The 127448-nt window shown below is 40.2% G+C and overlaps 1 protein-coding gene and 1 long non-coding RNA gene across 2 annotated transcripts; one reads left to right on the top strand and one right to left on the bottom strand.

Annotated features, from left to right (window-relative positions):
* Positions 1-12992: 12992 nt before the first annotated feature.
* LOC136151073 (uncharacterized) lies at positions 12993-17247 on the top strand. The gene is made up of 3 exons (XR_010660003.1): positions 12993-13254; positions 15040-15216; positions 15845-17247. It is a non-coding gene; the product is annotated as an uncharacterized lncRNA (long non-coding RNA).
* A 20152-nt stretch (positions 17248-37399) lies between these two features.
* C1H1orf87 (chromosome 1 C1orf87 homolog) lies at positions 37400-125645 on the bottom strand. Its single transcript, XM_065911955.1, has 12 exons — positions 125607-125645; positions 124317-124446; positions 96881-97115; positions 93018-93158; positions 92191-92454; positions 87632-87747; positions 84042-84207; positions 76126-76223; positions 60489-60553; positions 50268-50347; positions 46547-46754; positions 37400-37560 (listed from the first exon to the last, which is right to left on the bottom strand). The coding sequence occupies exons 2-12, from the start codon at positions 124421-124423 to the stop codon at positions 37400-37402; spliced, it is 1641 nt and encodes a 546-aa protein (XP_065768027.1). The 5' UTR covers positions 124424-124446; positions 125607-125645.
* Between the last annotated feature and the right edge of the window lie 1803 nt (positions 125646-127448).

Here is a 127448-nt window from a genome sequence, read left to right as displayed (position 1 = left end):
TGCATGTACATGGAATGTACTTGATCTCCTTTGCTATGAATTTCTGATCACCTCTCACAAGTTTGCATGTAAAAGTCTTTTGTTTTTGAGATTTTCCAGATTCCACCCATAACCCCTAGACTCAGTTTCTTCCTCATTTGGTGTTTGGATAACATCTTTACATTCTCCCCAACTATATATTTTTCGTGTACTATAGATTTTGATTTATTTGTCTCAATTTTTTTGCAAGACTTGGGAGAAGCTGTTTATCTCTGACAACCTTTCCAGTTCATGGGAGGAGTTCAAAAACTGTTTGTGGAGTGATATATGTGGACTTAAAAAAATATTCAAAACCTAAAGTTTGAAAGTTAGGTGTTATTCAGTGGGAATTTTTAGGACTTAAAACCCAGGAGATAGCATCTAAAATAACTCTGTGAGAACTGTTCTCAGGAGGCAAGGGGAGGAGCCAGGTTATGTAGAATTTTTGCAACAAAGGACAGGTAGTCTGATCATCAAAAAGATGATTGTTAAAGAAAGTTAGATCCCAAGTTAAGGAATTTAGCACTTTTCTGTATATGTGAAAATGCAAGAGTCTTGGCTTCCTGAAATCGTTCCTTTGATATGCACCTTAGCTATTTGGTGGCTCAGATGGTAAAGAATCTGCCTGCAATGTAGGAAACCTGAGTTCAGTCTCTGGGTTGGGAAGATTCCCTGGAGAAGGGAATGGCTATCCACTCCAGTATTTTTGCCTGAAGAATCCCATAGACAGAGGAGCCTGGCAGACTACAGTCCATGGGTGGCAAAGAGTCAGACATAAATGTGGGACTAACAGTTTCCCTTCGGTGATCTGAGGCAGTATCCTCTGTTTCCTCAGGGTTTACCATAGGGAGTGGCTGCGGTCTGATATCTACTTGATGGCAGATATTCTTTCCTTCCTGAGTTCCCTTGGGACTCACCACCAGCTCACTATCTGTGGTGGCTGCAATTGCTGATTACTGTCACATCCTTTACTTACTGATATGGCAGGAAATATTTCATTTCTCAAGTGAATGCCAATAACTACCTGTAAGTCTGTACATGTCTCCCGGACGAGTCAGTCATGAATAAACTCCAGTCACCTTCAGTTACTAGGTCCTAATCTCTGCAGTGAGACATCTTGATCTCCTGTGGCTAGAAGCCTTTGTTACTTTTCCTTAACAGGAGACTTCTTCTTCTCATAATGGCCCCAGTCATTCTCCAGATTATCTGAGATTATTCTCCAGATTACCTTGGATTGCTGCTAGTATGTACACTACCACTCAGCAGAGAAAGAGGGGAATATTCCATGGATGTTCTTGGATATCTAGGTTTTTTTAAAATGTTGTTCTCTATCATCTGACCTGACTAAATTTGAGGGGAGGTGGGTAGAGAGGAGGAGACATGATCTGATTCAAGAAACTGAATGGGAGAATCAAGACTTTCTAAAAATGAATGCCATGCTCCTTGGGCTGCATGTTCTGTTGTCAACTTGACTTCACTAGCACTCCATCTAAGGACTATAAGAATCCATGGGTTTCATTTACTAGAATTCCCTTCCTGTGGGGTTTCAACTTGCTGCTGAGCACCATCAGTAGAAGTTTTGGAAGGTGAAAGGGAGGGAAAAGCAAGAGTCAGCTGAAGTCATGAGCAAAGGCAGGTAAAGGGTTCTCAGGTTTTCCAGAAGCTCTTGAGACCCTTTGATTTTCTGCTACAGACTGACACAATTGGTGGGGACTTTTTGGAGATCTTCATCCACTTTCTCACAAGCTCTGTTGAACTACCCATTTCAGTTCTTTGGGCTGAGTCTGACATTTGCTCCCTCAGCTATTCCAGTGACATGTAGGTCCTCAACTCCTATATCTAGCTCCTAGCCCTTGGAATTTGTGAAGTTGTTTCTCATTTGCTCTATGACGTATACACAAAATGAGTTAGATAATTGGGCTGTTGACCAGTTTTGTGTGTGTGTGTGTGTGCGCGCTCAGACATTCCGTAGTGTCTGATTCTTTGTGAACCCATGGACTGCAGCCCACCAGGCTTCTCTGTCCAGCTATAGCAGGTATGTAAATCATCCTCCAACATAGGGGTTTAAAACAATAGCCCATTCATTGTTCTTAATTCTATGGGTCAGGATTTTGAACTTTCAGAGCTCATCAAGAATGTTTGTCCTGGTTCCTTGTGGTGCTGCCTGCAGGGGCTTGATTGAGACAGGGATATCCAAGGTCATTTCTCACAACCTCTGAAGCCTTATGCTGGCTGTCTATGAGGCAGCTTGATCCTGCACCACATGGCCTCTCTCTCCACGTGGTCTGCAACCTCTCGATAGTCTGGCTTGAGTTTCTTTCCGTGGTGGCTGGCTTTCAAGAGGGTGAAAGCAAGCCCTGCAAGGCTTAAGGTGCAAGGCTTGAGTGGGACAGCTTTGTCTTTGCGACATTCTGTCGGCCAAAACAGGTAACCAGCCCAAATTGAAGGGAGGCATCAGAGTCCTCCTTTTAAGGGAAAAGTGGCAAAGTCACTTTACAAAGAGTATGGGAGGGAATGTTACAGCCACTTTTGCAAACAATTTCCACTCCAACTGAGGAAACGGAAGCATGGGGAGGTTAAATAACTTGCCCACCGTATACTCTTCAGTTCAGTTCAGTTCAGTTCAGTCACTCAGTCATGTCCGACTCCTTGCAACCCCATGAATCGCAGCATGCCAAGCCTCCCTGTCCATCACCAACTCCCGGAGTTTACTCAAACTCATGTCCATCGAGTCAGTGATGCCATCCAGCCATCTCATCCTTTGTTGTCCCCTTCTCCTCCTGCCCCCAATCCCTCCCAGCATCAGGGTCTTTTCAAATGAGTCAACTCTTCACATGAGGTGGTCAAAATATTGGAGTTTCAGCTTCAGCATCAGTCCTTCCAGTGAACACCCAGGACTGATCTCCTTTAGGATGGACTGGTTGGATCCCCTTGCAGTCCAAGGGACTCTCAAGAGTCTTCTCCAACACCACAGTTCAAAAGCATCAATTCTTCAGTGCTCAGCTTTCTTCACAATCAACTCTCACATCCATACCTGACCACTGGAAAAACCATAGCCTTGACTAGACGGACCTTTGTTGGCAAAGTAATGTCTCTGCTTAAAAAACCATAATTTAAAAAGATGCACGTATCTCAGTGTTCATTGCAGCACTATTTACAGTAGCCAGGACATGGAAGCAACCTAGATGTCCACTGACAGATGAATAGATGAAGATATGGTACATATATACAATGGAATATTACTCAGCCATAAAAAGGGATGAAATTGGGTCATTTGTATGATGTGAATGAACCTAGAGTCTGTCATACAGAGTGAAGTAAGTCAGAAAGAAAAACAAATATATATCAGAATATATATATATATATATATATATATATATATATATATATATATATATAAAATTTTGAAAAATAGTACTGTGAAGCTATTTGCAGCACAGAGATAGAGATGCAGACCTAGAATGTGGACTTGTGGACACAGAAGGGTGGGGAAGGGCGGGGTGAATTGAGCGAGGATCATTGCTATGTACACACTATCACGTGTGAAATAGCTAGCTAATGGGAAGCTGCTGTGTAGTGCAGGGAGCTCAGCTGGGTGCTCTGTGATGACCTGGAGGGGTGGGCAGGAGGGAGGCTCATGAGGGAGACACATCTGCACTTACAGCTAATTCACATTTTTGTACAGCAGAAGCTAACACAACGTTGTAAAGCAACTTTATTCCAATTTAAAAAAATAAATAACTTGCCCAAGATTACTCAGCAGCTAAATGGCAGGGCCAGGATTAGACTGCCATGTTCATGTTCTTTCCCACACTACACTGCTTTATGATTTCATTTTAATTTATCTCTAAAGATTTTCCTGACTGTATGTTTGGTATGTCCAATGTCCACATGGCTTTAAGGCCCAGAAAACACTGCTACCTTTTTTTTTATTTTCCTAAGCTTGAAATAAACACTCCTCCAACTTATCCTATAGCATTTTTCTTAAGATCTTTCACATTAAAAAATAAAGCAAAACATTGTCTCTATTTCAGATAACAATCAGAAGTTTCCCTTAGTGTCTTACTATTTCAGTTAGTGTATAGGGCTTTTATCTTTCATATAACCCTGCTGGAATCCTATACCAGGGCTTGGGTCTTACGTATCTCCCTTACCTCTTAGATCACATGACATATAGTCTAGTGCGTTGTAGTTAATGAACAAATACTGAATAAATGAACATGTGAATGAGCCCTGACCTGTTCCTTAAGAACCATTCTGACCTCTCTGTGTACCAGGAAATGCATAGCCATTAAAAGTAAACTCAAAGAGCTTCAGCCCTACTTTTCATCATTTGGGACCCTCCTGGAGAAGGAAATGACAACCCACTCCAGTACTCTTGCCTGGAAAATCCCATGGACAGAGGAGCCTGGTGGGCTACAGTCTATGGGGTTGCAAAGAGTCGGACACAACTGAGCAACTTGACTTTCACTTTCACTGGCCTGTCTCCTGACCTTGCTGTTTCCATGCCATGTCCAGCTAACTTCTGGCCCTTGGCTTAGCATCATGGCTTTGGCTCAGCTGTTAAGTGTTGGTTTTGACATTCTTGGTTTCGATCCTTATTAACTTCTGAGAACAACATTGGACTGGATCTTATACCTTGTGTCCCATCTTTGTCGCACAGACCATGCCTTTAAATCCCCATTATAATCTTCACGATTGAGTGACTAACACACACACGCAAACTTCATGAGAACAGGAACAATATTTTGCTCATTGACTGACTCTTCCAGTACAAAGTTTAAAAAGTACTCTATAGATTGAACAAACTGGTGCCCTTAACGAGGCCCACCCTAGCCCCTAATGAGACTAGTTCAGACAGAATGAATGACAGATGTGTTATAATGAAGTGCTATGGGGCTGCTTTTGCATTAGGCAGGGGGATGAGGGCAGGCTGCATCAGAAGAGCTTCCCGTGAACCAATAAGCTGAGCCATCTTGAGTGAAGCATGCTTAACACAGCCATAACGAACCTGGTGTCAGAGGGGCCAACCGGTTGCCAATTCTCTATACATATGTTGATCTTTTTTTGTTGAACTTCCCTGGAGCTCCTTTGCTTATTTAACTTTCCTTAATAACCAGCAGATGGCTTCTGTCTGGGCAATCATCAGCTGGTGCTTAGCAGTGGCAGATTCAAGAGGAGGCATGGGACTTGTTAGGGGTGGGGGAATCCAGATGCCAACATGTAGGATGCCAGGTGAAGTTATCAGGCGTTGTTTAATTGGTGTTGGAGACAGTGAGGCCAGCTGAGAGGGGTATTAGGAAGAACCCTTTCTGGGAGGGGGGGAGACTGCTGCTCAGAGAGCCAGGCACAACCAGAGAGGACAATGGCAATGGAAACCAGGAGCCTCCAGAAGACAGACTAGATCTTTTCTGAGTACTCATTATGTAGAAGCATGTATTATGCATACAGGTATGCAAGCAATATATAGGGAATATACACTGGGACCCACCATTTATTCACATATTCATTCATCCAATAAATAGATGTTGAGGTCCTAATGGTCCATTAGGCCCCACCCAGTGCCCCCAGCCCTCGAGTTAAAGCAGTGAACCACATATGGTCCCTCTTGTATCTGTCCTTGGTTGGCATGAAAATGATTATGTGCATTCAGGTAATACAGTAAGCAAGCAAATGGTTTGCTTTAGAGGAAGAGGTTCAGATAGACAGTACCATGACAGAGAAAGTGGATTCACCAACTGGAAGAGACTCAACTTTTGTGTAGTCAGAGAAGTGAGAGGAATAAGCAAGGTCATCCAGTTGGAGAAAAAACCTAGGGAGGTTCTGGAAGAGCTCTCCACTGGTTGGTCCTAGTTGCTCTTCATGGATGTGAGAGTACAAATGATGAATATGTAAAGATGAACTATTTACAACAGTGGGTGGCTGGCTGTCCTCTGTGTCAGAGTCGCTACTTGATGCTTACTAAGCGTGTCCATTGATCGCTCTATGTGTGAACTGTATTTTATTCTTACCACTCTTCTGTAGGCTTGAAATTATTTCCAAATAAAAAGCTAAAAGAAAATAAAAATAGGACAAAAACTCCCAAATTCCTGCAGAGTCATTGTATGGGTCAGCCTTGGACATGGTCACATGCAATTTTATATTGAACGTCCCACATGAATCTGAAATTATTTTGTGTTCCTGAACTCAATAATGCAGGCATGTTTTTCACCGATGTTTCATTCGAATTTACACAGATGAGTTTAGTAATTTAGAAAAAGAGTAGGGAACTGTTTTTTCTTTAAATTTTTTGCTTCAAAATTTTGGCTATGCTTTTGTCTTTTTATTTAAACTAATAGGTGATAAAATTTTCAAGGAACAACATGCATTTCCTTTGCATTGGTGTGACACTCTGCACAGGTTTTCTAAATGCTAATTAATTCGAATTTCACATTACCTGCTGTTTCAAAGGCTGGCAGCTTGTCGTCACCGTCTGAATGACAGCTGTTTCTGATCTCCTCTTTTTGAAAAGAAATAAGAAAATAAAGACACTTTTCAAATGAATGTAGCAGTTCAAAACATGACTGTGAATTCTCTAATCTCTCTCCATTAAGGGGTTCAGTTCAGTTCAGTCGCTCAGTCATGTCCAACTCTTTGTGAACCCATGGACTGCAGCATGCCAGGGTTCCCTGTCCATCACCAACCCACTACTTTCCCTTATTTTATTTTCTCCCAGCATTTTTAAGGGCCAAGCATGCTGAAAGCACTCAGATTGGGGTCTCTCTATTTCCCTTCTTGGATCTGGTAACCGGTGGAACCATAGAGGAAACTGAAGTAGCCCTTGGTGAAGCCGGGTTGTGAGAGGCAATGCAGCTTTTGCTTGGCTCTCAGGACATTTGTCCTTCAGTCCTGAGTCACCAGGCAGGAAGTCCTATCACATTCAGGCCACCAAAGTGACCCATGTAGAGAGACCAGAGGGAGAAGCCCTAAGACTCTTTGCGGAGAGATGCCTGGACTACCCACAGCTGCTCCAGACCCCCATCATTCTTGTTCAAACACTGTTTGACTCAGATTGCATGAGTGAACCCAAGCCAGAAGACCCTAACTGAGGTGCTTTCAGCATGCGTGGCCCTTAAAAATGCTGAGAGAAAATAAAATAAGGGAAAACAGTGGGTTAAAACCAAAACAATTATTTAAAGTTGTTTCTTAGGGCTAAGCATGCTGAAAGTACCTAGGTTAGGTACTCTGTCTTTCCAGGTGGTTCAGTGGGTAAAGAATCCTGCCTGCAGTGGAGGAGATGCAGGAGACACGTGTTCATTCCCTGGGTTAGGAAGAGCCCCTGGTGGAGGGCGTGGCAACCCACTCGAGTATTCTTTCCTGGAGAATCCCATGGACAGAGGAGCCTAGCAGGCTATAGTCCATACGGTCACAAAGAGTTGGACATGACTGAAGTGACCGAGCACACGCACAACCCACTGAGGGAAAAAAAGTGGAGGTGTCAGCAGAGAGATGAGAGCAGAACACCAGGGAAATGACAGCAAAAAGCAACTTCAACTCACATTGCAGAATCTTGGAAAGCTCTAAAAATGGAATGACCAGGAACCAAGAAAGAAGGGTGATGCATGATTCTTTCTATTTGTAGACTGTAATAAAATCCTATCATCCTTTGCAGGCAGGCATTTATTTACCCCTTCTTTATCCTGGAAGACTTCAGGATGTTTGCTCTGCAGAGAAACTGAACCAGAAAGCTTCCAAACTTGACAACATCAGGCATTGATGGACCATGAAGGAGACGCTTGATACTTAAACTGGAGGATTTAATAGAAATCTACAGAGAAATCCAGAGTTCCCTTCTACTCTTGCACACAGATCTCATAATCAGTTTTCAAATTTATCCTTCTTAACCATGATGAATAAAGAAGGGAAATTCCATTGTGAGAGGGATTACACAAACGTGTGTGCAATGTACACACATGAGCATTCACACCCACGTTTCCCCAGATTATAGGACATTAGTCTACAGACAAAAGGCTTACTGAGTATCCAACACAACGCATGGAAAAGAGCCATATGATTCTATGTGATCTTAAAATTTCAGAGCACCAAGTAAAGAAATGGCCCTAAAACATTTCATAGAATGAGAATTAAGTACTACTCAGAGAATCAAACAGAATAATGGAAATTGAACTTCAACCAAATTAAAAACTTAGTGTTTCAAATGACGCTATGAGAAAGTGATATGACAGTCTACAGGATAGGAGAAAATATTTATCCCTATACCTGATAAAGGGTTCTGAGTCATAAAGGACTCATTGTTCAATAATAAAAAGGCAAATAATCCAATTAGAAATACATACCTAGGAGTGGAATTGTGGGGTTATGTGATCACTTTGTGTTTAAGACTTTGAGGGACTTCCAGATTGTTTACCAAAATTGCTACAGCATTATTCTTTCCCACCAGCAATGTATAAGGATTTCATTTTGTCCACATTTTCAGCAATACTTCAACTGTATGTCTTTTAAAACTTACAGCTATTCTAGTAGGTGTATAGTAATCTCACTGTGGTTTTGATCTGTATTTCCCCAATGACGTTGAATGGGCTTTCATGTGCTTATCAGCCACTCATGTATCTTCTTTGGAGAAATAACTATGTAAACCATTACGTATGGGCTTCCCTAGTGGTCAAGTGGTAAACAATCTGCCTGCAATGCAGGATATCCGAATTCAATCCCTAGGTTGGGAAGATCCCCTGGAGAAGGGAATAGCTACCCACTCTAGTATTTTTGCATGAGAAATCCCATGGACAGATGAAGCTGGTAGGCTGTGGGATCGCAAAGAGTTGGACACAACTGAGCAACTAATCCACACACACACATATATGTATAATCTCACATTGAGATATAAATCCCCTGTTTAAAGCATACAATTCAATAGTTTTTGTTATTACATTATCACACTTTTAAAGTTGTAGTTTATATATATATATAACCTAAAACCTGCCATTTAACTATTAAGTATACAATTCAGTGGCATTAGCAAACAGAAACTGTTAACATGATTTGGCTTACATTTTAAAAGAATAACTCTTTATGCTATGTGAAAAAAAGATTTATACCTGGAGGGGGCACAATTGAAATATGGGACCTGTTAAGAATCTATTGCAACAATCTACGTGAGAGATGGCGGGAGTTTTGGCCAGAATAATATCTGAAAGCTCACAGGAATAGGTCAGATTGAGGATATATTTTGAAATCAGAGATTGTAGGATTTGCTGATAGCATGAGTATGGAGTACATTAAAAATTGAGGTGTTAAGAATGATTCTAAGGTTTTGACTTGATCAATTGAGCTGTCATTTTCTGAAAGAGGACAGAGCAGGTTTGGAGTTGTGATGGTGGTAAGGAGGTAGGAGTTCATTTTTGGAACTGTTAGATTTGATATAACTTAGATATCCAAGTAAAGATATGTGTAGTAGGTTAGATGTCTGTAGTCCAGAGGAGAGGGTCAGGCTGGAAATATACATTAGAAATATTGAATGTAGATGGTATATTAAGCTGTGGGTTGGATGAAATCAACAGGAGTGTGTATATAGATAGCGAAGAGCAGAGTTCAGAGGGCTGAGAGGGGCTACTCCAATTCTGTGCCTCCAACACAAGAAGTGATTTATTATGTTTTCAAGAAAAGACAGAGTGTAAGAGAAGCTATGAGTGGTGACCCACACTCAGAGTGGTCCAGTTCCTGCGTGCACTGTTTGGTTGTCATGGGATCAGCATCTCAGTGGAGTGATGGCAGTGAGCTGTGGTGAACTGCTATTACAGTGTTACTCTGATGGTCACAAGGTATTAAGGTTTTGTGTTGGTTGGGATAAGCTGTAAAATCATGGGTAATCTCCCATGCCTGTGGGGTGTGGTAGGGTTATTTTGGAAGAGTTGTAATGTTCTGATGCTACTTTCGGACATGTATTGTGGATCCTTAGTTGTCCTGTCATTAGTGGCCCAGAAGCAAGATGGTAGCAGATAGAAATAATATTGATTAAGCTTGACTCTCAACCATGTAGTAAGGTAAGCTCAGTCCAGTCTTCTTATGATGGTGCCTCAGCCTTTCGCGATAGCACTCTTCTTCCTCACCTTTACCTGCATCTAGAGCCTTCCAGGGTAGTCTTTACTTACAGTCCTTCATGCATACACTTATGAAAGGCATGCTACATCCAGAACACCTTAAAGATATTTATTGTTTCATTTAACTGAATCACTACAGCAGCCCTATGATATAGATTTTTTTCTTTATCTCTACCATCCCATTACGGATGAGGAAACTGAGGCTCAGGTAGGTCACGTAGATAGTGAATCACAAGACTGGGAACCAGACACAGGCCTGTTGGACTCCCAAGCCCATGTTCTTCTTGCTTTACACACTAATGACATATCTAATGCACGAAGCACAAACACATAACAGAACTCCTCATGGTTGCTGGTGAGGACTAAGAAGATTTTCCTGGGAAAACATGCAGGTGAGGCTGATAAAAAAATAGCATAAAAACAACAGCTGGGTTTCTTCAGTAGAAACATCTTTGCCAAAGGGTGCATGGCAATGAAAGCAGACCAAGGCTTCAGTTGTGACTGTCTTCACATACCATTAAGTTAGCTGAATTTACCTTGGAGTAAATTTGGAAGGAAGTAAATATTAGTGTACATTTTCATTCATATCACCAAAGCTAACACCTCTGATTGAATGTTTTACTTTCTGGGTGGTTGTTTACATGTTGTAAAGTCATGGTATTTATGTCTCAGATAGTGCTGGTGGCGGGTGGTGGAAAGGGACAAGGTATTTAGATCAGGGAAATCTAAGTGCTTCAGACAACACTATTCAACAAACCATCATTTTGTATTTACAATGTATATCTGAGCTTCCCCTTTTTTTCCTCCCATCGAAATGTGACCTTGGCCTCTGTCTCTGAACCAGCCAGCCTTTGAGCGGATGTAGTTTTATGGTTTAGGTTGAAAACTCCAGATACAAAAGCTTACACGAATGAGCTGAGATAACTGAGAGAGAAAGCTTTTGCTGGAGGAGCTAACAGAGCCAGGGACAAATCTCCAGGCCATGTAATCACAAGGGGTTTATGCAAACCTCTTAAAGGAGGTTTATACAAATATACATCCAATTTCCTCTTTGGAAAGGGGCTGTTCCTTTCCAACGAGTCAGTGTTTAACAGAGCTTGGCAAAGCATGAGCCTATCGGCTGGAAGAAGACGCGGTTTTAAAACTCGACCTATTCTTTAAAGAAGAAAATAACCCTTAAGCTGCATTAACATGGCCTACCATGAGCAGCAGGCATGGGGATTCTGTTATCAAGGCATCCTCTGGGCTGGCGTTTCCTTTCCAGGCTTCAGCAGCCCCTGCTTGCCTGCACCTGCCTTGTTATCTGCCTCCTGCAGACGAGACTTGCCTTTGTGTGTGCCATCTCTGAGCGTGTATCTGTGAGCAAGCCTCAGCTTTCTGAGCCTTTAATTTTGAATGAGATGGAAAACACACTCAGCATAGCCTCTGCTTCCTGTGTCTTAAGTCTTGGGGCAAAGTTCATTTCATCTTCCTATTGTGTGGGCTGCATTGGGTGCAGACATGGTGGGATTATCCTGTAACATGCTGTTTCTAAGGACTGACCTACTGGCCCTATTTTGGGTAGTATAATACTGTTTTCCTAGTATTTTTATGACTCTGAAATTGGAATCATTGTGTCTGGATCTCAAGGTCAAAGACCCAAGTTTTTAATGCAAGCCGGAAGACAAACTGCTGGGTAGTCCTCCAGTCTGGCCAGGTCTAGGGGTCTCACGTTCTCAGTAAGTCCCCATTTCATGTGGATGCTTAGTTGCTCAGTCGTGTCTGACTCTTTGTGACCCCATGGACTGTATTGCACCAGGCTCCTCTGTCCATGGGAGTCTCCAGGCAAAAATACTGGTGTGGGTTGTCATTCCCTTCTCCAGGGGATCTTCCCAACCCAGGGATTGAACCTCGATCTCCTGTATTGCAGGCAGATTCTTTACCATCTGAACCACCAGGGAAACCCAAGTCCCCAGTTCACAGAGCTTCTATTACTAGAATAATTCTTCTCTGCTCTCTTTAAGGAGTGGAATGTGACCTGAAAGCGATGCAGATAACTCCTTCCTTGCTGGAATCTCTATCTGTAGAAGATAATGTTAAAGGAAACAGAGATGAGTCAGAAGTGGTGTATTTGAAATCAATATTATAGCTCTCTATTAAAACCTTGCAGTACCTGTTGCTCCTTCCTCCCACCCCTCGCCCTCTGCAAATGTATGTTTGGAAAAGATCTCCGTTACTAGACAAGACATGGGGTTATTTAAGAGAGGTCAGATGAAAATATTTGGACTTTGTTTTATAACACAGTTTCATTATTCTTACTCCTTTTCCTTGTTACTTATCTCTCTCTCCCTTGTCTTTTTTTTTTTTTTTTGGTCCTGCCACCCATACTTTACTACTTTCCCTCCTTGGTTCCAATTGACCCCCCCTACACAAATAAGTGATCGGTCCCTCCTAGCAGAGGATAGCTGCTGGGGTTCTAGGAGAGATCAGAATCCCAGGGAGGAGAGATGTGGGGGAGGGGACCCAGCTAGAACAGGGCAGCTCTCACTCCAGAAGTCTTCTCAGGCAGAGGTCATGACCTCCGGCAGAGCCAGAGGGTGCCCTGGTTCTGTTCATCGCCTCTGGCTGCAGGGCCAAGGACAGTGTGTGTGATTCCAGGGACAGTGATAACACCAGAGGATGAGCCACACCAGTGGTTCACACTATGTTCATAAAGGTTTGAAATCACTGAAGAGTTTTAATCAGAAAAAGTTGATGTTCTTTAACATTGTATGAGAGATAAGACAATTGTAATTGCTGTTTGATTTCTGTACATAAGCAATAAAAAAAGACCTTAATTTTTTTTTTTTTTTAAATTCTTGGCTTCTTGGAGACTGACCTGTGACTGTGAAGGAAGAAAAAAATCATGGCATCAACGCTGTACCTATTGAGTACTTTAGATACTCGATAAAGATTTGATGATAGTTCACATTCTATGGAAATGTGTTCTGTATAAGCCTAGCAATCTTGGGGCCCAGTTCCTCTGGAGTCTGCTAGTTGGCTGAAATGGATCGGATCTGGGGATGACCCTATGTTCGAGCTCATTGATTATGACAGTGGAAGGAACCTCTGACACCACCCTGCCCAGAGGATGAGAGGCGACTTCTCCAACAACCCCCAGGTGAATTTTTGTAGAGAAAAGAATGGTTGCTTGCTTTACTGGACAAACCCTCCCAGATAATATTTTCACAGAGCTGGAAGGTGGGACCAGCAGTGAATATTTCAGCAGCCCTGAGAGCCAACTCAAGGACCTGACTCAACTCTGACCTCAGGTTGATCTCGGTGCGGCAGCAGTGAGAGGTGGCGTGAAGTGAGATCTTAATTCCCTGTCCAGGAATTAAACCTGGGTAGCCTGGATGAAAACCAGGAATCCGAGTCACCAGATCAGCAAGGTTTAGGGGCTAGCAGCTATTTTTCCCTGGATCTTTGCCCCCAGAGAAATATCCATTTATCACGGAGGCAGCAACTGCAAATGCATGTACAAAGTTTATTATCAGAGACATAGCACAAAAGCAAATGGGAGAACACACAGAGAAACAGTTTGTTTAGAGGAGATAGAAGCAAGACAGAGGTGAACAGCTGGAGAGAAAGGGAGAGAGGGTGTGGGCATCCTTCCTGGGGAGGAGGCGTGCGGTTAAGAAGTGGTTAAGTCTTTTATATAGCTCAGTTCTTCTGGGTCTTTGTCTACCTTTAGCCAATGATCTGGTTTCTTTTTCCACACCTGACCTACCCTGGGACACTCGCCTGGGTATGTGCACACCCTTTAGCCAATAAGGATATCGAAATGAAGGCTTCTGGGAGGAACAAACTTATTATGGCCTGGCATTATCCCTTGACTTTTGACCCACAGGAGCCTTTCTGCACGTGTGTAGTATCTCCCTTGTCCCTAAAGAGGAGGGAGTGGAGATCCCTTGATCCTTTACTCAAATAGGGTTTTGCCCCTCTTCGTCCTTGCCCTGATTCTTATATTGACTATTATCATGACTATTACCTTGAGATAGACACTGGATATTTTCCCTGTTTCTATTGTTACTCCCATTTCAGAGGGCAAACAGGAGGCTGGTTGTAAACGCCTGAACTAAAGCCCATCTCTCTCTTGTCTCAAGAAATGCTTAACAGTTTTAAGTATCCAGCCAGAAGCCCACTTCTTCGTGTCCCATGAAATGTAATCAAGAGGCTAGTTGTAGATGTCTAACCTGGAGCTCACCTATATCTTACATCAGGATACGTCTTAACCATCCTCCAGTTGCTGCCTTGGATCTCTCCTCCTTTGTTCCCAGATCCCTAACTGCTGTTACCTTCCTGGCCCTCTAGGGCAAAGGTGGGAGGGTCTCTCCACTTCAGACGCTTGTGCCCAGGTCTGGCTTCATGTCCTTCTCCTTGTGTCTTTAGCAAAGCCGAAAGAACTCTGGGGGTGGGGGCTCGAATGAGATATTACTAAAGGTGAAGATGTGGGGACACCCTTGCCTCTTTCCTGATAGACTGACATCATCAGAGGAGTCAGGCTTGCCTGCAGGGTCACCCCCCAACCAAGCCAATGTGCATGCTCAGTCCTGTCTGACTCTTTGTGACCCTATGAACTGTAGCGTGCCAGGCTCCTCTGTCCATGGGGTTTTTCCATGGGATGTTTTCCTCTATCCATGGAATGAGTTGCTGTTTCCTCCTCCAGGGGATCTTCCCCGCGCCGGGACTGATCTGCATCTGCTGTGTGCAGATTCTTTTCCCGCTGAACCATCAGGGAAACCCAGGATTATCCCCCATCTCACAGCATGTGGTGGGACATTCAAGCCAGAGATGCAGACTTAGAGCAGCTGCGGTGAGGGCTGGAGGGGCTTTGTTTTCTTTTTCTTTAAAAAAAAAAAAAGAGAGAGAGAGAGAGAGAGACGATCACCTTTCTGCTCCTCAGGTGGATCTTCCACTCCGCTCCTGTGTTCGTATCCTGAAACTTTCTCTTCCTTAACACAAGAGGGCGCTGGAGCCCACGGTTCCGTACTGTAAGTTGGGGACGATCCAGGGAAAGGCAGAAAAGCCGTCTGAGAGTGTTCCAGGGGATGGCCCTAAGCCCTGCCGGCTGGAGGTTCAGGTACTGTGCATCTACCCCGACACGCAGTGACTGATGCGCTGGGAGGGAGAGCGGAACCTCACCCAGGCATCCAAGAGCAAGGGTCTGGGCGCTCCTCTGAGAGAGGCTTTGGCTGTCTTGGAGGGTATCCTGCAGAAAGTGACTGTGTGTAAACTAGGCTTAGGACCTTCTAGTTCAGAGAAAGGAAGATTGGTGGTGGGGTGGGGAGCGGGAGCTGGCTCTGCGTTCCTAAAAAGCTTATGTTTGGAAGAGAGACCAAAGTTTCTGTGGCTCTAGCCGCAGAACTGGGACCTATGAATACTCTTTATCAGGGAACAGATTTCAGCTCAACATCTGAAGAATTTTGTACATGTGGAAGGCAGCATGGTTTAAGGGAGAGAGTGGCTGTAGGGGAAGTCTGAGTTCACCTTCTGATCTGCCATGACCAGTTCTCTGACGTGTCACCTATCCTCCCTTAGCCTCAGTCCTCTTGTCTGTAAGGTGGGTATCATGTTGTCTACATTATAGGCTGGTTGTGGCGAGTCAATAATTTGAATAAAGTGCACAGCATAGTGCCTAGCTTTTTTTTTCTTTTTTTTTTTTTTTAAGAGAGGCTTCCCTGGTAAAGAGGCCTTTTTTGTTTTTTTAGAGAGGCTCAGCGATAAAGAATCTGCCTGCAATGCAGAAGATGCCGGAGACACTGGTTCAATCCCTGGGTTGGGGACCCCTGGAGGAGGGCATGGCAACTCACTCCAGTATTCTTGCTGGAGAATCCAATGGACAGAGGAGCTTGGCAGGCTACAGTCCATGGGGTTGCAAAGAGTAGGACACGACTGAAGCGTCTGAGCACACAGCGCAATTGAAAAAAAAGATCATGGTAGCCAAGCTTGAATTCTTATTCTGTGAGAGTCACTGTACCATCTCCTATGCATTGTCTTTTAGCCCTCAAACAACCCGAGGCTGTAAGCAGTCCTACTTGTATTTTACAAAAGAGGCAGGTGGGTTCAGAGAGGGTAAGAGATTTGCCCAAGGTCTCAAGCCTGTGAACTTGCATGCTGAAATCCTAAGCTGGGTCTGTCTGTAGCACTGCGCTCCTGCCTGCCTGTGTCAATGTGGGGTCTTCACCCGGAGGGCCCCTGGGTCTGGGAGCTCTTGGCGGGTTTATCTATCACACACAATGATGCAGGGGCACATATGTTGTTCTGGCAAAGGCAAAGCACATTTTCCAGTGCCGGTTGAAGCAGTGGATGAATAATACAGGGAGAGGGATCAACAGAAGGGGCGAGAGGAGGCCAGAGCCGCATCAATTCCCCTGCCTCCAACAGGGGCAGCAGAAGGTGCAGCTGGCGGGGCCTCAGAGCAGAGCCGCCAGCCCAACCATCCCACCGCTGGGTTTTGCACAGCTTTCCTTCTCCATTCTTTCTCGTTTTTGACACTTGTGATTATTACCAATCCTGGTGGCGCTGACGCACGGGAGTGCAATGGTTACCATGGCATGCTTAATAGCGAGAGCAGATGTTTGGCAGGCTAGCTCCTTGCATTCTAAATACACGAGGCGAAAGTCGGTGGAGGGCGTAATTGATTTGCTGACTGCGATGGGAAGCCAGCCCGCGCTCGCGCTGGGCCCGGGTGCCTTCCCACCTCCTCTCTTACACAGCACTCGGCCTCATCCTGAGCTGACCTCTCGTGGGCCCCTCTGGCCTCACGTGTTATCAATTCCCACCTGCTCTCCTCGCTTCTGCTCAACACTTGTAGCCTCCCAAACAGTCTGGGGTCTGTCTCCCGCCCGGGTCTCAGCTGCTGTTGCTTCCATCTAGACTCCCATGTCACCGTGTGGGCAACGCCCACCCCTGCCTCAGTTCTCGGGTTGGCCATCACTCTCCAGCACGCCCTCCTGAAGGCTGAGTTGGCAGGGTCACCCTGTGCCTGCCCTTTCCTAGGACTTACTGCTGTGCCGTAATTGCTTGTTTAATTGTTTATCTTCCCAATAGAAGGCTAGGTTTTTGACTGCAGCACTGTGATGTTGACAGGAATAATTTTGACTATAATTTATATAAAAATCTCATAAAATAAAATTTCTATCCTTTACCATTAGTATCCCATTTTTTGCAAGAACAGCTCATAATTGGTCATGACAGCAAGTGCCCATGTCCTTTTTCTAAGCAGGATTATTAGTATTATTGCATATGAGATATACTTTCCTGCTTCTGAACCTGTTTGCAGCATTGCTTCCATCTAGGAATCTGATTTTTTACTTAGTCATCTTGTCCATCAATCAAGACAGCTTTCAACTGCCATGTAATCTTCTCTGATTTACCACTTTCCTAAGAAAATATGATCACTTCTCAACCATGGATCACCTTCCCCATCACCCTACTTCCACTGCATCCTTAACCTCACAGCATTCTGTTTGTGTTTCTTTTGGTACCCTTGACTTTGCAAAATGGACTCAAGTGCAGTGGAGAGCCCAGACTTTGGTCTCAGGCCCAAGTTCATGTCCTGAGTCTGTCATTTACTTGTTATATATAACTTTGGACATTTTAAATGACCTCCCAGTGACATTCCCCCCCCTTTATTGGAATGGGTATAATCATACCCACTCCACTGGGGAGCCATGAGGATTGAATGAAATACTGAAGAGGAAATATGTAGCTCAGTGCATGAAAATAGTAAGAAGTCATTGAATGGTTGCTTTTATCAAGCTGCTGTTTACATATTTGGCTGATGCCCCCAAGGAGACTGTGCTCTGATTATGGTCAGGTGCCATGACACCTGCCGTCTAAAATGGTTTGATGTAGACTGTTGGCAAAAGTGAACATTAGTGAAGGGTGGGTGAGTGGAGTCCACTCGCCCACCCTGCTGAGCTCCACTTTCTGGGTCTGTAAATTATGGTTACAAGACAGTCAAGGGCATCACATATTTGAGTTGCTTTTAAACTGTAAGCTCCAAACATCCTAGGTCAACTTAAAGGGGCCAGGACGTGAGGAAGTGCAGGGAGGAAAGGCACATCTAGTTTCTGCTTCACTTGAAGACACCCGGGCTGGGGCTAGCTGCTTGTCAGTCATGGCTCTGGTGACACACATGGTTTCTATTCACCTCACCCACAAGTTCTGAACCAGGTAAGGAAGAAGCAGAGAAGAGAGTGCTTGTGTGCGTGTGTGTGTGTGCAGAGAAGAGAGTGGTGTATGTGTGTGTGCATGCACGTGTGTGTGTATGTGTGTTGGGGAGGGAAATGGAGGACAGAGAGAGGGTTTCCTGTGTGTGTGTGTGTGTGTGTGCATGCGCATGTGTGGGTGAGGCAGGAGAAGAGAGTTTTGTGTGTGTGTGTGTGTGTGTGTGTGTGTGTGCGTGCACATATGTGTGTTGGCGAGGCAGGAGAAGAGAGGTGTGTGTGTGTGTGTCCATGCACATGTGTGTGTTGGTGAGGCAGGAGAAGAGAGTGGGGTGTGTGTGTTTGTGTGTGTGTGTGTTGGGGAGGGAAATGAAGGATGGAGGGAGGGTTTTCCAGAGACAGAACCTCAGAGAATTTGCCTGGGGAAGAAATAGATACCTTGGTTTGATTTTATTTTCCAATCATCACAATTATTTATTTATTTTGCTTTTTCTTTTTTTTTAAATTTTTTAATTTTTATTTTTTCATTTATTTCCACTAGCTGGAGGCTAATCACTCCACAATACTGCAGTGGGTCTTGTCATACATTGACATGAATCAGCCATGGATTTACATGTATTCCGCATCCCGATCCCCCCTCCCACCCAACCATCACAATTAAAAGTAAAGAAACATGAGGTGATTGTGACCAAGAACTTAAATTTGTAAAGAAGAAAAAGAAAGCTTTTACCAAAATGGTTTGATGTAGACTGTTGGCGAAAGTGAACATTAGTGAAGGTTGCTGAGCTGAGCTCCAGCTGCCTGGTAGCATTGAGGGATCTCTGTCATTTCAGTTACACCAATGAGTTCATAGCCTTTCCCCCATCTTCATGAAAATTCTGTGATTTTTTTTAAAGACCTCATTTCAAAAGAGCTATAGCTGTGGCTCATATTTCTCAAATTGTGAATTGTTTTTTATATCATGTTTTCAACAGTTGTAAATTCCACTTCATTGGGAAAGTTACAGGAAGTGCATAATCCTTCCCTAGCAATCCAGTGCTCCCTTGATTCTAACCCTTATGAACTAGAAGTCAGGTATTTTTTAGCATAGAGTAGGCTGGAGTTAGCTTGTTCTCACTCTCTTGCTTCAGTTGCGTGTGAGGGCTGAGTCTCTGGGTTATTGCCTCTTTATACTTCAAAGACTTCTCTGGCCCCCAGCATTGGATGACAAATCCACACAGTTCTCAGGTCTGGAGAGCTGGATTCTCAATCTGGATTTGTCAGTAATTTGTGACACTGAGAATGCATTTCGTCCATTCTGGGACTCAAGTTTCTCACCTGGAAAACACCAGGATTAGTCACCATCATTTTCTGTGTCTATTCAAGTGATCATATGGTTTTTCTTCTTTGGTCTGTTGATAAGGTGAACTGCATTGATTGGTTTTTGATTATTCAACCTTGCATCTTTAAGGGACTTCCTGGTGGCTCAGATGGTAAAGAATCTGCCTGCAGTGCAGGAGACCTGGATTTGATCCCTGGGTTGGGAAGATCCCCTGGAGAAGGAAATGGCAACCCACTCCAGGATTCTTGCCTGGAGAATTTCACGGACAAAGCAACCTGGTGAGCTATGGGGTTGCAAAGAGTCAGACACAACTGAGTGATTACCACTTAACACACTTTCACTTGTATTTTGTGAACTTTTCATGTATTGTTAGATTTGACTGGCCAGTATTTTGTTAAGTATTTTTGAGTCCATGCTCAAGAGAGAGATGGATCCACAGATTTCTTTGCTTGCAATGTCTTTGGTTTTGGTATCCGAGTATCCCAAATGAACTGGATGATGTTCCCTCCTCTTCTATATTTTGGAAGAGTTTGTGTAGAATTGATAGTATTTCTTTTTTAAATGTTTGGTAGAATTTTCCAGTAGAATCCATCATTTGAAAAAATTTTCATACTCTAGGCAGCTCCAGAATAACTAAGGGTCCTCCCTGAAGAAGGTTTAAAGGAGTGTCCCAACTCAGGCCCATGAGAGGAATAGGGGAATCCCTTTCTCCAAACTGCATGTGGACAGTTCCTTTCCCTGGTCACTTCTGGTGTTACCTCACCAACTTGCAGGCCAGTTTTCCCAAAATGACTTGGAGCCTTTGGGAGACAGTATGAATAGCAGTAGATAAATCTCAGATCGTTGACTATAGTACTGACTGGTCATGCAGTCTTGCAACCACGTTCCCGAACCTCTCAGAGCCTTGGGTCCTGCATCTATAATTAGGCAAGGTAAAATTTAGCTCCCAAGACTGTTATGAAGGTTGAAGGAGATAATACTAAACCTGTCTGGCATGGTAGGTTTTCAGTGAGCACTAGCCTTCTTCCCGGGAAATAGGAATACCCTGTCCTATTTCACTCAGGCCATGGGACCCATCTGGGTATAAAGCCTGTTTGCTCACCTCTGAATCTGGGATAGAATCTTTCTGAAGGGAGTCAGAAATGCAAAGACAGAGCACATTTTTTTTTTTCCATCTGTTCAACAAGACAAATGAGTTTATGTTGAAAACAGTCACATTACAAAGTGATTGCTGGATGGGAACAATTTGTTATAATGCTCCAATTCTGCTGCTGCTTTCCCAGTGGGGAGAGTGCCCTCTTCAGTTACCGAGGCTCCTGAGCCTCGCTTCCTAATGGGAACTGGAGAACAGGCAACTATTCACATTCTAACTAGAGCCTAGAAAGATGGTTCTTTTGGATGGAAAAAAAATCATGAGTCAGCTGTTTAGGAAAAATGCCTCACTGATGATATTAGTATATAGAAGCAATTTCATCAGTCTGGGAAGCGCGTTTTCAAGATTGGCAGGGCAGAGAGGACAGAATATTAATGAAGCTGTCAGAGAGGATAGTGCTGTTTCAGTTCTGGGCAGCAGAGGGAGCTCTTGTCTCCTAGTCCTGAAAGATTTGGCAGGACTTGGACCCCCTTGGTGGGCTTTTCTGGTAGCTCAGACGGTCAATAATCTGCCTGTAACGTAGGAACCTCAGTACCATCCCTGGGTTGGGAGTTTGGGTAAAGTTTGGCCTCTTCTTGGTGGGCGTTGTAGAGTCCCCTGAGTTACTTAGGACTATTGCATGTGGATGGCTCTTAGACTTCACTAGGAGGAACCAGACGGGCAAAGGATGGTCTTTTACAATATTAGCTAACACTCTGCATGAAGCTTGTTATGAGCCAAACACTATTCTAAGTACTTGATGTGTATTAACTCATTAAGTCCTCACAACAGCAGTATGGGGTAGGTAACAATATTAATATGCCCATTTTGGAAATGAGGAAGCTGAGGCAGTGTGAGGTTAAGTGACTTTTCTAAAGCCACACAGTTGATCTGCTGCTGCTGCTAAGTCACTTCAGTCGTGTCCAACCCTGTGCGATCCCATAAACGGCAGCCCACCAGGCTCCCCTGTCCCTGAGATTCTCAAGGCAAGAACACTGGAGTGGGTTGCCATTTCCTTCTCCAATGTGTGAAAGTGGAAAGTGAAAGTGAAGTCGCTCAGTCGTGTCCGACTCATAGCGACCTGATGGACTGCAGCCTACCAGGCTCCTCCGTCCACGGCATTTTCCAGGCAAGAGTATTGGAGTGGGGCGCCATTGCCTTCTCCGGTTGATCTGTCCTCTTAACCTTTAATAACAACTTGCATTTGCACTGTTGATGCCACTGAATCTTACAAACAGCTCTATGTGGTAAGTACATTCTACTATAATACATCATTTTACTAGTGGAGAATGGGGAGAGAGAAAGAGGGAGAAGAGAGAGAGAGAATGAATGAGGGGAGATGAATTTTGAAAACTTTGGACCTAACGTGTTCAGAAGATACTTTAAGTGCTAATAGTCTAGGTTTTATATGATTGACCAATAACAGAGAAAATGCTGGTGCAGAACTCAGTCTCAAGTCCAAGTCCAGTGCTTTGTACTACTATTCTATTTCCTGCCCATCTCTACTCTCTGGACCAAGTTCTCTCGGGGTGAGGGTCAAGAGACACAGGAGCTTAGTCTCTGAGCTACGGGTGTCCTGGGCTTTACTAACCTCTGTCCTACTTGAGCTTCTCAGTCACTGGATCTGGAAACATGGGGTGCAATTTTAGCTCTCTTGCTTGGTAGCCTGATGACATTGACCTTGGGTCTCTCATTAGTCTGGGGAAGTGTGCTTCTAGGAGGCAAGACTGAAGGACAGGATAAACAGAAGTATCATTTTCACCACTAGGTGAGAGAGGAAGATGGCAAGTCCTTGCCCCTCTGAGGTTTGCTTTCAATGAAACAGGTAGTTGGACCACACAGTGGTGAATTTTAGTGTCAAAAGTCTTTTTTAAGGCTGATATTTCATGAAAGCACACATGCAGATAAAGCTTCAGCTCTGTTATTAGATCTTTATTGGATAACAGGAGACCTCAACCCAGAGGAATGTCTCTACTGCAAGAATCTCAACTGTAGCACTACTGACTTTGTGGGCTGAATGATTTCTTGCTGTGGGCGGCTGCCCTGTGCATTGCGGGATGTTTAGCAGCATCCCTGGCCTCTGCTCACTAGATACTGGTTGCATCACAAACTCCCTGAGTTGTAACAACCAAGCTACAACCCTAATGTTGGGAACAGTCACATTGTGGTAGACCAGGAGGACAGATGCTTTGGGTTGATGATGATGATGATAATGAATAGCATTTTTTTTTTTGTACTATGTTCGAGGTCCTGTTCTGCCCCGTCATGTGTATTCTCATCCCGTCTTCACAACTATGCTGAGTTTGGTAGTAACCCCACTTTACAGAAGAGTAAAGTGAGGTACAGAGAGATTAAATAAACTGATCAAGATAAGTTTGTAAGCAGGGAGCTAGGACTGTAAACTTCAGTGTTTCTACCATCTGCTTCCCTCAAGATAGTCTAGATAGCAAGACTCGATGTGCAGGCCACAGTCTGATGTCTGTCCATAGTCTATGATGAAGGAAATCAACTGTGTGACTAACCACACCATTTTGTTCACCTAATATTTTTTCATACACGGAGTTTTTCAATGAAGAAAGCATTGCATAGATTTATACACTGGCACAAGCTCCTTATCTTGTTGCAGGCAAGCATTTTGTTGCAAGCAGACATAGAAATGAAAATGGCATCTAACATTGGCTCAGAACTTTTCAGTATTCTTGCCTGGAGAATTTCAAGGACAGAGGAGCCTGGTGAGCTACAGTCCATGGGGTCACAAAGAGTCAGACAGGACTAAGTGACTAACACTTTCACTTTTCTTTCACTTTCCCATTGACAAATTGTGCTCCCTTCTACATTCTTGCATGGTCCTTATAGATATGCCTTCCAGATGCTCTGAGGTTACTGAAGAGGCAGTATAAGATAGACTGTCACTTTCCAGTTGAAGAGATCAAGGCTCAGGCAATCAAGTGGTTTGTCCTTAAGAAAACAAGTTGGGGATCCAAAATAAGTCCAAGTTTTCTAACTTACAGCCTACTGTTCTTTCTAAGACAGAACTATATTCTGGTCATATAGAAAAGTGACTCTCTCCTTCTGTACGGTTGCATGTCATTCTAAGGACTTGAAAATGAATTACCTTTACTTCATAGGATGCTCTTCTATTAGAACATGACCTGGTTATTGAAAGATACAAGAGCACAATTATTTGATCAACATGTACTTTCTCTGGTCCATTCAAAAAGCACAGTGCTCTTTTGAAACTCTGGTGTTATAGAGAAAGCCTGAGTTTTGGAATCAGTCCTAGCTCCCTTAATTACAAATTATGTGATTTTAGGCAAGCTTTTAAGGCCCTTTGATCCTCCATTCCTTCATCTATCAGATGGACATAATCACATCTACCTGTTGGGTTATTACAATGGTCAAATTACCTGTATATGGTGTGTGTAGTACCTAGAAGAATGTCAAGTACATGATGGGAGCTAAGTCAATGTGACTTTTCTCTCCTTCCTCCTATCTAGCATGTACCTTTTGATCCACTTCCAAATCTCTAAAGCTGTCTTCTAACATAGTAACTAATAACAGTGGAAACTAATCTTTATCACTAATGCACAATCCATCTGGGAGAAAGACATTTCTTCTTAAATCAGGACTAATCAACGGAGCCTGAAGACCCAGATCCATCCTACTACGAGCTTGTAGGAACAGATGGAAAATGGGCTGTGCAGATGGGAAAACTCCATTTTCCAACAGGAATTATTTATTTGTGAAGTTGGAACCACTTGGAATGAATATTTTGAATCAGGATGATGAAATATTGTAAGATTCAAAACAGGGCCATGAAATTAACTAATGCACTGCGACTCACAGCATCACTGTGAGGAAGGGAGTAGGAATAATAACGGGGCTTTTAAAAAATGGTCCAAACACATAAATTATTTACTTGTGTGTGCATCAGTGTCAATGACTCCCTGAAGCTGTTCTGCTGATAGCATTATCCCTCATGCCCTTCCCAAGAAAGGCTGTTCTCATTGCAAGGTCCCTTGTTTTTGCGATCAGGTCATTATAGAACGTGAACGTTATAAATACACAGCTGCCATTTGATGAGACCTGTGTAGTGTTAGGCACTGTATGTCATGTGCTTTTCATACCAGATATCTAGCCCTTTTGATGGTCCTGCAAGGTAGGTGCTTAAAAACCTACTTTACCGATGAAGAAACTGAAATTTAATGATGTTAAGTGACATGACATGACCCAAGTCACTCAATAATATGGAAGAGGTTTTTCCTGCTTCTGTTCTTATGTGTCAGAGCTTTCCTCCAAATGACCCCCTGAGGAAGCAAAACACTCACCTGGTCTCATCCATCATACCCTGTACCCTCCATCTGGAGTCTTAGCTGGGCACCAAGGGTCTTCAGGATCTGATCCTACCTTCTCCAGCTTTGCCTCCTTCACTTTCACTGGGGCATGATGCTTCAAGTGTGTGTAACCACAATTTCCGGTTCCAAGAACAGAGGGTTCATATCTCAAGAGAGTGTGTGTGTGTGTGTGTGTGTGTGTGTGTGCGCGCACACGCACGCATGTGTGCTCATTTGCTCAGTCGTGTCTGACTCTTTTGCAACATTGTGGACCAAAGCTTGCCCAGCCTCTCTGTCCATGGGATTATCTTGGCAATAATACTAGAGTGGGTCGCCATTTCAGGGGCTTTGCTCGTTTTGTTTGGCTTACCTGGGAAAACTCATTCTTGCAACCCAAGTGCCCCACTTCTGTCCATATTTTGGCAATTGCTTCTCCTCTGCCAGAATTTGGCTCACTTACAAATTTTCTCAGAGGCCTTTCCTGATGACGGTGACACTCCTATCACTGGGCTGAGCTGAATGGCCCTCTTTTGTGGTGGGGGACTCCTGGCTTTCCTTTCACCCAGCACTTACACTCCACTGTACTTACAGTTCTAATGTCTGTCTTCACTGACAGATGATGAATCCTGCCTTACTCACCACTGTATGCCTGGTACCCAACACAGCTCAAGTACGGTGGGGTGTTTGTTGAACTGATGAGTAAATGAATGGATGGATGGATAAGAATGAGAAAAGTGAAAGTGAAAGTCGCTCAGTCGTGTCTGACTCTTTGCGACCCCATGGACTATCTGGTCCATAGAATTCTCCAGGCCAGAATACTGGAGTGGGTAACCTTTCCCTTCTCCAGGGGATCTTCCCAACCCAGGGAGTGAACCCAGGTCTCCCGCATTGCAGGCAGATTCTTTACCAGCTGAGCCACAAGGGAAGCTCAAGAATAATGGAGTGGGTAGCCTATCCCTTCTCCAGTAGATCTTCCCAACCCAAGAGTTGAACCAGGGTTTCCTGCATTGCAGGTGGATTCTTTACCAACTGAGATATGAGGGGAAAAAAATTATCCCTGCTAATTCATCCATGTAATATGTCTGTGGTATTCATAATGGCCTTGGACCAACAAATAACTAAGTTATCCATAAAGGAGTAAGTCACCAATGCCTCATTTTTCTTCAGAGGGGGCTGAAGAAAATCATAGTATCACCTAAGTGCTGTTCTCTGAGTGGGAAGGATTGAGCTGGGAGACAGGTAGATGAGGGTGGACATGCATTTCCTGACCTGCTAAGCGCCAGGAAGAGAAGCTCCCAACAGACCAATTTCAGACAAGAGTCAGTATTGGAAGGAAGGAAACCCAAGTTAGTAAGTAGTATCTGGGCATCTCTCAGATGCTTCATGACCCAACTATTCATAGAACAGGGAGGAACCATTCATCTTTCCCTTTACTGACAGGTCTCCATCCTTCTTGAAAGCTTCTGGAGGACAGAAAAATACCTACCTTACAGAGCAGTCTGCTTCAGTGTCCGCCGGTTCTGACTGTTGTGTGTCTCTTCTCTCAGGGCGAACAAAAATCTCCTTAATAACTTTCTTAATCTCTCATCCCACTCTTGGAACTGAAAGGAAGCAATACTTCTCCTGCCTGTCTTTCTGTTTCTTTGCTCTCTCTCCCACAAGCTGACTGTGCGGGTAGGTGATGCCATTGCTGAGTAGGGAGTAGGAAGTATCCTTAACCAAGGTCGTTAACCAAGGGCAGTCCTGGTGGACGTAGTCTCAGCTTGAGATGGCTTATTTGGGATGGGCTGTATACTCAGAGGTGTATACATATGGAGGTTAAAAGTGGAGGATGTAAGTCAGGGTTTGAGTTTTGGAAAGTTTTACAGGGTTAGGGATATACGATTTCCATCTTACAGGATAAAAAGGCATTCGGCAATTTAAAGTAGGGACTTCCCTGGTGGTCTAGTAGCTAAGACTCTGCCTTCCAATGCAGGTGAGGGTTCAATCCCTGGACAGGGAACTAAGATCCCACATGTCTGGCAGCCAAAGAAAACCAAAACATAAAACAGAGACAATTTTGTAACAAATTCAATGAAGACCTAAAAAGGGATTAAAAGTAAGTTTGAAAAGGATATTGCAGGAGTAGAAAATTGTATGTGCAGAGGCAGGAAATCACTAACATGCATAATGTTTTTAGGAAGCAGCGAATGGTTCATGTTGCTGAAATAAAAATGGGGAATGAGTGGTAAATGAGACAGGAGAGATAGGCAGTGGGGAGATAGGAATGCAGTGAAATGTTTATTTCTAGCAGTATTTTAGTCAAGCTATAGCTGGTCTTATTTGGTAGGTAATCAACAGCTGTGTAGTTAATATGTGGTTTTGTCACAATTTTTGTTTATTAGTATTTGTTTGATAGCCTTTATAGGCCAGACCCTATTCAGGGCCCTGAAACATTGGCAGTGCAAGGTCTCAGATATAATATGTAGTTTATATGTATTTTCTGAATAAATGGAGCAGCTAGAACTTTACTTAGAATTTCTTGATATCTTGCATAGAACACTAGTTCTAAGGAATCTCAAAATATTAATTGAAAATAAAAAGTTCTTTGGTCAAGTGAGTTTAGATTAAATAAGGGTGAGATAATTTGTCTTGTCTTGTTTTGTTTCAGTTGCCAGTGTAGTAGGCATTTAGATTCACCAAGGGGGAAGAGAGATAGCCTAGGGTACTTTCTGAACTTACTTGAAGACAAAATGCCTATTAGAGGTGTACTACTGGGTCTTAATGTTCCAGGAGACATAGCCTGATAAACTAAACACAGACCGATAGGTATCAGAAAGCAAGTAAAGAAGAAGACTATTAATTTTTTTTATTATTGAAGGGTAGTGGATTACATTATCTTGTTAGATTCAGGTGTACAGCCAAGGGATTCACACACACACACATATTTCAGATTATTTCCCATTATAGGTGTTTATGAAATATTGAATATAGTTCCCTGTGCAATCTAGTAAATCCTTGTTGCTTATATATTATATGGATAGTCGTTTGTATCTGTTTAATCCTGGACTCCTAATTTATCTCTCCCCCTAATCCTTTCCCTTTTGGTAACCATAAGTTTATTTTCTATGAAAGTCCGTTTCTGTTTTGGACATAGATTCATTTGTATTATTTTTTAGACTGCACATATAAATGATATCATATAACATTGTCTTTTTTCTGTCTGCCTTACTTCATTTAGTATGATATCTTTAGATCCACTCTTGTTGCTGCAAATGGAAATATTTCATTCTTTTTTATGACTGAGTAGTAGTCCATCTTTTTTTCCCCACAAAAAAGCCCTCTTGTTTATTTGATTAAGCAAAAAGAAAATAAGCTGCATGCGAACTATTTTAAAGTCATAAAGACACCAACTTTATTTTAGTCTGCAGTAGCTGATACAGTGTCCCCTTACTACCTTGCCTAGCTTCCTCTGTGAACCAGAGTGGTATATTCAGAAGCCTGTTAGCTAATAAGGGGTTCTTAGCTGCTTTTCCTTTGGTTCTTCACCTGTTCATTGACTGTCACACCTGAGGCCTGGAATATCATTTGAAATTTGCAATGGAAAGTCCAGAGGTGGGGAGGTCATCTTAAATCAGTAGCCTGTTGATGGACGCTTGGGTGGTTTCCATATCTTGACTGTTGTAAGTAGTGCTACTGTGAACATTGAGGGGGATGTACCTTTCTGAGTTAGAATTTTACCTTTTGGGGGATATGTGCCCAGGAGTGGGATGTAGTAACTTTTTATTTTTTTAAGGACCCCCACCCCGTACTATTTCTCTGTAGTGGCTGAATCAGTTTACATCCCTACCAACAGTGTAGGAGAGGACCCTTTTCACCATACCCTCTCCAGCATTTATTATTTGTAGACATTTTGATGATGACCATTCTGACCAGTGTGAGATGATCCCTCATTGTGATTTTGATTAAAAAGTAGAATGGTTTTAATCATTAAGAGCATATGGTGGAAGGGCAAACTAGAGAAGGCCAGCTGTTTCTTAAAATACTTTGCTGAGAAGGATCACATGTGACATCAGTTCACATTCCATGAGGTCATGCCTCAATGCCAGGCAAGCTGGGAAATGTGATCTCTGCTGGACAGCTACCTTTTTTTTTTTTTTTTTTTTTTTTACCTTCAAATCCTCATTACAGAAGAGGGAATAAAATTTTGGGTGGACAGCTAGCTATCTCTGCCATAGTGTCTGGGAAAGACTCCATGACTGAGTTAGAGAAACCTCAGAGTCTGAATATACAGCTTTACATGCAGAGTTCCAAGGACTACTGATGGGATTATGTCCCGTTTTCTCTGACCGTCAAAGGCATTGTTGTTCAGTCGCTCAGTTGTGTCTGACTCTTTGCTACCCCATGAACTGCAGCATGCCAGCTTTCTTTGTCCTTCACCATCTCCCAGAGTTTGCTCAAATAAAGGCGTATCAGCAAGCTTACCCAAGTTTTGCCTTAATAACAAACAATCCCAAATTTGTAGTGACTTAATTCCTTTTCCTCTTCCTCTCTTCTTCCCCTCTTCTCCTCCCTGCCTCCTTTACCCTCCTACCCCCTTCCCTCTTCTTCCTCTTCTTCTTTTCCTTCCTCTTTACCCTCCTTTCCCTCCTCCTCTTCCTTTGGCCCCAAGGGAGGGTAGAAAAGGGATTGCAAGGGTAACCAATTTTAGGAGAACAAATTGGAGTTGTCTGGAGAGAAAAAGATGACAAGTAGTGAGATCCACATCTCCAAAGGTATTCAAACACAAGGAGGCTGAAGGAAATTCGTCTGGCTTTATGAGCATGCTGAGAAATAGCTCTGCTGCTTGGAATCTCCCAGGAATTGGTCTATTGATCAATATTTTGGAATTCTTGTGAGACAGAACCTCACGGAACTGTCAAAGATTGTGTGGGAGAGCGGGATTGGTATAAGGTGCCAATTGCGCTCCACCAGATAAGTCTTTGTCAGAGCTCAATCTGCTTGTGAGTTTGTCTGGAATCCATTCCCAGCAGCACCATCTGTTCGTGATTGTCCTACCATCTGACCATTTACCCTCTGTCAAGCCCCCTCCCCTGGGCACTCCCACCGCCAGTTAGAGCCCACCCATTGTTCGACCTGGATAGACTGAGTCTGAGGAGTGACCGGGCAGCACAGAGCGGGAGCGGGGAGACCTTCCAAGGCGCTGGTGCTCAGGGCCAGGATGTGCCTGGGAGCGCCCACCACGTCTGCACACAGGACTTGGGGGAGAGCGTGTGGCTGAGCCAGAGCCATATTGTGCCCCAGGCGGGCTGATGGCTCCACAAATAATATTGATGCCTTTTGTTTGGAAACTCTTTGTAGAGGCTTCCCATGTCCCAATGAGCCATGCTAAATGCTGGGCCTCCCCCAAGCTGCTCTGCCTTTTACACAGCCCCCTGGCCAACTGTGCAGGCAGATGAGGGGCCCTGAATGCTAATGAGGGGAACGGCTGGCATGCCAGAGACACCGGCTTGGGAACAGCCCCCCCCAACCTTTGTTGCTAAGGAGCCTTGGAAATGGAGTTGAAAGGCTCTTATGAGACGGGGATGGGGAGGAAACAGGGAGCAGAAAGGCAAGCGGTTTTTTTTTTTTTTTCCGAGTCACACAGTTCTCCAGTCAGCTCCAAAGCTGTCCAGTTTCTGGTCTCAATTAGAATATCAAACCCTGTTATTGTTTCTCTTAGTGATCTTGGGAAATTCCTCTGAAGAGTCAGTGGACACTTAACAGACTCTTTGGATGGCATGATATGCCCAGCTGTGCTTCTACTTGTGTGAACCTGTCATGCCCAGAGTCCTGGAAACACCCTTTATTCCTGTCCCAGAAGGTGGTGATGAGCTGGGGGAACTAGAAGAGGGCAAAAGGCTGCTGGGTTTTCCAGACGCTCATGTGGAGGTGCCATTCCACCCCAAGTGGCTCCGTGGTAAAGAATCTGCCTGCCATTGCGGGGGATGTGGGTTTGATCCCTGGGTCAGCAAGATCACCTGGAGAAGTATATGGCAGCCTACTCCAGTATTCTTGCTTGGGGAAGCCCATGGATAGAGGAGCCCGGTAGGCTACAGTCCATGAGGTTGTAAAAAGTTGAACATGAATGAATGACTGAGCATGCATGCATGCCATTCTCCAGATGTGTTCCAGGTGCCTGCTCTGTGCTGGAGACAAAGGCCAGGAAGACCTTGGCTCTGGCTTGGCATGTCTGCTAGACTTTCTGGGGAGCCAGGCCACTCACACTAAAGGGAATTCTGTGGCTTTGCTCTGTGACCTGTGGGGAACTGTTGGCCTTGAAGTTATGTTTTGCGTTCTGGCCCTGACTCAGTCACTCACTAGCTTTTAGTCTTTAGGTAGGTCCTCAGTGTCTCATCTGTACAACAGGCATAGGAATGTCAACCTGGTTGGGTTACAGTGAGGACTAAGGACAGACGAGAGAACGAAGAATAGAAAGTTGGAGGATATGGTCTCTCTTCTCTGGGACCACACAATCAGTGAGCCAAATGTTGACTTATCAGGTGTTGGTATTTGGAAAGCCACATCATGGCATGGCCCACTGAATGGGGTAAAAGGGAACACTGTTTAAGAATAAAATAGAAAGCCGGTTCCCCATTATCGAGCACATCTGTGTGCCAAGTGTATTGTCAGGCAATGTGCACACACTATCCGATTCAATATGAATGGGGCCCTAGTGGATTGCTGAAGGTCACACATCTTGGAAAATCTGCACAGACAATGAGATCCAGCCTCTGTTATGTCTTCAGTGCTCCTTCCATGTGTAGATGCTGAGGTTTTTGGACAGTCAGGGCTAGAGAAAGTGGTCAAGATCACAGACTCCAGACTCCCTCTGTATGTGTGCTGATTCTTCAGCTGTGTCCGACTCTTTGTGACCCCATGGACTCTAGTCTGCCAGGCTCCTCTGTCCGTGGGATTTCCCAGGCAAGAATACTGGAGCGGGTTGCGATGCCCTCCTCCAGGGATCACACTCGTGTCTCTTATTTCTCCGGTATTGGCAGGTGGGTTCTTTACCACTAGCGCCACTTGGGAAGCCCAGATTCCCTCTCAATGTTTATTAGGAGTTCACAATGACACAGTCACAGGGTGTATATGAGATACCTCTGATCTGAGAAAGAAGAGAAGAGAGAAGGGTAACAGATTTTCCGTAAGCAAACCATGGAGAAGTCCTAGCATAGAGGTCATTAAAAGTATTCTGAAGCATAATGACCTCATGGCATTTTGCTGTTTGTGTCCAGTGTGGTTTGCTCCACAGCCTGGCCTCATTTAACCTCTGCCATTACTTTTTCACCTGGATATCTAAGCTGTTTCTGTGACTTAGGTTGAATTTAATGAGTATTCACTTTTGCAAGTTCCAGTCTTGTAAATATCACCCCCCCACCCCGACACACACCTATCACACATACCCAGGGGCAGAGCAGTGGAGAATTCCAGTCAGGAAATGACCCAAGAGCAGCTGGCACTGGGCTCTAGAGGGCAGATGCATCTTAAAATTTGTTTGTGATGTAGCAGTAGCCTTCCTGCTCTGTGTCATTTCACACAGACTATTCTTCAAACTTCCTGAGGGTCAGCAGCTAAAGGGAGAGACTTAAGAAAGTTCCATCTCTACTACATGTCCAAATGGCATGGCTTTCAGCATTTAAAAAACTACCCCCAAAATACAATTATTGCCATTTTACACATGAAGGTACTGAAGCTCAGGGAGATTTTAGCATTTGCCAAGACTGCCACCTACTAAGTGCCAGAGCGGGATTTAGCTGTTCTTTGTTTTTTTTTGTTTTTTTTTTTAAGATAGCCTTTTACTTTATTTATCTGGCTGCACTGGATCTTAGCTGTAGCATGTAGCATCTTCCATCTTTGCTGTGGCATGCAGGATCTTTAGTTGTGGCATGAGAACTCTTAGTCGCAACCTACGTGTGAGATCTCGTTCCCCGATTGGGGATTGAACCTGGCCCCCCTGCGTTAAGAATGCAGAATCTTAGCCACTGGACCATTAGGGAAATCCTCTTGGCTGGTTTTAAAGTTTATTCTTTTTTTTTTTTTTTTTTTTTTGCTCTCCTGAAGGGTGGGTGGTGGTGGTTAGGAGGTGACTGTGGCTCTAGATCTGGCCATGGCTACCCCACTTCTAGAAGCACTCACCCAGCCACTGCTGCAGGGTATGCATGGCCTGTGTCACATAGCTGTGGGGGCACTTTCATGCTTCATTCTGTGTCAGAATGAAGAGTCCCCTCCAGCTGTGTAAGTTGGCGGCTGAGGCTGTTTGTCAGGTGTTGGACAAGATGTTGGACACAGAGAATTGGGCAAGGTGAAATCACTGCCCTTCAGAACCTTATGACTAAGTCTAACAACTCCAGCTTCATATATATGGTCTCCTTTCACCCTAAAGATCTCTCCAGTCCCCTTTCCCACAGAGATGTAGGATATACCAGGGCATTCTTATAAGCACAGCAATTTTCAGCAAAAATCTATTCAATTCAGTTCAGTCTGGACTTTTGAGTCTACAGTAAAGCAAGTGGCAAGGCCTAATGGTATATCTGGTATAGGCAGAAATTCCTTTTATCTTTAATTTTAAAAATTATTTATTTTTAATTGGAGAATAATTGATTTACAATATTGTGTTGGTTTCTGCCATACATCAACATGAATCAGCCATAGGTATACATATGTCCCCCTCCCTCCTGAACTTCACTCCCACCTTCCTTTTATCTTTATATATATTTTACATATAAGCATTACCAGGGCATTCTTAAGTATCATGTGCCTGGTGCTTTCCAGAAGATCCTATCCCTCCAGCCAGTTATCCATGGGTACAACTCAATAGCTTTCTTCTGCTTCACTTCTCTGAGCCTCTGTTTCCTAATCTATAAAATGCAGCCATGAAACTTTCCACATCTAGTTGTCACAGTTGGATGGAACAAAATATGTCAAGTCCTTGGCAAACAGTAGTTGCCTAATACATAATGGATGTCTGATCTAATATTCTAATTTTCCTCATTTGACACTTTGGTAGCATGTGAAAGCCATGTTTGTTTGCTTTCTTCTTTGCCCTCAAAGGAGAAAAGGAAAGACACCAATTTGAATGCAGAGTTCCAGAGAATAGCAAGGAGAGATAAAAAAGCCTTCCTCAGTAATCAGTGCAAAGAAATAGAGGAAAACAATAGAATGGGAAAGACTAGTGATCTCTTCAAGAAAATTAGAGATACCAAGGGAAGATTTCATGCAAAGATGAGCAAAATAAAGGACAGAAATGCTATGGACTTAACAGAAGCAGAAGATATTAAGAAGAAGTGGCAAGAATACACAGAAGAACTATATAAAAAAGACCTTCATGACCCAGATAACCATGATGGTGTGATCACTCACTTACAGCCAGACATCCTGGAATGTGAAGTCAAGTGGCCCTTAAGAAGCATCACTACGAATAAAACTAGTGGAGGTGATAGAATTCCAGTTGTACTATTTCAAATCCTAAAAGATGCTGTGAAAGTGCTGCACTCAATATGCCAGGAAATCTGGAAAACTCAGCAGTGGCCACAGGACTGGAAAAGGTCAGTTTTCATTCCAATCCCTAAGAAAGGCAATCCCAAAGAATGTTCAAACTACCACACAACTGCACTCATCTCACACGCTAGCAAAGTAATGCTCAAAATTCTCCAAACCAGGTTTCAGCAATTCGTGAACCATGAACTTCCAGATGGTAAAGCTGGATTTAGAAAGGGCAGAGGAACCAGAGATCAAATTGCCAACATCCACTGGATCATCAAAAAAGAAAAAGAGTTCCAGAAAAACATCTACTCCTGCGTTATTGACTATGTCAAAGCCTTTGACTGTGGATCACAACAAATTGTGGAAAATTCTTAAAGAGATGGGAATACTAGGTCACCTGACCTGCCTCCTGAGAATCTGTATGCAGGTCAGGAAGCAACAGTTAGAACTGAACATGGATCAACAGACTGGTTCCAAATTGGGAAGGAGTACGTCAAGGCTGTATATTGTCACCCTACTTATTTAACTTATATGCAGAGTACATCATGAGAAACGCTGGGCTGGAGGACGCACAAGCTGGAATCCAGATTGCCGGGAGAAATATCAATAACCTCAGATGTGCAGATGACACCACCCTTATGGCAGAAAGTGAAGAAGAACTAAAGAGCCTCTTGATTAAAGTGAAAGAGGAGAGTGAAAAAGTTGGCTTAAAACTCGACATTTAGAAAAGTAAGACCACGGCATCTGGTCCCATCACTTCATGGCAAATAGATGGGGAAACAGTGGCTAACTTTATTTTGGGGGCTCCAAAATCACTGCACATGGTGACTACAGCCGTGAAATTAAAAGACACTTGCTTCTTGGGAGAAAAGCTATGATCAACCTAGACAGCATGTTAAAAAGCAGAAACATTACTTTACCAACAGAGGTCTGTCTAGTCAAAGCTATGGTTTTCCCAGTAGTCATGTATTGATATGAGAGTTGGACTATAAAGAAAGATGAGCACTGAAGAATCGATGCTTTTGAACTGTGGTGTTAGAGAAGACTCTTGAGAGTCCCTTGGACTTCAAGGAGATCCAAACAATCCATCCTACAGGAAATCAGTCCTGAATATTCATTGGAAGGACTGATACTGAAGCTGAAATTCCAATACTTTGGCCAACTGATGCGAAGAACTGACTCATTGGAAAAGACCCTGAAGCTGGGAAAGATTGAAGGTGGGAGGAGAAGGGGACGACAGAGGATGAGATGGTTGGGTGGCATCACTGATGCGATGGACATTAGTTTGAGTAAGCTCCGGGAGTTGGTGATGGATGGGGAAGCCTGGTGTGCTGCAGTCCACAGGGTCAGAAAGAGTTGGACGTGACTGAGCGACTGAACTTAACTGAACTTGCTCTAAAAGGCAGCCTGCAAGTCTGAGGGTTCTAGAATGTTAGAGGTGTAGTTGGTCTGCCTCAAGGGGCATTTTTCTGGGCAACTCAAGGATTATAAAAATTAGAGCATGTCAGAATAGAAGGCCCTCAGAGATTATTTATGTTAGTGGATCCAAATTATTTGGTTCTTAAGCTTTAATTCATAAGGCTTTACAAGATACCCCATAATATACAATGTCTTAAAGGGGATACTCAGAGACTTTCAGGGGCTTCCCTGGTGACTAAGTGGTAAAGAATCTGCCTACAAATTAATGAGACATGGGTTTGATCCCTTGGTTGGGAAGATCCCTTGGAGAAGGAAATGGCAACCCACTCCAGTCTTCTTTCCTGGGAAATACCATGGACAGAGGGGCCTGATGGGCTACAGTCCATTGGGTCACAGAGTCAGACAGGACTTAGTGATGAAACAACAACAGAGGTCTTTGATTTATTTTTTCCCCTGACCTAACTCCTTCATCCTGTCTCCCACACACAGAGATTTGAAAATCAGGATCCAGGTCCCTCAGCATTAATAATAGTACTAGGAATACTTCTTTCTCTGAAGTCCTAGATTTCCTTCAATGCACTCATGCCGCCTGTGTGTGCGATGTGACTGTAAATGTGTATTATGCAGGGGGTGCAAACTGGGGGAGGGGGAGAACTATGGGAACGAGGGGAAAGTTTTGCTCGATTTTGCTACCAGAGGAAACAAAGAAGTTACCTATTTCCAGAATCCTTTGTCCCAGAAGCCCCTCCTAAAAACTTGTATCCACTACTCTGCGGAAATACCCCTGGAGACAGTGTAACACTGTCTAGTTTTGTACTACAGAAAATATTAGACTTGTTCGGAAAACCTCACTTGAAATTCTGCTTCTGCTGCTTAGTATTAAGACAATTCATTGTTAATACTTTTGTTTTTCTTATAATGTGGAAATCCTAGAATAGTGACTAGAGGGAAGATTGACTTATTCATCCAAAAAAGACATATTCAGGTCTCTTATGTGACAGGCATTTTTGGAAGTTGACAACATCTAGCATGTTTTTTACTATATGGAATTGAAGAGTTAGCAAAAACACTATTTGATCAGTAATATAGAAAAAAAATCTTTGAATATTCATCATCAGCTTTATAAGATTAGAAGAGGATTTTAAGAAATTGGGCTTTTGCCACCTCAGAAAAGAAAAACCTGGTTTTCTCAGATCACTTGGAGCTGCTTATGAGCAAGCATCCTAGCCAGAAATCAAGTCCAAGTTCAAAGTGTCTACAATAGCTGCGCCGGCCTCAATTCTGACAGTGCCTCCACCACTGCACTCGGGCTGTGGAGAAACACGTGTCTGGGTAAAAAGGGAGATAAAGGGAACATCTGTTCTCACAATATGGGCTTGTTATCATAGCTCCTTTAAGTACCGAAGCGCTGGCTCCAAAAGCATATTTTCTCCAGCACGGAAACTCCGCAAGGCTTGGTCAATTTTCCGAGGGCTCAGGGACAGGTTGTAAATGAGATTGTAGTTGTGAATGAGGCGTCTGGCTCGTTCCTTCTCTAGGACTCCTATCATTAGGTTGGGTGAGTGAAAGGTTTTTAAAAGAGAATGGAGAAAACACAAAAGAGGAAAATGCATTAGTTTGAATGACTTCTAAGCAAAAATTAAATGCTAATATTTTGATACTTTAAGCTTTAAAAAAAAACATATGACATCCTAAAAAGATATTTACAGTCCTGACCATGTGTCATAGATGCTGAGAGGAATTTGACAGTGATCTGGGGGAGACGGGATGGGGTGCAATAAAATCCATAGGTAGACTCTAAAACAATTTTAGCTTGTTCTTTGTAGCCATAAAACTTTAAAAGACCAATTTTTGAAAATGGTGGAGTGCCTGCTAAAAACAATTCCTAATTGCTCTGGTTTTATGTTTATCTTATTGAAATATCCAAACACATTCCTAAACATGCAGGATTTAAATAGCTCACTTTTATGCATTTCTGGAAATGTATTTACTGTGACTCCCTCCAGCTTGCTGTGTGATTACAGGTAAATCATCTAACTTCTTGTGGCTTAGAGTCTAAATCTGTGGAATAGAGATGGTGGTACTTGTCATCACATGATACACTCTAGTACCCATATGTTATATGTACCAATGCTGATGTGCTCTTCATGCTAAGGGTAAGCAGATTTTAATAGTTGCAGAGAGGAGTGTAAGTGTAGAACATGATAACAGCAAAAATCAATAACTCATTGATAAGCCTCGATTTGTGAGCTTATAAATGTCAGATACTGTGCCTGGGAATAGAGAGGATATTGAGAAAGGGTTTGTTACCTTAGGAAGATCCCCAACCAGTCAGGATGGTAAGAGAAGCAGAAAATTTAGAGTGCAACAACAATATTGATTGATACTTATATACAGCATTCACCATGTTTCAGGCATCCCTCCAAACAACTTAACCAGTATTGACTCACTTAATCCTCACAACAATTCATTTGCAAAGAGAGAGAAACTGAGGCATGGAGATGAGAATTTTCTTACCCAAGGTTGTGCTTAGTCCTTGCATTTAATCATCATACTGTATTATAGAATGAAGGGAAAGAGATTGTTTCAAGCAGGGCTCAACTCGTTTTCTAAATATTTTCCATGAATTGTGAACATCTACGCTACCGGTGTCAAGCTTGTTAAATACCTTTTATAGAGATAAAGGATATATCCCTTGCATGTTGTTCTTCTAGTCTCCTGTATTTGTATAGATTGTCATAATGATTGTGAAATTTTTCCTCATAGAATCCAGAGGGAGTGGTCCCCTGTTCATTTTGTAGAAAGCCATGGCCAGTCAATCAGTGTTGGGCTCTAGTGGACACCTGTCATCTCTGTTTAAGCTCTGTTTTTGTTCAAACGTGCAATGATAGTTGAGTGTGATGTTCTCCTCTGAACTACTCTCTAATGAGTGTTTCTAACTGGACTACAGACAGCTGGGGTCCTAATGTGATTTATTCCATCCAGTTTTATTTGGTCCTGTCCTGTCCCTTCCCATCCCATCCCATCCCATCCCATCCTATTCCATATCATCCTATCCCATCTCACCCCATCCCATCCTGTCCAGTTTGCTGTTTCTTTTCAGGTTTATTTGTGGTCTCTTTCTCCTATTAGAATGTTGGTCCTTTCCTCTGAAGAAATATCTTTATTTGAGTTAGTCAGTTGCATCTTTGCAATTTTCCTGGATGAGGCGGCTGCTCTTGACCTGGTCTAGGTTGGACCCCTCAAGACATTTCCTCATACTCTATCTCTGGAAATATAAGTCCTGAGCTTTGGAGTATGTCTGACTGAGAAAGATACTTTAACATTTTGAGCCTCAGTTTCCTTGACTCTAAAATAGGAATAATTAAATTTGATGAAAATGAATAAAATAGTAAGTGCTTACCACAGTGTTAGGACTATAAAGCACTCATTAGTGTAGATACTATGATAGGATGGTTATAATAGTTATATCATCATTATTTAAAACACATGGAAATATATTTTAACTAGAATAAATTATTTGTGTATAATTTATATTTTAATTAAAAATTAGAATTAATGCTAAGAAATACATATATGAATCACCACTGGTGTTGTTGGGGGGCCTTTTCTTCTATCTTCTAAGCTTTACCATTAGTAGAGGATTTGTAGTAATAGACAAAAGCTCATTAGCTGAAATTTATTTCTGTTTGATTTGTTGTCATTAGGGAATGCCCAAAACAACTGCATAAAATAACCTTTACAATCCATCAGTGTTGTTAAAGCCTGTCCCTATCCCACCAGAACCAAAATGAAAGCAGTAAGAACCTCTTTATTATCCATTTCATTTTACAGTTTGTAAAGAACTTTTAAATCTCCCTTTCTCAAATATGGGAGGTATGTTTTATTATTATCAGTTTTACTATTTTACAGATGAGGAAACAGACTTGGTGAATAAAAGTGACAGCAGTTCATGAAGTCTGAACTTGAATCTGGTTAAAAACACACAAAGAAACAAATTAACAAAGCAACAAGCAAAATCTCATGCTCTTTCCAGTATGTCATGGGAGTTTGGTGCAGTGGGAAGTCAGTAGACCTGGGGTTAGAATTATGCCTCACTTCTCACTGGCTGATATTTTATCACTTTGAGTTTGGCTTTCTCCTCTCTAAATAAGAACATTAATCCTTTCAGCAAGTGGTTGATATGAGGAATTAGTGATGCCATGTCCAGACCCATGCAGAGAATATCCTTGAGGGCTCTTTTTGCACTCTGCCTCTTTGAACTCTAAAATATTTTCTATTTAGCTTTTAGTTCACTGGGAAAATTCCAAATCCACCAGTGACTCAGACATTTATCCCAACCACCCATCTTTCTTTAGAAAGCACGACCAGCTATTCATAGTCATTCCTTATTCTTTCTCCTCAAGGATATTTTCTTGACAACGCCCATTAAAGAATAAGCACAGAGTAGGTTCCCAGAAATGCTAATTTAATGATGGATGTTCTGCCTTCACCCTGGATAAAGAACATCCTGCCCTACATATTTCCTTGCACATAATAAAGATCACTGATTCATCATTGGGCCGAGTAGGGATCATCTACTCAGTGTCTAGAGGAAGGCTGTGGTGGTCTGCTGAATACTGTGGCTAATAAACCAAGAAGATGACCTCAGTTAATCCTCTTTCCTCATTAAAGATAGTTATAGATGTTTCCAGATCTGGCTGACACATTCCTTGGCTATTGAAGAACTAATGAATTTCATAGAAACAGAGAAAACAGGCATAAATAGTGAAAAGGCCATGAGAAAGTCATTTTAAGTCTGCCAGAATCTGCCCCAAAGTCAACAAAACTGCGTTTTTCCCCAGAACAGTTTAGAAGTATGAGAAAGGTCCCAGTCTCTAGGGAGTCTCTTAGCAACTAAGTTTATGATCTATCATCCATCATCAAAACTCAGCATTTGTTTCTTTAGAAACATCTTTTCTCTCTGCTTGAGTTTTGGTTTTGTTTGTAACCCCATTACCACTCTTGCAGTTTTGATATGTGTACCTAGACTCATGAATATTTCAGTAACCTTTTGACCTCCTTTTTTCCAGTATCTTCCCTAAAAGATCCATTTCTGCTTTTACGGTGTTCTCCTCTGGTTGAAACTTGGTGAACACTGAGTAGAGAATTAAGCTCATCCCAACCCACAGGATTCACAACAGGGTATCAGCTTCACCATCTGGTTCAACATGACCTTCAGTCCTATCTTTCTTACTCTGTTCCCCATCATACTCATTCTCCCCTTCTAACCTTTGCAGAAGATGGTTTCAAAGTCTTCTGTATCTCTCCTTCCAAGTTCAGCTCAAGTTCTTCTAGTGAGCCCTCTCTGACTACCTGCCTATATTACACAGTGTGCTTTTAAAAAAAAAAAATCTCTTCTGTCTTTTCCTTGAATTCTTTAACTCTAGCTTGTGTCTTCAATCATAATGCTTTACTATAATCTGTCTTTAAAATTTTTGTTTTACTGGCATTGAGTTATTGCCAGCCTTTGTGCCTTACCTAAAAGTTCCTTGATGAGACCATGGCTCATCCTTTCTGGTTTTCCTCTTGGTCTAGCCTCTAGTACAGTGCCAGGCTCATAACAGAAGTTTAATAAATTAGTTAGTTTCTAATTCAGTTAGATGAATTTTTCATCTAAAATTTTCATTTCCCCCTCTCTTTGCTATAGTTATTAGAAGTCCTTGGGTATTGTATGATATTTATATTTTATGTGGTCTAGAATTCAAAGCAAGGTGAAACAAAAACATTACAGAGAATGAAAAGGTATTAGTATTTTTATATGATCACTTCTAGAAAGTACTAATGGCAAATAGATGGGGAAACAGTGGAAACAGTAGCTGACTTTATTTTTCTGGGCTCCAAAATCACTGCAGATGGTGATTACAGCCATGAAATTAAAAGACGCTTACTCCTTGGAAGGAAAGTTATGACCAACCTAGATAGCATATTAAAAAGCAGAGACATTACTTTGTCATCAAAGATCCATCAAGTCAAGGCTTTGGTTTTTCCAGTGGTCCTGTGTGGACGTGAGAGTTGGACTATAAAGAAAGCTGAGTGCCAAAGAATTGATGCTTTTGAACTGTGGTGCTGGAGAAGACTCTTGAGAGTCCCTTGGACTGCAAGGATATCCAACCAGTCCATCCTAAAGGAGATCAGTCCTGAATATTCACTGGAAGGACTGATGCTGAAGCTGAAACTCTATTACTTTGGCCACCTCATGTGAAGAGTTGACTCATTTGAAAAGCCCCTGCTGCTGGGGAAGATTGAGGGCAGGAGGAGGAGGGGATGACAGAGGATGAGATGACTGGATGGCATCACCGACTCAATGGACATGGGTTTGGGTGGACTCCAGGAGTTGGTGATGGACAGGGAGGCCTGGTGTGCTGCAGTTCATGCGGTCGCAATGAGTCGGACACGACTGAGTGACTGAACTGAACTGAGAAAGTACTAATGTGCACATTAACTCTTTTTTGAGATGTAATTGATATTAGTATATCACATTGTAAAAGTTTAAGGTGTACAACGTGATTGATACACATGTATATTACAAAATGTTTATTAAAATAAGATGAATTAACAAATCCTTTCTCTCCCATAATTACCATTCTGTTGTCATTGTTATGATGAGTTCATTAAAGCTCTACTCTAATAGTAGTTTTCAACTACACAACACAATATTGTTAATGAGAGTCATCATGATGTATGTTAAATCCTTGAAATTTATCTTCTGACTGAAAGTTTGTACCCTTTGACCAATATTTCTCTGTTTTTCCTGGCAACCACCATTGATGGTATAGAACTACATGTCCCATATTTTTAGACTCCATGTATAATGCTAACTCTTCGGGAACACAGTATGTAATTAAGTACAACAACTTCAGTGCATATGTTTTTGTATCTGCTCCCCCTTTTCCATTCCATGGGTCTCAGACCTAGTTCTGAGTTTCATTCTTTCTCACTTAGACATTGCAATAACATCCTTTACTCTTTTTATGCTTTAAACTTCTCCTTCATTCTGCACATAGCCATCGAGGACCTTTATGAAATACAACTTCACCATATCAATCCCTGCTTAGAAACTCAACACGCTACTCACTATCTTTGAATTAAATCCAAATTCCTTGGTCTGTTATCTAACACCTTCCTAGATCTGATCCCATCCTATAGTTTCACCTTTTTCATTTAATAGTCTTCTTAATGGCCCTTATATTCTGTTCAAACCAAATTCCTTGTATTGAGCTTCATACATAATGCTTTGCTTGGCTAACTTGCACCTTTGCCAGAAAAGGCCCTCTATTTCATTCCTTTGTATATAAATGGTACTTTATCTTTAATGAGCAATTTCAAACTAATATAACCTTTCCTGATCACCTCACTATGAAGGAATTCTCCTCTCTCCAAATGCCGGCATAGCACTACCCTCTAATGGCATTTATTACCTTCTATTTTGGGTTTAGTTATTTATGAACATTCACTCATTTATTTGTTTCCTCAATAAAAAAGGTCAAACAGAACTGTGCAATGTGCCGGGATAAAAAAGGAATGTAGTCTACTTGGTGGATAGTAGGAAGTCCCAAATAGAAAGATATAATATAGAAATATGATAATGGATGTTAAAGAACTCTGAGAGGCTGATAAAGGTTGGCCTAGATATGTCTGGGGAAATCATGAAAGTCTCGGAGGAGTAGAGCTTGAGTTCCAACCTAAAAGATGTTTAGGCACTAATTAGCCAGGTGGACAAGGTGAGGAGCTGGTAGGGGATGGGGTAGTTAGACAGGCAGATAGCTCAGGTGGAGGGCATAAGTTTAGAAAAGGCACAGTCACAGGAGAAATCAAAGCACGTTTGAGGAAGGCAAATTAATCATTATGATGGGGAATATAAACTCCTGTTAAAGAGTTTAGAGGTCAACCTGTTAATAGGCATGCTGAAGATTTCAATCAGGGGAGTTACATGATTGGATTGTGGATTAGACTCAGAGAAACTGTCAGCAACCTGGTAGGGGATTCATGTCTGATTTATCTTTTTTTCCTGATTGTGGTCAGCACAGTGCCAGGCACATGTTTTATGTACAAATTATATTTATTAAGAAGTGAAATAAAGGGAGGTGTCCACTTACAGACTGCAACACAAATAGAAAGGTATATGATTGCTTCTATGTCCTGGCTATTGTAAATAGTGCTGCAATGAATACTGGGGTGCATTCATCCTTTCAAATTATGGTTTTATTTGGTATATGACTATGAGTGGGATTGTAGGAAAATATGGTAGCTCTATTTTTAGTTTTCTAAGGAACCTCCATACTGTTTTCCATAGTGGCCAGTTTACATTCGCATCAGCTGCGTTGGAGGGTCCCTTTTATCCGTACCCTCTCCAGTATTTATTATTTGTAGATTTTTTTGACAATGATGGCCATCCATTGTAGTTTTGGCTTCGGTTCAGTTCAGTCACTCAGTCATGTCTGACTCTTTGTGACCCCATGAATCGCAGCACGCCAGACCTCCCTGTCCATCACCAACTCCCAGAGTTTACCCAAACTCATATGCATCGAGTCGGTGATGCCATCCAGCCATCTCATCCTCTGTTGTCCTCTTCTCCTCCTGCCCCCAATCCCTCCCAGCATCGGGGTCTTTTCCAATGAGTCAACTCTTTGCATGAGGTGGCCAAAGTATTGGAGTTTCAGCTTTAACATCAGTCCTTCCAATGAACAACCAGGACTGATCTCCTTTAGGATGGACTGGTTGGATCTCCTTGCAGTCCAAGGGACTCTCAAGAGTCTTCTCCATCACCACAGTTCAAAAGCATCAATTCTTTGGCACTCAGTTTTCTTCATAGTCCAACTCTCACATCCATACATGACCACTGGAAAAAGCATAGCCTTGACTAGATGGACCTTTGTTGGCAAAGTAATGTCTCTGCTTTTTAATATGCTATCTAGGTTGGTCATAACTTTCTTTCCAAGGAGTAAGCATCTTTAATTTCATGGCTGCAGTCACCATCTGCAGTGATTTTGGAGCCCCCCAAAATAAAATCTGACACAGTTTCCACTGTTTCCCCATCTATTTGCCATGAAGTAATGGGACCAGATGCCATGATCTTAGTTTTCTGAATGTTGAACTTTAAGCCAAGTTTTTCACTCTCCTCTTTCACTTTCATCAAGAGGCTTTTTAGTTCCTCTTCACTTTCTGCCATAACGGTGGTGTCATCTGCATATCTGAGGTTATTGATATTTCTCCTGGCAATCTTGATTCCAGCTTGTGCTTCTTCCAGCCCAACGTTTCTCATGATGTACTCTGCATATAAGTTAAATAAGCAGGGTGACAATATACAGCCTTGACGTACTCCTTTTCCTGTTTGGAACCAGTCTGTTTTTCCATGTCCAGTTCTAACTTGTTTCCTGACCTGCATTTAGGTTTCTCAAGTTTTGACTTACATATCTCTAATAATTAGTGATGTTGAGGATCTTTCCATATTTTTTTTGTCAACATATATATGTCTTCTTTGGAGAAATGTCTATTTAGATCTTTCACTAATTTTTTGATTGGGTTGTTTTATTTCAAATTGAGTTGCATGTGCTGTTTGTATATTCTGGAGATTAATCCCTTGTTAGTTGCTTTGTTTGCAAATATTTTCTCCCATTCTGAGGGTTGTCTTGAATGGATAAAGAAGATGTGGCACATATATATAATGGAATATTATTAAACCATAAAAGAAGTGAAATAATGCTATTTGCAGTGATATGGATCAACCTAGAGATTGCTATACAGCCAGAATTAAGTCAGAAAGTGAAAGACAAATACTGTATAATATTGCTTATATGAATCTAGAATACAGAAAATTCTATATTCTAAATTCTATATGAATATAGAATCTAGAAAAATAATACAGATGAACTTATTTACAAAGCAAAAGTAGAGTCGCAGACATAGAAAACAAATTTATGACTACCAAGGGGAGAAGAGGGGGTGGGATAAATTGGAACATTGGGATTACCATATATGAAAGTGTGAAAGTGTTAGTTGCTCAGTTGTATTCAACTCTTTGTGACCCCATGAACTGTAGCCCACCAGGCTCTTTCAGTGGAATTTTCCAGGCAAGAATACTGGAGTGGGTATTCATTCCCTTCTCCAGGGTATCTTCCTGATCCAGGGATTGAACCCAGGTTTTCTACATTGCAGGCAGAGTCTTTACAGTCTGAGTCACCAGGGAAGCCCTTAACATAAATATACAAGTATATATAAAATAAGTAACTAATGAAAATCTGCTTTATAGCACAAGAAACTGTATTCAGTATTCTGTGGTGACCTAAATGGGAAAGGAATCTAAAAAAGAATGGATATATGTATATGTATAACTGATTCACTTTGCCACACAGCAAAAAATAACAAAATGTTGTAAAGCAACTATACTCCAACAAAAATTAATAAAAAATAAAATTTGTGTTTCCTAGTATAAAATGAAAAAGAAAAAAAGAAAGAAAGATGTATGAGCTGTAAGTTGCACACTTCACCTGTATTACTCAGATCACACAGATAGAGGGCATTTTCTAGCTTCCTGAACCTGTCGATCCATGTCTCACATTCTTCAGATGTGTTTTTCATCACAGGACTGACAGAAGGCTGTGAGACTGGCCTGATCTTCAAGGCATTCAGGATATCTTTGGGGGCTGAAGTCTCAGCAGGTGGGTTTTCTGGTTTCAAATCTTTTTCTGGAGTTTTCTACCAAAACAGCACAAACATCTCACTGGTAATGCATTCACCACCCAGAGCTCCCCCAGTTTCTTGACCAATGACAAGGCTACACAACTAGCAATATTTATTGTAGGTCTGTCTTGTAAATCTGGAGGATGGATTTCAAGTCCTCAGTGCAATAGGACCATATATGCCAAGTCTTACTGGAAACAGACTACTATGTTGAGTATTTTATTTTTTCTTTAAAGGAAGGGTGAAATTGTGACTTTTATTCAGCTTGCATTTCTAGTTTACACAGAGGTTTCATAACTAGCTAAGATTTTTCATGATGTTCTACTCTATTTTATACTACTGGGATGCATAGGCAATGCTTATAATTTCTTGGTGGGAAAACTTCTGAATCCTTGAGTGTGAGATTCTTGACAAAAAGTGATTTAAACAATAATGTGATGTCACCTTGGTTGTGTGGGCTCACTGTAATGAAACAAGGTGCCTCTAGTTTTGCCTGTCCTATTCATTTAACAAAGGAAGCTGAGGCCCGGTGTGGGGAATAGACATATTCATTGTACTGTTGATGGTAGGCAGAAAACTAGATCAAGGGTATAGAGATTATGTCAGGCTCATCTTTATATCCTAAACTCATGTCCAGTACAGAATAGAAATGTTTTTAGAATAAATATACAAATGAGTTTCAGTAGATCCATGAAAGACATTCTGTCACCTGCCATGTAAAGAGAGTGGGCATTTATTGTTTGACCTGCCCAACCCCACTTTTCCAGGAATTACCCTTCCTGTTGATACATATGGTTGTAGAGAGAAACATCATGCATCTAAGCACATAGTGCAGGACTGGACATCTAATGCAAAATGGCCAATAAATATCCAGTGATTTTGGAACCACTTGTGAGAGCTAAAGGCAGAGATAGAAAAACAGAGATTATTCTGGGTGAGAGGTGAGGAGAAAGAGAGAGAGAAGGGATACAAAACTGACATCAGAGAAGAGAGAAGATATAAGAAATCGTGATGATGTTCAAAACTCAAGTCTCTGATTTTAATTTGTTACGTTTCTATTGTTGGATAAAATTATAGATATATTATTATATATATTATTATTTATATATTAAATAATTGTAAATTATTTTATATGCACAATTTGTTTTATATATAATTATATATGCAAAATATGCTCCTCTATCCATCTAATAAATTAAGTTGGTTGAGTTGGTTATATTAGTTGCAATCCAAATATTCTTAACTAATTTGTCACAGAATTAGGCCTCCCACTTTGTATACCACCTTTGCTTCTCCCAACTTTCAAATACCCGAATTTCTCCATCCTTGTCTCAAACTTCTCACATATAAGCTGTGGAGATCCCACTGCTCTAAAGAATAGTAATTTCAATAAGAGGCTAAGTTAACAATAAACATGAATTCAGTAATCCATGTAGATCTATGCTGGAGAATGTGGACAATCATCTTGTTTGAAATAATATAATGCTATACAAAATTGTATGAGCTTCCCTCATGGCTCAGATGGTAAAAGAATCTGCTTGCAATGCAGGAGACCTGGGTTCGATCCCTGGGTAGGGAAAATCCTCTGAAGAAGGAAATGGCAACCCACTCCAGTACTCTTGCCTGGAAAATTCCATGGATGGAGGAGCCTCATAGGCTACAGTTCATGGGGTCGCAGAGAGACAAGACTGAGCGATTTCACTTTCACTTTCATACAAAATTGTATCCATATGGATGACCAGTGACCAGTATATTTTAAGAGATTAATATATAAGAGTTCTACTTTTATAAAATCAATTTTGAGAGAAGCTGAAAGTTTTTATAAAGTAAATACCATAGGGATTCTTATACTTTTTAGAGCTTTGGACTACTTTAGAAATCCAATGAAAACTTCAGATAATCTACCCAGATAAATGCACATTTGCATAGGATTTGTATGATTTTAGAAAGTTCAAAGAGGTCCTTGGAGTTGAGGAACTGACTTTAAATAATTACATATTTCTTCAGATATTTCCACACATTCTTTGACCTCTAAAGACAGGGAATGGGGGAATTTGTATGAGCCTGAAATTACAGACTCAACCTGGTAGGTAAGTAAGTAACTGACTAACACAGCCTATACTGTTTTGGTCCCACTGTGTCAGGATGTCGTCCAAATTCCTTTCTTGGCCCTTGAAATCATTTAAGTTCTTATTCTTGCTTCTCTTTCTATGTATGCAACTTTTTCTCCAGTCACATAAAACTGGGAAAAAAATAAAGCTGCTTGATGCTCTTATGCCTTTTACATGCTGTTTCTTCTGCTGTAAAAGTCCTTCTTGCCATCTATGCCTCAGTGCGTTGGGCTCCTACTCATCCTTCAAGGCCCAACTCATATTTCACTCCTTATGGGAGGCCTTCATTGACAGACTCAGGATAGGAGAGGGGAAATTCTTTGTAGCCCTTTTATCCATCATAGCACTTATTATTGGATAGTGTCTGTTAGAGTATCTCTTCCCTCCCCCAGAGATTGGGAGGCTGGGCCTGTGAGATAGTCATTTATGTATCTACAAGTTTTGGTTAGTGACTGTCACATAGTAGGTGCTCAGGATATGTTTACTGAATGAATAAGTGAATGCATCAATGAACAATTTTCTCTGGGACAATCAGAAAGCTGCTTTACCAAACCTCTGCCTCAGTTTCCCTTTCTAAAAAGTGAGACAATGAATGCTGCTTATATACGAACGTGAGAAGAATCGATTATTGCCTAGATGCAGTAAAATCTTCAAATGAGGCAAGAAAAAGAGCAAACTATATATTTTTTTATAATCTTACACACAACAGACTTAACACTCAAGGAGAAAAGCATTTGCTGTTGTTTCTTGCATGGCAGAGGCATGCCAAAATGGATACTATTTTCTAAAATATTTCAAAGTGTGAAGTGTATGAAGAGGCCTCCCGTCATTTGAAGACGAATTATGTTCTAATCCAGGCATTTAAAAAAACAACAACAACAGAGAAACTCAGGCTGTTTCTCAATTTTGTCTGCATCTTCTGGCTAAGTGCTGGGAATATTAAAAAGAATTTTAACTGCTTGCCAGATTTTCTTTTTTTAAATCAAAGAGCCCATTACGTTTTAAAATGTGATGTCTGGGGAAAAGGTCACCCTGCTTCTGGAAGCTGGATTTAAGATGTTAAAATAGGCCTAACAACCACCCTTTATTTTGATGGCAGTTGGTGACTGGTCACAGGCTTTGAAAGGACACCCGTTCACATGCTACAGGTTCAATGTTTGGGGGCCAATGGCAAGTCGGTCACTGAGTGGTGATGAGAAGTTTCTGCAAACATACAAGCTCAGACAGAAATCAACCACACTCTTGGAGTTCTATTTCCCTTCTCTGCTTGAGTAGAGTCTTGAAGTCACAGCTAGTCTAATATTGAAGTACTGGGTGGAAATCAAAAATTCAGAAGGGACAGCCTAACCCAGCATCAGAGCATAGAAGGCAAAGGATTGGTAAAGCCCATCCCCAAGTTCTATACTAGGCTGCATACCATTTGTTCAGTTTTTCCTTGAGATATCTCAGGAACTTCAGGATGCCCTGGAGTAGCAGAAATTTCCTTTCCTTTCTTTCCTAGACAAGAAAAAAAATGGTTTTAACTTGGTCTCTTTGTTTTAACATATACACATATACACCCTGGCAAAGAAAATGTTGAGACTCTGCTATGTGATTGGCATTGTATGGGGGTGATGGGGATACACTGGTGGATAAGAAGGATCTAATTCCTGCCCTGATGAAGCTCACAAAGGGGAGATAAGTGCTAAATAATCACTCAAGATTATTATTTAATTACAAACTACCATAAACACAACAAAGGAAAATGTGAAAATAAATTTATTTCAGGCTAGGGGTAGGAGTGGTGGAGGATCAGAGAAGGCTTCTTGGAAGAAGTGACACTTAAACTGGGGACCTGAGGGTGAATAGGAGTTTCCAGGAAAAGGTGATGGTGGCATTGCAACAAAAAGAATAAAATGCTTAGGAATAAAATTACCTAATGAAACAAAAGACCTATACATAGAAAACTATAAAACACTGATGAAAGAAATCAAAGAGGACACAAACAGATGGAGAAATAGTACCATGTTCATGGATTGGAAGAGTCAATATAGTGAAAATAAGTATATTACCCAAAACAATCAATGATTCAATGCAATCCCTATCAAGCTATTAACGGTATTTTTCACTATTAGAAACCAGAACTAGAATTACTAATTTCACAATTTTTATGGAGACACAAAAAACCTCAAATAGCCAAAGCAATCTTGGGAAAGAAGAATGGAACTGGAGGAATCAACTTGCCTGATTTCAGACAATACTACAAAGCTACAGTCATCCAGACAGTATGGTACTGGCACAAAGACAGAAATGCAGATCAGTGGGACAAAATAGAAAGCCCAGAGATGAATTCATGGACCTATGGACACCTTACCTTTGACAAAGGAGGCAAAAATATACAATGGAGAAAAGACAATCTCTTTATCAAGTGATGCTGGGAAAACTGGTCAACCACCTGTAAAAGAATGAAACTAGAATACTTTCTAACACCATACACAAAAATAAACTCAAAATGGATTAAAGATCTAAATGTAAGACCAGAAACTATAAAACTCCTAGAGGAAAACATAGGCAGAACACTCTCTGATATAAATTACAGCAAGATCCTCTATGAACCACCCCACCTCCCAGAGTAATGGAAATAAAAGTAAAAATAAACAAATGGGACCTAATTAAACTTAAAACCTTTTGCACAATGAAGGAAACTATAAGCAAGGTGAAAAGACAGCCCTCAGAATGGGAGAAAATAATAGCAAACAAAACAACTGATGAAGAATTAATCTCCAAAATTTACAAGCAGCTCATGCAGCTCAATACCAGAAGAATAAATGACCCAATCAAAAAAATGGGCCAAAGAACTAAACAGACATTTCTCCAAAGAAGACATACAGATGGCTAACAAACACATGAAAAGATGCTCAACATCACTCATTATTAGAGAAATGCAACTCGAGAAATGCAAATGCATTTGCAAATGCATTATTTGAGAAATGCAAATCAAAACCACAATGAGGTACCATCTCACGCTGGTCAGAATGGCTGCCATCAAAATGTCTACAAACAATAAATGCTAGAGAGGATGTGGAGAAAAGGGAACCCTCTTACACTGTTGGTGGGAATGCAAACTAATACAGCCACTATGGAGAACAGTGTGGAGATTCCTTAAAAAGCTGGAAATAGAACTGCCATACAACCCAGCAAACCCACTGCTGGGCATACACACTGAGGAAACCAGAATTGAAAGAGACACGTGTACCTCAATGTTCATTTCAGCACTGTTTACAATAGCTAGGACATGGAAGCAACCTAGATGTCTATCGGCAGACAAATGGATAAAAAAGCTATGGTATATATACACAATGGAATATTAAGAAAAACACATTTGAGTCAGTTCTAATGAGGTAGATGAAACTGAAGCCTATTATACAGAGTGAAGTAAGTCAGAAAGAAAAACACCAATACAGTATATTAATGCATATATATGGAATTTAGAAAGATGGTAACAATGACCCTATGTGCAAGACAGCAAAAGAGACACAGATATAAAGAACAGACTTTTGGACTCTGTGGGAAAAGGCGAGGGCGGGATGATTTGAGAGAATAGCATTGAAACATGTATATTACCATATCTGAAATAGATGACCAGTCCAAGTTCGATGCGTGAAACAGGGCACTCAAAGCTGGTGCACTGGGACAACCCAGAGGGATGGAATGAGGAGGGAGGAGGGAGGGGGTTTGGGATGGGGGAACACATGTACACCTCTGGCTGATTCATGTCAATGTATGGCAAAAACCATCACAATATTGTAAAGCAGTTAGCCTCCAAATAAAATATATTAATTTTTAAAAATAAAAACAAACAAACAAACACACACATGGTGGGCATGTCCATAGAGCAGAGAGTTTCAGATAAACAGGGATATCAGCCTGTTGAACTTCCCTGAATGAAGAGGGCTTTTCCAGTTTGGGGAGTGGCAAGGGGCCTTTTCCTGTGGTCTTTCCTCTTAGAGAATGAAGCACTTCCACCTTCCTTTCCATTCAAGTTTGCACTTGAAAGATCATGTAAAACCTTTGTCTTCCCCTTTCTTGTTCATTCCTATGGTCAGAGGTCCTATATGGAAAGATTATGGCATCCCTACCCAAGGGGATTTTATGGCCCATGTACTACTTTCTCTGGCTGCTGCCTTCATGAATAGAAGAAATTTCCTTAGAAAGCAGGAAAAAGACATAAAGACCTTCAGTTTAAGTCCACTGAGGCTTATTGTGGGCATCATTCATTCATCACTCAACACCTGTCATCAGAGTTGGCAACTTATTACTGACAGCTACATAGCACAGATTTCTGGGAGCTTCAGCTTCAATATTTAATGCATAATTCAAATATGCCATTGTGTGCGTGCTTAGTCACTTCAGTTGTACCTGACTCTTTGCAACTCTATGGACTATATAGCTCACCAGGCTTCTCTCTCCATGGGGTTCTCCAGGCGTGAATACTGGAGTTGGTTGCCTCAATCTTCCCAATCCCAAGGGATCAAACCCACGTCTCCTGTGGCTCCTGCACTGCAGGTGGATTCTTTACTGCTGAGCCACCAGGGAAGCCCCAAATGTGCCATTAACAAATACATATTGTTTCTGAGTTGGCTGTTGCTATTTTCAATAAAATGATTCAATCAATGAATTTTTATAAAGGGTAGAAGTTGACAGTATAACATAATGGTGGGGGAATAGAGGCTCTGAAGCCAGATCCCTTGGGTTTGAGTCCTGGCTTGACTCTTTTCTCTATTAGCTGCATGATTTAGAGCAAGGAACTTGTCCTCTCTGTGTCTGTTTCCACTTCTGTAAAATGGGGATAATGCTATCTATAGGTTACTGTGAAGATTAAATGGACTAGAAAGTGTAAAGCAAATACTTGGAGCATAGCAGGTACTCAATAAATGTTAACTAGTAGCTATCTATGTAAGGATGCTTATAAAATAAACATATTGGATTAAAGAGCTTTTTGTTAGACTCTTAACATTGCACTTACAAATAATTATGAATCTTCTCCCACAGTTTCTTGATGGAGAAGGCAATGTGATTTCATAATCTCTGAAGGCCCAGAACCGAGCATTATAATAAGTACTCAATGCATGTAAAATGGATGATCATGTGCCCTTAATTTGAAGTTCGGAAAATAAAGCCACTGATTGTATATTTCTGTGTTTCCCACTCCTTTTCAGGCCCTATAGGAGGAAGGGTTTTTCTCTATTCTTCCATATCTAACCCAGATGCTACAGATGAACTTTGGTGTCAGGTACGAATGCTATTAATATAATCCAGATGTTTCCCTTTACCAGCTGCAAGCTTTCAGATCATAATCTTGTCAGTTGTGAAAGGGAATGATAATTGCATTTTGAAATTATAATTTATGTAGGTAATTAAAAACTACCTACATAAAAATGCTTAACACAGGGAAGATGCCTAATGCAATGTAGTATTGCTTGCCATTGTGTTACTATTATGTGACTTTAAGCAATCTAGTTTCTCCAGAAAAGAAAACTTTACATTATGTGCCAGGAATTTTTCACATGCATTATTCTTTTTAATATAAGATCTAGTACCTAGAGTTTGTCCCAGTTCAGTTTCTCTATTGTTGGCATTTCTAAAAGTCCCATAAGGAGAAAATGCAGGCTCATCTCCTTGGCTTCTTTTAAGCTTTCCTTTCTCCTTCCTAATGCTTATAAGCATATCTTAAAAGGTAATGGTTTTCACATGTGGAAATTGAGAAATTCAAGGTAGGGATGATTTTTTTTTTTCCTTTCTAACACAGAAGGAAGGACAAATAATAACCATCTGTCTAGTCTGCCTTGAAGATTTGCATTGGAGGAAACAGGCCAAGCTAGCTTCTAGAGGTCTCCAGGTATTGTAAGGGCCAGGTTTTACAAGGCTTCCAGTGGATTCTGAGAGTTACACAGCCAACCCTACCATCTCTCCCCACACCCCTCAATAATAACTTGAAATCAGTGGTCTTCAGCACTGGTGCTAAAATGCTCCCACCTGGAGAGCTTTAAAAATTACCAGTGCCTATGTGTCACACAAGACCAATTATATCAGAATCTCTAGGGGGTGAGAACCCAGTTTGGGACTTCTAAAAAATTCCCAGGTAAACCTAAAATAAATTCATAGGTTTAAAACTGATTAAAAAAATTAAAAAAAAATTAAATAATACCGTTTGCAGCAACATGAACAGACCCAGAGATTATCATACTAAGCGAAGTAAGTAAAAACGAAAGACAAATATATGTGGAATCTAAAAAAGTGATACAAATGAACTTATAAAACAGAACTTACAAAACTTATAAAAACTCACAGACATAGAAAATAAATTTAAGGTTATCAAAGGGCTGGGGAGGAATAAATTGGTTATTTGAGATTGGTAGATAAACTAAGGACCTGCTGTGTAGCACAGGGAACTATATTGAATATCTTGTAACAACTTAGAGAGTAAAGGCACCTGAAAAGCTGTAGTGGTGGTTTAGTTGCTAAGATGTGTCTGACTCTTTGTGACTCCATGGACTGTAGCCTGCCAGGCTCCTCTCTCCATGGGATTTCCCAGGCAAGAATACTGGAGTGGGTTGCCATTTCTTTCTCGAGGGGATCTTTCCAACCCAGGGATCAAACCCATGTGTCCTGCATTGCAGGTCGAATCTTTACCACTGGGCTACTATGGAAGCCCTGTGTGTGTGTGAGTGTGTGTGTGTGCGCGCGTGTGTGTGTGAAATTAAAAGATGCTTGCTCCTTGTAAAGAAAGCTATGGCAAACCTAGACAGTGTATTCAAAAGCAAATACATCATTTTGCTGACAAAGGCCCGTCTAGTCAAAGCTATGGTTTTTCCAGTAGTCATGTATGGATATGAGAGTTGGCCATAAAGAAGGTTGAATGTTGAAGAATTGATGCTTTTAAATTATGGTGCTGGGGAAGACTCTTGAGAGTCCCTTGGACTGCAAGAAGATCAGACTAGTCAATCCTAAAGGAAATCAACCATGAATATTCATTAGAAGGACTGATGCTGAAGCTGAAGCTCCAATACTTTGGCCATCTGATGTGAAGAGCTAACTCACTGGATGCTGGGAAAGACTGAAGGTAAAAGGAGAAGAGGGCGGCAGAAGATGAGATGGTTGGATAGCATCACCAACTCAGTGGACATGAATTTGAACAAACTCAGGGAGATAGTGAAGGATGGAGAAGCCTTGTGTTCTGCAGTCCATAGGGATTGCAAAGAGTCAGACCCAACTAAGCAACTGAACAACAATCTGCTATAGTTTCTTAGGTAGTAAAGTTCTCTCCTTCTTAGCAAGACCTCCCAAAAGAGAGTGCTGTGGAGGGATGATAAGCCTAGCTCCCAGAACTATTTTGCTATTACAGGAGTGCAAAGTGCAGTTGGACACCAACATTTAGAATCTGAAGATGATGCCAACACCAGATAAAGGAAGCAGAAAGCCAAAGAGCAGATTCTTGACCTGACACTTGAAGTGAAAGTTGCTCAGTCGTGTCCGACTCTTTGCAACACCATGGACTTAGTCCATGGAATTCTCCAGGCCAGAATACTGGAGTGGGTAGCTTTTCCCTTTTCCAGGAGATCTTCCCAAGCCAGGGATCAAACCCAGGTCTCCCACATTGCAGGCAGATTCTTTACCAGCTGAGCCACAAGAGAAGCCCAATGGCTAGATAAAACCATTATAGCTCTTGCTGCTGCCCAAGTTTTCAGTTACATAAGCCAAAGCTTTTCTGTTCCTTCAATATAAGTAGTTCTAACTAGGAATTACTATGGATTTTTTTACCCTTAATAAAAGGGAGGTTAAACTCAGCCATTTTTCTATGTTATCTTGAGTGATGGGCCATCGATAAATGTTCGGGGGGATCAATGAGCCTCTGAGGCGACCATCGTTGCCTTCTAATGTCCCCCCATCTGCAGTCATGCGATAGGCCTGTTCCTTGCTTCCTGCTTCCCCTCGTCTCCCTCACTTCACCGGCTCCACTGTGAGGAGATTCAAAGTTGGGTCGTACTTCATTTTTGTAAAATACTACTTTAGATCTTAGAACATATGTATCTGCAGGGGTCTAAGCTCTTTTGTATTTGTCTTTATGGGAGTTTGCAGCATTTCTTGGATCTATGGCTTGAGATATTTTATCACTGTTGGCAATTTTCAGCCATAATTTTCTTCAATATTGCTTCAGCTCTACTCTCTTCCTCCTATCACTCTGTGACTTCATTACATGTATGTTGGATATTATCACCATTTCCTATATATCTTTTATATACTCTTTTTGCATATTTTGTCATCTTTTCTCATTCATACTTCAATGTGAATATTTCCTACTGAATCATATTCTAGTTCACTAATTCCCCCTTCAGATATGCCCAGTCTTTTGTTAAACCCATCTATTGAGTTTTAAAATTTAATTATTTTTAAATTTTTTTATGTTCTACATATTCCATTTGATTCTTTTTATAGATTCAAATTATTTGCTGAAAATTCTCCATCTTATTAATTTTCTCAAACATACTAATTACAGTTATTTGAAAATCCACATCCTCTCTTATACCATTGCTGATGATTTCTAATTGAATGCTGGAAACATTTTGTATGGATAATTCTAGAGATTTTATGAGCTGTTAACTTCTTACACAGAGGGGATTTTCCTCTTTTCTATCTGGTTGTTCAACTTGAATTCCAAATAATAGCCTTCAAAGAAATATTATTTTGTATTTTATCTTGTCTTCTGGTTGATCTTGCCAAGATTCTAGACCTTAGTCTAAGTTACAGACATTAAGTATTTATGTGATATGCAAATATCATATGCACATTAAAAGCAAGTTCATAGAATTTTTGTGATTCCAAAAGTGATCAAGTTTATAATATGAGGCAGTATATATAAAAATGAATCATTTTAATCAGGTTATCATAGAATCTTGTAATGAAAATCAGAATGAGAAAATTCACAGTTCTACACATTCCAAAGGCATAGCTATCTTTCGTTTCTTATAATATCCCTTCTTTCCTTTTATGACACTTACCTGTTGGGCTAAAGAACCGGCAAACAAAATGGCCTACTCGGTGCCTAGCAGCATTTTAATAATTATAGCTCCAGCAATATAGGAATGGGAAGAGATCAAGACTTTAAGTTTCTCAGTAGGCCACAGGCTGTCACAACAATGCAACAACAGCACCACACTCCTGTTGCTCTGTCGAGTGTAATACTGCCTAACGTTTTTGTTTGTTAGACTTACAGTCACCCTATGAGATTCTAGGTTCTGCTAAGAGTACACCTTGCTCTATGTTCCTTCAGCCCTAAGAATGATAGCTGCTTTCTATAGTTACTAGTAGCTGGGTTATCTCATGGTCACGGGTTGAAATATATCCTTTAAACAGGTATCACTGAAATTTGTTAATAAGGCCCTGTTTGAAAACAACTTAAGATGTAATCAAGTTAAGATGACATCATTATGGATTTGATTGGGCCCGAACTTGAACGAACAGGAGCGTCTTTGTAAAAGAGAAGAAGGATTTAGACACAGTTACAAAAGAAAGGCAGAGAAGGAAGAAGCCCATAGGAAGACAGAGGCAGAGATTGTAGTTACGTAACCATAAGCCAACAACAGCCTGCGGCCACCAGAAGCTGGACGAGGCAAGGAAACACTCTTTCCTAGAGCCTTGAGAGGGAGCATGGCCCTCTTGACACCTTGATTTCTGACGTATAGTGTCCAGAACCATGAGAGAAGAAATTTCATTATTTTAGGCCACTCAGTTTCTGACTTTGTTGTGATAAATGCCCGAGGGAAATGAACACACTCATTATTCTCATTTTGTGCTTTCAGTCTTCTAATTATGGATAATAACCAATCCCTCAACCCCCTGCTATAAATTCCCTTTGTTTGAAATGCCTAGAGAGGTTTCTGCTTTTCACTGGAATGCAAACTGATATACTACACTTCCCACCAAACTCTCAGTACCTTGTATTTTGATCCAAAGGGTAACCAGTAAATGGTTGATGGATGTACTAAATAGAGAATTGCAACAACAGATTAGTATCAATGCATATTTTTTCACCTGTCATATTTAACACTTGTTAATTGCTAAATATTTTGCCCAATTCATCTTCATCATTTCACTTAATAATATATCTTGGAAATCTTCCTGTTTTAGATTGGCCATGTGATTTTACAGCTGCATAGCTATATTAATTGGATATACTGCAATTTAATAAAATGGTGATTGAAGGATCTTGGCTTCCCTGGTGGCTCAGATGGTAAAGAATCTTCCTGCAATGTGGGAGACCTGGGTTTGATCCCTGGATCGGGAAGATTCCCTGAAGAAGGGAGTGGGTCCCTGCTCCAGTATTCCTGCCTGGAGAATCCCCATGGACAGAGGAGCCTGGCAGGTTACAGTCCATGGAGTTGCAAAGAGTCAGACATGACTGAGTGACTAAGCACACAGCACACACAAAAATTATACCACTGTATATAAATCTTGGAGAGCTTTTTGGTGAGGTATTAGTAGGGAAAGTACTTAGCTATAGGATTCCCAGATCTAAGGGACTATGCAACTGAAATTCTAATAAGTAATATCAACTTCTTTTATAAATGCACTACATCCATATTAAAGGGCTATTTCTAGATAATGCTTCATGATATACTACATGAATGAATGGATAAAGAAGCTGTGGTACATGTATCTGATGGAATATTACTCAGCCATAAAAAGGAACACATTTGAGTCAGTCCTAATGAGGTGGATGAACCTAGACCCTATTATACAGAGTTAAGTAAGTCAGAAAGAGAAAAACAAATATCGTATACTAACACATATATATGGAATTTAGAAAGATGGTACTAAAAAAATAGCCATTAATGCAAACTTCACTCTTAATTTTTCTTCACTGGTAAGCTATTTACATTTCTGGGAGAAATGATGTGAAATCCAACAAACTGATCATCAGAGCTAAGTCACAGCATCAACAAGAGCTCTGGGAATGGGAGGTCTCTTAAGGAACAAAATAACCAGACTCACCTGGAGGAAAATCAGATGACAAATCAGAGCCTATTTGCAGAGCAGCAGTGGAGATACAGACATTGAGAACAGGCATATGGATACAGCTGGGGTGGGGGAGGAAGGAGAGAGTGGGATGTATGGAGACAGTAACGTGGAAACATAAAAACATCTATTTTACCACGTGTAAAATAGCCAATGGGAATTTGTTGTATGACTCAGGGAACTAAACCAGGGCCCAGTATCTACCTAGAGAGGTGGGATGGGGAGGGAGGTGGGAGGGAGGTTCAAGTAGGAGGGGACATGGGTAAACCTATGGCTGATTCATGTTGATGTTTGGTAGAAACCAACACAATATTGTATAGCAATTAACCTTCAATTAAAAATAAATAAATAAACTTTAATTAAAAAGAAAAACCTGGGAATTATGCCTTTTATGATCTAACTGACCTAAAAAAATAGCCATTAATGCAAACTTCACTCTTAATTTTTCTTCACTGGTAAGCTATTTACATTTCTGGGAGAAATGATGTGAAATCCAACAAACTGATCATCAGAGCTAAGTCACAGCATCAACAAGAGCTCTGGGAATGGGAGGTCTCTTAAGGAACAAAATAACCAGACTCACCTGGAGGAAAATCAGATGACAAATCAGAGGAAGCTCTGCCCAACCACTCAACAAAATTCTCCCATCTATGCAAGAAAAGGAAACATAGTATCTGTGATCAAAGTAGGAAGCTCTGAAAGAATGTACAAAAAAGCTTAAAAGTTATATAGACTGTGATATCATAGGAATTTTTTGATGCCTCTATCATTAGGGGCTCATGAAGGAAATGGAAGCTACTTTACGTGTTTCAGGGATTCCCTGGTGACTCAGATGGTAAAGAGTCTGCCTGCAATGCAGGAGACCTGAGTTTGATCCCTGGGTTGGGAAGATCCCCTGGAGAAAGAAATGGCAACCCACTCTAGTATTCTTGCCTGGAAAATCCTATGGACAGAGGAACCTGGGGGGCTGAAATCCATGGGGTCAAAAAGAGTTGGACAACTGAGAGACTTCATTTTCTTTCTTTTCTTCTTAGGTGTTTCTACTAGAAATGGAACTTAATTGCCCACAAAATTATTGCAGGGGCTAGTAGAATGGAGGTTGGTGCCTGCCGATGGGCTAAGGGTTAAGTCTCAGTAGATGTAGTCCAGGGCCCAAGGAACTGCAGGAAATTCTAGCTGATGTCTCAGTTGCCTTTGACCATGAGTTTGGTGACTAGACAGTATAGATGGCATTCTGGCCACTGCAAAAACTGAGGGTCTGGAGCTATTACTACTGCAGGAAAGTAATACATACTCAAAATGTCCCTGCCCCTCTCACCACTCTTTCTGCCTTTCAAATCTCATGCAGTGGCATCCCAGTGATGGAACTTAAATCAATTCCAGAACCTCAATGTCAAGGGAGCTTTGGAAATGTTCTTTATAGCCTTCTCAACTATGGGAAGTATTACAACACGGGAAAGAACATAGAAGGGGATAGAAATGGGTGCTAAGTGCAAATAGACAATAGTTAGTGAAATCCCCAAGCAGAAATTGCATTGGGAAATGTGTGGGCATGTGATAATCATGGAGTCATTTAAAACTTATGAGTAGTTTAGGAACACTTAGGTAGGAAGAATAACTTAGATTTGCTGACCCAGCATCCATTCTCCATTTATATAAAAATATGCTTCTCTAGGATATTGGGCTACAATCAATGTCCTATACCCTTCTCTAGCCAATGTTGTGATCCATCCTGTCTAATTAATCTCAATCTATCACTTTTCCCATCCTTCTCTCCCTTATTTCCTCTTTCCCACTCTGTGTTTCTCATAATTTTTTGGTTTCAACGCTTCCCAAAGTTTTATTCTTCCCTAATTTTGCATGTAACTTTGTATCTTTTTGAAATATTTCTTTTTGCTTATGCTAGCAAGACAGTTCTATTGCTAGCAACCAAACTTAAAGTGGAAAGAATTTTTAGCACCTCTTTGCCCATCAGAAGTCAAGCAAATATAAACAGCCAGTTGTGAGAATATGTCCTAGGTTATCTAGAAGAGTTTTAAGGTCATATGATTTTATTCTCTTTATTTTTAATTGAAGTATAGTTGATTTATAAATACACACACACACACACACACACACACACACACACACACACACATACACACATATATTTAGGTTTCCCAGGTGGTGGTAGTGGTAAGGAACTCACATACCAGTGCAGGAGACAGAAGAGATGTGGGTTTGATTCCTCAGTCAAGAAGATCCCCTGAAGGAGGACATGGCCACCCACTCTAGTATTCTTGTTTGGGGAATCCTCATGGGCAGACGACCATCCTGGAGGAGGACATGGCAACCCACTCTAGTATTCTTGTTTGGGGAATCCCCATGGGCAGACGACCCTCCTGGAGGAGGACATGGCAACCCACTCTAGTATTCTTGTTTGGGGAATCCCCATGGGCAGACGACCCTGGTGGACAGTCCACAGCATCACACAGAGCTGGACACAACTGAAGCAACTTAGCATGTGTGCATGGATGTACATGTACAAACACACTTTTTCAGATTTTTTTTTCCCTTATAGGTTATTACTATATAATTCCTATATAGTATAGTATAGTTCCCTGTGCTATATAGTAGTCCTTGTTGGTTATCTATGTCATATACTGTTGTTCAGTTGCTCAGTCATGTCTGACTCTTTGTGACCCCGTGGACGTCAGCACGCCAGGTTTCCCTGTCCACCACCATCTCCCAGAACTTGCTCAAGCTCATGTTCATCTAGTCAGTGATGCCATTCAACCATCTCATCCTCTGTTGTCCCTTTCTCCTCCTGCTTTCAATCTTTCCCAGCATCAGGGTCTTTTCTAATAAGTCGGCTCTTCGCATCAGGTGGCCAAAGTATTGGTGCTTTGGCTTCAGCATCAATCCTTCCAATGAATATTCAGGACTGATTTCCTTTAGGATTGACTGGTTTGATCTTCTTGCAGTCCAAGGGAATCTCAAGAGTCTTCTCCAACATCACAGTTCAAAAGCATCCATTCTTCAGTGCTCAGCTTTCCTTATGGTCCAATTCTCACATCCACACATGACTACTGGAAAAACCATAGCTTTGACTATATGGACTTTTGTTGGCAAAGTAATGTCTCTGCTTTTTAATATGCTGTCTAGGTTGGTCATAGCTTTTCTTCCAAGGAGCAAGTGTCTTTTAATTTCATGGCTGCAGTCACCATGGTAGTAATATCAGAGCCCAAGAATTTAAAGTCTGTTACTGTTTCCATTGTTTCCCCATCTATTTGCCATGAAGTGATGGGACCAGATGCCATGGTCTTAGTTTTTTGAATGTTGAGTTGTAAGCCAGCCTTTTCAGTCTTCTTTTTCATCTTCATCCAGGGGCTCTTTAGTTCTTCTTTGCTTCATATATAGCAGTGTGTATATATTAATCCCAAATTCCTAATTTATTCCTCCATTCCTTTCCCCTTTGGTAATCATAAATTTGTTTTCTATGTCTGTGGATCTATATCTGTTTTGTATAAGTTCACTTGTATCTTTTTTTTCCCCTCAGATTCCACACATAAGCAATATCACATGCTATTTCTTTTTCTCTTTTTGGCATGGTTCACTTAGTATGATGATCTCTGGGTTCATCCATGTTGTTGCAAATGGCATTATTTCATTCTTTTTATAGCTGAGTAATATTACTTTGTAATATCTTCTTTATCCATTCATCTATTGATAGACATTTAGGTTGCTTCCTTTTCGTGGCTATTGTAAATAGTGCTGCAATGAACATTGGGGTACATGGATCTTTTCAAACTGATTTTCTCCAGATACATGCCCAGGAGTAGGATTGCTGGGTTGTAATTGCTGCTTTTTAATATTTTTTAAGGAACCTCCATAAATTCATTAGATATGTAACTAGTTTGTTTTGCCTGTACTTGATAAAACTTTTCTATACCTGGCATCACAAATCAGAAAAGTTCTTTGTCAGTATAGAAAGCATAACCTCCAGAGCTTCATGTCACTTTGGGCCCAAGAATAGACAAGGCATAGGTAAGCAGAACCACCAGCCAGACAAGCTAATGATTATTTCAGCTGCTACAAGGGCTAGGCATGGAAAAGAAGGTTGGAAAAGTAGCACTTTCTAGGAATTTTAGTTAACATACAAAGATCTGACATTAGCACAGATCTGGAAATAAACTTAAGGAAAAGCGTCTCCTGTCTGCTACACTTCTTGAAATTCCTTCCTCTTAGGAGGGTCAGGCTTAAGGCTACATCTTCTGACCTGCTGAACAACAACACAACAAAAACGCAGATCCATTGATATTTCCACATTGCTTAACATTTATTTTTTAGAGTTGTTGGAAGTTAGCAAATATTTGGCAAGGTTTCTGGACAAAATGGCACCAGATACTCTCTTGCCCCTTCTTGAATATTTGCTGATAGAAGGGGAAGGAAAATGCAGGACATTTTTCTAAGTACTGAACTTGGACATTGCCTGATTTAAGTGGGATATGACAAATGAAATCCTTAAGGTCCTCTAATAAAATATCTTCTTTATTCCATACTCTTTACATTACTCTAGAACCTCCAAAGAGCCCTTGACATGTTAAACATAGCAATAGGTTTTTGTTGCCACAAAAGGCAATGTAATTCTAATCACAGTAGCAGGTGCTGGATTCCCCATGTTGAGTCAGAGAGGTCAAGATTGAAGGACAAGGTCTGTGAACCTGATTCTAGATTCAGGCAGATCCAAGTTAAAATTCTAATGTCATCCAAACTTTTAAAATGACCTTTCATGAGCATTCTGAGTCTCTTGTGTGCATTCTCTCATTTAATTGAGACAACCATCTCATGAGACATGTAAATGACTTGCCCGTGGACATGCTGATTAATGGGGCAGCCAGGATTTAAACTCTTGACTCCAGATCCTGCACCCTTAACCATTGTACCCTATGGCCTTACACATGAAATGTAACATAACTTGGTTTCAGTTATACTCCCCCCCCCTCTTTAGAATTCCATGAACATGGTTCTAGTGTCTTCTAATGTTTATTATTGTAGTTTTTTTTTTTTACTTTAAACTTTATTATGGTGTTTAAATGCCAGATTGAAAGAAGCAAACTACAGTTGTCCCTTGAACAGTGAGATGAGGGGTGGGGTGTGTTAAGGTTGCTAACTCTCTGCCCAGTCAAAAATTCATGTATAATTTATAGTTGGTCCTCCATATTAGAGGTTCCTCCATTCCACTGGTCCACTTTGCAGAAGTATGAGGTCAGTCTTATTTGGATATATTTATAATTATTTTTTATTTATTTGCTTTGATTTAGTTTAATTTTGTTTTGGCTGCATCCTTAAATAATTCCTGTTGTCTCAGAAGCACAAAAGTTTTATCAGGAGAAACATGGACGCTTTTTTTTTCTTAATTTAGCTTAGATCTTAATGAATTCATTGTCTGTACACCAGGTTTTTCTTTTTTCTTATTTCTGCAAAGTTTCTTTAGCTGTGACCTTTTGTTTCATGTCTTGTCCAGTTCTTCTAGTCTCTTATTCCACAATAGCAAAGCATCTTAGGTTCAATCTCTATTCTTATTCCTTTATCTCTACTATTCTTTTTCATTTTTTCCTCTAGATTTTGTGCAAACTTCTGACTTCTGATGTTCTGAATTAGATTTACTCTAGTGTTAATTTTGCTAATCATTAATTTCTGGTTATCATATTTTCTTTTGTAAGTAATATTTTATTAAAACACAGTTCTGACTATTTGTTATGTATTGTTTTTGGTTGCTTTCAGATTACAACAACATAGTTGAATAGTTACAACAGATTATACACCCACAAAACCTATAAAATTTACTATGTGACCCTTTATAAAAAAGGTTTGTTGACCTAAACATTTAAATAAGTGTCTTAATATCACTGAATATCTAGCAATATTCAGTTTTCCTTGATTGTGTTATACTTTTTAAACTGAGATATAATTGACATATAAAATATTAGCTTCGAGTGTACAACATGATTCGATATATGTATGAATTGCAAAATGATCTCAATAAGTCTAATTAACATCCATCACCAAACATAGTTATAATCCCAGTTACCTCTTCATTATGCCGTAGAAGTTTCAGTTTCCTTGAAACTATCCACATTTCACCAAGTTCATTTTAATTTCTGTTTTTCACTTTAGTGCTTTTCGCTTTTCATTTTAATAGTCTTTTAATCTCATTATGCTTATTACTTTCCAATTCATTTCAACAGAGACATGGCTCTTTATATCCTATAGAGAACACCAATGACTTTCTAAATATTTTCTAGTTTCTAGAGTAAATCATTTTCAGAAGTTTGTTATTTGCTGTTATTTGGAGTCTGCAGGATCATGGTTACTTTTTTCGTTCTACAGTATTTTAAAAAATTAGGCCTCATACGTTGGGGTTTTCTCTTTGAAGGAAATGGCAACCCACTCCAGTGTTCTTGCCTGGAGAATCCCAGGGACAGGGGTGCCTGGTGGGCTGCCGTCTATGGGGTCGCACAGAGTCAGACACGACTGAAACGACTTAGTAGCAGCCGCAGCAGCAGTGTCAAATGAGAAACTGTTCACATTCAATACAACACAGTGGGTGAATTTAATAGGCTTCTTTGGCCCTACTCACTGCTCATTCAGCCCCTCAGTCAAGGGGTGAGTGACAACTCCTACCAGTTGCTGCTCCTTCGACATTTTCCTGGTGCCTCTCAGTTGGGACCACTGCAGAGGTGGGATTGTCCCATCACAACTGTTGGATATCAGACACTATATTGGTGTAATGTGTCATAATGGGTACACTTGCTGACCCGAAACAGACTGCCAGATATTTCTCCAGCAAAGACAGGTTTATTCAGGATCAATAGAGATTTGTAATTTGTCGTCTCCAATCATGGTGAGCCATGCTCAAGTCCCCCAGACAGCACGGGAAAGAGAACCCTTTTTATGGAAAGGAAAAGGGGGTTGGGAGGGCTATAGAAAACAAAATGTCCATAGCTTCTCATTGGCTGAGTTCTTAGAAAGAGGACTCTTCCTTGCTGTTGAGTTCTAGTATCGAGGGGCCTGAGAGCACCCCCTCTGGTCTCTCAACTCTGACATTTCTGTATATTCATTTTTTACACACTTCCCAACACACACAACTCCCAGGGAGCACCTCTTTCTGCTCCATCTTACATGACGTTACATTTCCAGAATTACATTTCAACAGATGCAAATACCACAGCTGAGTTTAGCCATTCCTGCCTTCCTCACACCAACTTTATGCTCTGTCATTCCTAGGAGTGGGATCTCTGCATAGACACAGAACAGCAATATGAGGGTAAGTATACTGGTTTGTAAACTTGGATGAGAAGGAGAGGAAGGAACTGTACTCAAGCAGATACAGAAAGTAGTACCTATGTAATTTTCTGGTTGTATAAGACTTGGGGCCTTCAAATCAAGGAGAAGACTGTGGTGAAGAGACAAACATACCTTCTGTTTTTGGCACTTTCCATAAGTAGTCAGGACAAAGCCTGGGGCACCAAGATTTTCCCAGATTCCATTGTTCGCAGCCAGTGGAGATTCTTTCTAGATTCTGACATTAGAGTGCCTATTAATTTTTGCTTCTGGTATTTTTTTTTTTCTTGCCACTTCATTTGTTCATTGGAATTTTAATAAAACTAAATTTAGTAAATTTAGTAAATCTCCTTCAGAGATGACATTTTATACAAAAGTCCTATATATTAACACAAAAACCAAAAGTCTAACCATAGTAAAAACTCAAAATGGGGGCTATTTTATAGAAACACCCTCGTAATCTTGATGATGTTACTTATAGGTGACATGTTTCTCTGTGAGTTTCATACAGGATTCACTCAAACGTGTGTGGTACTTCCTTCTGAAACTCATCCCCTTTCTTTACTTTGTGAAATACATTTATACTCTGGCCAAAATGGACAGTCTGTGGTTCTCCAAGCTTGTAATGTTCTTGCTTGCATTTGTATATTGGCAAATACTGCTCCTTCTATCTCTGAGATTCTCCTTTCCATCACTCATCTGATTGGCTCCTACAAGTCCTACCAAGCTCAGCTGAGTGTTTAGTAGTACCAAAGAGTCAGCTCTGTTCAGAGTGCTAGAATTATAGGTTAAGTCCCATGATTTGAAGTTAAATCATTGAAGCCATTCCCTTGAGAATCCTGCAATCTACTATTCCAACTGAGGGGCACAAAATATTCTAGGAGGTGGGTGGAAAGAAGATGGTGGAAGAGACTGCTAGCCTGCAGGGGGCTGTATAGTCTGCTAGGGTTGCTATTTAAAAAAAGGGGGGGGGGGCTCTGCCATGGTGGCTCAGTTGGTAAAGAATCCGCCTGCAATGTGGGAGACCTGGGTTCGATCCCTGGGTTGGGAAGATCCCCTGGAGGAGGGTATGGCAACCCACTCCAGTATATTCTTATCTGGAGAATGCCCACAGACAGAGGAGCTTGGTGAGTTGCAGTCCATGGAGTCGCAAAGAGTCAGACACGACTGAGCAGCTGAACTGAACTGAACTAAACTGGACACAGAGTCTTTTCTCTGTATGAGCCCATCCTTGGAGTCTCTCTATGTGTCTAAATTGCCTCCTTATAAAGACACCAGTCAGATTGGATGGAGGCTTACTCCAATGACCTTATCTTAGTCATCTCTTTAAAGATCTTATCTTCAAATTCATGGTCTAAAGGCTGGGAGTTAGGGATTCAACACATGAATTTAAGGGGATACAAAGTCAACCCATAATAGGAAGAAAGATTTAAAAAGTCCCAAATTTGGGGACAATTTACTTAAGGACTCTGAAAGTGAAAGTTGCTCAGTTGTGTTTGACTCTTTGTGACCCCATAGACTATATAGCCCATGGAATTCTCCAGGCCAGAACACTGGAGTAGGTAGCCTATCCCTAGACTCTGAACCTCATTTTATTCATCTGTGAGGTGGGTTAAAAAACATTAATTCATAGGACTGTTGGAAATATAAAATGAGATAAGCCATGTAAAGCATGAGGCCCTATTTGTGAACATAGTAGGTGGAGATGCAGCAATCCTTCTGAGTCAGGGGGTTATTTTGATTCTTACTTAACTCAGCTGCCAGAAAAGCTCATCCACCTGCAGCACCTTTCTCTGCTTTCATCTTCCTAATCATGTATCCTAAATTGTATTCTTCTCACCTTCCATTTACCCGTGAGAAGTGCAGTCTTTACTTGGTAGACAGGCAATAAACTCAAATCTAGACAAAAGGATTAGTCTTTTTTCATTTAACAGGTGGAAGTGTAATGTTCAGAGAAATTAGTGAGTTGTCCGTGTTCTCAAAACCAGTGCATATGACTGTTGGGATTTCCATCTAGGCCTGTGTGATTACAGAGCTCACGTTGCCTTTCTGCATAGATGGGGGCTGAAGGGGCAGTGGAGGTGCTCTACCAGTGAGGAGATGCTACCTGCAAGCCCTGGGGTTCCTTGGATCATACCTGATCCTGGAACTAAAGCCTCTTCACTTTTGTATTCATAACCTACACCTCTCCTGGGTCCTAGGGCAGGAAGATGCTGAGGTCCTCAAACTCCAAACCCGTGTTCAGCACCAAGCCCAAGGTCAGAGCTGGCTATGAAATGCAGGCAGATTGCCTAAAGCCCCTGTAGCTGGGCACTATGCCTATAGGCCTTTAAATTTCACAGGACTTGTAGGAGAGTTGTTACAGTGTATTAAAAGCCAAGAACCTGAAGCTAGAGAGCCTGTTTTGACTTAGTCTTATTGATGAATTCATTTTTCAGTTACATCCTAGTTTTAGCTTCTCAGTGCCCCAGCTTCCTCATTTGAAAAGTAATAGTACCTATCTCATGAGGTAGGTGCAAAGATTAAAAGAGCTAATATTTATAAAGCACTTAGAACATCACCTAAGAATATAGTAAGCACTATATAAATGTTGGCTACTACTACTAACTTTATTAGCAATATTACTATTAGAATTCTTACCCCATGGGAATTACAGGCTCTGGAAGAGAAGATTGGAATTAATGAACTCTTAAAAGCCAGATCTGGTTTCCAAGACCCAACCAATGGGCGGATTCATACCATACCTCTGATAGTTCACAATTTTCCTATTCCCTTACAATCTTCCTATTCCCATTAAAAAGTAATTGCTGAATTGGACACCTCATGTTTTCTTTAGTTCTTAAAATCCTCTGGTAGTTCCTGAGATTATCGGACCAGTCCTTCTCAACCTAATTGCACTCCCAATAACAGGCCAGATGTGTACGATAAGGTCTACTTGGGGCTGTGTCAATTGTGCCACTCTATTTATGAAGCCACCCATAGCAGCTTCATTATTTATCCCCTCCCCCGACACAATTTGGCTTGAGTGCCTATGTTTTAAACTGGGTTTGAAGCATTTAATTTTGCCAATACAATTTTAGAGTATTAGTTTGCCTCCTGTTCTGTCTCTGCTCTCCTTAATTACCATTTATTGCAAAGTCACACAGAAACATTAAATGCTAATTCTGACTTACACGTTCCTGGCCAAGAACTGGGATAATAATTTTCATCCAACACAACCTGAATTCATTTTACATAAGGGTGATTCAGAGTAGAGATTTGAAATCGTAATCAAGTCTTTCTCAAAATCGCCTTACTCTGGCAGTCATTCAGTAATGTCTTTGCTAATTGGTAGGCAAATGGCAAAAAACAAAATCTCAATGTTAAAACACAACACACATACACACACACACCACTCAAGCAGACATACAAAACAACAGCGTTGCTGCAGCATGCTCAAAATTGTTCCTCTCATCAGCTCTTGCAATCTGACAGTTAGAAAAGAACACAACTCATTTTATTTGGTTAGATGGGGCTAATCCCACATCACCATAATCCCTCCTGATGTTTTATTGATTTTAAAGGACATTTAATCAGGAAGCAGCTCAGCACTAGAATCCTGCTAATTAGTAAGCAGCCACATTCCAAATGGGTTCCCAACAGAACAGCAGATTAATGGACAATATGTACTAAAATAATGATTCATGCATTCAGCTTCTAAAATGTATGTCTAAATTGCATCTATAATCTCTTAAGGATATAGGTTTGCATACAAAGCCCTTAACGGAATGAATTTAATTCAACAGAAGAGCTTTAGCCAATGACTGTTTAAGGATGAAACAGGTTTATCACTTCTAAATGCAATTCTTCATTGACCTCATGGTTTTGATGTCCTTGAACATTCAAAGGTCAAAGATAGGTGAATAAAAAATCAGTGTGCTTCTCTGATAATACACATACAATGGTAGGAAGTTGAGAATTTTGATATAATAAGTAGCCTAACCTCATTTGTTCTCTTTCTCTTATTCTCATACTTCTGATTCCTGGAATCTTCGTTCTGGACCCGAACTTCTATCAAGTATACTGAGTATAACATGAACTTTGACACTTGCATTTTCGCCTTTTATACCAGGGCCTTGTGGGAGTCTCAGTTTTAGCTTATTGATTTTCTATTCAGATCTTAGTCCACTTTTTTGCTTTCCCTGCTTAACCACCTCCCTCACCTTCACCCAACTACCTCCAACATTTTACAGAAGGAAAACTCACATGTCCAAAACTGATCTAGTGGAAATTCGTTGGCTAGGCTCAACCTGCTATTTACCACTTGATGTTCTCATAACCTTTATCACCATGTGATATGTCACATAGTCTACTTTATTTATAGTATCTCTTCCCCTTTAGAATAGAAGCTTCATAAGGGAAGGGACTTTGTTTTATTCATATCTATATTCCCAATGATTAGAATAGTAATTGGTACACAGTAGGCACTCCATAAATATTTGTTAAATGAATGAATCAATAGATTAATCAAATATTTACCCTGTGTCTATCATGTACCAAATACTGGCCTACAAAATGATGGAATATAATGTGTCATGATCCTTGCCAGCATGGAGATCACTATCTAGTCATTAAATTAACAAGTCACACAAACAAATACATAATTACAAATAGTAATAAGTGATAGGAAAGAACATTACTGAATGCTAAGAGAGAATATAGCACAAAGAACATTATTTTGATGAGATGGTTAAGGAAGGCCTTCTTCAATTTGACCATGAGCTAAGGATTAGGGAAAATTTATGTATCTGCATTCCTCAGTATTTTGAAACTTTATTCTTCCCCTAGTTCAGTTCAGTTCCATAAATATTTGTCAAATACCTACTAGGTGTCAGGCACTGCTCTATATACTTGGGATACATCAGTAAATAAAGTTTCTGCCTATACTATGGCACTACAGTCTCTAGTCTATTAGAGATTAATTTATAACAACAATAAACATCATACACCAGTAAATTACCTAGTACATTAATCGTTTGGAAGTGTATAGAAGGAAGCAAAAGGGATGCAGATTAAGGGGAAGAAAGGATGGGGGGACCACAACTTTAAATAGTGTTTAGTGTAAGCCTATAAACAAGGTAACACTGGGCAAACACTTACAGAAGGTGAAGGAGTTAGCATGAAGATATTTGGGGAAAGAATATTCTAGGTTGAGGAATCATTCAGAAGATAGGTACTAAGGTGAATGTGTGCCTGGTGTGTTTGAGGAAGAAGAGGAGAACAGTGTGACTGGAACAGAATGAGCAAACGAAATTGTAGATGGAGCCAGAGAAGTTGAAGAGAGCAGATCGTGTAGAACCCGTTGTGAGGATTTCAATTTTCTTTTTCCTTCGAGTGAAATAAGGTGCTCTTTCAGTGTGATAAGCAGAGTACTGACATTAACTGTAGCTTCTGTACTGAGGATAAACTAGGGACAAGGGAAAAGGAGAATTCAGTTAGGAGGCCATTATAATAATCCAGGAGAAACATAATGGTAGCTTGGATGGGGTGTAGTTAAGTAATAATAGAGGTGGTGAGAAAGGAGCAGGATCTTGACATAGTCTCAAGATAGGGTTGATTTATTCATGAATGACTGATAGATTGGATATAAAATGCAAGGAAAAGAAAAAAAAGATAAAGGTTACTGGCAGGTTGTGTTTTTTCATTTGAATTCAGTTTAAAATATTGCTAATTTCCCTTGTGAGTTCTTCTTTGGCCTTTGGTTATTTATAAAGTGTATTGTTTAGTTTCATAATGTTTGGGGAATTCTGGGGTTTGGTTTATTTTTGGTTTGTTTTATTTTAGCTTTTTGATTTCTAATTTATTTATTTTGTGGTCAGGAAACATATTTTATATGATTTATTCCTTTTAAATTTACTAAGACTTGTTTTGTGGCTCAGGATAGGGTTTATCTTTTAAATATTTCATGAACACTTAAAAAGAATCTGTATTCTGCTGTTGTGTGGGGTGTAATTGCCACTTACATCAAGTTAGTTGATAATATAGTCCAAGTTTTCTGTCAGTTCAGTTCAGTCGCTCAGTCGTGTCCGACTCTGCGACCCCATGAACTGCAGCATGCCAGGCCTCCTGTCCATCACCAACTCCTGGAGTTTACCCAAACTCATGTCCATTGAGTTGGTTGCTATCTAACCATCTCATCCTCTGTCGTCCCCTTCTCCTCCTGCCTTCAATCTTTCCCAGCATCAGGATCTTTTAAAATGAGTTAGCTTTTCAAATCAGGTGGCCAAAATACTGGAGTTTCAGCTTTAACATCAGTCCTACCAATGAACACCCAGGACCGATTTCCCTTAGGATGGACTGGTTGGATCTCCTTGCAGTCAAAGGGACTCTCAAGAATCTTCTCCAACACCACAGCTCAAAAGCATCAATTCTTCTGTGCTCAGCCCTCTTTATAGTCCAACTCTCACATCCATACATGACCACTGGAAAAACCAAGTTTTCTATAGTCTTACTGATTTTCTGTCTACTTGTTTTTGTCAGTTACTGACAGAAATATGTTTAATTCTCTAAATAAAATTGTGAATTTATCTATTCCACCTTCCAGTTTTATGTTTTTAATTTATTAACTTGAAACTATGTTATTCAGGGCGTGAACATTTAGGTCTGTATGTCCTTTTGATAAACTGAATTTCTAGTAATACCCCTTGATTTAGAATCTACTTTGTCTGACTTTAGTGTAACCATCCTAGTTTATTTTTCATTCATACCAATTAGTATGGTATATCACTTTCCATCCTTTTACTTTTACTGGGTCTGCCTTTATATTATAAAAGGGTTCATTTCAGACAACATTTAGTTGGGTTTTGCTTTTTAAATGAAATCTGAAAATTGCTGCCTGTTAATTGGTGCTTTTGAACCATTAATACTTTTTACAATTATTGATATGATTGGATTTAAATCTATCATCATTTGCATTTATTTTCTACTTGTCCTATTTGTTTATTGTTTTCTTTTCCTTCTTCTTTTGGTCTATTCTTAGTATTTATGTGTGATTATTCTCTATTTAACTTATTCTCTATTTAAATTTCTCTATTAGTATTTTCGGGCCTGCCAGGTGGCTAAGTGGTAAAGAACCCACTTCCCAATGCAGGAGACTGCCTGCAATGCCGGAGACCTGGATTCAGTCCCTGGAAGATCCCCTGCAGAAGGAAATGGCAACCCACTTCAGTATTCTTGCCTGGAAGATCCCTTGGACAGAGGAGCTTGGTGGGCTGCAATCCACAGTGTCACACAAGAGTTGAACATGACTTAGTGACTAAACAACAATTCATATTTTTAACTGAATATACTCTTCCTTCAACCAAAATTATACTACTTAGCTGACAGTATACAGGTATTTTTACAGTACACTTTTATTTCCCCTCCCAGTATTTTATGCTGTTGTCAAATGCTGCTCTCTGTTTTGTTACAAACTCCACAGTACATTGTTGTTATTATCTTAAACAATTGATTATTAAAGAGTTTTTTTTAAATAAGGAAATTGTATTTTTATTCATTGACACATTATGTCCAATACTTTTCATCTCTTTCTGCATATTAAAAATGAGTATTTTCCTTCTGCCCAAGGCCTTTTTCTTTTTAATATTTCTTGCAGTATTGCTCCGATGGTTATGAATTCTCTCATCTTTTGTATGTGTAGTCTCCTGCATTGCAGGTGAACTCTTTACCATTAGCACCACCTGGGAAGTCCTTGTATGTGTAAAAAACATCTTAATTCCCATTAGTTTTTGAAAGATTGTTTTGGTAGATGTAGGATTTCAGGATGATCATTTTCCTTCAATACTTTAAGGATGTTATTCTACTGTCTTATTGTTTATGTTTCTAATGATAAATCTGTTATAATTCTTATCTTTGATAAATCTGTCATAATTCTTATCTTTGTTGCTCTTTATGTAATTTGTCATTTTCCCTTGTACATTTAAGGTTTTTAATTTACTGCTGGTTTAAGCAATCTAATTATAAGGAACCTTGGTATGGTTTACTTCAAATTCCTTATACTTGAAGTTCATTAAACTTCTTAGGTCCATGTCTTTATAGTTCTTTTCAATTTTGGAAAATTACAGCCATTATTTTTTCAACATTCTTTTCTTTCCCTCTATTTGTCTTATCTCCTTCTGAGACTCCAGTTTCTCATGCATTAGGCTTGACTATAGCATAATACCATTTTGAGGACTCTAATCCATCCCACATGTGTTCCTCTCTGACTGGTGGAAATTGGAACTATTCCCAACTCTGTGTGAGATCTAAAAATTTCTCCACTTTTTTCTCTTGATGTCTCTTTTGCTGCCCTTGGGTAGTTTCCTCAAATGCATACATTAGCCAAGTTTTCACATGAAGACTTCAGGGTAACTCTTTGAAAGTCTCCAGAAAGGACTCTTGGGGTATCTCGCCTCATTGCTACCTTGTACCAAGTCTTCTAGACTTCTTGGCCTTCCTGAACTTCATACTCTATTCCTTTAGCTCAAGGAGAATACTGGGCTAAGTTTGGAGTCCCCTTTCTTGTTCAGTAAACTGAGCTTACCTCATTCCCTTCTCTCAGGAATCACTGTTCTGTGCTTCCTGATGTCCAAAGTCGTCCAGAAAGTATCACGTCATATGTTTTGTCCTATATTTTAGTTGTTTAAAATGAAGTGGTAAATCTGACTTGCCATTTACCAGCAAACTGGAAGTGGAAGTTTACTGTTTTCATTTTTCTATGGCCAAAAGGATCCCGTGATCTTAATATAAACAAACATCTATTAACTCTGTCTTTAGGTAATAAATTGATTGTTTCACATACAAAACTTTAGCCTAGAGACAGATTTATGTATTTGGTATTCTAATAAAGGACTGTGTAAATAAAAAAATCAACTTACTTTATTTCATCTTGGTAACCCAAATCTTGATGGTTAAGCAATGTTTCCAAAAGACTCAAAGTCAGATATAATCCATGTTTCCCACATATAGCCCTGACCTGCAAATAAGAACAAGATTTGAAATTTCAATATAATTAAATTGATTTGAATTTCATTCCCATTATTAGAACTTACATAATTTGGACAAAGAATGAATAACCAGGAGTGGAGTGTACCACTAGAATAATATTTAGGACAAGAATGTTCAATGGACTGCTCATCAACAGCAAATTTTTTATGCTTAACACAGAGGCATAGTTCATTACTCAGAAGCCACTGTACTTTGAAATGCTGATCTTACATTTTTGACAGCTATGGAATGAGTGGTCAAGGCCCAGAAATTATACACACTTATTATATAGGTGAATCACAAAGTGTTTTTTAATACTGACTTTGATTTACAAAAGAATCTTGTTTTATTTTATATATGAGGAAACCAAGACTTAGATTGACTTTCTCTATGTCACATGGTTAATAAATGATGAAACTTAGTCTAGAAACCAGATATTCAATTAATATTTGTTGGATGGATGAATGAAGGGTCACTGCAACTTCCTTACTTAACGTTTTCTGAGTCTAGCCAACAAACCAGTTCAGTTTTCAAGTTGGTGGGTGTGCGATACTTAGATTCAAACTTTTAGGTTGTGATAGTCTTTGTTGTGTGTTTAGCATTCTGTTTAAACACAGAGTCTTAAGAATAAGGCATGATTTATTTTGAACACTGGAAATGCTGTGTATGATTTGTGTGACCTCAGGAAGTTTCTAAATCTTTTTATGTCCAATTACTTCACCTACTAAATAAGATTAGTATTTTCTACTTCTCAGAAGAAAGTAAGCAGTTAGAATAATGCCTGGATTTTAGGAGGCATTTGACTAATATGTGTTGAAATGAAGAAAAGAAGGAAAGGAGGGAAAAGGAAGAAAAAGGGAGATAGAGGAGAGAGAGAAGAGGGGAGAGGGAAGAAAACAGGAGAAAGGGGCTCAAGAGTACAAGAAAGAGACAGAGTGGGAGAGAGAGAGAAACGAGAGAAGGAAGGAAGAGGCAAAGAAAGAAGAAAAGAAAGGAAATGTTTTATTTAGTGTTTAGACTAATTGTAGCTACTGTTGTTATTTTGAGAGGAAGTTCCACATAGTGACTGTATTATGCATGTCTTTTAAATCTGCTGCTTGGCCATCATGGGGCCCTGCTGACCCTGGAGAAACTGCCTCTTCCAGGGCTAGCCAATTACTAGAGCTAGTAAAGGACTTACCTGAAAGTCTGTCTTTCATCTGCAAACCCACTACCTCTTTTATTGAGGTTTTCACACTTGGCACACTATTTCCAGGTCCTGATTACTCCAGGGCCAAGTACTAGGCAACTAGGAATGGCGCCTGTGCCCCAGAGCCCTCTGAAATCATTCAAACTAGCCAATCCTGAGCCTTCTTATCCTGCTTCATCTCCCCACAGTAAATGCTCTTGCCCACACTTCCCCTCATCCCCTCTGCCTCCTGACCTTCTCTGGGGCTTCACCCTGTGGCCCACGTGGTGTCTGTGCCCCTCCTCCTGGGAACTGTGAGAAACAAACTATCTTTTCAATGGCAATCACCTCCTGATCTGTTGGTCTGACCATACTTGAATAACATAACCTATACTTTGATACAGTGACAAAAGCCTATTCTTCATTTGTCTTTTTGGAAGGAAACAACCAATCTGGGTTAGAAACCTGTTGCTTACTAGCTGTAGAGGAGTACTTCAGGGAAGGAAAAAGACAGATATAAAGCATGAAAAAAAGGAATAATAGTTTGCCAGAAAAGTAAGGAGTTGAGGATAATTCCAGGCGGAAGAAATGGATGTGTAAATAATGGATGAGAAAGAGCATTGTGCTTTTTAGAAACTACACTCTACTATAGTGTTATACCCCTTTTCACTGAGCAGTAAATATCTATTCATTAGAACATCTCTAAAAGACTGGATTATTGAGGGTTGGATTGTGTTTCCTTCATTTTCTTATCACCATTGCCAAGCACAGTGTTGAAAATTACTTTTAAATTTTTTTTAGTTCTACCAGTTTATTGCTACCAACCCATCTCCTTCCACCCTCATGCACACATGCTCAGTCATGTAACCCCATGGACTGCAGCCCGCCAGGCTCCTCTGTCCATGGACTTTTCCAGGCAAAAGTACTGGAGTGGGTTGTCATTTCCTTCTCCAGGAAAATTACTTATTGAATAAATGAATATATAGATGAATTAGGAATGAATGAATTATTTAAAAGTACTGAAGGTAAAGGCATAGGTTGGCAAAAATAGAGTGGTAGAAATTAGTTATGTTATACCATTTTACTCAATAAATAAAAATCAACTTATCCTCATGATTAGAGCATATTAATGTATTTTTAAACATCAGTATTAACAGGTTATTCTAAAAACAGTTTATTTACTTCTGGCAACATTGAGTTTTGCTCTAGGCTAAATGAACAGCAGATTAGAAATAGTACATCAGGGTTCCTAGAAGTAGATTGATTGATAGCTGCTACGAACTGACTGCTGACAGTTGTGGAAGAGCAATAGAAACATCTACCAGAAAATCCTGGCAATTTAGTGTTATCTAGGATTATTTTTAAAATCCATGAATATTGATTATGATGTCCTTATTCAATAAGAAAATGTTTGGTTGTATATAGTTTCTTCGGTTCTGTAAGGGCATTTAAAAATTTAATGTAAATAAAATACCTATGTTATTTAGAAAAGACAAGTAAAATAAATATTCATTTCCTCAAAATGCTCCTGGAGAGACTGATGCACAGATGCTCTCCCTACTTCCTTCCCATTTATGGCTTCATTTGCATTTTACCCCATCACTCTACTTAAATTGTGTTTACCAAGTCATTAGTAACTCCCAAAGTTTTACATTTAATGAATACTTTTCAATCCCGATTACAGATGATCTCTTTGCAGCCTGTGACATGGCTGATCTTGCCATCCTTCCGTAAGTCTCTTCTCTTGGCTTTCTTGATGACTCCCATGTCTCTTTTGATTATTTTCGGTTTCTTTTCTTGACTTGTCTTCATCTACTTGCTCCTTAACGACAGGTGTCCTCCTCAACCTTCCCTTCTTACCTTCTATTACATCCTTGAGTAATCCTAATTACTCCCAAAGCTTCAACTCCATATTGAAGACCCTTACGTCATTATTTAGCTTTACTCTCAAGCTACATCAACATGCTCAGAAGTGAACTCATCATCCTTTCCTTTGCCTCCCCAAACTCCTTTTCTGTTTGCTATCTTAGAGAATGGTACCACCATCTAGTAAAAGTTAGAACCTTGGGAGTCATTTTTCATTCCTCCTAATTCAGGATCTATGTCCAATTAAGTCACCAAGACCTACTTTTCTACCTCCTTAATATCTCCATCCCTCCTGCTACTTTCCTGGTTTAAATTCTCATAATTTCTTGCTTGAATTCCTGGAACAGCCTTTTAAAGTTTCTCTCTGTCTCTAATTGTCTGTTATCTATTAGAGTGCTCTTTTCAAATTTAAAGTTTGATCATATCGTTCACTTGTTTAATATTCTTCAATGATTTCACTGGAGCTTCAGGATAAAGTCACACTCCTTAGAAAGACCCTTCAGAAACTGGTTCCTCCAACCATTCTAACATCAACTTGAGCAGCATCTCCCGCAGCCCCCAGTCACCGTACACTCATATATTCATTTGCCTATATGAGTAGTTTACATTCTCTGAACTAGCCATGTTCTCTTTCATCTCAGTAACATTTCACATTGCACCTTTTACCTAGAAAACCTTTCCTGTCCCTTCTTCTGCCCTACCAAAATACTTTGCCAAATTATCATGTCCTCTAAGATTCAGGATTTGCTTTAATCTCCTCTGGAGTTTTTGGGTGAGGCTAGGTTGTTATTCCTTCTCTGTTTTCAAAGTTACTGCCACCAACGTATTTGTCATACAACATTGTAACATGTTTTAAATACTACCTTTTCCCTGAACTCCTGGAGAACTCTGGGACTGAAATCATAATCGTGTGTTGTTCTCAGAGCCTTATCACACTGCCCAGAACACACTGTGTGGTTAGTATGTTGAATGCAAGAATAAACATGCCATATTGATCAGAAAGATGGCGATTGGTTCTGAAGTAGGGAACAATTTGAAACTAGTATAAATCATTTATATTTTAGGGCAGAATGTACTGATGGAGAAACAACAAAACACAAAAAAAGGAGCCTGGCCAACTGCAGAAGAATGTCTTACAGTTTTGGTCACTTGGTAAACTAGTATCATAGCTGTAGTCTTGTCAAGGGAACAAATTTCATATTCCTAAGCCCCTGTTCACTCAGTAATGGGATTCTCTCCTGATGATAGTGAGGAGGTTGCATGAACATCAGGCAAAGAGTAATTAGAGGTAGAGTAATCTGTGTTCTAGCAGTTCCTCCTGGCAGGAAGGTCTGGGAGTAGTTTGGAAGGGCTTTGCATTATAGAGCAGAAAGGAGTTCAGAACGTAAAGAATACAGATTATGTATAAAAGTGTTAAACTGAACCTTTATGCTTGGAAACTTCTTAGGTTCCACAGCCTATTCAGTCCATGGACAAGAAAGTGCAAGTGTTGATCATCCAACTCTTTCGTGACCCCATGGACTGTTATGCGCCAGGCTCCTCTGTCCATGGAATTCTCCAAGAATACTGGAGGTGGGTAGCCATTCCCTGTTCCAGGGAATCTTCCTGACCCAAGGATCAAACCCGGGTCTCCTGCATTGCAGGTGGATTCTTTACCATCATACCTGATATGAATAATGGCCAGGGAAGTTAATAAATAAATGTATGTGGATCCACATTGCCCTCAGGAGTCCTTCCTGAGCCATCATTGAATGAAGGATGTGACCGAGGGACAGAATGAGTGAGTCCACAGAACAAGGATGACAGATATGAGATAGGTTTTTATACTGTCCTTTGAGAATGGGGACCGCGCCATTGAGTTGAGTGATAGGACCCATAGATCACCCCTCAGGACAGCTGTAAGTTATCTGAGGAGGTACAGGTGATCTGCGAACCCTCTGCAGTACTGGCTGTGAGCATGTGCTCCTCTCTCCCTCTGAATCCAGGGTGCATAGGTCTCATGGAAACTTCAGGAGATCTGAGATCCTCTCCCTTCTGCCGTTTAGACTATCGACCAAAAAGAGAAACAGTTCAGATGGCCTCTCCCAGTCACCCCTGAAGTCCTGTGTCCAGCAACAAGGATGTTGGGGTGCAACTGCTGCTGCATGTCATGTCCAGTGTCCGCTGGGCCTCAATTTATCTCACATTCTGGGGAAACGCAGTTCTATTTGCCATGCCTCCCAGAACTGCAATATACTTTGAGTGAGTTCCAGATGTCTTAAGAGATGCCAGATGGCTCATGAGAGGCAGACCAGCTTCAAGGAAAATGTGCCCCATTTTCTTCAATATGATCCACAAATTTAAGCTTTCAGGGCCAGCTGTGGGGGGAAGACATTCAGAGCCTTCTCTGACAGCCAGCACTTCATGTGGCCATCATTTGACCCTGGGAAAGAGCCTCCTTAGACTATTTTACAGCAGTAATTTCACCAAACACTGATTTTAAATTTTAAAGTGTATATATATATATATGGAAGGGAAACCTATTTCCTGAGTGCCTCACATATCAGACAGTATACTAAGTGCTTTCACATACTTATCTTACTTAATCCTCACAATAGACACAGGAGATAGTTATTTGGAGCCCACTTTTTTCTAGATGGAAAATCAGAGACTCAAAGAGCTTAAGCAAATTTATTTTGATTTTCAAGTCATTCATATTCCATTCTATGAGTGTCATCTGAGAACATTCAAGCTTCACTGATACTATTATGTATTTTCTAATCTGACAAAAAGTGATTCCTGCTTAGTCAATTTCTGCTAATCTTCTCAAAAACATAATAAAAGCCATTTATGATATGTGGAGTCTCCTGTAATGTTCTCTCTTCTAGTGAAACATGCTTGCATGTTTAATATTCATGTATACAACACACACGCACACACACACATACACACTATCATGTGACTTTGCCTTTGCATAGTTAGTTGACTGTATAAATGAGAAAGTACATAAAAAGTTACTACTGTCATAGAATAAGAATCCACTTTTAGCATATTGTGTCCTTGGTTTCTTAGTAAACATCACTTACTTTTTTATTTCTCTGACTCTCAATTCTTAACCCCTGTTTACCTGGATGAAAGGCATTTTCCAATCTTTGCTTCAGGACCTTTTTTTCCCCTATAAATTACAATCCTTTCTCCTCCTCTGGATTTTTAATTCCTGTATCCTGGACTCAGTGAAATCTTCCAGCTATCATCTGCCTATTGGAGTTCCAATTCTGTCTCTCAGTGTCCAGTATTCTGTATTTGAATCCTGGCTCTGCCTCTTGCTAGCTGTGGTCCTTGAGAGATTCAGTTGTCTTCTCTGAGAATCAGTGGTTTATTTCATTTATTAAATGGCAATTATAACATCTACCTAGATGTTACACTTACCTGTAAATGTTAAATGAGTAAATATAAGTAAAACATTTAATGTAGTATTTGGCAGTTTAGGAAGAACTCAGCAAAGCTTGGTGGTGCAAGTTGTTGTGAATGGAATTGCAGTCAATGTGGTCACTATTATTTTACCTGTATCCAAGGTAACCTCATGACTGGAGTTTGTTTGGCTAAATACAACACATGAGTTAATATGGTTCTGGATCCTCTTTTAAGAAACATATCTACCCAGTTAATTAATGCTCCCAAACAGCATTGCTAACCTCTGTCAGCAATAAACCACATCAGCCCCTACAATTTTGGTGTCCCTAAAAAACAGAGTGCCGCCTGCTGACCTCATGGGAAGCTGGCAGAGGGTATGATAAATGAACACTTATCCTTGGAAAAAATATTTGTTTTCCACTGTGAAATATTATTTGGATATTGTCATACTGTGTATTGTTAGTGTAAAACAGCCCAGTGTAGGTAATTCCTGGACCAATTTGGCATATTTCACAATTCTTTACTCTTGGTTTTCTCCTCTTGGATGCAGAAAATAAGTTAATTGTGAAATGTAATCCACAGGCAGAACACAGATCAAAACTGGGCCTTCTTTTAAATTTGAATTTTCATTTCAGTGTCCTTTGATCCCATTAAAATTGACTTTTAAGTATAACTGTGTTTATTTACTTGTGGCCGCGCTTGGTCTTCACGGCTTTGGTGGGGGCTTTCCCTGGCTGCGGTGAGAGCGGGCCGCTCTCCCCTGCGCTGTGTGGCCGTCTCAGCGCGGTGCTCCTCTTGCTGCAGGGCACAGCTCTGGGGCGTGGGGCTTCGGCAGCTGCTGGACGTGGGCTCAGTAGTTTAGGCTCTTGGGCTCTAACGCACAGGCTCAGCAGTTGTGGTACATGGGGTTAGGGATATGGGCTCCTCCTGGACCAGGGATCAAACTCATGTCTTCTGCATTGGCAGAAGGTGGACTTTTTGCCACTGAGCCACCAGGGAAGCCCTCATTTTAAAGTTTCTATTAAACAAGAAATGGTTTGATTTCCAAAGAGATGGCCAATTTATTACTTAAGAAATTAGAGGTAAAAACAGGAAAAGGAAATCTTTACTGTAAACATTCTGTTTTCTTTACCTCATTATTTTCCTCTTACTTGATAAAAATTTGGGAAGGGACTATTAGACTTACATAATAAATACTGAACTTACATAGTTAAAATCTTCCTAGAACCTACATAATTAGTATATATGCACTCCTTCAAAGCTAGCCAGCTATGGATCTCAGTATGTTTATTCTTAGTGAACTGCACCTTCTTACTATAGACCCAGTGCCCCAAGATAGCCTTCTGGAGATGAATGAATCTGAAATCTAATTTAGGTTACCTTGGGTGGGGGCAGGCAGCCAGAGAATGAGCGATCTTCTTTTCGAAAACTCAGATTGAGTTTCTCTATGTTGAGTTTGGCCTTGGTTGCCCTCAGCGCCATCTTCAGGACTTCCAACAGGCTCTCATTCACTTCTGACTGTGAGTTGTAGTCTTGAGGGGCGACACTCCTTGGAGAAGCAGGAGAAAGGCTGTGAAAAGATGATTTATTCAAAGCTGCTGTATATTTTCATACCACATCTCTTACCCCTGCTATACACCGTGGAACCAGAGAACCCACCCAGCAAGGACTCCTAAATCTGGGTAACCTCGTCACGGGACTGCATGTGGAGATTGCACAGGTCAGCTAAAGTTTGTCCTAGTCTAGTGAGTTCCACAGTCTCTTGTCTCAGAGGTACCAATCCATTCAACTAGATCATAGACTAAAACTTGTAATCCACTAATTTTTTTTCCAGGTGAGGAAAACTTAGAATTGACCATAGCAGTTTACTTACCTATTTATTTTATTAATACTTTCCGTAAGTCCCAATAACTATGGATAGCAAATACCAATAGCAGTTTGATAGCAAATTCCCAAACTGTCCATTGCCACAAGCAAAGCAGATCCTACCAGATCCCTGTAGCCAGGGAAGCTATCTAGAAGGAAATCTTGAACCAGGTAAACTTCCTTCATTATCCGTGACTCTGCTCTTTGAATCTGGAAAACCCAGAAAATGTGTGGGAACAATTATTTACTTACCATCTGGCATGCAAATATATATAGTTACTAAGATGGTGTATCTGTTTGTTGTTTCTTTAAATGATTGGTGAGAAACAACAAGGTGATAAAGTATTATAGTCATTTATTTTATGAAACTACTTTGAGGTGTTTACTCATTTAGCATTCCAGTGTATGTGTCCTTCCAGATCCAAGCTGTGCTATCTCCTTCAGAGTGAAGCTTTTCCTGTTTCCTCTGTTTCAACTTACGCTCCACTTCTCTAGACAGACATTCTATGACATCCCCCCAACTCCATTCATGTAAATCAGTTTCCTTGCAGTGGAATGCTGGTAAATCATTAATGATCAGCTCTCCAAGATAAAGCTGTAATCTGTAGCTTTACTAATTTTCATAGTGAAAAACTCCCACCGTGGTCAGTTTCCAGTTGCCAGTATGATGTCTCTGAGTGAGGCACTGGGAACTGAGGTTCACAGTCAGCCCCCCTAGTGCTCCTGAACCCCCTGCTTGAGAAACTCTTTCAAATTTCCTTGTTCTTTTCCTGTAGTAAGTTTCCCTCAGGTTGTGATTGCATCCTGATTCATTTAGCTGTTGTTTTTGACCTCCCTTGCAAACTGTTCCATAAGATGAGGGCTGAGTCTGTTTTGCACCTGTATCTGTGGATCTTGTACAGATTGGCTTTGCCAATCTGATATATCTGTTCCAGATTTGAATCAGAAGGTTTCCTTCCTCTTTGCTTTTCTTGTAACACCAGTTTCTGTAGGAAGGAATTAATAAGAAAGACTTTGGCCCTGGGCTCAGTACACGGAGTACTGAATGGGAGGTTTTATATGGAGCCCATTTACTGCAGCTGGTGGATTTCATAGAAAAACCTGTTGCAGGAGTTTATTTCATCTGGTCCAACTTAGGTGATGAAAGCTGTTGCCACTGGTGATGCTGGAGACATTTTAAATATCATAGAGCTGTCCCACATAAAGCTCTACCTGACAGAACAGGGGAGGGACTTTTTCTGAGCTGTACATTAATTAATAAAGAGCCTGGATTCATTACAGGCCATCAGTCCTGCACTTCTGCAAACACACTCTCTGGTTTATATAGAGCAGCACCTTCTCTGATGAATTCAAAATGATATCTTTATGGACCTTTTTAATATAGTAGATATCCCAATGTTCCTGCAAGTGAAATAATGCAAGCTCTTTGGATAATTGGAGGTGCCGATGACATTCCACAGATATTTATTGAGCATCTCCCATGTGCCAGGAACTATGCTAGAACTATGCTGGACACTGAGTTGGCCAGGAAAGACACTATTCCTTACCTCAAATGTCAAAGAAGTAATTATAAGCACAATGACTACTATAAAAAGAAAGGGCTATGAGGTTATACAGCAAAGAGATATAACCTAGTCTAGGGCTCAGGAAAGGCTTCCTGTCTAGGATTCATGAGACCCATATCTGCCAGTAAGTGGCCATTTGTTCTGATGCATCATTTCCTACTTCTCAGGTTACAAATCTCACTATCTGTACGATATGAAGTATGGCTGCTGATTATTAAATATTGCTAGGGATTTATGGCTCTCAGCAGGGAAGTTGCTCCAAGTGATAGTTGATGGTGTACCCATATGGAAGCATCACTTTCTTTGGACTGTGAGCCCTTGAGGGAGAGACTGGGCCTTGCCAATCTTTGAATTCACTGTGCTCAGCAAAGTGTGCCTGGCAAGCAGCTGGCATTCAATGGATGCGTGTAGAATGAAGTAATGCAATCAAAAAGGGCACAGTGCACATTGTAGGTAGGAATCAAGTCTATCACTTAGCCCGGGGACATTTTTATAGGAAACCCGGCCTTTTTCCTAGAGTGAAGTGATATACTTCAATGCCGTGGCTCTTAACCACTATGTCACATTATTTGGAACTGGAAAGGATGTCTTCTTGTAGTAGTAATAGTAGTATTAGTTGTTCAGTTGTATTTGACTCTTTGCAACCCCATGGACTGTAGCCTGCCAGGCTCCTCTGTCCATGGAATTCTCCTGGCAAGAATACTGGAGGGGGTAGCCATTCCCTTCTCCAGGGGATCTTCCTGACCCAGGGATCTAACCTAGGTCTCCAACATTATAAGCAGGTTCTTTACTATCTGAACCTTCAGGGATAGTTTCAGAATAGTAACAAACCCTATCAGGTACCACTTTTAAGAACTATGCATTGACTAACTCAGTTCCTCTTACAAATCTATAAAGTGAAAGGAAATCTATCACTGTTTCCATTTAACAGCTGGAGAATAGAAGCACGAGAGTGTAAGTGACCAGCCCAAGTTTACAGAGTCACTAAATGGGCAGAAACTGGAATGGAGTCTAGGTCTCTGTCAGTAGAAGTTACGCTCCTAACCACTGCATTTTGCCATTTTTGGTGGAGAGCACAGACTATCGTGCTTTACTGTGTCTCATCTCTAATGCTATTCCTCACATCCTATATTTATGTTGGGTTATTTCTTTCCTTTGAGATTACATGAAGGAATTACTGATTTCTGTACCTCAAGTATTTTTCTGCTAGTGCCTATAACCCAGGAGTTCACTGTCTGAACATATTTCTGGAATCGCACCATGTGGACATGAACTCTGCCTGGTACACAGTCATTTATTATTTCATAACGAGGTTTTTCATTGTCACATGGCAATCTCATAAAAAAAGATGCATTGTTGCAAATAACTTTGTATGCATGCCTGCACAGGAGGGAAAAAAGAAAACTATAAGCAAAAAGCAAAGTTGGTAAAGAGTAAAGTGATTCTGCACGGGGTGAAGTCTTCAAGTGTATTACTTCCAAGATCCCTGCCAGCTCTGGAAGTCTATACACCCATGCCCATAGATAGGGAGAAAAGTACCTTTGATGGCTACTACTCTGAGTTTCTTTTACATTGCTGTCCTCAACTCCTTTGTTTCGCTCTGTATCTTCTGAAGCTGCAACTTTTAAAAACCAGAGTAGCTTTTCATAATTCACCTGAAAATTAAATATCAAAGAGAACATCCTCGTTTAATTTACGCTTAGGGGAAAGAAGATACCTGCTGAGATAAAATGTATTTGGAAAATTTTTAGCATTGAAAATTTTAAAACAGATTTTAAAACATATTGTAGTGATTACTAGTGCTTTTTTTTTTTTTTTTTGACCAACAATTCTTTTTATTTTCCCTTCTGGACATATGGTAAAATGATACTTCCTGGTTGTTTTATGGTTGAGTAGGGTGATGATCAGTTGGGCCAGTGGGTTGAGAGCAGAAGTGACATACACTACTTCTGGGCTGAGGATTAAACTGCTGACATGAAACACGCCCAGATATCTTTTCATCCCCTCTGCCATCACATCCACTAATACTCCAGAGTGTATGCTTCACCAGCCTGGATTTGGAGCTAAGATGATGATGGTACTGACAAGAGCCTAGGCAGGACTCATTATGAAAAATAAGCTTTCGTTCTTTTAAGTCACTGAGACTTTGGGGCTCTTTATTACAACAGCATGACCTAGCCTCTATCTTCTCTCTCTTTCTCTCACAAGTCTCATATATTGATTATATATCTTCAGTTCAGTTCAGTCGCTCAGTCGTGTCCAACTCTTTGCGACCCCATGAACTGCAGCACGTCAGGCCTCCCTGTCCATCACCAACTGCCGGAGTTTACTCAAACTCATGCCCATTGAGTCAGTGATGCCATCCAGCCATCTCATCCTCTGTCGTCCCCTTCTCCTCCTGCCCTCAATCTTTCCCAGCATCAAGGTCTTTTAAAATGAATCAGCTCTTCGCATCAGGTGGCCAAAGTACTGGAGCTTCAGCTTCAACATCAGTCCTTCCAATGAACGCCCAGGACTGATCTCCTTTAGGATGGGCTGGTTGGATCTCCTTGCAGTCCAAGGGACTCTCAAGAGTCCTTCTCCATCACCATAGTTCAAAAGTATCAATTCTTTGGCACCCAGCTTTCTTTCTAGTACAACTCTCACATCAGTACATGACTACTGGAAAAACCATAGCCTTGACTAGATGGACCTTTGTTGGCAAAGTAATGTCTCTGCTTTTTAATATGCTATCTAGGTTGGTCATAACTTTCCTTCCAAGGAGTAAGCGTCTTTTAATTTCATGGCTGCAATCACCATCTGCAGTGATTTTGGAGCCCAGAAAAATAAAGTCAGCCACGGTTTCCATTGTTTCCCCATCTATTTGCCATGAAGTAATGGGACCAGATGCCATGATCTTACTTTTCTAAATGTTGAGTTTTAAGCCAACTTTTTCACTCTCCTCTTTCATAAGGGTGGTGTCATCTCCATATCTGAGGTTATTGTTATTTCTCACAGCAATCTTGATTCCAAATTGTGCTTCCTCCAGCCCAGTGTTTCTCATGATGTACTCTAAATATAAGTTAAATAAGCAAGGTGACAATATACACCCTTGACGTACTCCTTTTCCTATTTGGAACCAGTCTGTTGTCCCATGTCCAGTTCTAACTGTTGCTTCCTGACCTGCATACAGGTTTCTCAAGCGGAAGGTCAGGTGGTCTGGTATTTCCATCTCCTTCAGAATTTTCCACAGTTTATTGTGACCCACATAGTCAAAGGCTTTGGCATAGTCAATAAAACAGAAATAGATGTTTTTCTGGAACTTTTTGCTTTTTCGATAATCCAGCGGATGTTGGCAATTTGATCTCTGGTTCCTCTGCCTTTTCTAAAACCAGCTTGAACATCTGGAAGTTCATGGTTCACGTATTGCTAAAGCCTGGCTTGGAGAATTTTTAGCATTACTTTACTAGCATGTGAGATGTGTGCAATTGTGCGGTAGTTTGAGCATTCTTTGGCATTGCCCTTCTTTGGGATTGGGATGAAAACTGACCTTTTCCAGTCCTGTGGCCACTGCTGAGTTTTCCAAATTTGCTGACATATTGAGTGCAGCCCTTTCACAGCATCATCTTTTAGGATTTGAAATAGCTCAACTGGAATTCTATCACCTCCACTAGCTTTGTTCATATTATATACTTATATTTAGATATATTCAAAAGATAAAGTCATATTACTTGGGGGCAAGGCTTTATTTACCTATTTCTTTTCTTTTTTTTTTTACATAGGAAAAGACTAAAAGAACGTCATCCATTTCCATTGCTTGACTGGATGATTATTCTAGGGACTCTGATGGGCAGACAACTCCAGAGTAGTGGAGGTGGGTAGCAGTGGGGAAAGGAAGCCAGATAAGGTCCTGATAGAAACTAGGACTCAGGCTGGAAAATTGACTTGAACTGAAGATTCATAAAGGTTACACTAATAGGTTGACATTGTATTGCTAAATACTTTTCATAAATATACAACTAATTCTATTTTTGCAGGTTAGGAGTGGGCAGGAGATAGAACCACCTAAATGTTAAACAGGAGGCCAGGTAATTTGCATTTATTATATTACTAAATCTTCACATTGGCCCTATGAGGTTAGTTTTGTCCTGATTTTTCATCAACACATGCTCATTTATGATTTTTCCATTGCTATTGTTTCTTCCTAGTTTAGGATATTGTTTTCTCGCTCCCAGAATTCTGTTAGACTTGGACAATGCTATGTATTCCATTACAGTATGAGCTTGGGAAGTGCAATGCTCAGAAAAAGAACCCTGGCCTTATCTTTGGGGAACCTTTATCTCTGTCCTGGGTCTGCCATTAATTCTCTCGGTTTCCTGAGCAAGTTCCTTGATCCTCTGGGTTTCAGTTTCCTAATTAGTAAAATGATGGTGATGAACTATATTTCAAAGATGCCTCCCATCTCTAAATCTCTAGGAACTGTCATGATACATCTTTATCAAGTTCTCCATTCTAACCCCAGAGCCTATAGACTGATCCCCTTGTAAACATACCTGTTATCTTGAATCTATAACTATTCCAATGGTGTCAAGAGCAGACAAAGAAAGTTGGGACAGGAAACCTTTTAAAGAGAAATTAAGCAGGGCTAAACCCCATGGTGGTACATGGTGGTATGATCTTGCATGCTAGGCTTCAGCATTATGTGAACCAAGAACTTCCAGATGTCCAAGCTGGGTTTAAAAAAGGAAGAGGAACTAGAGATCAAATTGCCAAAATTCACTGGATTATAAAAGAAAGCAAGGGAATTTCAGAAAAACCATCTTTCTCTGTTTCATTGACTATGCTAAAGCCTTTGACTCTTTGGATCATGACAAACTGTGGAAAGTTCCTTGAGAGATGGGAATACCAGACCATCTTACCTGTCTCCTGAGAAACCTGTATGTGGGTCAAGAAGTTAGAACTCTGTATGGAACAACTGACTGGTTCAAGATCAAGAAAGGAGTATGACAGGGCTGTCTGCTGTCACCCTGTTTGTTTAACCTATATGCTGAGCACATCATGAGAAATACCGGACTGGATGAGTTACAAGATGGAATCAAGATAGGCAGGAGAAACATCAACAATCTCAGATATGCAGATGATACCACTCTTATGGCAGAAAGCGAAGAGGAACTAAAAAGCCTCTTGATGAGGGTGAAGGAGAAGAGTGAAAGAGCTGGCTTAAGAATATATCTTAGGGGAAAAAAAAGAAAAACTAAGATCATGGCATCCGGCCCCATTACTGCATGGCAAATAGAAGGGGAAAAAGTGGAAGTCATGACAGATTTTCTCTTCTTGGGCTCCCAAATCACTGCGGACAGTGACTGAAGCCATGAAATCAGAAGATGATTGCCTTCTGACAGGAAAGCAATGACAAACCTAGACAGTGTGTTGAAAAGCGGAGACACTATTTGCTGACAAAGGTCCATATACTCAAGGCTATGGTCTTCCCAGTGGTCATGTATGGTTGTGACAGCTGGACCATAAAGAAGACAGAATGCCAAAGAATTGATGCCTTCGAACTGTGGTGTTGAAGACTCCTGAAAGTCCATTGGACAGCAAGGAGATCAAAAAAGTCAATCTTAAGAGAGTTCAACCCTGAATTTTTACTGGAAGGACTGATGTTGAAGCTAAAGCTCCAGTATCTTGGTCATCTGATGTGAACAGATGACTCACTGGAAAAGTCCCTGATACTGGGCAAGATTGAGGGCAGAAGGAGAAGAGGGCATCAGAGGATGAGATGGCTGGATGGCATTACTGATGTAAACAGCACGAACTTGGGCCAATTCCAGGAGATAGCGGGGGACAGGGAGGCCTGGCGTGCTATAGTCTATGGGGTCATAAAGAGTCAGACATGACTGGGCAACTGAGCAACAACAACAAAAGACCTAAATCTATCTTCTATTTGGGTCTTATCTGACTAGAGATTTCCACATATGACTATAGATAGGCTTTGAATCTTAGGAATCAATGGTAAAGGGTATTTTCAAGAAAGAAACTTATCTTTTGATTCTATTCTGGTGGGTACAAGTCAAATAAACAAAAGGGAACTCATACTTAAAACAGCAAGATAGTCCTACCATTTCAGGAGAGCTCCCCCTAGAAAATCTCTGGCAAAGGATCTTGACTGTTGGCAACTGCAGAGGGACTTCAAGCCTTAAGAAGAGGTGGCTCAGCTGAGATTGAAGAAGAAATCCTGAAGAGACAGGATCCAGTATCTTCAGCTCTTTCTGAAGTTTGTCTAATAAGCCAGAACTCAAAGGAAGAGACTTGAGTTCTCTTCTGACCAGGGCAAGAAGAAAAGTGTCTTCTTTTGTTGTTCCACTTGGTCTCTGGCCAATATCCTGAAACAACAACAAACAATGACAACAACAACAACAACAAATTAACAGGGAAGACCAATGCAAGGAAGCAGAAGAGTACTTGAGTTGGTATCAGAGCCTCCACATTCAGGCATTGTCCCGAATAGGAACTTATACTTGAAAATAAGTATTCAATCTGGATGTATTCATTAGTTTATAATATCTCAAGATCTTTTCCTTTAGGCGAAGAAAAGAAGCAGATCATTTCAGAGTACATACTCTGATAGAAGCCTCCTTAAGGTATATCATTTGTCTTTTACAAAATATTCATTTTTTAAATTATATTAGAATTTAGAATGATAAATCTTAAAGACTGGGATCTGGAAGGAGGAAGAGGGAAGGAAGATGCGATGGTCAGGCGGGACATTTGTTTTCCTGTGGGCTCCCAGGGAAGTTTCCTGGAAAGCTGATTAGACATATCGGGTATGGTATCCACCAGTCTATCTTAGACCATCTTATTATCTGTTCCACATCAAAATATACAGTTGACAAATAATATTCCTATCTGCAATAGAAACCAGCTCAACAGCTCCTATGATACACACCTTGGGTTGGTCAGAGCTGCTCCTTGCCATCTGTTCTAAGGACAAGTCTCTAAAGTTTCTCCTGGGGAGGCCATGGATATAGGACAGGGACTGGTCTCCGGTTGGTTGAGAGATGCAGTAGACATTTGCCTGGTTGGAAACCTTAAAGAAGCAAAGATGAATGGTAGTAAGGGTCAGAAGGGATGGGGGAAGAGAAAGAGAAAAAAAAAAGGAAAATATGAGTGAGCCAACTAATTCTTAAAACATGTTCCCATTCCAAAAGACTTCAACCCCCATGGTCATTGAGTCATTTAATCCCCAAAGAAGAAAGCTTACCTCAACATTCATTTCAGCATAATACAGTTAACACAAGTTTGATAAATAAATGTGCAGTTAGACGTGTTTGCATTTGTGTACGATAAAAGATGTCTGTGACAAAGAAAAAGTAAGCCTGCAAACACATCTTTCATATGCAAACCAATCAACCCTAAATCCATATCTCTAATCACCTCCCTTATCTAACTCACATACCAACTCAATATCTTCCCTGTCCCAAATGAACCTAGGTCCACATATAAGACTGGGGATAGCCCCTCTACCCAAAGCCCACTCACTGGAGTTGTTCAAACCAACCAGTTCTAATCTGTTTACTCTGCCCTCATTACCTTTCCCATGGAAACCCCAATAAAGGCTGTGGCTTGTGCTTTTCCCTCACTCTTCTGCCTCCTGATTAACCTTGGTGCTTCCACATCTGGCCTTGCACAGTGTGGCATACCCCCTTTCCCTGGGAAATGTAAGTAATAAATTCTTTCAAAGTCAGTTGTCTCTTTATCTGTCACCTCACCACACCTGATTAAAAGGAAATCCAGGGTACAAATTGAACCACATGGCCATATTTAATATCAGATCATTGAAAGGAGACATTATGAGAGGGATTCACTGAAAACTGAGTGTCCACACTCATTTAATAGTTTATATTTGAATAACCTATCAGTATAAATAGCAACCTGAAGGGTTTATAGTCATTAAACATTTTAAAGAAAAATAAAAAAGCTCTCTAGAGTGGGCTGAGTGAGCAGGAGTGGCCGAGTTCTAGAATAGGCAGTTGTGGAGGAAAAGCAAGATAAAACAAGCAAAATGGCTTTGAAAAGAACATACTACCAATCAACTGTGATAATTATTAAAATTAAAGCACTAACACTTTCATTCTCATGCTGCCAGATGCAAAAAGCACACTTTAATTTTATTTTTGAAACTGTGCTACTGAGTTTGCTGCTAGTCACAAATTCTTTTTTATTTTCTGAGAGAAAGCAGAGCTGATACTTCTGAGAAACAGTGTAAACAGCATATATGTATTTTTTAAAATGTATAAGGAGAGAATTTAAGAGACAAAAGATCCTAGGGCTGGCAGTGAGAAGAGCCAGGCTCTGTCTGTGAGATCTTGAAATATCATTTAAGCTCTCTGCGCCTCTTATTATTCATTGGTGAAATGAGAGTTTGTATTTGCTGATTCTAAGATATCTTACTGTTCTTGCATTCATGAAACTATTGCTTCTTTTAACATTTTCAGCTTTACTTACTTCCTCCTAATGTTATCTTCGAGTTTACCTGTAATTTAGAACAGATTCACACTTGCCTGTCATTAACCCACGTTTACTTTTGTTTTAGAGCAAGTTCAGCCAGTCCAGATTGCCTGCTACATCCCAGACAGGAAAGCTTATTTTCATCTATATGTGAAGCATGAGAATCTAGAAGGAGCTCTGATTGGTTTACTTCTTTCACTGTGGCAGGATTCCACTTACCACTTAGTCAAGGTGGTAATGAGTGTCTCTGTACCAGGCAGCCGTGGCTGCCATCTGGCCAGCCAGGATCCTACACTTGGCAGACAGAACCAATTAGTCAGGTCCCGCACTTCCCACGAGGTCTTGCTGTTTGAAGGGTGGGTGTTAGCCCTGCTGAGCCTCCCATAAGAAACCTCTTGAATCCTGGGAGGGGAGGGACAAATTGTCTCCCTCTGGCACTGCAGAGCTAGTAAAGAATCCAGACCGTGGAGGTCCAAGAACAACTTACCCAGTGAACACTCTGCCTGTTACAGTGACTAATGCAGGCACTATATCCCAAATGGGTAGAGAGAGGGTCAAACAAATTTTCATTTATAACAGAAAAACTAGAAATGACTTAAATGCCCATCAATAGGGATTAAATGAGACATGTTATATCCATATAAATGAATGAATATAGTTTGGGGATTAAGGCCCTAGAATCTGGACCTGAACTGTGGCTCTGCCACTTCTCAGACTTATGACCTGGGCAAAGCACCTGACTTCTTTGGTTTTCAGTTCCTTCAGCTATGATCTGAAGATAACAAAAGTTCCTACCTCACTGAATACTTGGGAGGAGAAAGTTGGTTAATATATGTAAAGAGCTTAGAATAGTGCCTCTGTGTGTGTGTTAGTCACTCAGTCAACTCTTAGGATCCCATGGACCATTGCCCACCAGACTCCTCTGTCCATGGAATTCTCCAAGCAAGAATGCTAGAGTGGGTTGCCATTCCCTTCTCCAGGGGATCTTCCCGACCCAGGAATTGAACCTGGATCTTCTGCATTGAGGGCAGACTCCTTACTGTCTGATCCACCAGGGAAACTAGAATAGTGCCTGGCATGTAGCAAATTCTATCTAAGTGTTACTTCTGAGTATGACTCTACAGGGACATTAAACATAATGCTTAGGATGAATTTTTTGCAGCTGGGGGAGAATTCTTGATATGAAATGAATAGACCAGGATGACAAAGAACATATATGTGATGACTCGTATTTGGTATCTATGCATGAAGAAAAAGAAGAGAAAGAAATAAACTACTATTTTTCTTTGTGTTTTATTTTTTATTATTTATATTCTCTTTCCATTTTCCAAAATTTCTACATGAGTATATAATATGTTACAGTTAGAAGGATCAATAAAAATTTTAGGAGAAAAATGAGAAGTCCCCAGTGTTTGAGACCTTGCAGAACATGGTCTGAGGTCCACTGGTGAATTGGTAGCCACTCCATATTGTAAGTTGGCAGAGTTCTAATGAATAAAAGATCACAAATCCACAGGCTTTTATATTCTCATGACTGAAAACTAGTGAGCATCTGAGTGATTTAGAAAGGGCTATTAAAATTATAAACTAAAGATAGTTATGTTAGAGTTTACTGCAGACTCTAATTCAGTATTCTACTAAAATATCTGACTGTCACTTCATTCTTGGCAGTGCTGCAAAATTCCTCCTCTATATATTTGTTTAATTGCAATTTCAGCAATTTTTGGAAATGGTACTTTGTTATCAATGAATCATCAGTTGGTCTTAATTTGGGTCCAGTTTTCTATTGCTGCTACTCTTACTTTTTAATTACAAATTAATAATCATTTAGATTCAACATTATCAAGCTAATCTGTTGCAGATTGTTTGGTTGATTCTTAACAGAGGGCAGTGATAATGTATTACCATTTCTATCAAGATAGTTTAGTGCTGATAATTTCTTGATATCTAGACATGATTTCATTGGATTTTGAAAATAAATTATCTTTTCCTATAATGTTAAAGCAGACAAAACCTTCTCCTCTAACACACCCCAAATGTGCACAAGTGATGACACACCACTGTATAACCATCATTTAGTCACAGAGTAGGTTGACCAATTCAGTTAGCGGTCAGTGAAGAGGCAATATACAGAATGACCTCAAAATTCATTTTCATATTTAAAAAATGATTTTGATTCTATTTGATGCAAAATGTATTAATTACCATTAGGACAAGCATGTGCTGATGTGAGTCTATGTTTCCAACCCAACTGAATTTCCTAGCCAATTACCAAGAAAAGTTCAGGAAGTTGTTACTCACTTTGCCATCCAGAAATCTACAACTGAGTGGTCCTGTTAGGAGTTTCCAGCTGTCCTCTGGTTTCTGGTTGTTTTCTCGGTGCTTGCTCTCTTTCCCATCATCTGGGTCATGACTGATTTGATGATCTGTGGGATCAGTCGGAGCTGGTGGGTCTCCACCGATCTGCTTTGCATCACCAGGCACTGATTTCTGGAGCACTGTTTGAGCTTCTGCCTTCAAGTTCTGTTTCTCCTTGCTGCAAAGAAACAAGTTTTGTACTTTGTTACTCGGGGCACACTCCGCCTGCACTAAGCTGGCATAAGAAAAGGCAGGCGTTAGACTGGTGGTGGGAGTATTGGTAACTTAGCATGACTGAATGAGTTACTTGTTATTTGTCTAGGGATCATTTACCATAGAGAAACCATGTTATTTTCTCAGGCTTTACCTTCCTTATAATCTATCCATCTGCTCTATCCTTACTGTAAGAAATGGCAGCTTCAAAGATGAACCCCAAAGGTTCTTATTTATCTTTCTTCCTTAAAAGTCTAACAGGTATTTTCAGTGTTTACAACTAGAAAAAGAAGAAAGTCAAGGCATTTTGCCAGCTCCAGTTCTGCTCTGTGTCTCTCCTTAATTGTCTCGCCGTAAGACTTCTTTTTCTCTCAGTAGTCCTCCATTTAATTTTAATACTAAATAGAGGGGGAAAAATTGTAGGAATGACTCAAAGAAATTTATATAAAAACAAAAATCTACTAATTATTCAACTTTGTTTAATAACTAAAAGACATAAGTCAAAACAATTACATGGTATTATTTTAAATACAGAAAACTTCTTTGGAAATAAAGAATACAAATGCTCATGGTCACATAAATAAATAGAATTCTTATAGTGGGTGACCAGACTAAACATATTAAAGAGTCAAGAAGCTAAAATTTTTGACCTAGTAAATCAATTTTTAAAAATTTATGTTAAGTAAAAAATGTGGAAAAAGAAAAATTTTAAACTCTAACTATTTATTAGTACATGGATGTGTTGAGTGTTTCATTCTATGTTCCTATGAGATAATGTATGGTGCTATTAAAATAGTTACAAATAATTTTAATGAAAAAATGTCTTGTTATACAAATAAATGAAAAATATAATTATCTCTTGAGATAATCATATGTTTTTTATCTTTCAATTTGTTAATGTGGTGTATTACGTTGATCGATTTGCGGATATTAAAGAATCCTTGCATTCCTGGGATAAAGCCCACTTGGTCATGGTGTATGATTTTTTTAATATGTTGTTGGATTCTGTTTGCTAGAATTTTGTTAAGGATTTTTGCATCTATGTTCATCAGTGATATTGGCCTGTAGTTTTCTTTTTTTGTGGCATCTTTGTCTGGTTTTGGAATTAGGGTGATGGTGGCCTCATAGAATGAGTTTGGAAGTTTACCTTCTTCTGCAATTTTCTGGAAGAGTTTGAGTAAGATAGGTGTTAGCTCTTCTCTAAATTTTTGGTAGAATTCAGCTGTGAAGCCATCTGGTCCTGGGCTTTTGTTTGCTGGAAGATTTCTGATTACAGTTTCGATTTCCTTGCTTGTGATGGCTCTGTTAAGATCTTCTATTTCTTCCTGGTTCAGTTTTGGAAAGTTATACTTTTCTAAGAATTTGTCCATTTCATCCAAGTTGTCCATTTTATTGGCATAGAGCTGCTGGTAGTAGTCTCTTATGATCCTTTGTATTTCAGTGTTGTCTGTTGTGATCTCACCCTTTTCATTTCTTATTTTGTTAATTTGGTTCTTCTCTCTTTGTTTCTTAATGAGTCTTGCTAATGGTTTGTCAATTTTGTTTATTTTTTCAAAAAACCAGCTTTGATTATCTCAATAGATGCAGAGAAAGCCTTTGACAAAATTCAACACTCATTTATGATTAAAACTCTCCAGAAAGCAGGAATAGAAGGAACATACCTCAACATAATAAAAGCTATATATGACAAACCCACAGCAAGCATCACCCTCAATGGTGAAAAATTGAAAGCATTTCCTCTGAAATCAGGAACAAGACAAGGATGCCCACTCTCACCACTACTATTCAACATAGTGTTGGAAGTTTTGGCCACAGCAATCAGAGCAGAAAAAGACATAAAAGGAATCCAGATAGGAAAAGAAGAAGTGAAACTCTCGCTGTTTGCAGATGACATGATCCTCTACATAGAAAACCCTAAAGACTCTACCAGAAAATTACTAGAGCTAATTAATGAATATAGTAAAGTTGCAGGATATAAAATTAACACACAGAAATCCCTGGCATTCCTATACACTAACAATGAAAAAACAGAAAGAGAAATTAAGGAAACAATACCATTCACCATTGCAACAAAAAGAATAAAATACTTAGGAGTATATCTACCTAAAGAAACAAAAGACCTATACATAGAAAACTATAAAACACTGATGAAAGAAATCAAAGAGGACACAAACAGTTGGAGAAACATACCGTGTTCATGGATTGGAAGAATCAATATTGTCAAAATGGCTATTCTACCCAAAGCAATCTATAGATTCAATGCAATCCCTATCAAGCTACCAACGGTATTTTTCACAGAATTAGAACAAATAATTTCACAATTTGTATGGAAATACAAAAAACCTCGAATAGCCAAAGTAATCTTGAGAAAGAAGAATGGAACTGGAGGAATCAACCTGCCTGACTTCAGACTCTACTACAAAGCCACAGTCATCAAGACAGTATGGTACTGGCACAAAGACAGAAATATAGATCAATGGAACAGAATAGAAAGCCCAGAGATAAATCCACGAACCTATGGACAGCTTATCTTTGACAAAGGAGGCAAGGATATACAATGGAAAAAAGACAATCTCTTTAACAAGTGGTGCTGGGAAAACTGGTTAACCACTTGTAAAAGAATGAAACTAGAACACTTCCTAACACCATACACAAAAATAAACTCAAAATGGATTAAAGATCTAAATGTAAGACCAGAAACTATAAAACTCCTAGAGGAGAACATAGGCAAAACACTCTCCGACATAAATCACAGCAAGATCTTCTATGACCCACCTCCCAGAATATTGGAAATAAAAGCAAAAATAAACAAATGGGACTTAATGAAAATTAAAAGCTTTTGCACAACAAAGGAAACTATAAGTAAGGTGAAAAGACAGCCCTCAGATTGGGAGAAAATAATAACAAATGAGGAAACAGACAAAGGATTAATCTCAAAAATATACAAGCAACTCCTGAAGCTCAATTCCAGAAAAATAAACGACCCAATCAAAAAATGGGCCAAAGAACTAAACAGACATTTCTCCAAAGAAGACATACAGATGGCTAACAAACACATGAAAAGATGCTCAACATCACTCATCATCAGAGAAATGCAAATCAAAACCACAATGAGGTACCATTACACGCCAGTCAGGATGGCTGCTATCCAAAAGTCTACAAGCAATAAATGCTGGAGAGGGTGTGGAGAAAAGGGAACCCTCTTACACTGTTGGTGGGAATGCAAACTAGTACAGCCACTATGGAAAACAGTGTGGAGATTTCTTAAAAAACTGGAAATAGAACTGCCATATGACCCAGCAATACCACTTCTGGGCATACACACTGAGGAATCCAGATCTGAAAGAGACACGTGCACCCCAATGTTCATCGCAGCACTGTTTATAATAGCCAGGACATGGAAGCAACCTAGATGCCCATCAGCAGATGAATGGATAAGGAAGCTGTGGTACATATACACCATGGAATATTACTCAGCCGTTAAAAAGAATTCATTTGAATCAGTTCTAATGAGATGGATGAAACTGGAGCCCATTATACAGAGTGAAGTAAGTCAGAAAGATAAAGAACATTACAGTATACTAACACATATATACGGAATTTAGATAGATGGTGGCGATAACCCTATATGCAAAACAGAAAAAGAGACACAGAAATACAGAACAGACTTTTGAACTCTGGGGGAGAACGTGACGGTGGGATGTTTTGAAAGAACAGCATGTATATTATCTATGGTGAAACGGACCACCAGCCCAGGTGGGATACATGAGTCAGGTGCTCGGGCCTGGTGCACTGGGAGGACCCTGAGGAGTCGGGTGGGGAGGGAGGTGGGAGGGGGGATCGGGATGGGGAATACATGTAACTATATGGCTGATTCATGTCAATGTATGACAAAACCCACTGAAATGTTGTAAAGTGATTGGCCTCCAACTAATAAAATAATATTAAAAAAAAAAAAAAAAAAAAAAAAAAAAAGAAATCAAAAAAAAAAAAGAAAAATATAATTATCTCAATTATATAAATTCATGTATAAATACATGTGTCTTTGTGTGAGAGTGCATAATATATGTAGAAGGAAATATGCCAGAAGTAAACAGTAAGTACCTCCTAACGGAAGTCAAGATATTACATTATACTATATGTAGTGTACTGTTGTTAGTCATTCAGTCATCTTTAACTCTTTGTGACCCTAGACTGTAGCCCACCAGGCTCCTCTGTTCATGGAGTTCTCCAGGCAAGAATACCGGAATAGGTAGCCATTCCCTTCTCCAGAGATTTTCTTGACCCAGGGATCAAACCAGCATCTCCTGCATTGGAAGGTGGATTCTTTACCACTGAGTTATTTGAGAAGCCCACATTATACTATATTATATACTACACTATATGCCACATTATACTATATAATAAAACTATTATTCTAAATTTCTGGCATGAGGAAATATTATTTTATTATCAAGAAAAATACATTTAAAATAGCTATGCATTATGCCTAGAAGGTTGTATAAATTTTAGCTGTTGTTATTGATGCAGTGGAAAGGACCCATTTTAAAGCATGTCATGTAATCTGAGCATAACACAATTGCTGCAACACTTGTTGATTTGAATAAGGCCAAGGTTGACATATGTATATTTTTTACATCAATTCTCTTAGTCATGGCAGCATGAGAAGCAAAGAAGGCTTAGGAAAGAGCTGAGAGGAACATCTACATTTACAGAGGGAAGAGCCCTAAAAGGAGACTTAGAAGAAATTCTAAGTAAAGTAGAAGAAAAGCTAGAAGAGTGTGGTCTTAGCAACAAAGTGAAGATAATGTTTCCAGGGAGATGGCATAATCAGCATCTCACATGCTGTTGAGAAAGGTGAGTTCTAAAAAGGGTTCATTAACCTATGGACACCTTATCTTCGACAAAGGAGGCAAGGATATACAATGGAAAAAAGACAACCTCTTTAACAAGTGGTGCTGGGAAAACTGGTCAACCACTTGTAAAAGAATGAAACTAGAACACTTTCTAACACCATACACAAAAATAAACTCAAAATGGATTAAAGATCTAAATGTAAGACCAGAAATTATAAAACTCCTAGAGGAGAACATAGGGAAAACCCTCTCTGACATAAATCACAGCAGGATCCTCTATGACCCACCTCCCAAAATATTGGAAATAAAAGCAAAAATAAACAAATGGGACCTAATGAAACTTAAAAGCTTTTGCACAACAAAGGAAACTATAAGCAAGGTGAAAAGACAGCCCTCAGATTGGGAGAAAATAATAGCAAACGAAGTAATAGACAAAGGACTAATCTCAAAAATATACAAGCAACTCCTGAAGCTCAATTCCAGAAAAATAAATGACCCAATCAAAAAATGGGCCAAAGAACTAAACACATTTCTCCAAAGAAGACATACAGATGGCTAACAAACACATGAAAAGATGCTCAACATCACTCATCATCAGAGAAATGCAAATCAAAACCACAATGAGGTACCATTACACGCCAGTCAGGATGGCTGCTATCCAAAAGTCTATAAGCAATAAATGCTGGAGAGGGTGTGGAGAAAAGGGAACCCTCTTACACTGTTGGTGGGAATGCAAACTAGTACAGCCACTATGGAGAACAGTGTGGAGATTTCTTAAAAAATTGGAAATAGACCTGCCATATGACCCAGCAATACCACTTCTGGGCATACACACTGAGGAAACCAGATCTGAAAGAGACACGTGCACCCCAATGCTCATTGCAGCACTGTTTATAATTGCCAGGACATGGAAGCAACCTAGATGCCCGTCAGCAGACTAATGGATAAGGAAGCTGTGGTGCATATACACCATGGAATATTACTCAGCCATTAAAAAGAATTCATTTGAATCAGTTCTAATGAGATGGATGAAACTGGGCCCTATTATACAGAGTGAAGTAAGCCAGAAAGATAAAGAACATTACAGCATACTAACACATATATATGGAATTTAGAAAGATGGTAATGATAACCCTATATGCAAAACAGAAAAAGAGACACAGATGTACAGAACAGAGTTTTGGACTCTGTGGGAGTAGGCGAGGGCGGGATGTTTCGAGAGAACAGCACTGAAACATGTATATTATCTATAGTGAAACAGCTCACCAGCCCAGGTTGGATGCATGAGACAAGTGCTCAGGGCTGGTGCACTGGGAAGACCCAGAGGGATGGGATGGAGAGGGAGGTGGGAGGGAGGATCGGGATGGGGAACACATGTAAATCCATGGCTGATTCATGTCAATGTATGACAAAACCCACTACAATATTGTAAAGTATTAGCCTCCAACTAATAAAAATAAATGAAAAAAAAATTTAAAAAAACGTAAAAAGGGTTCATTAAATTAAGCCATAAGGACATCATCAGGAAACCTGACACAAGGAATTGCCTCAGGTAATGGAGGTAGATGCTAGACTGAAGTGGGTTGACAAAAGAGGAGGGATCAGAAACTAAGGGTAGGAAGTATAAAGACCTCTGTGAAGAATTTTGGCTTCAGCAGAGGAGAGAAATGGGGTGACTGGAGTACAATGTTGGTTTCAGATAGGGCTTTGTTATTGTCATGTTTATCTCCAAAATATACAAATAGCTCATACAACTCGACAACAACAACAAAATAAATAAGCCAATCAAAAAATGGGTAGAGGACCTTAACAGACATTCCTCCAAAGAAGACATATGATTGTCAATAGGCACATGAAAAGATGCTCAACATTACTATTTATTAGAGAAATGCAAATCAAAACTACAGTGAAATACCACCTCACACCCATGAGAATAGTCATCATTAAAAAAATCTTAAATAACAAATGCTGGAGAGGGTGTGTAGAAAAGGGAAACCTCTTACACTGCTTCTGGGGATGCAAACTGGTACAGTCACTATGGAAAACATTGTGGAGGCTTCTTAAAAAACTAAAAGTAGAGTTACCATATGACCAAGCAATTCTATTCCCAGGCAGGTACCTGGAGAGAACTGTAATTTAAAAATACACATGCACCCCTACGTTTATAGCAGCGCTATTCATAATAGCCAAAACATGGAAACAAACTCAATGTCCATTGACAGGAATGGATAAGGATGTGGTATATACATATACTATGGAATACTACTCAGACTTAAGGAAGAGTAAAGTAATGCCATTTGCAACACATGGATGCAAGTAGAAATTATCATAAGTGAAGTAAGTCAGGCAGAGAAAAACAAATACCATATGATATCACTTATATGCGGAATCTAAAATATGGTACAAATGAGCTTATCTACAAAACAGAAATAGACATAGAGGTCAGGCTCATGACTACTAGTGGGGAGGGGAGTAAAGGAGGGAAGGACTTGGAGTTTGGGATTAGCAGATGTAAACTATTATATATAGAAAGATAAGCAACAAGATCCTACAAAATAGCACAGAGAACTGTATTTAACATCCTGTTATAAACCATTATGGAAAAGAACATAAAAGAATGGAAAAAAGAATGGAAAAGACATTAAAAACATGTCTATATTATATAGCTGAGTCATCTCTAGACAACAGAGATTGGCACAACATTATAAATCAACTATACTTCAATAAAAAATAAAATTAAATAAAAGAAACTAAAGACAGTAGGGACTTTAACACATTTAAACAAAGAGCCAACTGACCAAAGAAAAGGAGAGGATATCACTGATGGTGTAAGATGAAGCCTGACAAAATGAGATGGAATGTCACTGAGAAGACAGAGATAGAAATGAAACCTCAGGGTCAGGTAGCAGCAAGGTGGGTGAGGATGTAGGCAAATTTTAACATTCGGTGACAGGAGACTGACCAAATGGCTGACAGCTTAAATTTTCTCTTTGACATACAAGGTATGACTACCGGTCGGGTTTCAAGAAAGGAAATGTTGGGATAGGAGGTCTGGATTTAAGGGCATATGACTTGCAATAGCTGCTATAAAGATAGCTGATCAGACAAAGAAGGAAGGTCAGCTAGACACAGCCGAGTGGTCACTTGAAGGCTGGAGACCACGGATTTTGTAGCACCAGTTGGAGAGGATGCATGCTCTGCAGTCCTTGTGGAGATGCAAGGAAGGCAGACAGTGAGCTTCTTCCTCCAGGGCTGGAGATTTGTCAAATAGTTGTAGTTGGATAAGAATAGAGTAAAATGGGAATGTTGGGGGAGTGTACATTTAATATATAGTTCTTCAATGAGAGAAGAGATATATAGTCCCTGATCTTAAAAAATTTAATTTCATTTGGCTATCCAAAAATACAGGAATAATAAAGTTAACAACTGATATAAACGTGTTTCTAGAAGTCAGGAGAGTGGTTACCTTTGCAGGGAGGTATAAAGTCCAGAAGGGAACATCAGGGGTGTTTCTAGGAATGTGGTACTGATTTGTTTCTTTTTTTTTTTCCCATTTATTTTTATTAGTTGGAGGCAAATTACTTTACAATATTGTAGTGGTTTTTGCCATACATTGACATGAATCAGCCATGGATTTACATGTGTTCCCCATCCTGATCCTCCTCCCCCAATTTGTTTCTTGATCTGGATGTCTGTTGCAAGGGTATATCATGTTTGTGAAAATTCAGTGAGTGAGTGGTATACTTATGATGTGTACTTTATGTATTATATAGGTACATTTCTACAAAGTGTTCAAGGAAATTGGCATAAGATTTACATAAATAATATGAAATATACCTAAGTGAAGTGAAGTGAAAGTCGCTCAGTTGTGCCCGACTCTTTGCGACCCCATGGAATTCTCTAGGTTAGAATCCTAGAGTGGGTAGCCTTCCTCTTCTCCAGGGGATCTTCCCAACCCAGGGATCGAATCCAGGACTGCTACATTGCAGGCGGATTCTTTACCTGCTGAACCACAAGGGAAGACCACAAGAAATATACCTAATTGGTATATAAATAAATGTCAATAGAATGTTACAAAGAATCAGTGCTATTTGAAGTTCTTAAGAAAAATAAGTAATTATACTTTGCAGGGGTTTCAAAAATAATAGTATTACTGAGTAAGTATATGGCAGCCACATTATAGCCATTTACAAACATTCATTTATTTAATCTTCAGATCAGCCCTATAGGTGGGTGCTCATATTATTCTCATTTTAGGATGAAAAATTTAGGTTCAGAGGGTTTATATAATTGTCTAATTCTACCTGGCTTTGTAAAGGTACAGCCAGGATTTAAATCTAAATCTTCCTGGTTGCACCTTGATTGTTCCAGGTGCCAGTAAAGTCAGGAAAAAAAGTCTGTGGAAGTTAGGGAATATATGAGAAACAGAAATTAGAGGAGGCACCAAGTAGGAAGTGCAGGATTTAAAAGTAAAAATGGTAATGGGGCAAACAGTTAACTCTTCTGGATGAAGGCAAGGAGGGTTGAATCATTTTTGCTTTTATGACCTTTAAAATCCTTTTGTGGGCAGTCTTAGGATAAAATTGCCTGAGAAATATGAAATGTAACTGCCTGTCTGTTAAAATAGCCATAGTGTATGTAAAATTAAAAATAATCGGTTAAATCTGTTTAAAGCAAAAGCTGCTTTAAAAAAAACAACAACAACATGTATAACACTTTAAATTTATCATGAAAAAGACTCCCCAGCTGAGAAATGGCATGTGTCTGCTGTTAGCACAATTTGTCAACACACGTTGGTTGTTATGTTGTTCACAAACCCACGGTTCTTCTAGGCTTGTGTGCTATCTACCTGCACTGTTGAAAATAGAAATTTGCCATTTCAGAAAAAGGAAAAAAAAAAAAAAAAAAAAAGCCATCAATACTATCTTGGAATCAAGACACAGCTAGCTTCCTTATATGTACTTCTAACCTCAGCTGCTGCTCTCAGGGGCGCTGTGAAGAGTTTAGTGTCATCTGGGAACTACAGCAATTAGGGAGAATGACAGTTATGGCTGAATGATAAATAAATGAGGAGAAAATTGTCCAATTGTTCCCTTTCACGTTGGGCTCTTCCTGCAAACCAGTCTTTTATTAGAGCTCAGAGTCTCAGGATTAGAGTTTAGTGCGACCCTCTATTAGAGCTCAGACTCTCAGGATTAGAAAGAAACATGGAAAGGCATCTAGTAGCATCCTTTGCCCAAAGCAATGTGCAGATCCTACACCGGCCCCACCTCCCCTGCGACTCCAACTCACCAGATCTCACATTTGATTTGGATTACACCCCTGCTGAGAACATCAAATCGCAAATGGAGGACCCAGGGGGCTCAGCAAAAAGGTCACCAGATGCCATGTTAAAGGTCTGCCAGCCTTGGCAGAGACTCAGTGCTGCCAGTTTCCAACTGAGTACCATCTAACAGGCCTCCAGCCCTCTGGAGGAGACAGTCCAGAGTGTGCCAACATAGTGAATGGGGACCTAATTTCAGTAAATGAAAGCATGTTCTTATTTGGAAGTAATAACAGATAATCATCACAACCAGACTTTTCTCTTTTAAAAAGACAACAACAAAATAAAAAATAAAATGCAACTGGGGAGGGGAATGCAGCTGAAAATCTCACTAAACTCCATGGGGAAGTTGAAATGTAAAGCTAGTGCTAACTTAGAAGATGTTGTTGTAATGGAGAGTGAGGGTGTTTTTACTCTTTAACGTCATGGAGCCATCCATATATTATCATCATTGATGTTTAGTCTTCAGAAAGATTTTTTAAGTACATTAATTCCCGACCTATGCCCAAATCCTTTCTTCATCATGTAATTATGCTAGCTAACATACCCTAAATTCTTATTTCTATGTGTCAGCCATTATGTATAAATTCACATACATTTTTCAGGTTTTACTAATAATCCTGAAAGGTAGGTGTTATGATCATCATTGTACAGATGTGAAAACAAATCACCAGAGAAGTTAAGTAAACTGCTCATTGATAAACTGATAATAGGTAGAGATCTAGAGCTCAGACCCAGGTCTGCATGCCTCCGAAGCGTGTACTCCTTCCTTCACATCTCTCCTTAATTTCACACCCATGATAAATAAACTGGCTACTGCTAAACAACAGGATCTTGATTCTCTTTTAAAATGTTAATAAAAAAAACACATATAAAAATACCTAGTCCATCTTCCAACCTAAGCTTCGAGTCCCTTTCAGAACACCTAAGTGACCATCCTTCAGCTTTGATTTGTACCTTTCCAGGGACAAGGGGTTCATCACTCCCAAAGTTATTTCTAAAGTATCCCATTTCTCTCATCATAGCACTGAGCCACATTCTGACATCAATGAAAATAACTGAACTGTATTTTTCATGGCATTTACTCTATACTGCTTTACGGAATAAAAATAGTGTCCCAAATTGGGGTCATTTTGGCTGCAAAATTAGTAACCAGTTCAATTACCAATTATTCTTTGGTATGATTTACTTTTTTACCTCTTTTTATTTTCTTTTTTAAATTGAAGTATAATTGACTTACGATGTGATACTAGTTTCTGACATTGTGCAGGCTCAGTTGATAAGTTGTGTCTGACTCTTTGCCACCCCATGGACTGTAGCCACTAGGCTCCTCTGTCCATGGAATTTTCCAGGCAAGAATACTGGAGTGGTTGCCATTTCCTCCTCCAGGGGATCTTCCTGACCCAGGGATCAAGTCAGTGTCTCTTGCATCTCCTGCATTGGCAGGAGACTGTTTACCACTGTAGTAATTTATTATCATTATAAAACTTACTCCATTTAAAACTATTATAAAATGTTGGCTATATTTCCTGTGCTGTACATTTTCTACATATTTTATATCTATCAATTTGTACCTCTTAGTGCCATTTACCTATTTGCTCCTTCTCCAACCCTCTGCCCTCTGGCAACCACCAGTCTCTTCTCTGTACCTGTGAGTCCCTTCTGTCTTGCTATATTCATTTGTTTTATTTTTTAGATTCCACATATAAGTGAAAACATACAGTATTTGTTTTTCTCTGTCTGACTTATTTCACTAAGTGTAATATCCCCCAGTTCTATCCATGCTGTCACAAATGGTAAAATTTCATCCTTTTCTACAGCAAACTAATATTCCATTGCCTATATACCAGATATTCTTTATCCATTCATCTGTTGATGGACACTTAAGTTGCTTTCATTTCTCAGTTAATGTAAACAATGCTACTAAGAACATTGGAATACACATATCTTTTCAAATAGTGTTTTCATTTTCTTTGGATAAATTAACTCATAGAGATGATATCCCAATATATCTACTCTTTTGAAATCTTCTTTTTACACTTAATCCAGTCCTACAGCATTAGACATATTTATTCCATGGATGTTTTCTTCTATTTTACTTGTTTTTTAGCTCTACATTACTACATTCTTTGGGTTGCAGTGAGAATCTAAGCCACTCATTGTCTTTAGACTGTGTTGTCTTCAAAGATCTTATAGTTAGGTGGAGAAAGCAAACATTTAAACAGAAAATTATGATATAAAATGATAATTGAAAATATAGAGTATGTAAAAGAGATAATCACAGAGGGCTGTCAAACCAAATCTGCTTAAGAGGAATGGAAATGAATCCACAAAGGAAGTTATTTCTATGAGAGAAGCTGAAAAAGGGCTTATTCTTAGAGAAAAAGACAGTGATTGAACTTCAGACCACCTGCAGGGTGCTGGATAATAAGACAGAAACTTGAGTCACTCTGAACTTATTAAATCATAATTTCTGAAAGCTGGACAAGAAAATGTATATTCTTATCAAACATCGCTGATGGTTCTTATGCACATTAAAGTTTGATAAACGATGGCATAGAAAATGAAAAAGGAAAGTCTTTTCCATAGTTGTGCAAAATATACACATAATTTCAGGCAATGGTTAAGGATGTGAACTATATATCCAAGAGACCTGGTTTTGAGACCTAGCCCTAAACATAACTTGTGTGACTTCACAAGTAACAAGTAAGTTACTTCACATCTCTGATTTTCAGTTTCTCATCTGTGAGACTAAGAAAATAATACTTATTAAGATAAGATGTATTGAATACTTAGCACTGAGCCTAGTTCCCAGTCAGCCCAAGACAAATGATAAGTTTTAGTCCTAAATCAAAGTGCTGTCTCCTTTATCAACACCTTTCTCATTCCAGGTACAGAAGGGATGAACTTTCCTTTGGATCCCCAAACTTTCTTTGTTGATAGGTAAAACTAAAGTTCAAAGGATCAACATTTCATAGTTCACAGGAACCAAGGAATACTACTTAAATGGATAAAAAGAGAGAGTTAATGTAATCTCTCCAGCTGCCTTGTTTATTTACTAATAATTGTAAATACAAGTTATAGAAGTCACCTACCTTAAATAAAAGCAGATTAATTTGTATTTAAAATCTCTGATAAAGCACAATTCTTTGGAATCATTTTCCTTATTTTACAAAAACAAAACAAAAACAAACAAACAAAAAAAACAACCCAACACCTACAACATTGTTGTATCAAAATGTCCTCAGGTGACATCCCTAGGAGCTGTGCAAACTGTGTTGTTTTGAAATCTTTGTGTTGACATTTTCAACTGTTGTTGTTCAGTTGCTAAGTCATACCTGACTCTTTGTGACCCCGTGGACTGCAGCATGCCAGGCTTCCCTGTCCTTCACTATCTCCCAGAGTTTCTCAGATTCATGTCCACTGAGTTGGAGATGCTATCTAACCATCTCATCCTCTGCCACCCTCTTCTCCTTTTGTCTTTAATCTTTTCCAGAATCAGGGTCTTTTCCAATGAGTTGGTTCTTTGCAACAGGTGGCCAAAGTGTTGGAGCTTCAGTATTAGTCCTTCCAATGAACATTCAGGGTTGATTTCCTTTAGGATTGACTGGATTGATCTCCTTGCTATCCAAGGGACTCTCAAGTGTCTTCACCACAATTTGAAGGCATCAGTTCTTCAGTGCTCAGCCTTCTCTATGGTCCTGTTCTTTTATCCATCCATGACTACTGGAAAAACCATAGCTTTGATTATACAGATCTTTGCTGGCAAAGTGATGTCTTTGCTTTTTAACATGCTGTCTGTAGGCTTGAAATTTAAAGTCCTTTGCACTTGTATTCTTACATTTCTAAACAAGATGACTGTGAAACCGCCTGGCCTCTATATCAGTTATCTCCGTGCTTTAAGGCACAGTTCTGAGGCAGGGCTCCTATCCACACTTAGAGATGTAGCACAAACCATTTTCCTCTCTCTGCAAATACCTTCTGGAGACATCCACAGGGTCTATGGGAACGAGGAGCAATAATGATTAATATGTGATTTTGTTTAATTCTGTTGAACTAAATCAGGGGTATGTAAAAAGACCATGTATTTGAAAACTGCACTTTAGGAAAGGAGGGGAAGATGAATAGGCAGAACACCAGATTTTTAGGGCAATAGTACTCTGTATGATACTATAACAATGAACACATGTCATATTACATTTGTGCAAACCTATAGAATACACAACAAAAGTGAACTTTAAGGTAAGTCATGGAATTTTTGTGATTGAGATGTGGTAGTGTAGGTTCATGAATTGTAACAAATGCGCCATTCTGGTAAGGGGAAAACTACATGTGTGTGAGGGCAGGAGGTATATGGGATATCTCTGCATCTTCCTTTCAATTTTGCCATGAACTTTAAACTGCTCTGGAAAATAAAGTTCAAAAAGAGGTACTACATTAACATAAATCTGTGCCTTCTCAAAATTATGAGTGGTTACACTATATGTGGTAAGAGATATATATATGTGTGTGTGTATATATGTATGTATACATATATACACACACACACACAGACAAGAGCTTAAGTTTTGTTTTACTCTTAAACCAAACTGTGGTTATACAATTTTGTGATCTTTTAAAATCTGCTCCAGTTGATAATGTCATATGGATACCTTATCCATCAATATTTATATCTCCACAAGAACATTTAAAGTATCTAGTTTTTCATTTTATGGATATACATGAGTTTATTTAACTCGTCCTATATTATTTGAGAATGTTTACTGTTCCCAGGTCTTTACCAGTTTAAATATTGCTTCTCTGCTGGACATTTTCCTCTGCTCCTGCTTCCTTGCCTCCTTTGGCACCCTGGGAAGCCGACCGCTATGGACTGACTAGCTGGTCAGCTCTCTGTCCTCTGATTCTGGCCAGTCTGGCCCTGGCTCTCCTGGGAGGGATGGTTCTCCCTGCAAGAGCGTTTCAAACTACTTGTGTCTCTCGCCTGAAGGTCACAATGTTTCTCTAGCTCAAGAATGTTGTTCCCTCCTCATTAACGTTCCCCTCTTTCCATCTTGGCTTCCCGGTGGCTCAGTGGCAAAGAATCTGCCTGCCAATGCAAGAGACGGAGGTTCCATCCTTGGGTCAGGAAGATCCCCTGAGGAGGAAATGGCAGCCTACCCCGGTATTCTTGCCTGGAAAATACCATGGACAGAGGAGCCTGGTGGGCCACAGTCCATGGGGCTGCAAAAGTCTGACATAACTGAGCACACTTGCTTCCCATCTCTGCATACCCAGGGTTGTAACAACCCTGCAGCTGCTAGCCCATGATTCCTGTACTGTGTCTTGTAACTCTCTTACTCTTGTAACCAAATCCTCCTTGAATTATCTTAATTTATATAATCTGTTTCCTACTGGACCCAAACTAGTATATTCTTGTGTAAACTTTTGAAATGAAACCATTACATCCACCAATAATTGTTTCCACAGAATTGATTCTTAGAAGATTTTTATGCCAAAATAATACACTTTTAAAGTTTTTGATAAGTATACTTGAAAACCAATAGCATATGAGTACTCTTTTTCCTAAACCCTTGTCAACTCTGGATATTTCTGTTATAAAAATATTCTCAATTTGTTTGGTAGAAAATATTTCATTGTTGTTTAAATTTCTTTTATTACCACTCAGATTAATTCCCCACTCCAGTCCCTCAACCATATATATATATCTAATGTTCTTTTTTTTCTTCTTTTGTGACTTGCCTGTCTAGACCTTTTGCCAATTTTTTAAACTGGGCAGCTCATATTTTTCCTATTGATTTGTAAGAGCTCTTTATACATAAGAGGAATAATTTTTTCCTGTCATATGCATTTTAAATAGTATTTTGTTTTTGCCTTTTACTACTTATCATATTTTTGGAAATATAGAATTTCAAATGGTAAAGTAACAACCTTTACTGCACAGTCTCAAGATTTAAGATCAATGGCCACCTATTTTTTATAACATTGATATGACATTCACTCACACAAAGCCATATACTCTTACTTAAAGATTTATGCCTATGTTTTGGGCTGGAGGCATATGTCCAAAACAATATCTCATGCTTCTTTATACTTCTCACAGTGCTAGAATAATGATAATAACTTAAAACCTATTGTAGGAGATTAATTTAAAAAACAGTGGAAAGGTCATAGGAGAAGTATGATTTTAGCATATTTTATTTCTTTGAACTTGTTAAAATAAAGACAATAGTTTGTTCTCTGATATTGTTCTGTTTTAAGGAGAAACTGAGTTCATGGAGAGTAAGGTAATATGCAGATTATATAGAATGAAATGCACTAAACAAAGATAAGATATTACAATTAGTTATTACTTTTTTAAAAAAGGATGAGTACGTATGTGAATTTTTAAATCACAAATTTTACCCAGGTTTTATATAGGGAATATAATTGATTATTGCTACTATTAGGTAGTTAGAATAGGAAACAGGAGTCCAAAATGGCAGTGGCTAAAGGACAAGGAAGGGAAGAGCCCAGGAAAATAGAACAAAGGAAGGTCTGAGGACCAGAGTGAGGACCTCAGGTAGAACAAACAGTACTCCTGGCTGAGCCCAATTTACATACAGCAGGCCCAGGGGGCAGGAAAAAGCAAAAAGAGGAATCAAAGGGCCAGGTCTCTCTCTCTCTCCTGGACTTGTAGGCTCCCCCACTCTATTCTCTTTGCGTCTTTGGGTCAGCATGACCTCACGCCTTGAGGATGGATTTTCCTGCTATTTTCTAAATAAAATAGAGCTGTAACATGGAGCTGTAACACTGATCTAAGAGCTATAACACGGTCTGTTCAATACATGAGAGTCATAACACGGTCTGTCCAAGACCCAAGAGCTGTGACATGCCAAGGGCCTTAATGTCCATCACTTCAAATCTTTGTTGTGACAAGAATACACTCGCCTGATGCTACCATTTCCTGCCTGGATTACCATAATGACTCCCTAAGTGGTCTCTCTCATTCTAATATTCCTGTCTCTTCTAGTTTATCCTCCACATAGCCGCCAGAACCATTATTTAGAAAGTGTAAATTTGATTGTGTCCTCCACTGCTCTCAATTTTCCATGCCTTCCCATTGTACATAGAACAAATCCAAAGTTTCTAACACGGACCACATGGACCGTGATCTGAGTCCTGCAGGACTTCCTGACCTCATTGCCTCCCCTTGTTCACTAACTCCACCCACACTGACTTCCTTGCTCCTCCTGATGCATGCCAAAACACTTTCTATTGCCTGTCGCTGCTGCCCAGAATGATTTATCCAGCTATTTGCATAGTTCACTCTCTGTGTAGAACTGTGGAGGCTAGTAGATCATGATGAACACCTGTGGTGTTGCTGGGTGCAGACTGGATCTCATGGGTGAAAAATCAGCAGCTATATGATTGCCCTGATCTCTGAGAGCTGTGTTCCTGGAAAGTGATGTGGTACTTTTTTATGAGGCAGGCAAAAGGTGGCTGTGTACCATAAAAGATCTACTTGGGCTCCAGGTGCTCATCTTAGGTGCTATTTGTAGCAGTTGTTGGGAAAGCAAAATATTTGGAGAACCTGGGGCCCATGGGAAGCTGCAACCTCTTCTTGATGGCAGGAGAAGGAGGAAGAAACTATGAATTTTATGGAAGATTGAAATATGGAAAGCCTCACGCACTGGGACAAAGCTGTGCTAGTCTTAGCCAGCTCACTGCTAGCTAACCATGGATAAATCTCATTGGATAATTCCGACTCATCTTAACATAGTCTCAGTTAAGTGTCACTTGCTTAGAGAGGCCTTCTGAGAGCACCCCGTGTGACTTCATATGCCCTCTGGGCCTACTGTATTTTTCCTCATTGCACTATCTTCACTTGAACACTTATTATTATATGTTTCTTGAGTGTCTTTTTCTTCTTTAGGTACTCTGCTGGGTCCCCAAGACTTGGCACTCAGCAGGTACTCAATATTTGTTAATTGAAAAGATGCTGATTCCATACATGCATTAATTTCTAAAACTATTAACACTTTAAAAAATTTCGAGAAACTAAAAAATATTGGCCTTCCCTGGTGATCCAATGGTTAGGAATCTTTCTGCCAATTTAGGGGTCACAGGTTAGATCCCTGGTCCTGGAAGATTCCATAGGCCCTGGGGCAACTAAATCCATGTGCCACAACTACCGAAGCCCGCACACCCTAGAGCATGTGCTCTTCAACAAAAGAAGTCGCCACAATGAGAAAGCCATGCACCACAGCTAGGGAATAGCTTCTGCTCATCTCAACTAGAAAGCCCATGCATAGTGGCAAAGAGAAGCCAAAAATAAATAACTAATTAAAAAAAAAAGGAAACTCAAAATATTCTATTAATATGAAGGACTTTGAGGGATTAAAAAATGACAGAATATGGGCTCCAGGAGAGTCATGTGGAAAAACATCAAAATTTTGTATTTATTGACTCTAAATATCAATATACATGATACACAGTTACAAGTATTTGTTGCTTCCCTCAGAGCTCAGTCAGTAAAGAATCTGCTTGCAATGCAGGAGACCCAGGTTCAATTCCTGGGTCAGGAAGATCCGATGGAGAAGAAAATGGCAACCCACTCTAGTATTCTTGCCTGGAGAATCCCATGGACAGAGGAGCCTGGCAGGCTACAGTCCATGGGGTTGCAAGAGTCAAATATGACTAAGTGATTAAACCACCCATAAAGGAGTCAGCTTCCCCTGTGCTTAACAATTCTATACCAACAATTCTAATTTTACAGCAACAGCAGTAACTATGGAATAAAATACTCTGGGTCACTGATTCTTGGCACTGGAAGGAACTATAGAGGCCAACTGTATTCACTGAAAGCATCTCTACTCACAGGAGTTTCTTGAAAGGAACCCAATTCCTCTTTTATTTAACAACTCAATTCCCAGGTTCTATAAATGTTCCCCTAGGCCAAACCTCACACCCTGGAGCCTCCATAACGCCACGCTTTTAGTGCCTGCACCTTTAGTATGCCAGGATGAGGCACAGTACTCCCTGGTGACAGGTCTAATTCTGAGTGTGATGCCCACCCCCGCCACCCCCACATTCCTCTATCTGGACACCTTTGGTTCATGCTGAGCTTATTAAACACAAGTGTACTGGGGGAACCTTCCATTTTATCTTCCACTCTACTTCTGGTCATCAAATATATGTGGGTTTTCCCCAAACCAAGCAATTCTTTGACATCAGTTGAGTGTCCTACATTCCAATTCCATCCTGACACCATCTACCTGGAGTTGGCAAAGACCCCACAGGTTAAGGTCTCAGTCCCACAAGACTTATCTACTTCCTTCAGGTGTCAGGCACAAGTCCAGGCTGTTACCTGTATCTCTGACAGGCTAGCTATAAATCAGAGTTCCCACAATTTCCTCCTCAGGCTTGATTAACTTATAAGAGAGTCTCACAGAACTTGGGCAAACCCTTTACTCATTAGATGATGATGTTGTTGTTCAGCTGCTGAGTTGTGTACAACTCTTTGTGATTTCATGGACTGCAACAGCCAGGCTTCCCTGTCTTTCACTATTTCCCGGATAGTTTGCTCAAACTCATGTCCATTGAGTCAGTGATGCCATCCTCTGTTGTCCCCTTCTCCTCCTGTTCTCAATCTTTCCCAGCATCGGGGTTTTTTGTTTTTGTTTTTGTTTTTTTCAGTGAGTTTGCTCTTCGTATCAGGTGGCCAAAGTACTGGAGCTTCAGCTTCAGCATCAGTTCCTCCAATGAATATTTGGGGTTGATTTCCTTTAGGATTGATTGGTTTGATCTCCTTGCTATCTAAGGGATTCTCAAGAGTCTTCTCCAGTACCACAATTTGAAACTATCAATTCTTCAGCTCTCAGTCTTCTTTATAGTCCAATTCTCACATTCACATATGACCACTGGATAAACCACAGGTTTGACTATATGGACCTCTGTTGGCAAAGGGATGTCTCTGCTTTTTAATACACTGTCTAGGTTTGTTACAGCTTTTCTTGCAAGGAGTAAGCATCTTTTAATTATGTGGCTGGAGTCACTAGTTTGCTATTAAAGAATACAACTAAGTGATAGCCAGATGGAAGGATGCAGAGAGCAAAGTATGTGGGGAAGAGAATGGAACTCCCATGGCTTCTGCAGATGTAACACCCTCCCAGCATATAGGTTTGTTTAGCAGCCCAGAAGCTCTCTGAACCCCATATTTTGGGGACTTTTAGGAAGTTTCAACATCTAGTTAGGATAAATCTTTCACTCAGTATCCAGCTTCTCTTCCCTCTGGGAGGATAGGGAGCAAGTTTGGGCTGAAAGTTTCCAAGCTTTTAGTCAATGTGTGGTCTTTCTGGTCACAACCTCCATCCTGAAGCCATCCAGGAGCCCACCAAGAGTATCCTCATTAGAACAAAAGACACCTCATCACTCAGGAAATTCTAAGGACTTTACAAGTTTTGTGTCAGGAACCAGAATCAAAGACCACATGGTAAAACAAGTGATACTCCTAGTGTTCTTATCTTTTAGAAAATTGAGATAGTTTAGGAGCTTCCATGCCAGAAATTGGGTGGGATCAGAGACCAGTATGTTTTCTTAAGAAAATTATCGTCATTATTTGTGGTCACACCCCAAGGCTTGCAGCATCTTAGTTCCTCAACCACAGATTGACCCAGGCCCTTGGCATTGAAGGCATGGAGTCCTGACCACTGGACCACCAGGGAAGTCCCAGAGACCAGTATATATTCTATTACTTCATAGCAAGTAAATACCAAGCATTTATTCTATATAATCACTTACATGTGCCCTTAGCTAAAGAGACTTTGCATATATTTCTGTAGATTTCATCTTGTTGGCTTTAGCTCATTTTCCTGCCATATTTTCCAAGCATTCTACTATTCACCTGTTTACTGAAGTGATCTGTCTATCTTCCTTTAGGTGAGGATTAAAAAATGTTGACTAAGAACTGAGTCACACACAAATCCTCCCAACCTCTTCACCTCCAGCATGCTGTGTTTAAATACATTGTTCAATCACTACCAGGTTGGTCAGTCATCTATCTTAATACTATTCAGTCTAGAAGTCTCTACCTATTTCAAAACTTTGTGAGAAAAATGTTCCTAATAACTCACTGAAGTCAACAAAGGCTATGCTTTATGACTCCCTTCAGTTGCACCACAGTAACTTCATCAATAAAGAGAATGGGGCCAGTTTGGCATGCTCTGTTCTTGGTCAAAATGGACTAACCCTCAGTGGTGAAGGCCTTTGTATTTTGTACTCACATCTAATATATTTAATTCTTTGGCCTGTGATTTTGCCAGGGATTGTCTATAAGCTTCAAGTTGCATGATTTCACTACCAACGTTTATCTCTTTTAAGAAAATGAGAATATTTGTCTCCTATTATCTGGCATATTTTCTCCTGGGTCAGCTATGCCATTAATCACCAGGGTCCCATGGTAATAACTTCATGCTATTTTAGCAACATGCGCCTTTAGACATGGATTTAAAGCACTTAGTATTGTCTTCCTGAGCTCCCCAGTTGGTGCTAGTGGTAAAGAATCCTCCTGCATTGCACGAGCTACAAGAGACTGGGGTTAGATCCCTGGGTTGGGAAGATACCCTGTAGTAGGAAATGGCAACCTACTCCAGTATTCTTGCCTGGAGCATCCCATGGACAGAGGAGCCTGGCAGGCTACAGTACATGGGGTCACAAGAGTCAGACATGACTTAGCGACTAAACCACCATTGTATTCTAACTCATTTATTAGTCTTTCAATATGTACAAAACAAGACCCTCACTCAGTACTGAGGGTAAGGTTGTGCACACAGAATTTACAGTTAAATGGGGGACACAGAAATGCATAGAACATTGTCATTGAGCACGACAATCTCTAAGGATGCTATGGGGGTCAACGGGAGAGGGAGACAGGCAAATCCAGGGCTGGTAGTGGTGGCACCTGATTAGATTTGCATTTTAAAGAGATTGCTGTTCAGTTGCTAAATCATGTCCAACTCTTTGCAACTCCATGAACTACAGCATGCCAGACTTCCCTGTTCTTCACGATCTCCCGGAATTTGCTCAAAGTCATGCCCATTGAGTCGGTGATATTATCCAACGATCTTGTCCTCTGTCACGCCCTTCTCTTCCTGCCCTCAGTCTTTTGCAGCATCAGGATCTTTTCCAATGAGTTGGCTCTTCGCATCAGGTGGCTAAAGTTTTGATGCTTCAGCTTCAGCCTCAGTCCTTCTGCTGAATATTCAGGATTTATTTCCTTTAGGATTGGTTGGTTTGATCTCCTTTCAATACAAGGGACTCTGTGGTTGCTAGCCATACTTAAGAACTGGTCTTCTCAATCTGTAATGTTGCATAGGCCTCACCTGGGAATTTACAACAATGCAGATTCTGACTCAATATGTCTGGAAAGGGGCCTGAGAGTCTGCATTTCTAGCAAGCTCTCAGGTGAGGTTGATGCTGATAGTCCATAGAATACACTTTGAAGAGCATGGATCCAGAGAATGAATCAGAGAATGAGATGAGAGGCAGGGATCAGGATTGGAAAGCTGGTGTAGGGGTCTATGAGGAAAATAATGATGCCACAAACTGAGGGACACTTAAACCTATATTATTATTAACCTATTTATTGATATCCTTGATGAAAAATATGTATTCTAAGTAGGCATTGATCATTTTCTGTTCATCTCCTGTTAATCACTGTATAGGCTAAACTAAAAAATGAGAGAAGTAAATTCCAGACTTAGTTCTTAATAAGTGGCCTTATTTTAAGTTCACTGAGACCTCAGTTGTCTCACCTCATCTGTAAAATGGGAGACTGTTTAGTATGGTTTAAGTTTTATCCCCTTACCCCAATTCATATTTTTTAAGTCCTATTGCCCTGTATCTCAGAATGTGATCTTATTTGTTTTTTTTTGTTTTGTTTTGTTTTTCATTTATTTTTATTAGTTGGAGGCTAATTACTTTACAATATTGTAGTGGTTTTTGCCATACATTGACATGAATCAGCCATGGATTTACATGTGTTCCCCATCCCGGTCCCCCCTCCCGCCTCCCTCTCCATCCCATCTCTCAAGGTCATCCCAGTGCACCAGCCCCGAGCACTTGTCTCATGCATCCAACCTGGGCTGGTGATCTGTTTCACCCTAGATAATATACATGTTTCGATGCTGTTCTCTCAGAACATCCCACCCTTGCCTTCTCCCACGTAGTCCAAAAGTCTGTTCTGTACATCTGTGTCTCTTTTTCTGTTTTGCATATAGGGTTATTGTTACCATCTTTCTAAATTCCATATATATGCGTTAGTATACTGTATTGGTCTTTATCTTTCTGGCTTACTTCACTCTGTATAATGGGCTCCAGTTTCATCCATCTCATTAGAACTGATTCAAATGAATTCTTTTTAATGGCTGAGTAATATTCCATTGTATGTATGCACCATAGCTTCCTTATCCATTCATCTGCTGACAGGCATCTAGGTTGCTTCCATGTCCTGGCTATTATAAACAGTGCTGCGATGAACATTGGGGTGCACGTGTCTCTTTCAGATCTGGTTTCCTCGGTGTGTATGCCCAGAAGTGGTATTGCTGGGTCATATGGCAGGTCTATTTCGAGTTTTTTGAGGAATCTTCACACTGTTTTCCATAGTGGCTGTACTAGTTTGCATTACCACCAACAGTGTAAGATGGTTCCCTTTTCTCCACACCCTGTCCAGCATTTATTGCTTGTAGACTTTTGGATAGCAGCTATCCTGACTGGCATGTAATGGTACCTCATTGTGGTTTTGATTTGCATTTTCTCTGATAATGAGTGATGTTGAGCATCTTTTCATGTGTTTGTTAGCCATCTGTATGTCTTCTTTGGAGAAATGTGTTTAGTTCTTTGGCCCATTTTTTGATTGGGTCATTTATTTTTCTGGAATTGAGCTGCAGGAGTTGCTTGTATATTTTTGAGATTAATCCTTTGTCTGTTGCTTTGTTTGTTATTATTTTCTCTCATAGAATGTGATCTTATTTGGAAACAGGGTAACTGCAGAGGTAATTAGTTTAGATGAGATCCTACTAGAATAGTAGAGTTGTCAGCTAATTGACTGGTGTCCGTATGAAAGGAGGAAACCTATACACAGACACATATTTCTCCAATAAGGAGAGAGACTTGGAACAGAAGGACTCTTCCTGGGCACCTCAGAATGAGCAAGGCTCTTCAGACGCCTTGGCCTCAGCTGTCTAGTCTCCAGAACTGAGAGGCAATACATTTCTGTTGGTCTAAGCCACCCAGTTTTTGTATGGTCATACAACAGTCCTAGAAAACTAACAGACTGATTTTGATTTGTACTTTGAAGATCACAGTTATGTCTGACACACTATCCATCTTTCCACACAACCTGTAAGACATCTCAGCTAAATGTGGTTACACATTTGTAAGCAACTATACTTCAATAAAATTGATTCAAATAAATAAATAAATGTTGTTACACAAGAAGATTTCTGTTTTTCCATTCAATATTAATTTGTAATTTTTCTTTTTAATCCAGACTTTTCTTTTAGAGACTTCTTTCTCTTTTGGCTTTTATTTATTTTTCTACATAGATTTTTTTTTTTTTTTTTACTAATAGGGTCAGTTGATTGAACGCAAAGAAAACACCACCTTGAGATCCTGGCTGAAGGGTGTAGATGTAGCATGAGTTAAATGTGTTTTAGAGACAGACTCTGGAACATGCAAAGCATGCTTGTGGTGGATCTGTCCTTACCTCAGCAATGAGAAGCCTCTTAAGAGTTATTTACTTTTGAACCATACAAGAATATTTTAGGAAAGCTTGTTAACTGTCCTATGTCATTACAGCAACAGTAACATCAAGTCCATAGAAACAACCAAATTTATCATCTTTTTTCAAACTTATCTTAATATTAAAAAATAACAATTAGTTTATTGTCTGTCACAGAAGAAACATAATTGTCTTTTATTTCCCAATTAATGTAACTGATGTGATGTACTCTTATTTCCAGAATCTAAAATTTAAAGAATAAGGAGAAATAAAGGCACCTTCTTATAAGTAGGTGGAATTTTTCTCTAATTTAAAAGGAAAAGGACCCTTCCTCTATCCCCGCCACCCTCCTCCTCCCTGTTATGAACGTATTAGACTCTGAATCTATGGAAAGAGGAAGGAGTTGTGGGGATGTTGGGGTTAAACAAACAACCTCAAAGAGGAATGGAATTAGTAGATTAGCAATGTCTTCCAGATAGGAGGAGAATTGAGCACAACAATCCTAATGATCTTATTTGCTTTTCTGGATAATGAGTGGAATTTGTCAAGATCTCGAAATAATCACTTACTCATCACAGTGTCTCAGTTTCTTTATCTACAAAACAGAGATAACCTGGCATAGAATATAAAAGGGATGGCAAGTGTTTCATAGAAAGATATTTGACTTTTTACTTAATGTCATATCTATGGAAAGATTTGCTTCAATAATAATAGCAGATCCATTTATTAAACATATGGAATATGACTTCCCTGTAGCTCAAACAGTACAGGATCTGCCTGTGATGCAGGAGACCTGGGTTCTATGCCTGGGTTGGGAAGTTCCTCTGGAGAAGGGAATGGTGATCCACTCCAGTATTCTTGCCTGGAGAATTCCATGGACAGAGACGCCTGATGGGCTACAGTCCATGGGGTCACAAATAGTTGGACATGACTGAGCAACTAACACAAACACTATATAAACTTCTAGGCACTGGAAAGATGTTTTGCATACTTCTCTCATTTTTTTTTTTTCTCATAACAACCCTACTAGGTAGATGGGCTTTATCTTCACTTGATAGCTGTAGAATCTGAGGCTAGAGATGTTAATTCACTTTTTCAATGTCAAAAGGCTAGGAAGGCACTGAACCAGGATTCAAATTCACATCTCTCAAGTCTGTGAGGATTCCAAATACATGACTCCTGCTGCAAAGCTCACTTCAAGTGCCATGGCAGACATTACTAGTTGACTACAGTACTGACTTTGGAATCTCTTGGGGCACTCACCTTACAGTCTCTTAGTACTGAGGGTAGGGACGTAAAGCCATTTCCCCTCTAAAGCCCATACTCCATAACAGTAGTCCTAATGGTCTCATCTTCAGGGATTCTGACTTAATAGGTCTTGAACCCCACATCTTTATTTTTAAGGATTCTCCAGGTGACTCTGATGATAGCCAGGTTTGGTGTCCACTACTTTCTGAACCTATGTTCAGTGAGGCTAGATCTTTTAGTTTGTCTATTTGTTTGGTCTGTGGGTTTCTGAAAGAGAAGAAAGAGCTAAGGAAATTATTTTAGGAGGGAAAGGCACTTACTGACTGACTACTATTTATGGAATGTCTACTAGAAGAAAGGCAGGTCTAATATCTTCTTTTTCTTATGTGAACTATCAAAACTCTACAAGGAAGAACTGGTCAAGAAACGAGTGAATTTTAGAGAAATGTGAGTGTCCCCCTTCAAATGTGACTGTGATGAGTTTGGAAGAAGAAAGCCCTCTTAGTTATCTTCTTAGAAGTCCCTGCTTAGAGGAGTCTGGAATACAAGCAAAAGTAAGTGAAACTCTTAAAATTTATGATTCATTACTAATCCCACTCCTTTAATTCATAACAAATTGACTAACAACCTTCCTCTCTCCCCCCCCAAAAAAAATTACTACATGTGGTAGATTACAAACCTAATAAGGAGAAGCAGCAATGCTGCATTAATATTTATAAATGACTCAGTGCTTATATTTCCCATCTATCTGGAAAATCAGCTCAAGTAATTAAAGAGCAGGGGAAAGAGCATCTTTGTAAGATGAAAAATTCAGGAAAACACTGTGCATAGAAGTTATCAACACTATTTTACTTTTACGGTTGCATTGTAATGACTTAATTTTCCATGGAGAGCATTTTAAAAATGTAAATTTCTAGATTAAAGAAAGCCTAAACTTCATTATCACCCAAGCAAAACGTATTTTTCAAAGAGTAAACTTACATTTTTGGCTTCTCCACAAGGTATCGAACGTGTTTACTTCCAATGATTTTCACCTTCATCTCAGGCATCGCATTTGATCCACGGGGAGTCTTCCAAACTGAAGACATAATTCTCCAAACCTCTTCAAGTCCTTGGGGGTGGAAAATAAATAAAACTATTCTTCTGGGTTTTCCACTAGGCAACTGTAATATCCTTGTCAATAATAACAACAATAATAATAGCAAGGCTAAGTGTATTACCTATATTATAATCTCACTTAATAGTTCCAAAACAAGCATGAGAAAGATATTCTTTATTACTATTATCATTCTTGTCTCACAGTTGAGGGACCAGGCATAATGTAGCTAAGTAACTTTTCCAATATCACATAATAGTAATTAGCAGAATTGGAAATCCCATCTAAGAGGTTTGCAAAACTGGTTGACTGAGTCATTCGGTGATTGTCTTCCTATTCTACAAGTCACCAGATGGGATTCTCATGAGGTCAGAGAGGAAAGTAGGGCTTTAGAAGGACATGTGAGGAACTCAAATCAGTTCTGATGCTCAGTACCTCCAAAACCAGAATAATTCCAGTGCTGCCCTCTGGATTTAGTGACAATCCAATGACATCATGCATCTGAAGGAGCAATGTGCATAGAAACGAGGGATTTTTTGTTATTGATGATCTGATTTTTCTACAATGCAGTGAATCTAAAATTGAGACCCTCCGCTAATATTCACTGGGTGTTTAATCAGGTCTGCTGCTAGGGGAAACTGAGAAGTTCTATAAACCTGGTCCCAGACTAACCATTCCCTGTTAGAGCCTCTCAGAAATTGAAAGGCCTTTAGAAATCATTTCTTTTTTTTAACGAAGGTTTTTAAACATTTAATTTTGTATTGGGGGTATAGATAATTAACTATGTGATAGTTTCAGGTGAACAACCTTACATACACATGTATCCATTCTCCCCCAAATTCCCCTCCCATCCAGGCCGCCACATAATACTGAATAGTCTCCAAAGGCTCTCTTTACAGATTGGGAAACCAAGGCCCAGAGAGGGTGTTAATTGACCAAGGTCACAAAGTGATTGACAGCAGGCCTGGTTCCAGTACTTCTGTCTGATAACTAGGGCAGGGTTCTTCCCAAGACCCCAGGTTCACCTAGTGTGTGGTCAGCAATTGGGAGAGCAGTTAGCCTCCCAGATTGAAGCGTCAAGGACCAGAATTTGTGATTGTGGAGTCCCCTCTACCCAGGAGCTGCGTGTCACTCCTGGGTCCTTTCCCCCGGGAGCTCAGAGCCCGCTGCCTTACCGCTCCGGAGGCTCAGGGGTGCGCGTTCAGTGCTTCTCAGGATTAAGATCTGCGGAGGCCTGTGGGGACCAAGGTGGGGCAGGGGAGCCAGCTCAGGAGTCGGGCCAATCACAGGGCCCGGCTCCTGGGCGGAGGCGGCTCCCACCCCAGGTAGTTAAGGACGCAGAGGGCTGTTTCTGGGCGGGGACCAGATCGCCATCCTGCACGAGGCTGTGTGTACCCAGGGTGTGGCTGTTGTCTGGTGAATAGCCTGGATATTCTTTTCAAACCTGAGTTTCCTTCTTGAAGTCCATCTCTTTCACCTGTGCGGCCTCGTCTACCCTGCTCTTTCCCTTAAGCTTCATTTCCCTTTATGAGGTGTGCCTACAGTCGAAAATCTTCCTCTTGTCTCTTTAAATTCAAGCTCTTTCATTGTCTGGCTAAATCCCTTCTTTTCCCTGAGGTTCGGTGTCAAACAACTGCAAAATGGGGGGAAAGTACTAAAAGGGACATAAAGCTAAGTTGGTGATTCAATTAAATAAGAATATTAAAAAAATAATTTGTAGTCATAATTTGCCACATTCCTTATTTGAGACAGATGACTATTACCTTATATGATTTTTGTTCAGCCACCTAGTCGTGTCCAACTCTTCAAGACCCCATGGACTGCAGAACACCAGGCTTCCGTGTCCCTCACCAGGTCCCGGAGTTTGCCCAAGTTCATGTTCACTGCATTGGTGATGCTGTTCTGCCTCTCATCCTCTGTTGCCCTTTTTTCCTTCTGCCTTGAATCTGCCTTGAGTCAGGGTCTTTCCTAGTGAGTCAGCTGTTCACATCAAGTGATCAAATTCTTGGAGCTTCAGCTTCAGCATCAGTACTTTTAATGAGTAGTCAGGGTTGATTTCCTTTAAGACTGACTGGTTTGATCTCCTTGCTGTGCAAAGGACTCTCAAGAATATTCCCCAGCACCACAGTTTAAAAGTGTCAATTCTTCTGGTGCTCTACTTTCTTTATGGTTCAGCTCTCACAACAGTACTTGAACGCTGGAAAGACCAAGTGCTGTGCTTAGTCACTCAGTCGTGTCCGACTCTTTGCGACCCATGGACTGCAGCCCACCAGGCTCCTCTGTCCATGGAGATTCTCCAGGCAAGAATACTGGAGTGGGTTGCCATGCCCTCCTCCAGGGGATCTTTCCAACCCAAGGACAGAACCCAGGTCTGCTGCATTGCAGGCAGATTCTTTACCGTCTGAGCCACCTGGGAAGCCCAATAGCCTTGACTATATGGATCTCTGATGGCAAAGTGATGTCTTTGTTTTTTAACACACTGTCTTGGTTTGTCATAGCTTTCCTGCCAAGAAACAATCATCTAATTTCATGGCTGCAATTACCATCCGCAGTGATTTTAAAGCCCAAGAAGAGGAAACTGATCACTGCTTCTACCTTTTCCCCTTCTACATGCCATGAAGTGATGGGACCAGATGCCATGGTATTAGTTGTTTTTTTTTTTTTTTAATATATATTAGTTTCAAGCCAGCTTTTTCACTCTCCTCCTTCACCCTCATCAAGAGATTCTTTAGTTCCTTTTAGTAACATTATAAATTAGCAATTACCAGTAAAGTATTTTTTTTTTTCTGTTTTAAAGATTAAGACTACAAGGCTTGGGATATCTAGAAATTACCCAAGACCCCACAGAGGCAATTGATGGAGGCAAGATTTGAATATAAACCTACATATTCCAAGATTTCTAGGCATTTTTAGTTACATTAAAAGCCTTCAACAAATGTGGATAAAGGCTCTTCAAATTGACTACAGAATGATGTTATTTTTGTCAGAAGCAGCAGCAGCCCCAGCATCCACACCCC

Source organism: Muntiacus reevesi, chromosome 1 (assembly GCF_963930625.1).
Source record: "Muntiacus reevesi chromosome 1, mMunRee1.1, whole genome shotgun sequence".
Lineage (NCBI taxonomy): Eukaryota > Metazoa > Chordata > Mammalia > Artiodactyla > Cervidae > Muntiacus > Muntiacus reevesi.
This window is presented reverse-complemented; position numbering and strand designations above follow the sequence as displayed.

Bases quoted from the DNA above. Each gene is read 5' to 3' on its own strand.
- C1H1orf87 (XM_065911955.1), bottom strand. From the start codon at position 124,423: ATGTCTTCAGTTTGGAAGACTCCCCGTGGATCAAATGCGATGCCTGAG. The intron at 84,208-87,631 runs GTACTTTTCTCC...TTCTCCAAGGAG, and splicing joins CAGAGTAGTAGCCATCAAAG to TGTCGCCCCTCAAGACTACA. The intron at 46,755-50,267 runs GTATGCAGCCTA...CTGTTTTGGTAG, and splicing joins AAGGAAAAACTGAACAAATG to AAAACTCCAGAAAAAGATTT.